This window comes from Triturus cristatus, chromosome 4_2, assembly GCF_964204655.1.
Source record: "Triturus cristatus chromosome 4_2, aTriCri1.1, whole genome shotgun sequence".
In the NCBI taxonomy this organism is placed as follows: domain Eukaryota; kingdom Metazoa; phylum Chordata; class Amphibia; order Caudata; family Salamandridae; genus Triturus; species Triturus cristatus.
Genome location: NC_140586.1, coordinates 572,139,526 through 572,283,704, shown reverse-complemented (window position 1 = coordinate 572,283,704; position 144,179 = coordinate 572,139,526).

Below are 144,179 nucleotides of genomic sequence, written 5' to 3'. Positions count from 1 at the left end.
ATTCACAACACAGCTGGACCATGCGATAGTCACCAGATAACGCGTCAAATGGCAGCATTAAATTCAATGCCATGCTGCAGAAATGCAAAACACGGAATCAAAAAAAGCTGCGATGAGGCCAAGCGCGAAACCAAAAGCTGCGAAAATCAGCCACAGGCCTGCAAATCACACGCGTCTGGTGGGAAAATGCACTATAAAAGCAGAACAATAAAAACACACTAGAAACAATCCAAAGTTGCAGCACCATGGATGCACCCTGAACGAGCGCAGAGGCCAACGCAAACCCCACAAGCCCCACATACCACCAGCAAGGTACAACGGGGTCAGCGAAGGGCAGGGAGAAGAGGGAGAGGAAGACGGGGTGGAGTCCGCAGCAAAACCAGATCAGCGTCACGGAGGTGACAGAACACTACCAGCATCTGTCCCACAATCAAACTACCTGGAATGCAGCCGGAGTGTCGAGGAGGACAATGGATGAGGCCAAGAGGTGCTGGCATGATGTGACAACCTAAATCAGTCACAAACCCGCTGCAAACAGGAAGCTGCAACGGCGGCAGGAGGTGGCAGCCTTGCGCCACAGGAGGAGCTGGAGGAAAGCTAGCTCACAATCATCAGTGTGGAGATGGTGCAAGGAGTAGGGAGTACGGACACAGCCCAAGAGGACCGGACACAACATCAACAGGGTGAGTAACTACCAGGGACAGGGGCGATGGGGAGAGATGAGCACAATGGCACACATGCCCAAAGAGGTGTAGCACACTGCACACCCACAATTACCCTGGATATTGTCCCTGATCCCCTTGGCACACTGCAGCACACACATATAGCAAGAACAGCACACACACATTGACCACACTGTGGTACAATGCGCAAAGCTGACACAACTGGCTCCGCGCACACACAGAAACATGCCTACTACATCTGACAGGGTGGAAACTGTGAAATGGAAAAGTACGCGTACGACCGCACATCTGTCATGTAGTCCAAATGTACACTGTCCTGCAGCAGTACTCAGCACCTCCCAAACAGTCACAATGTACATTGTCATACAGTCTGCATGTAAACCAGAACAATGCGCCAACATACATGTCAACACAATGTCAACAGGCATCTCACCTTCACATTGCAGAGGGGCACACTACACCTCCAGCAGAGCACAGAAGACAACACATCAGTGATGCCGGAGAGGACCACCACACCTCCGACACTGACGCCCTACAACAGCCCATGGACATCCCACGCAACCCACCGACAGGACCCGGGCAGCCAAGCTACTCAGAGGAGAACACAGAGCCTGCAACAGACCACACAGCAGGAAGCACCCGCAAGCACAGCTGGCTCACAACACTCCAACCGCACCCCAATGCCACGTATCAGCACACCAAAAGGAGATTGTCGAACAGGTCTGGGTGGGCTCTAAACCCATGGAAGGTGAACTAGATCACATACGTTGGTGTCTATTACCCTTCAGGGACTACCCACACCCCAAAAAGTAGACCCACACTGCCATAGACACTTGCAGATGCACATTCCCAGTAGAGAACCATGCCCAGGGGCACGCAAATAGCAGTCGCACACCCATGTTGGATCTGCATCTGACGGCTCAGGCCACTCCCCTTACAAATTGAGTGGGTGACGATAAAGCTACATGTCCAAGCTGTAACCCGCTGCCTGTGGTGACATGTTTGCATCCGCTGTACACAGCACAATGCAATGTCGTAGGGCCCAGGGCCCACATGCATACAACAAGACCACAGGGACACACGCAGATATCATGTTGAACTGGCTACGGGCATGTGCGCCCGGCCCCTTTATTGGCAGGGCCACATGTACAGTGACGCCTGTGCTGGATGTGTGTGGGATGAGTGTAAGCCAGCCCGCACATGCTTGGCGCTGGCAACCACTTGAACATTGGACACCAGTGCAACGGAAACTGAAAACAACTGCATAACAGAGTCAACAGCTGAGCAACATGCAAACAGAAGTGTCCGTGAGTTGCAGTGCACTGGGGTTGGGGCACTAGAGATGAGCATGCTCTTGTGAAGAAAAATTCTCGGAATGTGTCCCTTCGAGATATTCCTGATGCAGATAAAGTGGGGTGTGTTAGACCTGCATCATCTTCCTCAGCAACGTCCCAGGTCTCCCACACTGCTTGAGGTGACATTGCTGCGCAATCTCTCCACAGCACAAAACTAAATTTCTCTAAATTAATATGATCAATTTCAAGTATTCTTTCTGTGGCGTCTGCTTGGGTAACCTTCCATATTTCATTATAAGAAGAAATAATATTGTAATAGCATTGTCTTCTAACTATGACATATATTCATATGTATATATATAAATAACATAGGTTAAAAAGTGGATACTCGTTTGATACTTCTAAATCGGTCTACCCCAGTGTACCTAACCTAAGTGTAGTGCAAGGTAAGAAGTAGGTGCTGTATTCTATAGTATGGTATGCTATAGTTTTGCATATGCCAAGTTTGTATGCCAAGAGTCCCTCTAGGTTCTAGTCAACTCCATACCTTAGAATAAGAAAGGTGGGAATCTCTTTCCGGGTCTCAAACTCTAATACCCCGCGAAGGGAGTCAGAACACTGGAAGCTGGATTCTCTGCAAGCAGGGATTACAGTGTCTGGTCAATGCGTCAGGCGGGGACTCGAAGTCTTCCGAACTTGCCGTGGCGTGCCGTATCGAGCTGTGTAGCCGAGCCGTGGTTTGCCAGGGTAAGGGAAGGTATATTTATACCTGGAAGGTGCTTAGGAATGTTAGCATTGACGTGAAGTCAGGCAGAGGAAGACGTCATGAATGAACCCCTAAGGAATAGTAGTTCATGCAGAATTGATGAGTTCTTGGAGAAATCAATAATCCTAGCTAGGGAAAGTCCCAATGGCTTAAGGGTCTGGTTTCTAAGAACTCGTTGTGACGTGGGGATGGACGGATGTACGTGACCATGCCTGTATTTGGATAGCATGGCTAATGCATAAATAAGGACTAGGATTCTATGCCTAAATAAGGGCAATGCGAATTGTGACTATATAAGGGCATGATTTAGGAAAATCTATATACGGGCATCTAAATCAAAACACAACACCCACTCCACTTTCAAATGATCGATAGTACTAAATGCTAAACATTTAAAATGCTAAACATATAAAATTGAGTACCACATGTTGCTAAAAGCATACTAAATTAAGTCTTTGCTAAACTTTTCTAGACATGAAATGGAAAGGTGCTGTACATATTCAAAGCAATGTTCCATTCTAAGCATATGTGTACAGGAAATGCTAAATGAATGATCATAAATATGTCCAGTAATGAAATGGCTTACGAATACAGAAGAAAAAGTCAAAGCCATTGCATGTCATGGTACATACATGAAATTGTGGTGACTAAAGGTGACAATGTGTCCCTGGAAGTGTTCAAAGAAGTCTGTTCTCTATGAATAATTCTACTGTAAGCAGATTACTTTGCCATAAAAAGAAAAATTCAAATTTAGAAAAAAAAAATAATAATCATAGGAAAAAGTTCCAAGGTTTTGGTTTTGTTTTGAACAATGAAAGCCAAATTCATAGCTTTCCTGGTACACTGTGAGCCGAATCAAAAGTCAGTGTAAGGAGCAGGTGAAAACATGAAGGCCTCTATACCTGTAGACAAAAGATCGTCTACCGATGTCGGTGATAGTTGGAATACCTCATTTAGAAGATTAACTGCACATAGATGTGAAGCATAGCTAGTAGCAATGTTCGTTTCCGATGTTACCTGTGTGCCTGTTGATCCATCTCGTACCTCAGCAGTAGCATTTTGCATCTGTGAGATCTCAACAAATGCCATCATCAGGATTGGTAGCCTCTGGGGACAACACAGAGCATGGGCTGTTATCGGGTCCAGCAGAGTATCGATATCCGTTGGCATGACTGATGGGAGTGTCAGAAAGATGTCAGCACGCATTCTTCACCGCACAGCAGGCAGGGTAGAACAGGTACGATGCAATCTTGCCAGATTGGTCTGAATGACAGAAACCATGTGGTATTTAATTCTCGTAGACGAGGTAAGCCCAAAAGTTGTACTATGCGCTCATGTCACTTTCCAGGAGAGCTTTCTCCAAGGTGCTGGGAGTGATGCTGGTGGATTGGCTTGCCGTAGCATAGTAGTAGGAATAAAAACAGGATTTCTGCAATATGTGCTAGAATTAGCAGCAGACCACCAAACAACGAGTGCATGAAGTTTGGAATGATTCCGAGGACCTACTAGGTGGACAGGCGGGGCAGGACTCTTGATAAAGGTTTGACTATAGAGCTACCCCCATTAGCCTTGCGGTCCCCTGAGAAACGGGAACTCTCCAAAGTTCGGATGGAGCACGACGCATGACAGATGAATTAATCAGTCTCTTACGCAAGGAGCAGCTACTCTGCCCTTGCCTCACAAACAGGATAGGGAATCCCCTCTTCTGCTTTCCAGGGTGGCCTCCTTTGCCCTGAAGAAAGTCCTGGACCTTTACGGCCGTACACGGACTGAAACATGTTGGCACTAGGGTCTTAGGACCATAACACTCCCAAGAAGACCCATATATTTTTAAATTAGAAATTTTATTGGCCCAGACAGACTCAAAAATAAAGGGAAACTGGGGATCTGCCTGAGGTTTTTTAATCTTTCAGCCCCCCTGGTCTCTAATATCTTCAAAGAGCTCCCAACACTGTGGTTGAGCCCACCCCGACTTGTAGGCGTCGGGGTGACCCGATGATGAAGCATGACACCACTAGGGTGTGTGAGGGTAGCTAAACCAAAAGGAAGTGCTTCCTTGCTCACCCAGTGGTGAAGTTTAATTTTCCCTTACCATATCCTTCACATCTTTCCATCTAAGTGCACCTACAGCGACCACTGGATGGTCAGTTAGAGTAATTTTTGTGTGATTGATTTTTTTTTTTTCTGCTTGAAAAGGTGTCAACAGTCCTGAACATATGGTCTTAAATACATGCACAATACCGCTCGTATCAGACATGTTTAAGATACGTCCCAACATTTCTGTGAAATGTATAGGGCAGTTTGTAGGTAACAGAGCCTGTATCTCAGCCGAAGTCCTTGCAATTTGTAGATCATATGTTTCTTTGGCCGAGGTCAAAGGCATGGTTTGTTGTAAAAGAATGGCTTTCATTCTGCTTAAAGTATCAATTCGTATAGAAGAGATGTTCAGTGAAGGCCATATAGGCGACTCCCTGACTGTGTCTATTTGGGGGAACAAAACTTGCATACAGCAAGGGACCCTGGAGCCAACCGTTACTAGATATGGGATACCTGCCAACATGCCACAACAGCTCTGATCATTCAACATGAGGTAACTCCCATTTGAAAGTTGGCCAAATATTGGATTAATTCTGCTACTGTAAATGGAAATTTTTCCAGTTTTTCAATGCTCATCACTGTATACTTTGCTCTCCTTTGTGCCAGTTCGATCTGTTTATCAGTGAGATTGTATTCTGAAAACAGAGAGGACGTGTTGATGAAACGCCAAAGCACATAGCCTGCACGCACGTTTTGTAGCGTCCAGCCTAATAACAGAATAGAACGTAATTGAGACTGGCCTTGTCGCAGCAGGACCAAATCTTGTTTTACAATGTCTATAGCAAAGGATACAATGTTGCCCAGTGAACATACCCTGGATGACGGAGTCGTTAACCCATTGTCGAGAGATTTCTCTAAATTAATACGATCAATTTATCGTATTCTTTCTGCGGCGTCTGCTTGGGTAACCTTCCATATTTCATTATAAGCAGCATAGATGCCGGCACATATGAAACATTTTTGACGCAGTTTTCTCGGACCTGGCAAGAAATCCCTAAGGTCTGAGCCTTCTTTAAGTAAAGATAAGTGTTGTTTCACATACTCTAGTGTGGATGTCTGTAGCCAATCAAGGCATCATTTTCCTACACTGTATGTTGTTACTACCCCTGGATGCTGTCTTTGAACATAACGTGGGTCTGGCCTGTTAATTGTAAACCTCTGTATTCTGTTCAGGAATCTTTTTTGACAGATGTTTGTGTCTGTGGGCCAGAGCAACCATTTTTACCATTCAGGATCTGATCTGTTGTTTTGTAAAATTGGATGTATGTCGACCTCCCCCTGTGTAGTGCTATTACTTGCAGGTGTAGGTATGGACTGTGTGTTCATGTCTTTGATCTTCGCTAACCCAAGGCAAGACGTTTGTTGGACAGTGTCATTCAAAAACATTATTTGCTGTGGGATGATGCAGGCTCTAAACTAAGCTTCTATCCTCTGCACTTGCCAAACTTTTGTACCCCAGACAGATTTTGTGTCAATAGTGTCTTTCAAAAAGTCGAAACCCTGTCTAGACAGTTGGGCAATAATGGCTGCAGAATAAATCTGTTTTGTATTAGTTAACATATTTTTCATTCCTGTTTTGTTCACATTTTAAAGCAAAACATTTCCGGATTGGATGTATTGTATCCTGAAAAATATGGAAACTTCATTGCAAACGTTTTTGAGCTACCCCTTGATGGTGTAGGACAATGTTCCCATTGGTTATACATAAATACATTTCTAGGGGTTGCAGATCCATGCACTAAATGATGACCATAGTGGTTGTAACAATAAAGCTGTTCATAGTCTGTTGAACCCTCTAAGTATTCATGGTTAGAGAATGCAGCAGACCTTTCTAGATCAGACATTGTGTTATTAACAGTCTCAAAGTCCCAATCATCTGAATAGGTACAGGAGGTAATAAAGTCACTTAATGAAATCTTAAATAAGTGTGGAATCTTCATAGGTTCAGACGGGCCGAATATATCATGATCCGTTTTGTCCCAAACTATACCACCTTGTATAGGAACGGCTATGATGTTCACTGCTGACAAGTCTCTTGCTTCACGATGGGATATGTGTGGCTTCAAAAGTAAGTTCACATTTTTATTTTCTGTGTCCAAGTGAATATATATTCCATTTATCAGCATGCTCAGAGTCATTACTAAAGCTAGCCAAAGCAGAAAGAAAAGTATTCCAGAAATAATCCATAGTTCAATCCATGGTGAAACCAGATAAGTCTTTTTCAGGAGATGAAAAAAGTCTTATGCTTGTTCTTTGAAAGTTCTTTTGGCTGTCGTCGTTTCAGGCTCGCTTGGATCTTCAGAAAACGTATCAAAGTTAATGAAATAGCCAGATGCAGTTCTGTTAATGGTTGAAATTGCATCAGGATGCGTTGAAATCGCTAGCACCAGTTGATCACATGTTACGTTGGTGTAGACAGGTGTATCAGGACGAACTGTTATGTGGGTTTCAAGAGGAATGAGTTCCATAGCATTGTTGCTTAGTCCTACATTTCTTACTACTGATTCCTCAATGTTGATGAGTCTTTCAGTTTGAACCTCTTGAATGGTAGCTAGAGGAGTGCGTCTGCTACTTGGTCGGAGTCCACAAGGCCTACTGCTTAGTATTGGCTACAAAGTATGGTTTGATGAGGTCGATTGACACAAATCTTTTCTTCTTTTTTTCCAGCAAGGGGCGGCAGAAGTACTGTTCTTGTTCCGTGGATGGCTAGGATAGGTACTGGTTGTCTGTAAGAAGGCACAAATTCCTTCTTGTCCGCGATCTTCTCTCTGACTATATCCCCAAGCTTTGGGATCCAGACAGGCATTGCTGGGACGGCGGGATTTTCCCCAGTGGTGGTTGGCTTCAGGAACACGTTGCTTTGTTTCGATCTTAGTTCATTTAAGTCCTAAAAAACAGCCAAATGATCTTTGATATCAAATGGTTTATTTTCCACCACTGTGCCTTTACATTCGAGATCTGGAACCCACATTCTTGTCCCAAATAGGACCTCATATGGAGTGACTCTCCCAGAGAAATTCTTGGCAAATTGTTTAATGAGTGTTGGACCCCACAAAGATGTTTGACCCACCCATCACCCGAACCTAATACCCTAGCAGTTATAGACTGCTTTATGTCCCGGTTTTTCCTTTCCACAACGGAATTTCCCTCAGGCTGGAATGGAGAGGAGTACCGCAATGCAATGCCCAAACTGGCCATGTCTTCTTTGTAAGCTCGAGAGCTAAACACACGGCCCTGTTCAGAATGTAGTGTGCCAATTGCGTATGTGTCGATAAAGACTCACAAATCTTTTATAACAGTTTGAGCGTCAGCCGAGCGCTGAGGCCACATCCATAGGAACCTTGAACACGAATCCACTGCGACCATGATATATTTACAGTTACCATCCCTTTGCAAGGGACCGCAGTGATCCAGGTAAACACAAGCTAATGGTTTATCTGTAATTAACAGGGGTGTCTGCGCAGGACGTTTCACTGTAGAGACTTTCATCTGTTGGCATATTTCACATTCCAAAACATAGTTCTTGGTCTGTTTCCTAATGCCGGTCCACCAATATCTCTGTTTTAATAACAATACTTTGGCAGAAACACCTGCATTGGCAGAGGCTATCCCTTCATGTGCTGCTAGGATTAATCCTAATCTACGTTCCATGTTTGGAATTACCCTATCCCCCACTCCAGGAATTCAAGCAAACGGAACGGTATTCGCATCAATTATATACAAGTATTTGAGTGGAAATGTTTTAGGTAACGCTGCACCGCTGCCTTTGCTTGAAGCATTGACAGCCAATAATATCTCACTGTCTATTCTCGTTTTTGAACAAGTGATCGCAGCTCCGAAGCCTTTTGCACAGCCCCCTTCGCGGCTTCCTCAGCCAATGAATTCCCTGCAATGCGAATGCCATCACGTTGATGACTCAGCGTGTGTATCACATGAGTTTTTTGTAGTCCGTTTTGCAACTGAACTACTTGTTCCCAAAGCGTTTTATGCTTGATTGTGCCACCTTCTGCATCTTTGAAACCATTTTGAAGCCAATTCTGTAAATATTCATTGTATGATTGAACACAGTAAAAAGAATCGCACACTATAAGTGTGGGGAATTTGCGATCCGTATTTTCAAGTACCAATTTGAATGCTTGTAGTTCAGCTTGCTGAGCTGTACAATCTCATAGAGATTGCGTTTTATTGACCATTGGTTGGAATTTACCATCGCGCATGTGACCTTTAACGATTGCGCATGCTGCACTGTAAGTTTGCTTACTTCCTGTAGCGGGTTGTGCTGATCCATCAGTATAAATTATTAATTTGTGCTGATCAAAAGGGAGAATCTCAATAGGCAGAGTACATTCATGTTCATATTGCAGGAATGCTTGTGTTTTTAAATAAGGATCAAAAACATGTTCAACATCTGTTGCAGCAAGAGAATTAACCCATTGTATCCATCTTGGATGTAAAGCTTTTGCATTTGGAATGCTCGCTTTTGTAACTCCCTCTAAGGCTGGTACCGAAGTCATGACAATAATGCGTTTCCCCTGAGCTAGAGCTCTTTCTTTTGCTACAGCGGTTTGAACTGCAGTCAGAATTGTTTCTGTTGAAGTGAAGCGCATTTCCGCTTGTGTATACAAATGTCATTTGTATGCAATTGGTACTTTTTCACCTTCATTAAAAGTTAAGTAGGTGAATTATAAAATTATTCGGATCACTAAATTGCATGTATTTACACGTGTTTGTAAATGATTTGTTGCTAACATGTCAGTTTGAAGTGAATGCAGGACATCAGTGTGTTCCTGTGTCCAATTTTTGATTTTGAAATCAGGTTTGATTAATTTGTAGAGAGGTTTAACCCTTTCTGCGTAATTTAAAATGTAAGTTCTTCCAAAATTCAGGAAACCTAGAATCGACTATACGTTTTTCAGCCTTTTTGGAAGTTGGAGCAGTGCACACTTTTCTAAAAGGTTAGCTGCCAGGCTTTTGCCTTCACTTGAAAGCTCATATCCTAGGAAAAGGACATTGAGATGGACAATTCTGGATTTTTTAAAGTTGAATTTATAGCCCAGTATAATGGTATTCACCTTGTTCAAGTGCCTATCCAGGTCATCGTCTGTCTGATATCATCGACATATGACAATGCCTTGTCATCATAAATTTGTAGTAACTCTGTTACTCTTGCTGAGAATAACCCTGGGCTGTTCTTAATCCCTTGAGGGAGTCGACGAAAGTGACCCTGGGTGCTTGACTATTGAGAAACCTGTCAAGTACCTACTTTCAGGTGCTATGTTTTGACAAAAAAAACATTTGAAATGTCTAATGTGGTTTTATATTTTTTACACACAATGTTATTCATTAATGCTGTACTGTGTGCATTTTGCACAGCAAATGTCTTAGAACAAGCGTTGAGGTGTCTGTAGTCCAAAACTAGATGATATGTATTGTCTGGTTTGGAGACAGGAAACAAAAGATTGTTCATTGATGAGGTGCATGTTTCAATCACCCCTTGGTATTCAAGTTGATCTAAGATCTCCCTGACCTGTTTTTTAGCTTCTTGCTTAATTGGGTACTGCCTTTGTGATTTTTTTAACAGTATCTTGCGGTGAGGTGAGTCCTCATCCCATCCTACATGATTTTTGTATAATGCTGGGGCCTGGGCAACTGCCCATTTCCTGGCATATGTATATTTTAGGTATATTGGAACATGGTTGGAGAAGGCTGTTATAATTATATCTTTGCCATGTGGGCACTCCCTGACAAATTCTGGTGGCCAGTCCTGTTCTGCTAGAAGTATATCATAACCCCTTGAAAGTTTTTCCCAAAAGAGTGCTCTCACTTTTCTTGGTATGTCTTCCTCCATCCGGAGTGTTATTTCATGTAACCTTTGTGGAGTACTAAGCCTGGTGTCTACAGTCTCAACTGTGATGTACTCATTCAAGTCCACTATCTCCAAAAGTTTCTTCAGGTTCAGGCGAGGTATTGTTACTTCTACTGCACTGTCCAGCATTGTCTGAACCCATTCTCCATGCTTGAGTTGTGTTCTCAGAATTCTCGGCATGTCCGATCTAAAGACCTGCTACCTTCTTCTTAGTGAACTGAGGTTTTGGTTTGTTTTTCTGAACGTGTTGATCGTCTTTGGGCTTTACGCTTTCTTCTTTGCGATCTGACCATCCTCTTCTTTCGGATGTCTGTGATGACATTTGAAAGGTACGAGAGGAACGTGTATCAGTATTTTGATACCTGTCAGGTTTTCTCAAATTATCCCTATTCCTGAGGTTATACCTCCTTTCAGAGGGCTCCTTTTGAGGAGACTTATCTCGGGATTGAGAACGTTTCTCTGTTGAATGTTGTTTGTTATTTTCCCACTTCTTTTTAGAAGATGTAGGATTGTGTTTAATAGAGTCTTTCTCAGGACCTTCAGATAGTTGTGGTTTAGCTGGTTTTCCACCCAAACTATCTCTGCCTAATTCTTCATAGGATTTTTCTATTATTCTGGGTAGTTCTTGTTGATGTTCTGTTACATCAAATTCCCTTAAGCGTTGGCGAATCGCCACTAATGCTGCCCTCCCCTTTATTTTTAAGATAATATTATTGTTGAGACCTGGTTGAAGTTTTTTAGTAATTTCATACCTAAATTCAGAGCAGGCTCTGCCCCGTATTCATTTTGAATTTGTTTCAGGACATCAGGTATCACCGCAAGAGACGGAACGCCATGTGTTGTAGTATAGATGGCAGCAAAGACTGTGCCCCAAGTGGTGCAGTCTTCCAGATGTGGTGTGATCCCCATTGGTAAACAGATTGTTAGAATTCTGTGTTTCTCATAAGGGTTAGTATTAGGAAATACTGCTTCGATTTGAGTAATATTTTGAGCTATCCAGAATGGAATTTGTTCACATTTTGTGGGCATTTTACTCATGACTGCGTGTAAAGTCTGTGAAGTAATCTTTAGTGTGTTCCCCTGGTGAGGGGTTTGATTTGGAAGGGTTAATGGTGGTTGGACTGCATTACATATTGGACTAACTGTCTGTACATTTTTATTAACTCTTTAAGTTGAGTGAGTAATTCATCGTCTGACATCTCTTCAATGTCAGGATGAGGTGTGTAGCCGGCTAAAATCGGCCATGTTGCTCCTGGTCTACCTAGTGGACCGAGCCTGGTAATGTGATTGTAATGTTTTAGGGCGCCTTTAAACCAGAGATTATGCTCCTGGTATGTGAGTGGAATTTCAACATCCTCGAAAGGAATATATTCCTCAGTTGGTTCATCTTCTTAATAGAAGTGAAACACTATTGTTACTGGATTTGATTCTGGGAATACTATCCATGAATAGAATACCTCTGTCTGAAAAGATTCATGTGCCTCTTCGGTTTCATTTAAACCTGTAAGATTAAAAGCTGTTACCACTTGGTTAGTCGCAGCTTCACCGGTCACGGTATTATTATCCCCGTTTTGGGACATTGTTTTTTGAAAATGGTGGGCAAGTTTCAAGGAAACACAATATTGTGGAACACTGTATCCTTCAATGTTGAACAAATCAAACAGCTAATCCATAGAATTTTCGTCCTACTCAGCTATGGCGGATATTAACCCTACCCACTCCAGACGTCTTATGGAATCTTATGAGTAGGGGTTCTCTGAGAAAAGCACGACTGAGTTACTTCAGTATCTAGCGTTAAATTAGTGCCTTACCAAACCCATTGGGCGCCATGTAATGTAGTTCCTATTTCCCTTATAGGTTCTGCGCATTGGAATAATATATACTATAGTTGTGGCAATGGCCTGAGGTCAGTATGCCTCTATCCAGTACATTAAACTTAATTACTTTGTGTGCCAGCTAACTCAGAGGCCACTAGAAACTCCTTGAATAAACAAGAAGGGAGTAGCTTCTGGCAGCCGCATAAACATGAAAACTTTGTTTCCCTTAGAATCGAAACATGTCTCAGAATCGTGGAAACAACAGCTAACAGTTTCACTCAGTCAATCATGCATGCTTAGTTTATTCAGAGTTACACAGAAATAGATAGCGGGCGTTTCATTAAAAGGAATTATTGAACAGTCTTGTTTCTCGTGTAAGAGATATGAGCAGTTACAATTGCAAGACAGTAGGCAAAATATAATACGCACAGCGTAAGCAGTAAGAAGAAATAATACTGTAATAGCATTTTCTTCTAGCTATGACATATATTCATATATATATATATACATAAATAACATAGGTTAAAAAGTGGATACTTGTTTGATACTTCTAAATCGTTCTACCCCAGTGTACCTAACCTAAGTGTAGTGCAAGGTAAGAAGTAGGTGCTGCGTTCTATGGTATGGTATGCTATAGTTTTTCATATGCCAAGTTTGTATGCCAAGAGTCCCTCTAGGTTCTAGTCAACTCCAAACCTTAGAATGAGAGAGGTGGGAATCTCTTTCCGGGTCTCAAACTCTAACACCCCGCGAAGTGAGTCAGAACACTGGAAGCTGGATTCTCTGCAAGCAGGGATGACAGCATCTGGTCAGTGCGTCAGGCGGGGACTCGAATTCTTATGAACTTGCTGTGGCGAGCCGTATCGAGCTGTGTAGCCAAGCCGTGGTTTGCCATGGTAAGGGAAGGTATATTTATACCTGGAGGGTGCTTAGGAATGTTAGCATTGACGTAAAGTAGGGCAGAGTAAGACGTCATGAATGAACCCCTAAGGAATAGTAGTTCATGCATAATGGATGAGTTCTTGGAGAAATCAATAAACCTAGATAGGGAAAGTCCCAATGGCTTAAGGGTCTGGTTTCTAAGAACTCGTTGTGACGTGGGGATGGACGAATGTAGGTGACCATGCCTGTATTTGGATAGCATGGCTAATGCCTAAATAAGGTCTAGGATTCTATGCCTAAATAAGGGCAATGCGAATTGTGCCTAAATAAGGGCATGCTTTAGGAAAACCTATATACGGGCATCTAAATCGAAACCCAACAAGCTAGTGGCACCTGGAGTGCTGAGCAGGGGATCAGCCAGAAGATGGCATCCACGACAGGTGTGAGCAATTCCGTCAGGACCACCGTTTCAACTTTGGCAAATGGCGGTTATAGGTGGTCCTTGCGGTGGTGGCGTGTGCATCCTGCGGTGATGTGACGTCCGGGCCCATCAGGACTCGGTTTGATGTGTGAGCTCTGGTGGGCCGCAGTTGAGTGCAGAGGCAGTGGACAGCAGACTGCGCAGGGCCACAGACACATGGCATTGATGCCCCCAAGGCCATCGCCTCAGAGGCCATCCAATATCCCAGGAGAAGGGGTCACGGACCTGTCCAGCACAGAGTTAGTGGCCTCGGATGCACAGCGGCCGGCACAGGCACCCAGCCACGGGACGGTGACTTGTGGTGCAGTCAGATGAGCCATGCGACCTGAGTGGGTCTTCATCAATGTCCGAGGTGTATGTTGTGAAGGGTTGCGGGGGACAGTGGAAGCTGTCCTCCAGGTCATAATGCAGAGGGTGGAAGCTCTCCGGAAGCAGCAAATGGAGGCGTGGAATGCCATTCGCATCTTTTTCGCCACAAAGTCAGTATCACCAATATGATGGTGACGACAACCCCAAGTCCATGGACTCAGTCGCCACCAAAGTCCAACCAGAAAGTGTCCATGGGTCTCGGGGAACAGACTTAGTGACACCGGGGCTGAAAGAGGATGCAGTCTGCGATGAGGTCTGTACAATGACATCAAGTCAGCCATAAATAAATCAAGGCTGAATTCAAAATTGTGTGTGACCTACTCTACCACAGTGTAGGCCGGAGGCAGCGGTCAGCAAGGGCCAGACGCGTTTCAGCAAGCCCCTCCTGGAACCCTAACACATGACGTTGAGATGACATTTGGGTGTGACTTGTGGTTAACGGAGGCAAAAGCACCAGAGCCGAGCGGGTGTTCAGTCAGCGACGATGACGTGTCCTGCCTGGTGCGGACTGGATTGTATTGGTGTGAGGCCCGCTGGACCGCAGTGTAGGCCGGAGGCAGCGGTCAGCAGAGGCCCACAGCTACATGTCGTTGGGATGCTATGCACATGGTTGCTGTCACCTGATCGTAGGGAGTACAGTGAAGTAGAATCTTCATTATTGTGCGTACAAGGACAATGTGTGATCAAGACTCAGTTCCAAATGTGTGACCTACTTGACCGTAGTGTAGGCCGGAGGCAGCAGTAGAGCGCGTCAACGAGAAAGGACTGTAGAGTGCCTGTGTCGTGGAGGTCGTGATGGTCTGAGGAGGTTGCCAAGGTCGCAGGCCTCAGGCTTGGAGCTTGCGCTGGCATGTGGTGGGCCCTCCTTGAAACACGCCAGTGTCGGCAGATGATCAGTGTGGCCTGGCTGCGCAGGGGAGGGCCTGACGGGTTCGGGGTCCAGCGGGCCGGGGTACAGCAGGCGCACAGGTTCGCAAGCAAATCCGCTCATGAGGATGGTGTCGGCCTCGTGGCGGGGTGAGATGCGTCGCCCTGGCACAGATGTTGGGCATTCCAGAAGAGGACCACGCCCAGGGCTATGTGCTTTTTATTCACACCCCTACGCTGGCCTGGCATATGCCGGGCCAGCCTACTCCGCTCACGCTTATGGGGGGATGTAACAGGTAACATTTCCACGAACTCCCCCACTGGCTGGGGTGACATGGTTGCATCCTCTGTCCACTACACTCCATACACCAGCGGTGTATGTCGCCATGGATATGGGTGTGTTCTGCATTCTGCAGTCGGTCCAGCACATCTCTGCCACTCTTGGCATTGTCTGCTTTCCCTATCATGGTTCTCCTGCCTCCTTCACACATGCCTGTTTCCCGCCTCTCCCCTCATTTCGCTATTGTGTGGCTGAGGTGCCATCTCGTTGATGGCTCATTTTCACGGCTTGTCCAGGTTATCATAGTAAGTTATTCTGTCATGTCTGGTGGGTGGGCATGTTGTTTTGCATGTTGTATGTGATTTTCTGACGTGTGCATTGCCAGAGTTATGAGTTGCATGGTGGTGGAGTTGAGATGTGTGGGGTGTACATTTGGGTATTGCAAAGGGGCAGTGCATTTCCCTTTGTGCCATCCTGGAAGCGCGGGTTGAAGTTGGACTGTCGGAGGATGATGGAATCATGCACACTGGCTGGGTATTTGGCGACGACATTGGTGGAGATTCCACGGTGTTCGTATGTTGCCTGCACATTGATGTGAGACGTGTGCTTTCTGTTGCGGTGATTGTGTGCTGTGTCACCAGGGAACACAGGTATGACATGTGTGCTGTGGATTGCCCCCAACACGTGCATGCATCCAACTATGGTGTATGGTCCTTGCTTGGTCACCAGCGGATCCTGCGCATTGTGTTGAACGTATAGGGACTCGGGTACCAGGCTGATGGTGATGTCCAGGACAGGTGTGAGGGACTTGGATGTGGCTGGCTGTGAGAATCCTCCGACTGGTGAGTGTTGGTTGGGGGGTACCAGAGGCCAACAGGTGCAGCACAGCCAGCAGCTTTGTGCGAGGTGGGATGTTGGTTGTCCGCTGTGTTGGTGCCGTCAGCCTGTTGGGCGATTATGGTCAGGATGCGTAGGATTGTTGTCCTTTTGGGCCTGTAGTGGGCAATGACATTGTCAGCTGTTGGGTCTGTGAGGCTTGTGCGTTTCCTGGGGGTGCACTGTCTTTTGTCTGCGCTGCCTCTGTGGTGGTCCGGGGGGGTGTTCCAGGTGGGGGTTGGGGTCCTGGGGTGGTGGCGGTGGGTGTTGTGGCCCTCTTGGGTGTCTGGCATGCATGTTCAGTGGCTCCATGTCATCTGTTGTTCTTCAGGTGTGGCTCTGGGCTGGGCTCGCTTTTGTGGTGCAGGCTGTGGTCCAACTTTGCACCAGTTCTGAGCAGGTGTTAGTTTCCTGGTACTAACGCGCCTTATCGCATGTTTTGTGTTCTTATTGCTGATGTGGCTGGTCGTTGTGAATGTTGTGGGGTGGTGTTGTCGCTGCTTTTTGCTCGGGAACGCCTTCTCTGCATCTCATTAGCGATAGTTGCTGGGGTCATATGTGGCGATGTTTTTTGAGGATGCTATCGCAGGTAAACTGGTGTTGTCGGCTGTTTGCACCAGCTTGTGAATGGGGTGGTAAGTTTATCGCAAATTTGGCTGTGTTAAGGTGCTGATAACTCTGCGATAGCACCTTGAGAATATGGCCCAAAGGGTCATGAACTGTACACACCATCATGCTAAAAGGGACCATGTGGGTGCAGGTCACACCAAGATCGATCAATTCTAGATAGCCTACATCTATCTATAAGAGGCCCGAAAAAAACTTAACACTGCACACAGCCTGTGAGAAGGTGGCCTGGTATATGCTGTCCACTAATTAAAGTGGGCACCCTGCACCAGTACACACAACCCTTATGATTTATGAGGTCAAAGATAACCTTTAGAAAGCTATCCTAGTGGTAGCTGTGGAGAGCAGCCTTCAGGCTTAATCTTGAAGGAATGTAAAGCAGCTTGTTTAATCAGGATGTCACCTCCTAAATGACTAAATGAAAGGAGAACCACACAGTAGTTGTATAAAAATATGTATTCATTAATATAACACTCTCTACTAGTCTCTATACGAGATTAGGGCACAAAGCACACAATACTGAATCAATAGAGCATTCGTAAGTAGCAAATTACACAGCGGGCTCCAGGGGGAGACCGAACCATATACTAAATAAATTGTATAACAATAATGACTTGACAAGACACAGTGCCTAGAGTATGTAGAATCACTGGTAGCCCAAGGAAACAACCCAGAGGAGTGATACAGGGAGCCCACGGAGGATGGGTGCAGTGAGGAAACACGACCTTGTGCTCCGCACAACTCTATGGGAAAGTCGCGGTTCTAAAGTTACAGTTTAAGGTTACTTCTACGAGTACTTTGAGCAAACCCTTTTGAACATAGGAGGTTCTAAGACCAACCCATGAGTGAGTACCAAGGTACCCGTGCTACCTATCCCAGAGGAGCCGGGTGCATAGGGGTCAAGTGGTGTCGGAAACCTTTGTCGTTTTCAATGAAGAGTTGCAAAGCAGTAATGCTGCCAGGAATGCGAAGAGTGTATGGTGGAATCCAAGCCTGGATTTGAGGTGAGAAGAACCTGAAAGCAGAGGGGACAGAATCTGGGTCACTTCATGTGGCCAGGGGCTCGGTAGTCGAATGACCACCGATGTCGGATGCTTCAGGTGCGAAGAAGGGTTGCTTGACTCTACAGCCACGGGACCAGGAGATGTCGAGGACAACCAGGATCCGGAGGTCAGCTGTCGCATGAAGGATGTCGAGTGCTGAGGGGTCGATGTCCGGCTTAAGTACCAACAAGCCTTGGCAAATGTAACCCATGCAGTTAGAGTAAAGAGGTTACTGTGTGGACCAGCAAAGTCCAGGGGACTCTCCAAGCAATGGAGAGTTAGGGCACATCTGGAGAAACCAGGTAAGCCCAAGAACAAACAAGGTGACCCTCGCCAGGACCCACAGGCCAACAAACCAGGGATCTCGAGGAGACCTCAAGCTAGTTTGCACAGTCCCAGCCCACAGGACAGGTAATTGCACGGATATCTCCAGTGCAATTACTGCTCGGGGTCAGGACTATACGGAGTCCAATGTACAAGCTTGGGAATTGTCAACAAGCATATGCACTTGCAAATGTACACGGTGCACAGGGGTTCGGGTTGCAGCCACCCACAAGGGATACTGGTCTCAGAATCGCTGACAGGTCAGATCTACCTCAGCGATCTTCGGGAACCCACCTCCTGTGTTGCTGAAATCTTTGGAGTCCTCAGGAGCTCGGGAGAAGCAAACCGTTCAGATGCACTTAGGTGCCTGCTTCTGCAGGGGAGTAACTCCTTTACTCCAAGGGAGATTCTTCAGTCGTCCAGCATCTTGCAGACCCTCGAAGTACTTGGTTTCTTCTTAGCAGAATCTTGTCCAGGTAAAATCTAAACTCCTGTAGCCAGGTATCCCACTTTATACCCATGGGAAGGGGTTGGAAAGATTCTATGGACATTCCTAGAGGAGGTCAGGACAGAGGGGTGGCTACACCCATGTCCTTTGTCCAGTTTTGTGCCAGAGCAGGAGCCAATGACTCCCAGAACTGGTTTGAGCTGGACTATGAGAAAATTGTTACAAGAACAATCTCCCACCCAACCTCTATTTCTTTAACTAATGGCTTACTACAGCTCTAAACTTGGGGCATACTCAAATATTATTCTCCACACACCAACTTTGATATGTTATTCCTTCATTTTTTATTTAGTTTATATCTTTTTGTTATTTTCAATTTTTCAAAAACACATTGATCAAAATTTGAAAATTAATTTCATCAGCATTTCATTTTGTGCAACAATCACAATATCATTTCAATTATTATGTACAAACTATACAAATAGTAACTATACAGATTAAATACAAATAGAAAAGCATCAATAATCCCCTGCACTCATACCTCATTCAAATATTACAAAGCCATATCACTAGCATACTAACACTATCATAATACTCCCCAGACCAACACTGCATGCACAGATGGATAAAGAGCGAGGTGGTAACATCCACCCTCGTTTGCTGGAGTCTGGGGTGTCACACTCTCTGGCCAGTTTGTATAGTTTGTACATAATAATTGAAATTATATTGTGATTGTTTTTAAGTGTAGTGATTTAGATAGATATAGTGAACCTATATCTTAGTAAGTGGTGCAAGCACCATCTTACACAGTCTGCTGTAGCAAGCCTGTTGTGTCATTTTGAATGGCCTCTCATGGGTGGCATAATGCATGCTGCAGCCCATGGGAGTCCTCTGGGGTACCTATGCCCTGGGTACATGGTGTACCATATACCCCAGTATCCAATCTGGAGTTTACCTAAAGTACAGACATAGCAATTTAAGGGAGAAAGCAGATAGACTGGGGTCCTGGATAGCAGGATCCCAGTCAGACTAGCACAAAAATAGTGTGACATCAGCAAAAAGTGGGGGTAACCATAAGAAGCAGATACTACTTTCCTACACAGGGTATAATGGTTTGGCAACAACTGTAAGTGCAAAAGTGCCACTTTAGCCTGCCTAAACGTCAAGGGGCAGATTTAGAAGCCCCTTGCGCTGCCAGTACGTCCCTTTTTGTGACACACTGACAGCGCATTGCTCTGCCCCATATTTACAAGGACAGGAAAAGCCATGCAGGGTGGCTTTTCCTGTCTTTGTAAATATGGCCCCATTACATGCAGCACTTTGCGTGAAAGGGGCGATCCATGGGTGTTGATGGAACCAGACACATTTCCAGATTTACGAGAAATCGTAAATCTGGAAATGCGTCAGTTTGCTACGCCACCCTAGAGGTGGCATAGCCAGGCGCAACGAGGAGAAATGGTTTCATTTCTCCTTGTTTTTTCCTATTCCAATGTGTGCTGCATTCTACAGCACACATTGAAAGAGGAAAATGCCTGCAGTGAGTGCTTTAGTGCAGGAAGGTGCTCCTTCCTGCACAAAAGCAATCTCCCCATGGTGCTGGCATCCTTGCACCATGGTGCAAGGCTGCCTGTGCTGGTGCATGGCAGCTGTTTGTGCTCCAGCGCAAGGGGAGAGCACAGGAATGCGACATATCATTGTAAATATGTCGCATTCCTGTGCTCTGAAAGTGCAGCAGTGTGGCGCAGCCAAGGGGCTTTTGGTGCCGTGCTGCGGCACTTTCTTGTAGATCTGTCCCCAAGTTCTTTAAAAGGGATTGGAGAAATCATTTTTTTGGCAATTAATAAAATTTGCACAATAATACAAATTGGTGGGTGTCCTGTGGAGATCTAAGATTGCAGCCACAGGGTCCTCTTTGGCTTAAAGAGAAATCTCCAGCCGGGGATGCTAAAGATAATGAAGGTAATTCAATCTAAAACGTGTGATTAGAAATCTATCATGAGTGCTAGTTAAAGCAGAGGGATAGGGTCCATACCCAGGACAAACTTTAACATAACATAAGCACTCACTGAGGGTTTACTGAGCTCAATATTTTCACGAAGCACAGACGAAAATTTGCGGTATAAGTCTTTTGTGATAATGACCTCCCCAGGGCTTAAAATGTTGGGTGCATAAAAAATGTCTAGCCTAACTATAGCATGAAAGACTCATTTACATATCATATCAATGGGATTTTATTACTATGATCCAAGGCCAAACAGTCCGATAGGATCAGGTAATTTAAACCCTTATTCTCACATGTCCATATCTTTAACTAGCACAATAAAGGTTTAATTTCCACTTGATCCACCAAATAGTCAAGCCCTAACTCTTCATGCACAGACCAAGCTGGCGTACCTGAGACTCGCAGGATCCAGGACAGAAACTTATATTCAGCCACCCGTAACCTGTGAGAGGGGACATTACCCCAAATTTTAGAATGACCTCCGGTGCCCATGAACCTAATCTACTAGGAAAGCTGGTAATAGCCCCCATGGAATTGTTCAGCTCACTCAGCTTACCCTAAAAGAGGGCTCTCCAATGTAATTGATCATCAAGCCGGGACCTTGGCTAGAATTTGGGGACCAGCTTTAAAACTTTTGGTCCGGAGCCCCCGGGGTCCCGCAACTAACACATAGGACTTAGTGAAGTTATCGGACAGGCCGACCTGTCCATAAAAGCAACAAATCCATCTATTAAAACCTGCAGGCCAGTGCCATATGGGTCATGAGCACCGCATCATCGGCATAGAGTAAAACTGGCAGAAATCTCCTGCCCACTCTCGGGGGGTCCGACTGAAGTGTCAAAATGGCCACTTCAAGACCATTAATATAAACTGAGAATAAAAAGGAGCTAAATTACAGCCTTGATGCAGCCTCGTGTACAATTAAAATGATTGGTAAGGGCCCCCTCGTGAGAAAATCTCACTGCCGCTGTCGTATGAGCATGGAGGGAAATAAGTAGACGGACAATGCAAGGATCTACTCCCAGAGAAATCAGTATGTCCCACAACTTAGTCCAGTTCACTCGGTCGAAAGAGGATGTAAGGTCCATGAAGGTTATTACAAGGCACTTGGTTGTGTCAACGTATATTCAGTTATCAGAAGGTAAAGTTTGAAACATTGGTCTGTGATTGATAGCCTTCCCAGAAACCAAATTGAATGCCTGATAAAATCTGGTTATCTATGGCCCACGAGGACAATCTAGATAAAATAACACGACCCAGAACCTTGACTATAGCATCAATAAGGGAAATCAGGAGATAAGATTGTGGGTTGTCCTTGTCCCACTTTTTGGAAATTGGTACTATATTGCAGTAGACCAAGATGGCAGAATACCCTCCGAGGGTGCCGCGTTTAAGACTTGGGTTAATATAGGGGCCTAGACCTCAATGTTATCACGGAAAAGGTCCGGAGGTATTCCGTCAGGGCCTGGGGCCCTATTTAATGACAACAACTCGATGCTTGAGTATACCTCGTCCAAAGGGAAGCTAATGGGAGTAACAGCCAGGCTGGTAGATGTAGCTACCCGTAGCTAAACTGGACAACCTATGTTATATTCCTTTTCAAAATGGGAGACCCACTGATCTGGCGTAATATGATGGCACAAGGTCAGTCTGAGGCTATTTATAATCTTCCAAAATAGGGTTGAATCCCTCAATTCACCCGCTTTGATTAAATCCTTCAATGCCTGCTTTTGTAATTGAAGCCTGCACTCTTTCAGCGTCTCTTTATAAAGGCGCTGGCACAGGGACACTCTGTCTTTATCCTGGGGCACCTATTTCAAGGCTACCTTTGACCTCCTTAAAGCCTGGGAGCACTTACGGTCAAACTATGGAGGCGGAGTCAAGCCACGCCCCACCGCCTGGGTGGTTAAAAGGCCAGAGACTACCTGGGCAATGGAGGAAAATAAACTTAAGATTTCCTCTCTCGATGTATGAAGATCCAAGCATTAACCTATTTCTTGTTGACAGGGGAAAAGAGACTATGGTTAAAGGCCTTTACATCTATACTTTCCCAACATAGGCACCTACCCTGACCCCTGGGGTTTAAGAGTGCTAGGGGCTTTCGAGGACCGGTTAAATGGTTACCCAACCCTATCAACAAGAGTGTCAGTCGATTGTGATCACTAAATGGATTATGTTCTATCTTACAGGAGCCTAGGAACCCCGCCCAAGGCGGCTGTCCAGAAATTGAATCTATGCTAGTCGCAGAACCCCTTCCTTTGTAGGACGAGGGCAAATGTGAGATTGGCCTGGTGTGCCAATGGTCTAGTGTGAACACCAGGTTATGAGATAGGAAGAGATGGTTTAACTCATCCCCTTCCGTGGAGTGCTCCATATGGGGATCATCTGACAGCGGGCAGGGCTGTGCAATAGACTGATTTTTTTACCAAAGATGGGCACAAGTGACAATTGAAATCCCCCAATAAAATGAGGTTCATGTGCCCAAAGCTCTCCTCATTTAGGGAGTTAAGGGCACAATTTAAGGCATTAAGATTGGAAGGCCCATCCTTCCTCCTCTTTGCAATATAAAAATTAGTTTTAACAAGTGGGAATGCTCTCCCCATGTGCAGTTTTATACCCTGAAACACCTGAGAATCCCACTTTAAAATCTGAAAATCTTTACATAATTCTAAGTCAACAAATGTATTAAGGCCATCTCTAGCTCGTCCCATAATTGAGTCTGCCGCTGGGCAGAAAATAGTCTTGTACCCTTCCAGGAAAAAGTTGTTTTTTGTCTCCCAGGTTTTCTGTAAACATATCATTTTGTGTGACCTAATATACAATAACCACCTATCATCAGAAAACTTGGAGGACAGACCAGCCACATTCTAGGAGATAAGGCTGATTTCTCTACCAGGATTGTGGTTAATACTGCCAGAAGAAGGTGAAAGAAATGTTGTTGCAGGGGATCTCTCCTGGGGAACAAAGTTGTCCGTGGAATGCACCTGAGGGCAGGAATCTGATAAGGTCTTATTTGGGCTTGATACTAATGGGGCGCTAGCTACCTCTGCACCCTGACATAAATGGCCTAGATGATGGGGTGTCCGGGTGTGTGTCACCTCCACCTCCTGAAGTCAGTCCAACTCATGCAGGTCCGCTAGGGGAGCTTAGGAGTTTGAGAGTAGTGGCAGCCGGCCCTTGCCTCCTTCATTAAGCCTACCCCTCATTGAGGGTTCCGCCCCCAAGTTTATGCTCCTGTTCATCATTCATTATCGTACTGAGATGATGATGCAATCTCCCTCAAATGTTTTCCTTGAGGGGCCTATCCAACCCACCCTCCGCGCCATCAGAATGTCATGATGATCCCTGATAGAATACCCAGAGTGCAAGACTAATCAGTGTGATGCTTTATTAATGAATTGGGCGGTGGATTCCTCTTTATGGGCAGATAAAACAGGAACCTCCGACAAAACCACAGTATAAGGTGCACATGCTGGGGAGGTCAATTACTGGAGGCTGTGGGTCCTTTGGTGGCTGCACCCCTGAATAGGTGGCATCTATCCGCCCTAAGGCAACATGGGGCGTGCCATCTCCCTTGATACAAGAACTGCTAGATCTATATGACCCTTGCAGGGTATGCTGGGGCAGTGCTACCTTGGGTTTTGGAGGAACGTTAGTGTGCAAAGTGCCACTGCTATTCAGGGGATTAACAAAAGGCCGAGTATCAACTTGTAGAGGGCACTCTGGCACTTAGTGATATAAGGGCTTAGCCAAGGAAGTTATAAGAATGTCCATTTTGCTTGCCAAATCCCTGGAAGCTAACTCCAGCTTGTCCAATCTAATCGTAAGTGGGGATAAAAGTTCAATTAGAGTCACCGTGATTTTGTGTAGAGCTGGCGCCAGGTGGTTCAGCAATTCCACCGTGTTGGTCCTGGTTACAGCACTCGCCTGTCCCTGAAGTGTAACCACAGGAGCTTCAATCGCCCTCTTAACCTTCCGCTTATGTTTGGGAGCCGGAGGACTCGCCGGGTCAGCAACTGGGGTAGACAGGGCAAAGGAGGGCACAGGCCTAGAGGAGAAAAGCTCAGGAGAAGATGACCCAACTAGTGCCGGGTTTAAAGATAGTAGAGATGGATCTGGGGGTGAAGCGGCCAAATCCTGGGCCTTAGGGATCGAAGGTATGGTAGGTGAAAGACACAACCCCAAGCTTCCTATATCAACTGAGAGCCGCCTCTCAACCTGGTCTATCTCCTTGTTAATGGCTCCCACAGCCTTTGCCAAGAATGTGTCACTGGTGAGGCACGGCTGCCCGGTAGGAGTCACTGGCTGTGCCTTCCTTTTACCCATTGTACAGGATAAATCCGGGCCCAGTGACAATAGGCCCAATTGCGAGGCAACACAAAGGAGGCTACAGTAATTCACCAAAAATCAGCGTGGGTACCCAAAATAACTTAACTGGCAATAAAGGGTACTCGCTGGTGATCCTGCGTCCTGTGTCAACCCCTCAGACGGGCAGGCGATGGTGAAGGCCTTTCATGAACCCAGTTTATGTCTCGCAGGAACCAACCAAGAGGGTAGGCCCAGCCTTGTCCAGTCGCAGATGGGTGCACACGGGCCCGCCCTTTGCCCGGACTTCTTCCGGGCACTCCCAAGCATGTCCCGCTACTGCAGGAGACCAGCATTGGATTTTAAGTGGTGATGTCCCTCCTATCTCGGGTGAAGGTCAGGAGCAGGCTGGGGGACCGAGTCCCACCCCAGTAAAGGATCAGTAACAGTTTGTTGCTGGCTTTGCACAGCCCATTTTCAGGTACTGCTCTGCGGGAGGCATGTGTTGGATTTCAAGAGGTGAGGCCCATCCCTCTCTCAGGTGCAGGTCAGGAACAGGCTGGGGGACCGAGTCCCACCCCAGTAGAGGATCAGTAACAGTTTGTTGCGGACTTTGTACAGCCCGTTTTCTCGTCCTTCTTCGATATACCACATACACACCCACCCACTCACCCATAGAGGCACTCCCACAGCCACTTCCCTTAGTATATATGTTTTATATGTTTAACACTCAGTAACTTTTAAAATAACTGTCACAATCACTGGATGATATCATCAGTGATGTCATCGGTGATGTCACTGACCATCTCATGAGTGATGTAATATGTCATAAGCAGTGCATTGCTGAGATGTAAGTTATAGTTAGCTCAGGTAACTTCACCTGCTGAATTTCTCTGTTTTTGTACGAGTGAAATGTTAGCCTAACTATAACGCACGTACGTATGTACATATATATATATGTGTGTGTGTGTGTGTGTGTTTATATCAAAACACAGCCCTTTTAGACATAGGGTGAAACATAAATTATGCAAAAAAAGAAGCAGAGAACTCTGGGTAGTTCTCAAGTTTAGGTGGAAAGCAGCTCCAATATAGATCATACTCAACACCAGCGACACTCAATTTGCTCACCTCAAGTGTCTGCTTTTCTATCAAAGTCTTTAAGCGTAGGATTAGCACAGTGCCCTGCACACTGAGATTGAAAGGCACAAAGTCTTTTACCATTTCCACAGCAAAGTCTTTAAGGATTGCTTGAAGACTTTGCTGTAAAAATGGTAAAGACTTTGTCCCTTTTTATCTTCGCGTGGAGGGCACTGTGCTAATATAATCACATAATATAATATATACATACGGTGTAATAAATTGTTTTCATTTTGATAATTGTTTAATTTTTGCATGATTTTCTAGTCACAGTAAAGTACCCGTATTCCACAAGTGGTTGTAGTCAGTTGAGGTGGTGATAAAATATTCCATATCCTACAACCTCCGAAAATCATTATTAAGGGCCCTATCACAAAAGTAATCTAAGACAAAATCCTAACATTGCGACTTTCGGTATTCATAAAAGGCATTTAGGAGTAGTAAAGTTAGGATTTTGTCTTAAGTTTGTCTTAAGTTTTTGTTTTAAGGCAAAATTCTAACTTAAGTTTAACTTAAGTTAGGATTTTGTTTTAAGACCAAAACTAAGTGCTGTACACAGTATAAAATTATTCAAATCACAAGTTCAGATGATTTGAATGTTAGGATAATTTTCCATACGATGTTCGTAACTACTGGTTTTGACAATCTTTGTAATTGATAAAGGATTCCATAGGTTAAAAGTTTGTGTTCTGAAATGCCAATGATGACAAGTAGCCCCTTAAAAGTACGGGTCTAAGTAAACTGCTGAGTGCTGAACAACAATATAACAATTAAAAAAGGCTAATATTAAGTCCATTATCAGAGGGTTATTAAAGTGCATAAACTGACTTAATGTCCATAGCACTGATTGCTAACTGTCTGAAATCATGAAGAATCGATGGTCAGAATAAGTAAGTAAGTCAGTATAGAATACATTTTGTGGTTCACTGTGCTCTACCAATGTGTCCAGCGATATATTTCAATAATGTATTATTGCCATATACTGATCTATCTGCCACAGTTTTTAAAAAACCATCATAGAATAAAAGGTGAAAATGGCGCACTTTAAAACTATCTTAACACCATGGATGGGGCACGTGTAGAGTCTCCTTGGTGACCCATCGACACATCATAGTCGTGTTTATATTTCGAGTATCTATGTCTTCAGCTAGATTTAGCTGTGGACTGTATGTGGGGATCAAGAGACACTGGGAGACTCCAGAAAAACCTTGAATAATTAGCTGTTGATGTACAGTTCAGCATCCGTCATTAAACCATTGGGGGTCTCTGTACAATAGAATCTCTTTGGACTCTTCACAATGTAGTTCTAACTCCGTGTTGCCTCCTCGTGTTTTTTTCTCTACATGTTTAATACCATACCATAATATTTCATGTTGTAATATCCGGAGATTACGTCTGTTGATGGTACTGCCCACATATTTGGTGCCCCATTGACATTCTAGGACATGAACCACTGATTCTGTTTGTTGTACCATAGATGGTTTTGTACTCACTTTTGTTTATGCCATATCTGCAGGCCTTACACTTGGTTCATCTAAAGAAGCCATTTGTTGGAGCTGGGTGCCATGTCACTATGTTGGTATGAGGGTCAGTCGGTTTCATGTAAGAGGTAGTCAGAAGAACTCCCAGTGATGGTGCTTTACTGTAGGTGACGTTCGGTTTTTCTGGCAGTATCTTTTTAAGATCTCCGTCCATTAGCAGGATCTTCCAATTGTTTCTACGTATGTTTCTTACTTTGCCACTAAATGAGTTGTAGTTTGTTATGAACCTCACATCCTGTTTGTTCCATTCTTTGGCTTGGTTTAGCTCTATATTTGGTATGAGTAGTGCTTTTGGTTTTTTGAACTGGCCCTATTTAGAGCGTCTTTTAAGACTGTTTCCGAGTAGCCTCTTATCAAGAATCTTACGAACATTTCTTTGGCCTGGTGTTTGAAGTCGTCTTCCTCTGAGCAGCAATGCTTGACTCTCAGAAACTCTCCATATGGAACACTCCATTTCAGAGGTAGAGGATGTCCACTGTTAGTGTGGATTATACTATTTGTACTGATTGATTTCCTGTACATTTTACTGCAGATCTTGTTGTTTTTTATGGAAACTGTGCTATCCAGAAAAATGATTTCTTGGTTTTGGATATCAATTGTAAATTGGAGATTTAGTGTATTCCGGTTCAATGATCTCAAGAAAATTCCAGATCCGACTTATCCCCTTCCCATATTAGGAAGAGGTCGTCAATGAAATGGACCCACAGCACCATTTGCTCCATCTTGCTCTTGTTTTGTTATATATATATATATATAAATGCATATAATGATTGCATCATGGCCTTAGCGATGCAGAGCCTGTATATGCCTTACTATCTCCTTTAGCCTCCTAATCAGTTTGAAGGATTGACAGCAGAAGTGGCACCCTAGCAGTATAGTCTCACATGTATTACTGGAAGCTCCTCAGTATTTGTGCCTCTAAAGTTAGTTGTATGACACAATATCAACAACAATATCAAAATACACATTTATCACCCAAAAATATTGATTACAAAAATATCATCATCCTATACTTAAACAAGAAAAACACGAATATTGACTACAAAAATATTGCTGTAAAAAATATCTAAAAGACCCTAATATCATCAACACAAATAAAGAAATAAAGAATATTGGCATCATGTTAAATATATACATAATACCTAAATATCAAAAACAACAATTTCGACAACAAAAATATTGTTAATCATAAATAAATAAAAATAGCTCTATTAACATTATAACATAGTACTAATTTAAACACCATTAACTATTAGAAATATGTTGAAATTATAAAATTCCTTTCTTTAAACTAAATGTTCATAACATACATCACTGTAACTCTAAAGTAATCAAATGTATATTATTAAAATAACATTTAATGTACTAAATGACAATAAACCACACAATTAAATAAAATCAAGCAATAAACTGAATGAAAAATTCAAACATATAAAAGGCAATGAAATTAAACTTAAAATAATTAACACACGAACTCCACATGGCCATCCTCACAGCCATTCTTAAATAACCCCCAGGAGACAGAAATGCCACATCTTCCCTGTAAAAAAAACATTGAGATAATTGGTAAAGATCTATAAGAGTACTATGACATACAAGTATGCGTAATGACCACTGGGGAAAGATAAATGACAAATGATTTTCCTCTATTATATTGAATATGAATAGGTTACTCAAATGGATTGGTCTGTCAGCCATAGCTCTAACATTTGTTGGCATAAAAATAATGTAAAAGAACATTGAGTTTTAATACATTATTTGAAATTATGGATGACCTACACAATGACATATTTTGCATTATATTTAGGGGATATTTCTACTTTTATGATATTGACAAAAAACCCTAACATTTGTTCCTTCACAGTTTGCCGAATTAAGGTGGCATAACAAAAGATGCCTTATGTAATTGTAAAGCAATATGTGCCTTCTGTAACTCTTGTTATATTGGTCTTGAAAAATGTCTTTGTGAGCGAAATGTGTAGATGAGCCATGTATACATTTTAATGCAAGTTAATAAAAACTAAGGGGCTTATTTACAAGCCCCTTGTGCCTCTTTTGCGTCATTTTTAACATGTGAAAAATGAAGTATGGGTGGCGCAAGGTGCTTGTAAATAAGCCCCTAAGAATGTTGAGACTACAACTACAGACTTTCCAGTTCTTTCCAGCTCTATATTAAATGGAAGAAGTTATTTACAATTTTGTGTGTGATATGCGTGTCCCTCAAGCGAGTACGAATCCTCTAAGTAAACAAAGTGTGTGTGTGTGTTTTGTTTGGAATACTGCAAACGTATACTGTTTGTTCACAACATCTTTCTCGGGTATGAGGACATTTCAAAAGTTAAGGCTGCACTCTTTATAACACCCCATACATATCATGTAACGTTGGACTGTATGTGTTGTGTGTAAGAGGAGCCAATGCAGACCCTTTGCTGCCTTCTACAACACTGCAGCACAAGCGGCCATCTGCAGAAAGCCCAGGTGATCCATCCTTGCTATCTCAATGCAACACAAAAGGCTCAAGTGGAGTACAAGGCCAATTCTGGGCTGCGTTGTTCTGGACCATTAAATTGAGCCTGTTGTTTTTGCAAGTAGGAAATCCTAAAGCAGGAACACTAGGGTCCGTATTATAGAACTGCCCCTGGGGTACAACGGTCATGTGCAAGCCGCTCCATATTTCACTTGAATGTGTTGCCCCCAGGGCAGCATGACTTTGCAGTTGCCCTGGGTACAGCGCATTCAATGTAATAGGGTGTACTTTTCCTGTTTGCGCCTGGCGCACCTATTTTAAGATGTGCCATGGCACAAACAGGGAAAGTCAGCCCTATCTATAATAGGGCCCCAGGTCACTTGTAGTCGGGAGCAGTGGCATCCCATAATGGAATGCTGCTCCACTTGACTTTTAAGATGTGCTGTAGCACAAACAGGGAAAGTGAGCCTTAGCTATAATAGGGCCCCAGGCCACTTATAGTTGGGACCAGCGGCCTCCCATAACTGAATACCGCTCCACTTGTCTTCAAATTGAGCCCTACTTTTTACAGCACCTTGAAAATCTGTGATACAGCTTCACCACACACGCACATACTGCCCACAGTCATACACACCACTATTGCCTAAGATACCACCATTGCAATACACATAAAACAACACAGTTACAAATACAACACAGAGCCCCCAAGCACAGCAATTACAACAAAGAAGAAGACACACAATTGATGAACGGAATGCAGAACAAATAAAAACATTCACCCACAGTCAAGAGATCTGTGTTAAATCCATCATTCTTTTGCTCACCATGCCTCCCCAGTTCAAACCTGGCCATATGCGAATCAGTCTTGACCCTGTGTCTCATGGGAACAGTCCAGCTCGAACTGCAAAAGCCAGGTTCTCCCTGGACATGAAACAAGCATCCTAGGGCCGGGTTCAGGGTTTCACCCCTCATCAGCCAGGATAGCTTGACTCCAGTTGCACAGTGATCCTGGGACCCACATCTGGGCATACCTGGCGCACTTAGGGTGAGAAAGCAAAAGGCACACAATTGATGAATGGAATGCAGAACAAATCAAAACATGCACCCCCAGTCAAGCAATCTGGGTTAAATCCATCATTCTTTTGCTCACCATGCCGCCCCAGTTTAGACCTGGATATATTCAAATCAGTCTTGACCCTGTGCCTTATGGGAACAGTCCAGCCCGAACTGCAAAGCCAGGTCCTCCCTAGACCGACAATAATGGGCAGAAAGAGCAGAGAGAGAGCACTTACCCACTCCACTGGCTCATCTCCACCAGTCCTCTGCTTCAGTCCCTCAGCGCTGGAAGCTTGAAGTAGTTGAATTCTCCCCACCAATTTGGATGCTGCTCTCATGCTGCTGATAATGTTCAGCAGCATGAGAGCAGCGCCAGGATTGGCTGGAGAGGGCTGCCTTGATGCTCCTACGGGCACTGTGTCACTGTTACTACTCTCCACCCAGCTGTCTGAGATAGCTGAGTGGAGAGGATTCCGCTGTGCATGTCAGGCTGGCCATCGCCAATGGGACATGCGCAGAGTAAACTGTTGGAGTGAGACCCCTCTCCTGCTGCCAGTCAGCAGCAGTGGCCCCACCCCAAACACTGTCTAGTGCTGAGGAAAAGGAAAAATAAAATGGTAGTAAATTCAATTTATTAACATTTTACTTTTCCCCTTTGCAGCATGGCAGCAGGGAGGCAACGCTCCACTGCCCTAAAGGAGGGGCCGCTGCTGGTGGCCAGGTGGGATAGGTAGATTGGTGGTGGTTATGATTGACTTGCAAAATAATGTTAAAGTAACGCCAGAGACTTACAGTTTGAAAACAATTAAGTCAAATTTCCTTAATATCTGAGAAGACACATGCCAAATTGCAGAGTCACCAGAACCATGTGCCTCAACTCATTTAGTTTAAGAAGAAATAACCAAACTGCGCCTGCCCTCGGGAAAATACATTGCATCTTGGTTAAAGAAATAATTGAATGCAAGACCATTCCCATCATCCACAATTCACTCCAGTCACTCCCAAGGTATCTAATCAAACACTTTTGGTCTTCCAAACCTCCAACGCAAGATCTGTGTCCCTGAACCTATTGGCTACCTTCTCGTATAGGCTCAGTGTTTGGCAGGTCACTCCATGTGCATTGGTGTACTCTATAGAATACCTCCTCAATTTTCAGATGCCCTCCACCCAACAGTCCCATCCCCTGTACACTCCCTTCTTCCCCTAATCTCCCGCAGAAGGCCAATTCTAACTGTGCTCCTAAAAAACAGCATTTCCCCAGGCGTCACTGTCACTCCCGAAGTTTGGGATTTTTTGTTGGGAGGAGGCACACATTATACTGTGCTTGCCCGGGCTGGCCCATTGTCATTCTGCATATAACAAGGAGCAGACTGGCTAACTGAGCACAGTCAGATTGACTATGGGCACACCAACCCTAAGGCTGTAGCATTCTTTTGGGTTGTGCACAAGCGTCCAAGAAAGCTCAAGCAAGGAGCCCAGTTTATCCACTGTAATAAAAAGATCACCTCACCGAGTGGCCCAGCCAAAGGCCCATCAGGTGAATGCAAATCCTCCGTCTTTCCTTCTTGAATACTGCCCTTTCTTGGGGCCTCACACCACTTAAGTCTTGCAGGATGCACAACAGTCCATTATCACTTAGCAGGTTACTTTGCACACCCAGAGATATTTAAGAAGTTTGTTGGGTGTTGGGGGACTAGTTGTCATTTTTTTTGTTGTTTCCTTCTATTACAACCTGATCTAAATCAGTCTCCCTTAAAATGCACTGCTAGGCTGGCTGAATAAGTTGCTTATTGGGTGTGATTAAAGTGGCATACTGTATTTGACGTTCAATTCCTTTATCACCTCTGGGAGTAAGCTTTGACTGCTCTTTATTGCCACAATTGGAGAGACACATTTCTAAAAGAAATAACTCCTAAACAAATGAAATGAAATAGTCAGTTCTGAAACAGCAATCGTAAACAACAGTATCCTCCATCAATGCTGCCAATTGAGCACCTATTGCCCCTGACCCAAAGAAAAGGTCTCACAATATATTTCAGCTTTTTTCTTGTATAGAAACATATTGTGGCAGAGATCTCAGAAGATGCAGATATGGAGACGTTTTGATCCTGCTGAAGGTTTTTTGAGCAGAGAAACAACCAAAGCTTGTTTATTTTGTACTTAGGTAGCAGCGTATGAGGAGACAAGCAAGAGAATGGAAAGGGAGTACAGAACATGAACTATGATTTCTAGATCTCTAGATCTCCTGTCAAGACATGGACAGGAAAGGGTCCCACTGGGAGTCAGATTTAATGGAAAGGTCAAGAGGGGTAATAGAGTACACATGGAGCAGGCAGAATTATGGCAGACAGTTTGAGGATCATTAAAGATCATAACCCTTTGTGAAGGGTGACACATTCATCTCAAAATGAACACTTTTTAAACATTTTTTAACAGGAAAATAAAGAGATAGTGTCCTGCTAACTTTGGCAGAATGCACTAGTTCAACAACATTTTTCGCTTCTCCAGCCTCTTACCTGTTTTGCTGATTCTGACCAAATACATCCACCTCACCCTTCCATGCTCTACTTTGTACCTTCTCCCTTGCCCAGCCTATAGCCTACTCTTGCAGCTTCAGCCCTCTCTATCTTCTTTATCCCTGCATTATTTCCTGTTCACTTGCCTATCTCCAAGCATCTTACCTTCCCCCTTTGATTCTGCCACTCTTACATCCATCTGTCCCCGCAATGCTCTACTCCTTTCCTTTCACCAACCCACCCAGCCTCTCACCTTCTATTGCCTCAACTCGTTCTGCTGGTTCTTCCCCCTTTGAATCAATATCTCCCTGTTCCCCAGCCTTTTCTTTTCTGGCCCTGCCCCTCTTAAATACACATCTTCCCACCATATGATGCTCTTAACCACTCTTCTACCCCTAGCCTCTTACCTTGTTTCAGCAGTTCTCCTTTTTTACATGCATCTCTCCCCTTCTACCCTCCCACTTTATGAACTTTTTTTACATTTTTGCATGGATTCTGCCCCTCTTAGTATCACTCTCTTTTGTATGCTGATATATGTGGGCAAGCCACTGAAAACTTGAGCTAGATGCCTGGCTCTGCTCAAGATCCTCTTCAAACCTCAAGCCCAAAATAAGCTGAGCTTTCACAGGAGGCAACATGGCCTAGTGGCTACAGCTTCCCGCCAGGCATCAACGGGGAACAGGCTTCAACCGGGTCTTGGCTCATCATCCTGTGAATCCAGATAAATCTCTGTGCTGGAAAACATGACTGTAGTCTGTGTCTATTTTGAAGCGTTCTTATGTTCATGGTCAATGTTCGTGCTGTGTAAAACTGCCAAAACTACAATGTGTACCGTGCCTGTCACCCAGACTCTACTCTCAAGCTCCAAGAATTAAAGGTGAAGCATTAAGCTTTAATGCCACAAAGAGATACTCATGTAGTGGTCAAATAGCACAGTGAGAAACTGGAAAAACAAGGCTCAATCCCGGCTTGCCTGCTTGCCCAAATTGTGTGATCCTAGGCAAATGCTTTACTTCAACAAACGTAATTTTTTTCATTATTGCACATCGGAGCAGATTCAAATATGTACAACACCTCTCGTGTTTGCTGTAGTAGACTATAATGTTGCTGCATGTTTATTAAGACTGTAGCCCACATATAGGGTACACATGAATCATGGCTTGCCTCTTACCCAGGGCCACTGGAATTATTTGATTTTGCAGTTGCTGTGTTTTCCACATAATTATGGATTGGCTGCAAAACCCATCTGCTGCATAATCTGCAACTTTAATGAAAAAAGTATGTCGCTTCTAGCTCCAATGGATCAAACGTCACTAAAGACGCAGCAACACTTGTTGCCGCACAGTGGAAGGCCCTGAACAAAGGTTAACTGGTCATCTTTCTGTTGCTTATTGCTCCGACCCCCAGGATATTGAGGCATTGATTTGAAAATCTTGCTGCATAAAAAAGGGAGTTTTGAAGCATACACATGCATTTATTTCCGGCAAATGTAGTGATTAGAATTATTCCTTTTTTCTGGTAAATCATTGAAGTGTCTGACAGTGGCGTATTCTGTGTGCCCTGTGTTTCATAAGACACAAAGAGCCTGACTACAAGTGGGCTGTTAAATTGCAGTCCCTGCGTAAACATTTGTTTGCGCAGCCATTACAATTAGAAGTGATTTGATGTGTATCGCACACCATAATTAAAAGGTGCGATAAAATTACACTCTATTAAATTTTGGCAGGATCAACCTGGATGTATTTAACTCTGCACATAGCACCTAAGAATACCCTGTTGCAGACACCACCAGATAGAACAGACACCACCACTGTCTGTGTGTAGTGCACACCCCTCAGCAATTCCCTGCTGATCACACCGTAAAGAAATGCATTGCGGCACACAGCAAGCATATAGAATGGATTCCAGCCGCCGCTGACGTCATACAGATAGACACTAGCTGATGCTCACACTGTGCAGGGGCTTGTTCACTGCGTGCATCACATAAGGACTCGTTGTTGCATACATCACACAGGAATACTCTGCTGTACACACCACCCTGATAGATACCCGATGCTACAAACCTTGCGGCTTCAGGTTTTACATACTGCAAAGAGACCCCAACAGCACACCCTGCATGGGAGCCACAGCTGCACACAACACAAGGGTTTCACTGCTTAGCACATAATTACCCACAGAATCCCCACTGCCCACAACAAAGAAAACTCCCTACTTACACAACACACTTGGACGTGCTTCTGCACACATGTAGGAACTCCAGCTGCAAATACCACATTTAATGATCTTCTGCATACACAATGCAGGGACATACACAGGCATGTTCTGCCAAACATATACTGCAAAGACCTCTGTGAGAACCACACACCATTGAGGGATCTGTTGCTACACACACCATGGACAGACCTCGCCTCCACACACACACCACCCAAGGTCCTGCTGATTTGCACTCATTACCCAGAGAACCCCTTCCGCGCACACCGCCTATAATGCCCTGCTGAAAACATTGCCTGCCAATCCCTGCTTCACACATCATGCAGGAGCTCGCTGCAGCACATGTCCCTCAGAGGTCCAAGCTGTGATCATGCATGGACTCCCTGCTGCATGCATTAGAGGGATCCAGTGCTGCACATATCAGATAGAGACCCCTGACTGTAAACCACACACCCCTATTGTTACCGTCACACTAGTGATACGTGCTGTACATGCCACCCAGCCACCATCCCTCTATTACTGATGCCACATTGGGACCTCTCTGCAGCACAACACAAACAGACTACTGTTGACTTGCACACACCACACAAGCACTCACTGTTGCACACATCAAGAAGTGCACCCGTTCCCCGCATACCCGAAAAGAGTTCCACTGTGCATCTCCTCCCCATGATCTGGTTGCTGCACACACCTCTGCAAAAGACCCAGCCCCTCAATGCCACTCAAAACACCCTAAGGCTTGCTGAGCACACCCATGGAAATACTACTGAGCATTTCACACATGGACACACTGCTAAGCACGCCTCCCAGGGACACCTTGATGAGCATACCACCCAGAGTCTTCTAGATGCGCAGGCTATCCAGTTACACCCAGCTGCACACACCACCAAGGGATATCCTACTGCACACACCACCAATGGACATCCAGCTGTGCACACCACCTATACAAACTGATGCCGAGGACATCACCATCCAGGGACAGCCTGTGGAGCACTCCGCCAAGGTACTCCTGCTGCATACCACCAAGTGACACTTGGCTGAGCATGCCACATAGGTGCACCTTGCTGCACACACCGTGGGAGGACACCATTGCAAACCACTCACTAAATTCCATGCTGAGGACACAACAACCCAGGAACTCACTCCTAAATGCACCACTCAGGCACAGCCTGCTGCACACCCCATCAAGGGCCACCCTGCTGCACATACTGCTGAGAACTCTGCTCGGCACACCAACCTGGGGCATCCTGCTGAGCACATGACATATGGACTGCCAGGTGCACTCTCCACCCATAAACACTGAGTATTGCATGCTGCTTTATAAGAGCACTCATCACCCTCATGCCCCTTGCTGTCACACAGGATACACGTCACCCTATAGCCCAAGCTCTTTAGGACCCATACCTCCCTCAATCCCTTGCTGCCTCAGTGTTGGCTCCGCCCTGCCCTCCCGTCAGCCAGCAATGAAAATAAAAAAAGCTTTATAACACACCCAGCGTTGGCTGTGTCCTTGCAATTTTTTTTAAACATTTAGCCAGTCTACACACGTAGAACATGGCTAAAAAAACATTGATAAAGCCAACACCATGCCTAGTCAAGCCCCATTGACTTTATCAATGCTTTTTTTTCAAGAACCAAATGTTCTGACAGATTTATAACACACTTCCTTGACCTTTGCCACTCTGTAAACAGGTGGAAAAGTTGATTTACTTTTAGTGCAGCCTGTGTCTTGAAAATCCCTAAGATTCGGCTTCACATCTAATTTAGCGGTAATTTTGCAAAACGCAAATCACGAAAAACAGGAGGGTCTGATTGATGTATTTGGGTGAATGACAAAATCATGAGGTAATACAATTACAAAATGTGCTACATTATGCCACATAATTCTCCTTTTCCTGCCACATGAATTAGTAAACTCTGCCATGTAATTTGGTCCTTCCTTGCCACATAGTTTCAGTGGCTCTGCGCCTAGTTTACTAATACCATGATCATCAAGGCAGGGGCAACAAGGTTTCTCAATTGATGTTTAATAACTCTCACTTTTACTAAATATATCTAAATCCAGCTATATAATCCCATGTACTAAGGTAAAAGGCTTCAGTGTGTTAAAGAAATGTGCTTTTTTTGGATTTTGAGGAGGCCTGTTTCACTTTCCTCCATCCTAGGTGATGGGGCAGGATTCTTTCTTTTGTTATGAACCCTGCAGGACACCCTGCTTATCACTCATCCAGAGTCAAGGCTCACTTCACACCTAACGGCACTTCTAGTCCCCATCTGATCGCGGTCGTCATGCAGATGCAGTGATTAGATCTCTGAAACTCTTTCAGTCCAAGGGCGCAACGGGTATTTGTGCCCGCTTTGTGCACCCACAGGCCACTTTGGAATTACAAAAGGGGCCTTAGATGCTTGTGAGTCCCCTTCTGTAATACCGATTGTGCTATCCTTGCGGCATTCCCTCATTTGCATGGGGGCATGGCTCCATGCAAATCAGGGAATCCCGTTCCATCTGAGCGCAATCAGTATTATAGATGCAGATGCAGAGGCAAAAAAGCAGTAGAGGCTCACTGTCAGTGCGCCCCCTGATGGCAGCCCTCGGGAGGAGATGAAGGCGTCCCATGTACCCCCCTGACACCCACTTGCAGGCAGGTTCAGTCACTCACTGCACCCGCATGCAAGGGGATGTCTAATCCCCCTTAAAAGTGCAGGCAGGTTGCCGCCTGCACTATGAAACATGGAGTGGCATCAAAGCAGCTGCTGTTTTTCACTTAAATACATTGCCCCAGGGCAGTACAAGTTTGCGGCTGCCCTGGGGGCAGCACATACCATGTAATGGGACGCACTTTCCCTGTTTGCACCCAGCCCACCTGCTTGAAGGTGCGCCGGGCACAAACAGGTGAAATGCACCCTTGACATAATAGGGCCCCCAGGGGGTCTTGGAGCCCTATTATGTAAAGGGTGCACTTTCCCTGTTTGTGCCCGGCACACCTTACAACAGGTGCGCTGGACGCAAACAGTGAAAGTGCACCCTATTACGCTTTAGCCAAGAACTTGCACTGCCCCTAGGGCAGCGCATTTAAGTGAAATACGGAGCGGCTTTGAAGCAGCCACTCCGTGTGTCACTGTGCAGGCTGCAACCCCCATTCACTTTTAAAGGGGATTAGAGATTCCATTGCAGGTGGAGGCAGTGAGTGACTGCAGACACCTGCAAGGGGATGTCTGGGGGTACAGAGGACCCCCTTTTCCCATCCAGAGGGCTGCTATCAGGGGGCACACTTGAGGAGCGCCACCTTTTAGGTGACGCACTATTGCGGCACATGACAGCTTCTTTACCTCTGCACCTCGATAATACAGCGTAGAGGCAAAGGGATTCCCTCATTTGCATGCAGCCACACCCCATGCAAATAAGAGAACACCCTCTTGCCAAAGCACTGGCGCTGTATGTGCGCCAGCGCTTTCAGTATTACAGAAGGGGCCGCACAAGCGTCTGCAGTCCCATCTGCAATACCAAAGTGCCCAGTGCGTGCAAAGCAGGCACAAACGCCAATGGGGCACTTTGTGTAGTACAGCACCAGGGCAGCACAGCTTTCCGGCAACGCATTCAACGTAATAGGGTGGAGGTTCCCTGTTTGCGCCGACTTGTTTTAAGGTGCGCCGTAGCGCAAATGGGGAAAGTGTGCCTTATCTATAATAGGGCTCCTGATGGCTTTGCCACTGCTTGTTTTATTTGTAAGCTCCTAGTGGTGTCTTTGTTTTGTAAATGGGCAAGCGTCCTCCCCCATTATTCTTTTTATCTTTGCGTGTTCCCGAAGAAGTAGATATCAAAGAAAACGTTTTTGAAAAGTCGGGATGGTTGCCCTCCTTTCGTCAATGTACGGTGTCTTCCAGTAAGCAATGCTGAAGAAAAGAAACCACTTTCCCTGATGATTACCAATCCATTTATGCGGGTTTCCCCTCCATTTCGAAGGCACGCGTCGAAGGTGTAAGCACGCACGTTTACAGTAAAGATGGTACCCCTTGCTTCTTCTGTCACTCCAAACAGGTGCCCGGAACAGTGAAAAGCTGCTCTCGCTTGCCACAAAATGATATATGTCACGTGAAGGCCTCCTGAACTCTACCGTCCTTGGGGGCATATTATCAAGACAGGCGATAAAATTAGCGCCGCTTTAGCGGCGATAATGGGCTTGATAATATGCTCTATGGAATTCCAATTGAATCCCATGTTAGATGTGAAGGACATCTAACCTTAGCTTCAATTGGAATTCCATAGAGCATATTATCAAGCCCATTATCGCCGCTAAAAGATAATTGTATCGCCTGTCTTGATAATATGCCCCCAAATGCGCTGCATCACAAAGAAAAATAGTCACAATGGGGCATATTTTCAAGCCAGGCGATAAAATTATCGCCGCTTTAGCGGCAGAAAACTGCTGCTAAAACGGCGATAATGGGCTTGATAATATGCTCTATGGAATTCCATTTGAAGCCCATGTTAGACGTCCTTCACATCTAACATGGGCTTCAATTGGAATTCCATAGAGCATATTATCAAGCCCATTATCGCCGTTTTAGCGGCAGTTTTCTGCCGCTAAAGCAGCGATAAATTTATCGCCTGGCTTGATAATATACCCCCAAATTTCACAAACATGGCGCAATTTATTTTACACTTCGGCGTGACTCGATGGAACGCAGAGCACGTTCGAGAGGTTCGGCGTCACAGCGCGAGGGCCTCATCCACTTGATGTAAAGTATAGAAGACAATGTGTACATATTTCAGAGAGAAGCGGTCTCGCTTGCGGTCAGATCAGCCGCTAGTGTGTACGGCGACTTGACTCTCTGTTCCAGCTCTGCACGCGAGCAGCAGACATTCAGCTCAGTAAATGTCATTAAACACATGTCAGCTGTTCTGACATGCTATGAGAGAGCAGAACCGGCTTTTTTTCCTCCAGTGTGGTTTGTTAAGCTTTTCGAGGAAGCAACAAATGAACTCTATGCAAATTCTGACAATTTGACAGTAATATATGTGCCTTGCCCGTTCCACACAACAGGAATGTGAACCGCAGTGTTATTATCCGGCACCCCAAAGCTATCATGCAGTCTGTCTATTTGACAGAAGCTGTGAGTTTAATTTCCATTCACTAGCTGAAACAAAGCCTCAGTCTGTGCTCTGTGGAGTGTACTGTGAAATATAAACTAAAGTCACACCGGAAAGCAAAAGGAGGTACAGCGTTAGCAGAGTGGCATTGTTGCAAATAATCTTGGGAACATGCAGTAAAATGACTGGGACATCTGATTACCTGTGAATAGGTAATGTTGCCCTCTACTGACATGGAGGCCAAACGTTTTTCAGGAAAGTAGAGGTCGCCACTGAAGGCCCATTAGATTATAGGCTGACGCCTGACGGTGTCACACTCTGTTTAATCTCGTTTTACCATCTGCAACTATTACTATCACTGACACAACAGCGGGCCAAATAGTTCGCTAAAAGGATACAGCAAAGTCATTGGGGCATATTCTCAAGGACACATCGCTGATTTAGCGGCACTTTTCCGCCAATAAAGTGGCGATAGATTTATCGCCCTATTCACAAGCCTGCGCTAACAGCCGACATTGTCAGTTTATCTGCGATAGCTGCTGCTAAAAGCATCGCCAAGGCTGACAGCGACAACTAACGCTAATCATATGCAGAGTAGGCGTTCCGGTCCAAAAACTCACGATAGCACTACTTCGCGATATTCTCAACGACCAGCCAGATCGGCGATGCGGGTCAAAAACAGGCGATTAAGCACGTTAGCAGCAGGGACTTAAGACCTGCTTTTTTCTGGTCTTAAGTAGGATGAAAACTTGCAGTAGAAAGGGAGCCCAGCCCAGAGCCACATCTGAAGACCAACAGATACCATGGAGCTACTAATCATGCAGTTCGGAGACCCAAGAGGGCCACAACACCCATCGCCACCACCCCCAGGACCACCCTCACCCCCAGGACCACCCCCCCAGACTACCACCGAGGCAGCGCAGAACAAGACAGCGGACCTTCTATGTGTGTCTCTGTGTCCGCCATATCCTGACCATAGGCCTACACACACGTGGCCGACCACGTGCAATGGCCAAATTTCCACCAGCGACGAGGTTGCTACGTCACACGCCACCCATCGCACATCTCGTCATCGTGTGCAGGGGCGTGTCTGCCAAGGAGGCACCCTTCACCCTGCTTCGAGGCCGCCGCCGTGACCGGTGGTGCCTGCACGATCCTGTGTGCCTGCTGCACACCAGCCCGCTGGTCCCCAGACCCGTCCGGTGCCCAGTGATGATTGACGTTCCCTGCACACCCAGGCCTCACTGCTCACCTGCCTCCACCTGTGTGTCTAGAAGAGGACCCACCGCGTGCCGGGGCAATCTTCAAGCCCGAGGCCCACGAGCCTGGCAGTGTCCTCAGCCGATCGCTGGCTTCCGTGCAACAGGCACCGTGGAGTTCTGTGTGCTGACTTCTCCCTTTGGCCCACACTGCGGTCCAGCAGGTCTTGCACAAATCAAATCCAGTCCCGACCTCCAGGCCTACTGCATCATCGCAGGCTGTACACTCGCTCAGCTCTTTCGGTGGGCCTACCTCAGTGCACCGCAAGTCACAGTCCAGCCTCCAGGCCACTGCATCATCGCAGGCTGCACACCTGCTCAGATCCTCACGCGGGACTAACTCAGTGCACCACAAGTCACCGTCCATCCTCCAGGCCCCTGCATCATTGCAGGCTGCACACCCGCTGAGCTTCTCAAGTGGGACTAGCTCAGTGCACGGCAAGTCATCGCCACTTGGTGGTAGGCCCGTGCCGGACGCAGTGCCTCAGGTGTCACTACCTCTGTGCACCACAAGTCATCGTCCCATGGGGCTACCCCACAAGTCCGCCTCCAGCAGCCAACAGCATGTCCTCGGTAATGCCACTGGAGCCCTTCACAGTCATGGGGCCACCCCCGTCCCATGCAGGCTGCTGGAAAGCCTGGGTAGAATGTCTGGAGACGTACTCCGAAGCGCATGAGATCTTAGCGCCGCGTAGGCATGTGAGGATTGTGAAGGAATGGCCCGAGGCTCTGGGCGTGGTTCAGTTCTGGGCTCTGGGCGTGATTCAGCTCTGGGCTGGCCACAAAGGTAACTATGGCGTGTGTCTCTGTTGTAGTGTCAGCACCACCCCGACCTTAATCAACAATGTTGCAATGTAGCATGCACTCTGAGGGCGGGATAAATAAAGGAGCACAAGACCTCTCGGGGTCTTGGCCCATACATGCCAACTGTTGTGTATCTTCATTGCTGCAGCATAAGCCAAAGGCCTAGCCTCAAACGCATACTTGCTTGATCATAGACATGACATATCCGTGTGAATTAGAATGTTTTAATCACATTCGGTGCAGTGTTGAAGCTGGACCAGTACATGGCCATGCAAACCCCACTTTACATTGTTGCCCCGTGGAGGGCCAGCCGGAGTCCTTTAGGGATTTACAAGTTCATCGGAAGAGGAAGAGTTCAGTCTGCAGTCTGATTGCTGTGTCATTGGTAACCAAACCAAATATGGCAGTCCATGTCGAGGGCCAAGGTGGGTGTCGCAGAGGTTATCGGGGAACAGTGGAAGGTGTTATTCCAGGGCATGATGCAGAGGGCAGAGCCAAGCTGAAACAGGCCATATGGCGGAGATGAATGCTACCTCTTTCTTCTTACCAGAATGGCAGAATCATCCACATTATTGTCCTCTGATGTGTGACGTGCCTCACATATTGGTGGTGGTGTTTCGTCTGCAGCACTGAGTGGCATGACACATCAGGGGGCGGAGGTGGAATGTCTGCCGCACTGTCGCAGCAGCATTCATCTGCGCCAGGGCTTGTGGCAGCAATGCCATCATGAGGATCTGCAGGGCATGGAAGATCCCAGCTTCATCTCGCCGGTGTGCAGTCATGGCAGCCATTCTTTCCGCCTGCATCCGCTCCATGTTCTCCATGATCCTCCGCATGTGTCCCAACTCCCGCGTGACATTGCTGGAGCCACTCTGACTATACAGTTGTTCTTGTCTCAGAGTCATGACTCCAGCGATGTCAGCCATGGATTGTTGGAGAGCATGGAGTTGACTGTATGTGGTTCCTGATGGGACTTAGACACCCACATATGGCATCTAGTTTGGCTGCCATGAGGTTGAACCCAACCTGCACCTGATCAGCCATCTCCTTTTGGCCATCTAACACACAGTGTTGGAATGCTATGTGTTGGTCGTGGTGGTCCTGGGAGACAGCCATGGTGGTGGGTGCTTCCTGCTGTGTGGTCTGCGCAGGGGGTGGGGTCTCCTCGATGCAACTGGGCTGCATTGCTCATGGGGGTGGGGTGCTGAGGGTGTCCATGAGCTGTTGGAGGGCATCAGTGTCAATGGTATGGAGGTCCTCTTCATCATCAGTGAGAGATGTACGGTCTGCTCAGCAGGAGGTGTTGATTCTCCCTCTGTATGTAAAGGGGAGATAGAGTTTAACAGTGTGTTCCATGTATGTTCAAGCATTGGACAAGTTTACAGACAGACTGCATGACAATTTACACTGTGACTGTTTGGGAGGAGATGCCCATCTGATGCGGGACAGTGGACATTTCTACACCATCAGGGATGTGAGGTTGTACTTGTACATTATCATCTCACAGTTTCCTGCTATGCCAAATGTGATTGGCCAGTTTCTACACACAAGCGGCAGCAGTTGAGCCCTCTGTTCTGTTGTGAGAGTGTTGCAGTATGTACCACATTGTTGTCAATGTTGATGTGCTCTGATTCTTATGTGTGTGTGCTGCATTGTGGGAGAGTCGCCCCTGCAGCCCTGATTTTGCTGGCCCTTATCCCTTTCCGGCGGTGTCCCTTTCACTTCTGTGCTCATACAGTGCTGAGATATTGCAGACTTGGGTAAATTGGGCTCTTGGGGGGAGTTGAGACTCTTGGGCATGGTTTGTCCGCAGATGTCTTGTTGACGTCAGGGGTTGTTTGTGCACGTGGAGGTGTCAGAGTGTGACCTGCTCCTTTATGGATGTTGTCCACATTCAGCTACCTCAGTGTCGTGGCGTGCACAATGTCATGATAATTATACTGCAGACATGCTAATCGTCATGCAGTGTCACTTGCATTGTCAGTGTTGCTCACGGACCCACATTTTTGCTGGTTTCAGCATATGTGCATGGATTTGTTGTTAGATTAGTGATGTGTTGTGATGTGTGGGGAGGGTCCCCTCTTGGCACATTGTCGACGGGGGCCTACTTGCTGTTTCTATGTGTGCTGCAGTATGCCAAGGAGATCAGGGACATGATCCAGAGGAATATATGATGCCACTTAGCATGCTATTACTATGCATGCTTTTAGTGCGATGTTTTTACATCGCAACTACCATTACTCCGCATATTTTTAATGCGCAAACCATTACGACGCAAAAGCATTTAAAATATAAGAATCTGCTTTTAATGCGCTGTTAATTACTTTGCGTACCACTACTACGCAAAGATGAACCTTTTTTAATATTTTTTTTTTAAAACGCTACCTAAACCCTGAGAAGGGATTGCAGTGAAATAGGGGTTTTGGGTGGGGGAGAAATTTAAAATATCTTTTTAAAATTAATACTCGGGTATATAGTTTAATACACCGCATAGTTTTACCTTGCTTTTTTTCTTTTAATTAACACCCAAACACTTAGAAAGATATTTAATTTTTTTAATACATTTAATAAAAAAATAACCTCCCCAACACTACGCAAAATACTAAATGCAAATACACTACCCTACACACCACAAACTTCTCAACACTATTCTTGTCCCTTCAACATTACATTTAGCACAACACTACCCTTTGCCACAGTCTTGCCCCTACACTCAAACACTTCTCTACACGTCCCCCTCACACTACCCTAAACCCAAAAACACTAACCCCATCACGACCCTACCCCTACTCCCAGTCCGTCCCCTGCACTTAAACACTACCCTACATGACCCCCTGACACTACCCTAAACCCTAAAATACTACCCTACACTACACAAACACTACAACACTACCCTAAACCCTAAAACACTACCCGCATTCCGACCCAACCCGCTACCCCCAGTCCATCCCCTACACTGAAACACTACCCTACAAGACCCCCTGACACTACCCTAAGCCCTAAAACACTACCCTACACTACACAAACACTACAACACCACCCTAAACCCTAAAACCCTACCCCTACTACCAGTGCGTCCCCTACACTGAAACACTACCCTGCACATCCCTCCGACACTACACTAAACCCTAAAACACTACTCTACACTACACAAACACTACAACACTATCCTAAACTCTAAATCACTACCCCAGCACTTTCCTACCCCTACTACGAGTCCGTCCACTACACTGTAACACTACCCTTCACAAACCACCGACAGTACCCTAAACCCTAAAACACTACCCCGAGCACTTCCCTACCCCTACTCCCACTCCGTCCCCTATACTTTAACACTACCCTACACGAACCCCTGTCACTACCCTAAACCCTAAAACACTACCCTACACTACACAAACACTACACCACTACCCTAAACCCTAAAAAACTACCCCCTGCACGACCCTACACGGACCCCCAGTCCGTCCACTACACTTAAACACTACCCTACACAACTCCTGACACTACCCTAAACCCTAAAACACTACCCCCTGCACTGCCCTAAAACTAAAAAAACGACTACTCAAACACCAAACCTTAAAAAATACACACTCCCTCTTACCTCTCTCTCCTCTTTGCACATCCCGTCTCATCGTAACCCCCACAGCTCGTAGTATAGTAAAGCGTATTAAAAGCATTTGTGAAGTAAAAGCATGCTATGTAGCAGCATGCGTAGTAAGGGTAAACATGCACTTAAAAATGCGGAGAAAAAGCACATCGTAGTAATGCCCGCATAGTAACGGTGCATTTTTGATCCAGAGTAATTGTGGGTGTGCACTGTGCTATACTTAATTGTGCATGTGTGCCATTGTGCACATCTCTACCCGTACCCCTAGTCCCTGGTAGTTACTCACTGTGTTGCTGTTGGGTCAGGGCATGTTGAGCAGTGTCCGGTCCCCCAACTCCTGCCACCGTCTCCCCACTGATGACTGTGGACACCATTTCCTCCATCTCATCCAGCTTCTGCTGTGGCGTTGGACTCCCACCTCCAGTCTGCATTGTGGCTTTCCGGTTGTTAGCGAGTTTCAGCTTGGTTTTGCGCTTCACATCATTCCAGTGCTTCTTGCAGTCGTCCACTTCCCTTCTCTTCACTCCGACTGCATTCACCTTGGCCAAGATGTCCTGCCATATTGCATTTTTAGTTGCCAATGGCACAGTGAAGGTGATGAACAGTTGCCGGTGGTTTAAAAAGGATCTTGTTTTCCTGCGGACTGAATCGCTGGTTCCTCTTCTTCTTCTCCTTGCCCTTCTCTTTCCCTGAGGTCCCTGGCTGGTCTTCCATGGAGTTTGTGGGGTTCTGGTTGACCTCTGTTGTTGCTCCAACTTCCTCCATGGGTCTTCTCAGTTGTTTGATTTTTTGTTGTTGTTTTTTTGCAGCTTTTATGGTGAATTTTCCCACTTGACGTGGGAATAGCAAGGCTGGCGCTGCTTATCGCAGATATTTTTAATGCTGTTGGGCCCATCGCAACTTTTTTCACTTCCGGGTTTCCTTTTTTATCGGTGTCCCGGTAATTTTAATGCGGACATTTGACACAATAGCGGGGAACTATCGCCTGTTGCCGGCGTGTTGAGAATGCGCCGTTAACACGGCGTTAGTTTCCCGCGATAGATGGTGTTATGTATAATTGCGTTAGCCTAGGTTGCCGATGATTATCGCACGTTCTTGAGAACCAAGTAGAGGAACAAGGTGGTATGTAGATTTTTTAAAGGTTTTGGAATTTCGAGGTGACTTCCAATGTTCTTTTGATGTATTCACAATCTTCCAATTAGGGCTACAATTAGTGTATCATCCAAGGGCAGGTGATTGCACAAAGCCCTTCCTGCACGCAGCAGAGTGCGGCAACAAATCCAACACCGCTCATCAAGGGCCACGACACAGTGCAGGGATTGCCAGGCAGTCGGTTTGTATTCATAACACAACAGGGAAACAAAGAGACAGCCCGGAGCAGCAACATTGGCTTGCGAGTAATGAGAACACCAATAGGGGGAAGGGGAGAAGGAACACCCAGTCAGAGCAACAGGCATGCATCACAGATATGCCACTGCAGGCCCGAGAACAGGGACAACACATGCAGCTGGTTGAGCCCCAGCAAGTCCAACTACAGGTCTACTCTGGAACATGCAAGTTACAACATTGGAGCCGCCAGCCACTAAACGCTTGCTAATACCCACCTACACATTGGGCATTTGACACTTTAAAACAGAGTGGCCATTATAAAGTTGACAAAGGAAATAAGGGAGTTCGGCCATATTACTTCCTCAGATCTCCTAACAATAGAATTTAAAATGTACCCCTATTCAAGTAGCAGAGAGGCAGCCGCCACAGCATGGCCATCTCCTGATATAGTTCTTCAATTACTGGGACAACAGGAAATCTTCCATACATGGAGGATAGAGCTACAAAAGATCGAACCGCCATGATACACACGTCCACTACATCCTGTGCATCCAAGAAACACATTACATAAGTCATTCTTCACCAAAGGAAGGAGCTAGCTCCTAAGGGGAGCGATGAGGGTAGTCTGGGACCCTACAAACTTTGAAAATGTAACAATAGTTCAATACATAGCAAGACATTATGGCAGATAAAAAAACAAGATTGGCGACTGCTCCCAAATTTCAAGGTAACTAACTGGTCCTGACAGCAATAGCCCTGTGACAGATCTAATCGGCACTAACATCTGCTCTTGGAATAACCATGACAGCAATACCTTTGTGTTGGATCCAGACTGTATTAACAACTGGTCTTGGAACACCCATGGCTTAGAGATCCTTCTACAAGATGGAGACGCAATGTCATTTCTCCCAACATTTGACATAATTTTAACCCAGGAAACCTGGAGCCTATTACTAACGCCAATTGTTGGCTGCGTGGAACATCATATTCTGGCTGAAAAGTCCTCGAATTTTGTGAATCCTAGGGGCGCCTGTCCACATACTCCTCCACAAAGTTTAATTGGGCTCCAAAAACTATCGATTATGTAGTACACTGGATACAAGAAACCAAGCTAGTACACAAAAAAGACAGACCCACTAAAAAGTCCCTTTTCACCATATAAGTTTACGTTCATCAATTCAAAGAGAGGAAAGTGGAAAAAATTACAATCCTGTTTAAATTAGCAAAAACACTACAGAATTTACATCAGCACGCAATCAATTATCTTCATTGGGGACTTTCATACAAACTTAAGTCACAGCAGCAAAAATGGGGGCAACCAACTTAGTGGCATGAGACTACGAAAGCGGTTAGGTAAATTACATCTAAAGATCTTGAATGGCAACTCTAAGGAGGACAATCATCTGCCTTTGTGGTAGAACAAGTGAACAATAGATTTCACGCTGATAAGTGAGGCAGCCTTGCCTCTGATGCTCCAATTTGAAATCATTCCAAGCACAAAAAGTGATCATTTCCCACAAACTCTCAGAATAGGTTTTAAGTTCTACCAACTGCATTTAACAAATTATCTATTCACTGCCCCAGTCACTTAGAACCTAAAAAGACTAAAATGGCATGGACCTGGGATAGAGACGGTAATGGCTGAAGTCTACTGTTGTACAGGACAATTAGGAGGATAATAAGAATTATAAAAAGCCTTGAAGAAGTAAAACTAATAGCAGGTGAACGTGAAAAAGTATGGGTAACCCTAATTTTGACTTTCCTCACAAAACTCCCAGCCAGATCACAACCATCAAAGATTTTTGACAGTACGAATAAAAAAGGAGGTCCAGGAAGGCAAAGCTGGTACAGCAGCCGGCTACAAAAGCTAAAAATTCAAAGTATAACTAAAGTGAGAAAAATACCAATAGTAGTAAATAAAAGGTGGCAGCATGATAAAACCGCATTACAAACCTTGAGGTCACAATATTAAAAGAAATGCTGGACAGCAAAAAGAAGATACCAAGAGGATATCTGGAATCAGCTCTTATGGTCCAGTAAACAGACAATTAGCAAAGAATTCTGGCAATTGGTAAATGGATTGCTAGATGGAAAGGCCAGACATCAAAATGCAGAGATTGTGGCGGAATACTTCAGGCCCATATTCGAGCAATACACGCACTGCCAGCCATTGACGAGGAGGACGAAGGCTATCAGGTCATAGCCAAAACCTGGGATTCCCAAGAGGCAAAGTTAGTACCCGCAACTCAGGCTGGCCAGGCATACCCCATAGAAACTGAGACTTACAAGAAACCACCAGAACAATGTGGTTTTAACTGCAGACATTGAACAGCTAGTAAACATATTGAAGAAGCTGTAGTCTGAAGGGGCCGCTGGCCCAAACAGGTTCCCCAACGCCCTCTTTAAACGATATAACCTACTGGGCTCATTATTTTGCACCTCTCTTCGATCAAATTATCATGTTTTGTTACTAGGAGAGCAATGTTGTATATGTCATCTTGTGATGCAAAGTTCCAGGAGTTGAAGGTTCTGGAGGGTTTGTACAGGACGAGGGCAGCTCGCAGTTGATTGTGGTCTTGTAAGGCTGGTGGTATGGACTGCTCCCTGAAATAAATCAACTATATTCGTTCAAGTGATGACTACCTGATTATCAAACTTAACATTGGCAATGAGCTGAAGAAGGATCAATCACCAGTCCCTAACTAATAGAAAACCAATGAGTGGAGTTGATGTTAACATTAACATTAGAAAGTACCTTGTATATGTAGCAGCACTCATTTGGATGAAGTTGTGGTGTGTCTGGCTATTGGACCTGAGACATGGAGCACAGGGTGCATTGGAAAGGAGGAGATCACGTTTGAGACCACAGGTGACTTTTCTTCAGTTACAGCTGTGTTCGTGGCCAGAGATGTGGGGTAGGTGATGACATTGGCGGATGCTGAGGGAATAATGTGGAAGAGCTCAATGGTCTGATTGAGAGAACAAGCAGCGCGTAATTTGTCTCAACATGAGAATGAAGAGCGTGTCATGTCAGTGTCTCAGCATGAGAAGGAGGACAGCGTCCGTCTGAAGAACAACTAGTCTGCAAACCGCGGGGGCCATCTTGGAAGTATACGTGGATGGTACGGGTCGTTGGAAAGCTGTTTCCTCATGTACAGAGGTATTTATGGGCAGGTATGTGCATACGGTGAAGCGCACACCATTCAAGTTTGTCGGCAAACTGGTTCCTCATGTTCTGAGATATTTATTGGCATGTACGTGCATACAGTGATGCGCACACCATTTGAGTATAGAAAAGTTAGTGAAGTAAGTACACTGAAGTGACACTACCGATCTAATGGTATTCTGAATGCTGTGCATTAGCAGCAAATGAGGTTGTGCATGGATTTAATGTAACAACAAAGTGAATTGTTGCTCAAATATAAATTTACCTTCAGAAAACAAGAGACAAGAGGCATTTGACCAAACAGGAACAGTTGATTTAATTAAATACGTTGTCTGGAAGCACAATTACAGGTGTGAGTCTAAGGTCTGTCTTAAAGTACAATCAATCTGAGTGAATTTTTATACAGTTTTTAGCCATCATTAAAATATTTCAAGCAAACCTTGTTTGGTAAAAGCATGCAGTCCTTGTCTGTGGAGTCATAAATAAGGCCCCTGATAACAAATGCAGGTGGGCCTCAGCCTTGTGTGGACACAATGTGGTCCAATGAATAATGTGTCCAGGTGTCCAGCGTTTACTGTGTGTGCGGTATCCTGATTGACTATGTGTTCCTAACTTCGTATGGAGTCGGACTTTATGATGTTTTGGGAATGTGCGCACCCCTCTGGCCTTGTGTGCTTTATTGCGACTACTTTCCCTGGACCATTGTGGTGTTGCTGCGCTTATCTGCGGGGTAGACCTCAGTTTTCTGTTTGAGCGTTTGTCTGCTGGCTATGTGCTTCCACACCTGTGATGTGTCAATCAGTAGCCTCAGGCCTGTGTCACAGAGCCTGTCTGACTATGTATTTCTGAGTCATGGTTGACGGAGAGTTCTCAACAGGTGAGTTTGTTAATAGTGATGCGATTTCACTCATATATGCAACTGTATCATTATAGACATTGGCATCAATGTTGTCAATATTAACATTCCCCCTCTAGTTGAATTTTCAACTACATTATCTAAGCCATGCTTCATAACAGTCACATTATTGGGGACATGCTATTCTTCAGTTTTGACTATTACTACTTTACTTGTTACTTGCATTATAAGTAGTTTGAGCACTGTGTTTTTACAACAGGAAACCCCCAATTACAGAAAACCATACAAGAAAAATAAAAATAAGAAAATAAGCAACTGTGGAGGGGTGTGGGGGGGGGGCAGGAAAACCAGTTCAAATTCTATGTCTGCTCAGGGGCACCTCCCTCCTCACACTTGTCTCTTTGTAAACAATCTAGTGCTTGGATGACAAGAGTTAAAGTCCTGTTGTTTAGATCATTGCCTGGGATAAACATGCAGCAGTATGCTCCAATCTTGGCACACTCCCCTCCCTCCATTGCAGTCATTAAGTCCAACACATATCGATGTTGCATCACCGTAAGATGGATGGCTCTTAGTTCTTTCTTGATGGCTTCAAGCCCAAGCTCAGTGCTGTTTATCATCATCTTGAGCGATTTGCATCTGGTCATTTGTAACCAGTGTCTGTTCACGTTCATCTGCACTGTGAAGAAGGGTATGGACCCTCCTGTGTATATTTGTGTGTCTAAAACTAGTCTGAATTCTTCTGGTATGTCCTTGCACTGAGCCCAGCCAAAAAATACTCAGCTGTTCTCTTTTCTCAAGATGACTCAACAGAGTCATCTCCTTCTTTATTGGATGTTAGTGCAATTCTCCGGGAATTACCAGGGTTGGGGTGTGTGTGGTGATGAGGGAGCAGATGCCATGACATCCGGGGACGAGCTGAAAGTAGGCAAACTTGCCACAGTGCCAGTAGGTATCCATCAGCATAGAGGCATCCCATTGCATGCCCAGAATGTGCAATACTGTGGCACAGTTTGGATTTGTTCCCAATGGAATGGTTCCTTTACCTCTGAAACACAAGGCATATAGTGTAAATTTCCTTACAATTAGGGGTTGCCCCTTACCTTCTAACCACCTATACCTTTTCACCTCAGTATCCCAGATTTACTGACATGGGGTATCTATGCTGGGGTTTAACCACCACCACGAGACTTGTTTCAGTTTGTATCATCAAGGTGGATGGACCTTCACTGAAACTCCATTTGTGGGTTCTATTTGTTATTAAAGGAGACAGTCCCTGAAATACTAAGGGCCATCCTGGGATCACAGATGGACATGTTTGTGCATTGGTGTGGTGGTTTTGCTACCTCCAAGACTATGGTTTCTGGAAAGTCTTGGGCCAAACAGTATCCTCCCCTATGGTGCCCCTCTTGTGCATTCTATCTAGCTCAGCTTGAATGTCGCTAGCCTCGGTGAAAAGATACAATGCTGTAGGATTGGTCTAATATCAGGTCATTTTCACTACAATCTATGGTGTTTTCCTCTGTTGGGTTGAATCTTGGCCCTAATCCTACATAGGTATAAGTGGAGAGGCATTTTGCTTTTCCAGGGGCTACCTTTTGGGACAAATAAAGACTGTCTGTCATTACTGCATGTGGTATCAGCGAACAGACATAACATGAACAGGCTGATGTCTTGAAGCCCACGGTGGTCATGTTCTGATACCACTTGTTGTGTAAGAGGGAGCAGAGTATTGTGTGTGGAATGCTAGTATTAGGTCTGGTGTAATAAGTTATGTGGGAGAGGTCCCTAAGCAAGCATGGTGATAGCTTTGGCGTAGACTCCAACAGACTGAGCAGTTCTTTAGTGATGAATGGATGTGGAAACACCCATAGTAAACAGAGGGTGCATAGAAGTGCAACAATATATAACTTATTGAACATTGCAGGTCTTGAGATTAGATCCAGGGTAGACGTCTGTAATTCTCTGGTAATTGGGAGTGTCTTTAGTCAACACATTTCAAGGCAAAAAGTTCACTGTACAATTTGTACTTCTTAACTCGCACACTGTGGATCCTATCGGGGTGCTGATGTGCCTGCTAAAAAGGTGGTGCACTTAGACATTTGATTGCCAAACTGTTGAATAAGAGCTATGTTTGTTTGGTATAGTTAAAAAACACAGTGTATTGTTGCATATGCCGTCATTTTCATTCAGGGTTCCAGTGCTTTTGTTTTTAAGGGTGTGCTCGCCACACTCTATTCACGCAATTTTAGGGAGGCACTGGAAGGTGGCCCCAGTTGGGGTATCTAGTTTTGAAAGTGCGCTATTATTCATGGGATGCACACATTTTATGGGTTGTTGGCTTTTAATTTTTATGGGAGGTTGGGCCTCCCCCCTCTCCCTACCTAGATTGGTGCAACATTTTACAGGGTACTCTTGTGAACATAGGATGGTAGTACTTTTGGCTACTGTTCCATGGGCTTTGCCAGTCCCTCTCTCCAAGGTCTACATGGGGGGTGTTATTGGTGCAGGTGGTGTCTTTTGACCTACTCATGTGCTGGGTGGTGTATAAAGAGGGGGCAGGTTGCAAATGAATGTTGTTGGTGATAGTAACATGCCCTGAGGGCACGTGTATACCCCTCTAGTTCTGGCATGTGGCGTGCAACGCGACCCTTCCCAGTGGTGCCAGGTGACTTGACTAAACCCTTTATCTAGAACTGCTTTTTTTGGGATAGTTTTGGGCTTCTTTTTCTCAGTCTTTTGGGTGCTTTCCTTAGATCTCAAGTGATCTACTTTATTATTTTATCTGGAAAGAACAGAGGTGGTTGGAAAGCTGTCCTGCGGCCTCCCCGTGCTTCTGATATTTCGGTGTCTGAGATTGGGCTCACTAATTCCTTCAACTGGTCTGTGTAAGGCCTGGCTCACTTTTGAGCATGGATCTCTCACAGAACTGAGATAGACTTATGGACTCCCTTTTCTTCCACACCTCCCTCTCCTTCGGACCCTGTCTTTTAACTGCTGCCACAATTTTGTAGTTATTCTTGAGGGGCATGACCTAGAGAACACGCTTCTGATACTTGGAGAATGTTGAGGGAGAAGGGAGAGTAACATTGCTGAAGAACTCATCGGAAATTGTCTAATGAAGGTGCTGGACTGAGACAGTTGGTTATCCGGGCGGGCCTCCCTTTCTGATTGACTCAGCACCGTTCAGCACTTTGAAACCTGCCGGATCTTGTGCTGTGAAGGTTGTGGGGTCTTTCATTATTCCCAGTGTATGGGAAACCTGGCTCTTGGAGGACAGCTTTGATTTGTAACTTAAAGGGGGCCTTCATTTGCTGGAGGCTGCTTGCTTGTTCGGGAGCTGTGGGAACCTTACGCCATGAAGGAATGTTGGTCCCGGGGTGGGGGTCAGAGAATGGGGTCCTTTCGATTTGGTAATTGGAGCCCGTCCTAATTGACTTGTGGGTATGGAGACCTGGGTGCTAGCTATTAATGACTGGATGGGGAGCTGCCCTTCCCTCTTGTCAGACTGCGCTCCACCCAGGGTGTGGTCAACCATCCCTGCCCTGGTCGATTAGTAGCAGAGTGGGGCCTAGGCTTCCGCAGGCATCCTGAATGGCGGACTCTAGTGAGGATAACTAATTGACAAAACACATGCAGCAGCCCTGAATTCTTGACCGCAAATAAATCTTGGATTCTTAATGTTGTCTCATTGGTCCTTCCATTGAGTTTTGGTACAGTGAGTTTTGTGGTGTGCATAAAATGGATGCTTCACAGTGAGGGGTTTGACGTACTGCACATTTGGGTTCTGTGTTGGCACGAAAGTGTTGCCTCCCCAGACAGTTACACCTCCCTGCCACAGTTGTTGCCCCGGTCCCTGTTGGGCTGGGGTTCCTGTCTGTTGTTGCCATGTGTGTGTCCAACTACCTGATCCCTGTTGCGGAGGCAAGGCAGCTGACTGCCTTGCCTGAGGCTGTGTGTAGGGTGTGTTTGGATTCCCCATTGCTTGCTTGCCTCCTTCAAGAGTGGTGCAGTTTGCAGGCTTGCGGCCAACGCGGCCTCCTTGAGGGTGGCCTTTTTCAACTGATGTTGGACCTATTAACAGTGTCTCCATGGGTTTTTTCCTGTTTCTCCCTGTCATTTTCTTGTATCTTTTTGTAATAGTGTAATATGTGAGGTTGTATCTTCCCCAATACACTGTCCAAATCCGTGTGTATGTCGGTGCGCAGTCCATTTATGAGAATATTATAGAAGAATGCGACTTGCAGGCCCATGTGAGTCCATGGCTGTCCAGTCTCTTGTCCCCATCGTTCCCTCATTCTATCCGGAAACTCAGTTATTGTCTCCTCATGTTTTATAGATCTGCCATTAACCCTCTACATTTCCCTCAGGGCTGTCAATATTTGGTGTCTGTACTAATTGAATGTGGCCCCATCATGCTCAGTATTTGTCAGCGTGACTGCTGGGATGCGAGCTCAGGTGAACACCCTTTTAGTCTGCTCTCCGATGAGGCTACTTAGTAGACTTTCAACATTGCCTATCTCTAGATTTACTCCTACAGTGTTCTTCTCAAAACATGAGATCCATTTTCCCGCTCCATCCAGCAAGTGCGGCAATTTGATCCTCAGCCCTTCTTTATCTATCAGAGCCAAGGTCACATAGATGGTCCCTGACGTGCCCTTCTGTAGTAGCAGTTACATTTTGGCATGGGTGGGCTCCACTGGTCTTTCCCTAACAAAGCATTCCCATTGTTTTAGACATTCCTGCATGTAGGGGAAGGTCCAATTGAGCTCTCCCCCTCTGTGCCGGATGCAGGCTTCTGTAGCAGCCACATCCTCTGATTTAAAGGATCCCTCTTCTGGACAGGATCAGCCATACTGGTCCTTTCCTTCGATCCAGCAGGCTAGCAGGTTGTACAATGGCCATGAGTAGATCTTGCCTTCCTCTTGGGCCACTATCTCCCTTGAGGTCAGTCTATCTGTCCTACGCATTCATGAGGAGCAGTGGATGTCTTCATCGGTGTTCCTCTATTGTGCCGACAAAGGTGTCATCTTACCTGTCTTACGTCTTAGTTCAGTCTGCACCAGGCTACCTCAGTCTTTAATTTCCTGGTCAGCCCCTCTCCTGTGTTGATGATCTGGTGCGGTTCAGGTCACACCTGAAAGCCTCTCCTCTAGTTTTGCCTCACACTCTTCCCCAAATAGTGCTCTGTAGCTACCCCCGCTCTCCTCAGGTGGTGACCACACAGTTCTGCATCCTTGCTGTGGTTCCAGGGTGCTCGTTCTTGTTCTAAATCCCATCTAGTTTTCCTCCTTCTCTCTGAGCTATGCTGTGTTCTTTTTGGTCAAAACCTTCCTTCAAACTCACTTCCTGTCATTTCTTCGGCTTCCCGAGCAAACCCTCTGCCTTCCACCTCATTGTCAGATCCCGGAGGACTGGGATCCCTTTCCTCACCCCCGCTAATTGTATCATTGTCCAGAACCACTATGATCTCCCTGTCACTCTGGTGAGTTTACCTGACCCAGTGTGAGTGCACATCCTCTCCGTTGCCTGGGTTCGATGAGCTGAACACGATTGGACAGGGTGTCAAACTTTGGGAAGATCTAGCACCTGATTAGGGTAGTGCCTGGATGGCCCAGGCCTGCTGGCCTTTTTGTTTTCATGGCTGTTTCTAATGGTTTGTTGTTCGATAGGGGACCCTTCGGATCCCTCAACTGGTGGGTCGTGTATCCTAATGCGGGGATAGCCAGCATTGGGAAGAATACCTCCAGATGGCAGGAGAGGTGCGGACACTTTGATTACTATCTGTGTGATAGGATCGTCGGTCTGGGCCTCCCTGAAAATGGCCCTCAGCTCTAAGAGTGCCTCTTTCCTGCCCTTTTTCTGTCCTGCTTATTTAGTCTGCATGTGTGTCCTCATGTGTTCGATTATGTTGGTGTCAAAGGTTCCCTCCTCTAGCCAGAGAAACACACGTACCTTAGTGTGTGTGCCATTCAAGGCAATATTTGTTAAGTGTTTTAGCCTGTGTGGGGACACTGGTTTGCATGTGTTTCAGTGGCAACTCAATGACAAGCTGTACACTTTTTAAGAGACAAATGTTCCCTAGTTTTTCTGTTTTTTTAGGCAATTTTTAAGTTCTACTCTGGTCATAGGGTAATACTATACATTGGGATTGCTGGGTCTAAATACTTACTATGATCTCAACGGTATTTACAGAAGCATCAATAGAAACATTTTACAAACACAAATAGCAGTGCATATGAAGGGTCACAACCTAGAAGAAAGTGCAATTGTTAAAAAATCATGAAATTTGGCAGTAAATAGCTGATTTTGCTTTGAAATAAAATAATGATTGTGAGAAATAGCAACGCCTTCATATAGCACATTGAGACATCGACGAGCGCATAGTACTCAAGGCAAAATCCAGTTGCATTAATTTACTAGCACCACAGCATCAAATAACCACAACATCAAATATACTTTGTGTCAATTTCAATACTACAATAAGAAAAAAAAGCTTGACAGGGGAAAAATGACAACTTTTTCAAAAATACCTTAACCAGCTCCTAGCGCATGCTATTCTGTGACCAGGGGAAGACCTGCGCTGTACACAGGACTAAGTGAGCCAAATAGTCTGTCAATCTCAGCTCCGGGACAAAGAAAATGAAAAAAATTTCATGAAGAAAAGTAATAACTCAAAGAACCACATGCTTCTCTTAGCCAAACACAAGCTATACAAAACAAATAGAGAAGGTGGGGCTAGGAGCCAATAAAGGTCCAGTACCCAGTCTCCAAAGGCACTTGTAATGTCAACCACTAAGGTACTGTTCCAATGAAAAAGGGTAGGTCTAAGAAGAAGAAAGATGACTCTCAAGAATGTAAGAGCATCAGGGGGAATCCTATGGATTATTTTTTGTTGCCCTCACATACCCCTAAGGATGTCATGCTTTATCATGGGTCATTGTTTCATGTCGGGCCAGTGCTGCAATGCCCTACAGGCCCACAAATGGTCACTTTGGCAGAAATCCTTCTTGTTTTTGCTGTATGATGGAAGATATGTGTGCGAGGAAGTGATGGACGTGTGGGGTGGTAATAAGTAATGGAGTAAGGAATAAAACTGTCTAGGAGATACAACATGAATATTTTAATATGTAGGTACTCCTGGCAGGCTTAAAAAGACCAAAAAACGGGTTAAAGCTACTGGCTGGGTGTAATGTGCCCAGGTAGCTGTGAGTAAGAAATGGTGTAATCAGGTCAGCATGTTTCATGCCTGATAGTCCCAAGCGAATACGCAGCGCTTCATCAGGACCAGTAGCAGGTGGGTGGTGAGCCCACCCCACAGATATGTTGTGCTGTATTATGTAGGTATTCCACAACGGTAAAAAACTTGGGGGCAGATTTATGTGGGACTTGCGCCCCTTTTACGCCGCCGTTGCGTCACTTTTGTGATGCAGCGGCGGCGTAAACCCTGCACCACGTTGCGCCCGATTTACATCGTGACACATCTATGGAGATGCGTCACGGTGTAAAGCCCTGCGCCATGTGAAACCTGCATCAGGTTTCATGTGGGCGTTGCGACACAGGGGGAGGGCGTTCCGTCACAGGAACGCCCCTGAAAAGTGACTCAGTGAAATCTATAAGATTTCACTGAGTCACTTTCCCAATGCTGATGCGTCAAAACCCTGCGCCTGCTTGAAGCAGGCGTAAGGCTTGACGCACCATGTTAGGGATAGGGTAGGTTGGAAGAGTGCTGGAGTTGCGTCGCGCTTGCGACACAACTTCAGCACTGCGCCAACCTTACGCCGGCAGATACGTCATGCATCTACATCACGCATCTGCTTGTCCTTGCGCCACGATGCACCGCATTGTAAATGTGGCGCATCTGCGGGGACGCAAGGGCAAACTTGCGTGACGCATCTTCCCTGCCGCATCCATGCTGATTTGCAGGGATGTGCCAGGGAACATAAATCTGCCCCTTGGTGTTGATAAAATATGATTGTCTACCCAATATAACAAACATCATTGTCACCACTAGTCAACGCAGAGCTCAGCGCACTGCTAAAGAGGAACTCCGGTGCGTGGAGGACCCGGGACCTACCGCTACCAAATGAATCTGAATTTTGCCAACATTTCTCAGCCTTTGAGGGTTTTGCTAAAAAAGCGTTCTCAGTTCAGCTGGACTGAAGAGTGTGAACAGGCTTTTAAAAGCATTAAGGCCAGTATTGTAAAATTACCGACATCTGGACACTTTGATGTTAATAAAACAACAATTGTGTCTACTGATGCCAGTATAAAATGTTTATGTGCAGTTTTAGCTCAAGTGGCTAACGGTTAGTTAAGTGTGGTGGTTTTTCCCTACTGTTTTTGAAGGGTGCAGAAGAACTGTATTCCGTAATTGAGCAAGAGGCGTTAGCTGTATATTGGGCCATACTTCACTTCAAATTTTTCTTTTGGGACTACCTTTTATGATAAAGTCAGACCATAAGCCACTGAAAAGGATTTTCGTGTCCATAGAATTGGTGGATTTTTCTCCAAGGTTAACAAGGTGGTCAGAGGGTTCAACTAGTTACAATATAATGGTGGATTGTTAATCACATTTGCCAATTGATGATTGGAGAAAATTGTGAAAGTTCATTAGTGAATTGGGTATGTTAGCCAGCTTTGAAGAATGAAGCGAGGCAGGAGGCCAACTAGAGTGATTTGGATTTAGTGATGTTGAAGGAGTTTTTTGTGAAAGGTTTGCCAAATAAAAAAGAAATACCGCTCACTATGGAAGCATTTTTTGTGTGTAAAATACGAGTTGAGCATTGTTAAAGGGAAGATATACAGGGGAGAAAGTGTAGTGTACAGCTTTGAGGGGAAAAGTAGATCAATTTAGCCCATGAGGGACATTTGGGAAGGAATAAGATGAATGCAAGATTGTGTGAGTGGTATTGGTGGCTAGGAATGGATAATGTCATGAGGTGGAAGAAGCTGTGAAGGACTGTTGGCAAATCACAAATAATGACGAGTCAAAGAAAACCAAAGCTATTCCTTTGTTTCTGGTTGAAATTCCAGCAGAACCTTGAATCAAACTGAGTTTGGACATAACTGGTCCAATTTGACCTAATGGCTCATGATGAAAAATATGTCATGCTACTAGTGGATTACACATCTGAGTGGGTAGTTAGTAGATGTGTGTCTACTCTAAATACTAGAACAGTTATGGAGTTCTTGAAGGAGGAGTTCTCAAGAGAAGGTATTCCAAGGAGGTTTGTTACAGATAATGTTGTAGAGTTTGTTCCCCAAGAAAATGAAAGTTTCTTGAAGGAACTGTCTGAGGTTCATTTTAAGACAGCTCCCTATTCACCTCAAGCTAATGGCCTAGTTGAAAGTATGAGTAAAATAATGAAGAGTTGAGCACAGCGTGCGCTTCTTAATAAGAAAGCATTGAAAGATGGATTGAGAGAAACTTGGTGGGTGCATCGAGTCACTTCTAATGGGGTAACATCAACATCACCCTTTGCGGTGCTAAGGGTTAAGATGCCTCACTGTAAATTGAACTCGGCATAGTTAATGTTGATCAGTGCAGTGGTTGCACAATACTCTAGTAATGACCTGGCTTTGCAAAGGTTAGAAAATCAAAACAAATACACAGTGCATTATGATGTAAAGAATTGTGTTCATGGATACAGATGAAAAGTGGGTGATAGAGTGTTGGTAAAGAGAGCAGGGATGATAAAGAAGGGTATGTAGAAATTCATAGGACCTTTTGTGATTACAGTTTGAAGACAAATGGTGCTATTTTGGACCCAGGAGATGTATGGAGCATGTCTAAGTTAGTGGAAATAAGACGTTTCACTTATCAAGATGTACAGACCAAGATTCACAACAATGTGGTGCCAAAGTGTTCTGAGGAGTTGGATGCAAAAAAGTCAAAATGTAATCCTAAGTGGCAAGACTATGTGATGTATGGATGCTAAATTGAGAAGTAGAGATCATTCAGTATGTAAATTGGTGATATATTCCGATATGTACGCAAGAAATCATAATAACTTGAGTCAATATGAATGGTTCGGTCATGTATTTATTGCATTGTTGACATAGAAGGCATATCTCATTTCAACTTGCTTTCTTTCTTGTTAAATGCAAGGGTGGGTATTTTCTGTCAGTCAAATGTTTGTACCAAAAAGTGAATATAGTTATTTCTTATGCATTGTTAACTGACTTTGTATTTTAGCCAAATAATAGTATGATGATATGAATTGTTTTTTCGTTGTTTTAATTTATTCCACCATGAATATTAAAGGGGGAAGACTAGTAATGTCTTGCTACGAGGAGAGGAAAGTTGTATGTGTCATCTGGTAATGCACTGTTCCAGGAGTTGAAGTTTCTGGAGTCTTTGAACAGAACAGGGGCAGCTGGAAGTTAATCGTGGTCTTGAAGGGCTGATGATATGTACTGCTCCTTGACATAAATCAACTATATTTATTAAAGTGATGAGTACCTCATTATTGAACTTAACAAAAATCTTTCACACAAATATTATCCAAGTTTCATGGAAGGGTAACATCTTTTAACCCATATACAAGAATGAAAGTCAAGCCTCACCAAACAACTACTGGTTAATCACTCTCATTGAAGTAGAAGCAAAACTATACACGTCATGTCTACCCTAACACCTGCATGCATGGGTCAATGCAAAACATTTGATACCACAAATGTAAACCATGTTCAGACCAGGCATGGGGACCCTCATTAACTCAACAACACTAAGCATCTTAGAAGAGAAAGCCAAACGGAGAAAAACGTGGCAGTTTGTGTGTTTCGTGGACCTCAAGTCTGCCTTTGACCGTGTCCCTTGTGGCCGTCTCTGGGCGAAATTGGAAGAATGAGGTATCCTGAGAGACTTGTTGAGTGCAATTACAGCACTGTACTCAGAAATTAGGCACAAATCAAAATAGGAGACAGCAGCAGAGTCCCAAACAAAATCACCACAATGAACAGCCACAAACAGCGGTGCGTACTTGCCTCAATCCTGTTTAACTTATATTTAGCAGACCTTGCATGATCCCTGTGAGAAACCAGGACCTGTTTGAAGTGTCCCCCCATTTTTTGCCCCCATTTTGACTACTAGCTGCTGGTGTTCTGAGTCTTATTGCGCTCCAGGCTCTGCTAACCAGACCCATGGCCTGTGCTCTGATTAAAAGTACATGGGTATAATTACATTATGCACTTACAACCTACCTGTATAAAGAAGAACATGTAGGTTTAGAGGCCTAGTAGACTTAATGCATTTAAGTGTGCACCACTGTTGTGCCTTGCAGGCTGCTTTTAGAGTGGAATTATATGCAAATTTGACTTTGGAATAAAAGGTACTTCCGAAGAAGTAAATTACCTTATTTTTACATATAAGTCACCCCTAAGGTCTCCCGTAGGTGCCCCAGAGGTAGGGTGACTTGTAACTATAAGCATGGACAATATAAAAGATGTCCCTGCGTATAGTGAGGAAAAACTGCCGATTTTGCTTCTCACCATTGTAATGCACAGGCTCCATTGCCTAACTTGGAAATACTTTAATAAAGGATAACTATTGATAGAAAGGAGCTCAAAATATATTTCAAGAACTTAAAAGAATAGGTATGATAAATCCAACACTTTGCCACTATTAGATTTGTTACAACTATTACAAAAAATAAGTTATAGAACTTTCTTTTCTGTGACCCAAAAACCAGCATTCTAGCAGCCCTTCTCTGATTGGCCAGCCTCTGCCAGGCTTAACTAGATGTGAAGTGGCCTGCTAGAGAGCAAATGATGTCCTGTGGGATGATAACTGAGACTGAAGAAGCAGAAAGCAGGGAGGGGGGGGAGGGGCCACACTGGTCTTCAAAGAGGGAATGACCATTTGGACAGGACGTAGCCTTACGCCCACATCTTGCACCCCAAGCCAGACAGGAGCCCAGTAATTAGATTAGTAAGAGGGATGGAAGGGGAGTGTTAGAGAATCTTAGTGACACCAGTGGGTTGCCTTAGCCACATCTAACTCTTCATGAGAGACTTTACCATTTAGGATTTTGGAAGACTAGTGCTTTCTGGAACAAGAATATGCTACACTTTGGAGAAAGTTGTCATACTTCTGGGTGTTCAGCAAAACACACAAGATGATGGACGGAATGTTGCACATTGGCAAAACATTCACCCCCAGTCACAGATCTGGGTTTAATCCATCGTTATTTTGCTCACCACGCCACCCCAGTTCAGACATGGCCATATGCAAATCAGTCTTGACCCTGTGCCTCATGGGAACAGTCCAGCCCGAACTGCCAAGCCATGTGTTCCCTGGACCAGAATCAAGCATCCTAGGACCGGTTTCGGGGTTTCACCCCTCTTCAGCAGGATAGCTTTACTCCAATGGCGTAGTGAGCACGGGACCCACGTCTGGGCATACCCTTCCCACATAGTGCGATCAGCAAAACACACAAGATGATGAACAGAATGTTGCACACTTCTGGGTGTTCTCCTGTATCACATTGGTCATGGGTGCCCCTCTGTTTGTCACCCAGGATATAAAGTCCCAACATCACAGGGACCATCTCAGAGCTTCTATATTCTTAGATTGGTGTTTTGGACACTTTGAAATAATAAAGGGAACTTTGGGAAGAAGTTCCAGAAGTTTGGAGCAACTTTTGTAAAAAGCTCCATAAGTTGACCAGGTGCATTGTGGGAGTTGTAATACCAGACCTCAAGAGGTAAACCAGGACATCGGAACCCTTAGCTTGTGCTGTGAACACTTTCTTGCATCAAGAAAAACTTCTGGAAGTAAGTGTAAAAGTGTTCCATTGTGGGTGGCCTGAATTCTGGACTTTGTCCTGGTCCAGTGCGACCTTTTTTAACCCTTTGAGTGTTATTTGCTTCTGAGCACTAGTTTTACTTTTAATATGTAAAAATTCATATCTCTTATTCCCTACATTGGATTTTTGTCATTTAGGTGTCATTTAAATCATAAACAGATTTCCTATTTTTGTAAATTGGTGTTGGATTTGTATTGTGTTGTGTGTCTTACTTATTTAATTTAGTGGTGTTTTTAAATGCTTTACATGCCTGTGTCCTAAGTTAAGCCTATCTGCTTGTTGCCAGCTACCAAAGGTTGAGCAAGGAAGTAATTTATTGAGACCTTGACTGGAACTCATTTTGTGTTTGTGGCTTTATTACTAGTGGTAGTTCCCTACTTATAACTACTAATAAACCACTTTCCATCAGTCTCACCCACAAGGCAACAGCCATCCCCCAACATTGGCATAAGGGAAATTAGGATGCCTACAGTATGCAGATGAAATTGTTCTCTTGAATAAGACACCAATAGCCCTCTAACGCAGCATAAATGCCCTATAAAACTATATGGACCACCAAGGGTTAGACTTTAACTTAAGCAAAACCAAAGTGGTCTGCCTAGTCAACACCAAATACAAGTCATTCACTTGGTTCATAGAGGAGAAAAAGGTTGAGTTTGCCACTACATATAAATATCTAGGCATCAATGGGGAACATCAAATGACTTTTTAACATAATTATGCCACTCTGCAGGCCAAAGTGAATTCCCTAATTTTTTAGTTCAAATTACTGAAAAAGAAACTTAACTATCCGTCATTTAGCCATCCACTTACCGTAATGTCAGCACAGCTAATGCCAACAGTGTCTTATGGCATGGGAATTATGCACAGAAGAGAAACATCAAAATTCAATAAACTCGAAACAAAAGTATATAACACTGTGCTTTCTATACCAAAAACAGCGTCACCTACATCTTGAGTTTGGCTTAAAAAATAAGTCACTACAAAGAATGAACGCTTTTGTCAAACTGTGTTGGAGATTGCGTGCCTCTGAGGTTGGCTCCATTAACAAGCTATGTTGGATTGAAATTGAGAAACAACAGACCAGGAATCAAAAAGGCTCATTGGGAGAATACTTAAATTGGACAATTGAGGAATTAGGTATTGAAGAGATTTGGGCCACTAGCATGGAAAAAGCCACCTTTTGCCAGGTAACCAACTCCTCAACTTGTCTCCTGTTACACTTGATTGAAACAAATTCCCTTGCAACGAGACCGCATGACTGGACAGTAATCATAGAAGACCCTGATACCCCAGGAGTATCTGTTAGCTATTTTTTCTACCGCCTCAAAGCAGCAGTTCATGTTATATCGATTTGGGATTTTGGACGCCAAAGATTTTATTCCAACCTGGAAGAGCCTGTCACAAAAACGTAAGTTGTCACCTATTGGGATATAAGCAAGAGACGTTATCACATATCATCTGTCTGTGCCCTGGGCCCATGGGTCAGAGGAGACAGTTGTTGAAGCCAATCTTTTTAAAACTTCAAATTCGCTCCTGCAGGCAAGCATTACCCAACTAGCTAATTGGCACCTCAATCCCTTTAGCCTGCCAGGGATTAAAAACCACTTCTAAAGGAGTTGAGGGGCACTGGGCCAGTGAAGAAGCAAGACCAGGCAACATTTTAGGAATTCTGGGGTATACGTACAAGAACTCTAGTTAACAGCAGTTTTCTTAACGTGGCTTATCACCAAAACCTATCTCCCTGTTAGCGATGCATTTACAATGCATTGCTACATGGCGATAGTTTCAGGTAGCTACGGTAAAAACTGCAGCTAACACTAGCCTGAAGGCAATACAAATTTTGACGTTAGCGGGTGAAAACTGACAAAAGTCTAGTAGCGGCAAAAAAACTCACGTTTGTCAGCCCAACGTGACTTTTTTGCCTCTAGATGCAAAAATAGCCTATAAGTCCACCTCCACTGAAAAATAGGAAACAAAACCAATGGAATGCAGAAGGAAGCAGCCATGGTCAAGTGCAACACAGATCAACAACCACCCCAAGCCCCCCAACAGCCAGGATGACCAGCCAGAGTCCCAGGGGCAGAGGAAATTCAGGGCTACAATCATGAAGAAAAAAGTGATGCATCACTTATCATTGCGCACTCCTTGCAACACCAATGCATCCAAAACCTTGAAAGCGAGGACAGTCCCCAGGGCTTGGAGGGCTCGCTGGGCCTGTGTCTGGGACCTGGAGTGGGATGCAGAGGTGCTGTGGAGTTTCTGGGCCATGGCGTTAGACATTGAGGCGCCGGCGATCGCCCTTACTTGATGGTGAAGTCGCAGGGAGACACGTTGTTGACCTGTGTGAGAAGACCGCCTGGTGCCCTTTGAGCTGTGAATGGTAGCGGTGCTCCTGCGCAAACATGTAGGTTGGTCTGTATCGCATACCACACGCCACCACTACACCATGGTGCATGGAGGAAACTACCAATGGTATGCCATGCCTCTCTTCATCACAGGCCGGAAGATGTTGCGCTGGCCGTACACTGCGGAGGGTGAGGCCTCTGAGCTGCACCAAACTTGTGTAGCGGGAGCGCTGCAACTTCACGCCCAAGGGGGCCTTGTTGGAACACATGCACTGGTAGGTCCCCCAGCGGATTTGGTACCAACTGCTGTACGCTGAGGCTCCTGCTGGCTGAGTAACAGATTTGAAGAGAATGCAGCGGATTGCACCACAGTTTCAATGTCCAGGTCAAGAGAAGGTGGTACGAGTAGCGAAGAAGGCCTGGGGGGTCGAGTCGGGCCCAGGCCTAGCACCTGTGGGTGACACACCTCCAGTGGTGGCTCAGTGCAAGAAGAGGAAACATAACATGATGATACCTTTCTGATGTACTCATGCTATGTTTCCTTTGTGGGTGGGAGGGTGGTTGGGGCTGCTCTATTCACAGAGCAGGGCAGGGGCGGGTGGTATGCCCACTCAAGTGCGTAATGACTGTTTGGTCGGCCCTCTCAAGCCACCCAAAGCAGTCATGTGCACATACCTGTTCACAATGCAGGCTGCATTACAGCCTGCATGGAGAACATGCCGACCTCTCCATTCCATGGCTGAAAGCTTTGTCAAGGCGCTCAATAACAAATGCCGGATTGCAGCGTTGTGATTGGCTTAAGGGAAGGAGCCGGGCTGCCTACTTCCTGTTCCTGGAAGCAAACTCAGGAGAGCAGGGGCACAGAAGATGCGGGAACTGGCCTTGAGGTAAGAATTTGTTAAAAATCTCTTTACAACCCCACTCCCCCATGTCCCCACCCCCTCCAGTGTCCTTTCCCGCATTTCCTGCCTCCCAGCTGTCCAGTCCCCCCCCGCAGCACTGTATAATGGCGGCCTCTGTGGGGCCATGCGCAGCGGGCGTACCACTGGTGCGCCAAAGGCAAGCCCATCTGAGTCTGTCTGCCTCTAGACCACGCCCAGCACCAAGGACCCTTCCTCTCGGACACTCCACCGCTACGATGCCAGCACCGTTCTCGCCATCAAACATGGACGCCACACCGCCTGCCATCCAGCAACACTGTAGAATCCTCTTGCACCCTGCGCCTGTCGAAACTGAAAACGCACCTCCTTCCACATCAGCACACCAGCGCCTCCTACTGCCCAGCTGACCAACAGAGCAGCGGACCGGCTCATCTGAATCCATCTTAACGTGCAGTGCCTTCACAGACATGCAATAGAAATCTGGGACCTCCTCAACGCCACCTCTTCAGACATCACCTTCTTCATGAAAATTGACCAACCTTTACTCCGAACCGGACATCGCCATCCCCATCCACGACGGCTACAAATTCACCCGCACAGTCCACTCCGAGCGGCTAGGAGGAGGCATTGCCATTGTCTGAAAAAGCACACTCAGACTGTAACCATGGAACACCTCCACTTCCAGATCCGGACCACCCCCAACACCACCCTCCGTGGCACCCTTATCTACAGGGCCCCCAGGCCACGAACGCCATTCACTGATAGTATTGTAAACCTCATCTCACCCCAGTCGCTCTTATTCACCAACTACATCCTACTCGGAGACCTCAAGTTCCACCTGGAGAACCCAAGTGACCAGAACACCACCCGCCTCCTAGGAAACATCACCAACATCGGACTCAAGAAGCTAGTCACTGCACCAACCCACATAGCCGGACACATACTCAAGCCCGTCTTCTCCACCAGTGGGAACTTCAACTACAGCCACAGCACAAGACTCTCCTGTACAGACCATCATGGTTTACATCACACCTTCACCACGCACACCGTACACCATCACCAGCATTGCCCCCTCCCCGTCGCAGCTCGATCAAGGCCACCGTAAAACCTCCTGTCAACTCCCTCAGGACCACGACTCCAACAAAGCTTACAGACGCCAACACCGCAGCGCACAACCTCCACCAATAAATCTTCAACTGCTCTGACATGCTGGCTCCTCTCAAGAAAAGACCAGGCAAACAACACTCCAAGAAGGCCAACTGGTTCACTCCTGCCCTCTACTAGTCCAACCCCACCTGCAGATGTCTCGAGAAGAGATGTAGCCACAACATCAATCAACTCCTCAACGCAGTTACCCTTGCACCATGGCATTGGCACATGGCAGACATTGCGCACCAACATAGGGGAAAAAGACAGGGGGGCTTATTCATGAGCCCCTTTCTGACAGTTTCACCCCGCCGATGTGTGATTTTCTTAACATACTTGCAGAATGATTCTTGCACCATGTTTTTCCATATTTGCAAAGTGACGCCTCTAGGCATATGCGTGACCTTGTGAAGCTCTGTGCCACATAATACCTGCATCAGGAATGATGTATGCAGGGTGGGCATTCACAAGCAACAAAGCCTCATAGGAGTGGCGCAGTGAAATCCATCAGATTTCACTGCAACAATTGTAGGACGCCACTGCGTCAGTACCTTACGCCTGCCTCATGACAGGCGTAAGGGTGACGCAGTCCCACAGGGATAGGCTGGCCCCTTGCATTGCTGGAGTTGCGTCATGCTTGCGACACAACTGCAGCAATGCCTGACTTTAGCGCTCACAGATATATCAGGATTCCAGACGTATTTGACATTAATTGTGACATGGAGTGCCGTACAGTGAATACAGCCCATCCATGGTGTCGCAAGAAGGGCGTAGTGAAAAGTGTTGCAACGCTGTTGTGTCACAGCGATGCAGCACTTTTCTTGAATGAGGCCCAGGAATGCGCCCTATCTTATTGATGTATTACAGCAAACAAATGATGGACGGAATGCTGAGAATGTAAACTTTCTTCCCCAGTCAAAAGATCTGGGTTAAATCCATTGTTCTTTTGCCCACTACGCCACCCTAGTTTGGACCCAGCCATATGCAAATCAGTCTTGACCCTGTGCCCAATGGGAACAGTCAGACCGAACTGCCAGGTCAGGTCTTCCCTAGACCAGAAACAAGCATCCTGGGACCGGTTTCAGGGTATATCACCCTTCTTCAGCCAGGCTAGCTTGAATCAAGTGGCACAGTGAGCAAGGGACCCATGTCTGGCAATACCCATCCTACTTAGAGCGAGAAGTGTTACAGCAAACAAATGTTGGACGGAATGCTGACAATGCAAACATTCTCCCCCAGTCAAAAGATCTGGGTTAAATCCATCTTTCTTCTGCCCACTAAGCCACCCCAGTTTGGACCCAGCCATATGCAAATCAGTCTTGACCCTGTGCCCAATAGGAACAGTCCAGACCGAACTGCCAGGCCAGGTCCTCCCTGGACCGGAAACAAGCATCCTGGGACCGGTTTCAGGGTATGTCACCCTTCTTCAGCCAGGCTAGCTTGAATCCAGTGGCACAGTGAGCAAGGGACCCATGTCTGGGCATACCCATCCCACTTAGGGCGAAAAGTGTTACAGCAAACAAATGATGGACGGAATGCTGACAATGCAAACATTCTCCACCAGTCAAAAGATCTGGGTTAAATCCATTGTTCTTTTGCCCCCTACACCACCCCACTTTGGACCCAGCCACATGCAACTCAGGCTTGACCCTGTGCCCCATGGGAACAGTCCAGACCGAACTGCCAGGCCAGGTCCTCCCTGGACTGGAAACAAATATCCTAGGACCGGATTCAGGGTATGTCACCCTTCTTCAGCCAAGCTAGCTTGAATCCAGTGGCACAGTGAGCAAGAGACCCACGTCTGGGCATACACATCCCACTTAGGGTGAAAAGTGTTACAGCAAAGAAATGATGGACGGAATGCTGACAATGAAAACATTCTCCCCCACTCAAAAGATCTGGGTTAAATCCATCGTCCTTTTGCCCACTACGCCACCCCAGTCTGGACTCAGACATATGCAAATCAGTCTTGACCCTGTGCCCCATTGGAATAGTCCAGACCGAACTGCCAGGCCAGGTCCTCCCTGGACCGGAAACAAGCATCCTGGGACCGGTTTCATTATTGATGGCACTCATTTTTGCCCTGCCTCATTATGTTGCATGGCAGCGCAACAACATTCCTTGCAGTGCTGTCCAGCACCAAAACCTTCTGAAACGAGGCCCCAAGTGTCTGCACCATTTTTAAGAAAAACTATTGATGGACAGAATGCAGAACAATGTCATACATTCACCCCAGTACAGAGATCTGGGCCTAAATCCATCGTTTTTTTGCTCATCATGCCATTCCAGATCGAACCCAGCCATATGCAAATCAGTCTTGACCCTGTGCCTCATGGGAACAGTCCAGCCCGAACTGCCAAGCCAGGTCCTCCCTGGACTGGAAACAAGCATCCTAGGACCGGTGTCGGGGTTTCACCCCTCTTCAGCCAGGATAGCTTGATTCCAGTGGCATGGAGAGCACAGGACTCACGTCTGAGCATACCCGTCTCAGTCGGGGTGAAAAATGCAAAAATATCTATTGATGGACAGAATGCAGAACAATGTCATACATTTACCCCAGTACAGAGATCTGGGCCTAAATCCATCGTTTTTTTGCTCACCATGCCATTCCAGTTTGAACCCAGCCATATGCAAATCAGTCTTGACCCTGTGCCTCATGGGAACAGTCCAGCCCGAACTGCCAAGCCAGGTCCTCCCTGGACTGGAAACAAGCATCCTAGGACCGGTTTCGGGGTTTCACCCCTCTTCAGCCAGGATACCTTGATTCCAGTGGCATGGAGAGCACAGGACTCACGTCTGAGCATACCCGTCTCACTCGGGGTGACAAATGCAAAAATAACTATTGATGGACAGAATGCAGAACAATGTCATACATTCACCCCAGTACAGAGATCTGGTCCTAAATCCATCATTTTTTTGCTCACCATGCCATTCCAGTTTGAACCCAGCCATATGCAAATCAGTCTTGACCCTGTGCCTCATGGGAACAGTCCAGCCCGAACTGCCACGCCAGGTCCTCCCTGGACTGGAAACAAGCATCCTAGGACCGGTTTCGGGGTTTCACCCCTCTTCAGCCAGGATACCTTGATTCCAGTGGCATGGAGAGCACAGGACTCACGTCTGAGCATACCCGTCTCACTCGGGGTGACAAATGCAAAAATAACTATTGATGGACAGAATGCAGAACAATGTCATACATTCACCCCAGTACAGAGATCAGGGCCTAAATCCATCGTTTTTTGCTCACCATGCCATTCCAGTTTGAACCCAGCCATATGCACATCAATCTTGACCCTGTGCCTCATGGGAACAGTCCAGCCCGAACTGCCAAGCCAGGTCCTCCCTGGACTGGAAACAAGCATCCTAGGACCGGTTTCGGAGTTTCACTCCTCTTCAGCCAGGATAGCTTGATTCCAGTGGCATGGAGAGCACGGGACTCACGTCTGAGCATACCCGTCTCACTCGGGGTGACAAATGCAAAAATAACTATTGATGAACAGAATGCAGAACAATGTCATACATTCACCCCAGTACAGACATCTGGGCCTGAATCCATCGTTTTTTTGCTCACCATGCCATTCCAGTTTGATCCCAGCCATATGCAAATCAGTCTTGACCCTGTGCCTCATGGGAACAGTCCAGCCCGAACTGCCAAGCCAGGTCCTCCCTGCACTGGAAACAAGCATCCTAGGACCGGTTTCGGGGTTTCACCCCTCTTCAGCCAGGATAGCTTGATTCCAGTGGCATGGAGAGCACGGGACTCACGTCTGAGCATACCCGTTTCACTCGGGGTGACAAATGCAAAAATAACAATTGATGGACAGAATGCAGAACAATGTCATACATTCACCCCAGTACAGAGATCTGGGCCTAAATCCATCGTTTTTTTGCTCACCATGCCATTCCAGTTTGAACCCAGTCATATGCAAATCAGACTTGACCCTGTGCCTCATGGGAACAGTCCAGCCCGAACTGCCAAGCCAGGTCCTCTCTGGACTGGAAACAAGCATCCTAGGAGCGGTTTCGGGGATTCACCCCTCTTCAGCCAGGATAGCTTGATTCCAGTGGCATAGAGAGCACGGGACTCACGTCTGAGCATACCCGTCTCACCGTCATACATTCACCCCAGTACAGACATCTGGGCCTGAATCCATCGTTTTTTTGCTCACCATGCCATTCCAGTTTGATCCCAGCCATATGCAAATCAGTCTTGACCCTGTGCCTCATGGGAACAGTCCAGCCCGAACTGCCAAGCCAGGTCCTCCCTGGACTGGAAACAAGCATCCTAGGACCGGTTTCGGGGTTTCACCCCTCTTCAGCCAGGATAGCTTGATTCCAGTGGCATGCAGAGCACGGGACTCACGTCTGAGCATACCCGTCTCACTCGGGGTGACAAATGCCAAAATAACTATTGATGGACAGAATGCAGAACAATGTCATACATTCACACCAGTACAGAGATCTGGGCCTAAATCCATCATTTTTTTGCTCACCATGCCATTCCAGTTTGAACCAAGCCATATGCAAATCAGTCTTGACCCTGTGCCTCATGGGAACAGTCCAGCCCGAACTGCCAAGCCAAGTCCTCCCTGGACTGGAAACAAGCATCCCAGGACCAGTTTCGGGGTTTCACCCCTCTTCAGCCAGGATAGTTTGATTCCAGTGGCATGGAGAGCACAGGATTCACGTCTGAGCATACCCGTCTCACTCGGGGTGACAAATGCAAAAATATCTATTGGTGGACAGAATGCGGAACAATGTCATACATTCACCCCAGTACAGAGATCTGGGCCTAAATCCATCGTTTTGTTGCTCACCATGCTATTCCAGTTTGAACCCAGCCATATGCAAATCAGTCTTGACCCTGTGCCTCATGGGAACAGTCCAGCCCGAGCTGCCAAGCCAGGTCCTCCCTGGACTGGAAACAAGCATCATAGGACCAGTTTCGGGGTTTCACCCCTCTTCAGCCAGGATAGCTTGATTCCAGTGGCATGGAGAGCACGGGACTCACGTCTGACCATACCCGTCTCACTCGGGGTGACAAATGCAAAAATAACTATTGATGGACAGAATGCAGAACAATGTCATACATTCACCCCAGTATAGAGATGCCAGTGTGCAACATTCCGTCCATCATCTTGTGTGTTTTGCTGCACCATTTTTAAGACCAGCTTTTTTCTGGTTTTTAAAAACTGTCTCTAAAGTGATTTAGAGGCAGTTTTGGGGGTTTTGCTCCATTCAAGGAATTCCTTGTAAATATCGCAAAGTTCGGTTAGCAGCAGTTTTTGCACGGGAACGCCCACCTTGCATCTCATTTTCATTAAGTCCCGATAACAGAAGTGGAGATCCTAAAAATTCAAGTTTACGCCAGAAAACTGCTGCTAACTGCGGTTAGCAACAACTTGTACATACAGTGATAAAAAAAAAGCCACCGTAGCGTCAAAATATGTACGCTACGGCGGCGTTAACTCCTTTTACATATGCCACTCTTTTTGCACAAGTCAGTTGTACTTACCCACCTGTTTCAAGGGGATCATACTTGAACTAGTTAAACTCTCTTTACAATTGAGTCAAATAAGAATTGAGGATATTAACCCCTTCCATGCTCATGACGGAACGGTTCCGTCATGAGCATCGGTTGAGCTGTGCTCATGACGGAACCGTTCCGTCATGGCCCCGCCCGCGCTCGAACCCTTCAGCACCGCGGGGGAATCCGCGCAGCGCTGAAGGGGTTAAGGTTTCTACACATAAAAAGTACAAACTGCTTACATGTTTTTAATACAACTATGTTTTTATGTTTCTTTTATCGTACGCGAGTGCATTAGACATTGTAAGAAATTCCTTTATTTAGAGCTGCATGTAACGGTTTTAACTCTCTATATAAATAAATAAACTTTGACTTTTTGACTATGATATTTGATATTTACCGGGTGTGTCATTAGTTCCCTAAATAACAGGACATTTAAAAGAATATTCGTAGAAAAAGTACTGTGAGGTTTTTTTTAAAATGCTAATAAACACCCTGTGTTTTTTGTCAAGACAATGTCTGAAGCAAGAGTATGGTCTGCTCGATTCAGAATGAAATACGCCATATTCAGAGTGATGGGCTGTATCAAGAATGGTTGTTCTGGCTCAGAGCGAGTCCATGTGTTTATGTGTTTGCACTGTCGAAAGTGCGGGCATTTAACTCAGAGTTTCTCAGTGACAGTGTATGATTTTCAGACAGCACAGTTCGGAAACAGGTGGAATGCCCACCGCAACATCCACTGCCCCCCCTTTCATGCTAATATAGCATGAAAGGGTGCCTTATTTACAAGGCAGCGTTAAGTGGCATATCGATGCCTTGTAAATAAAGTGCAGCCCCTATCGCCAACACAACTTCAACAATAGTGGCTTTGTGGTGGCGATAGGGGCTTGTACATATGCCCCTTAGTGTATGTACCTGCCGTGAGTTCAACGCTGGCAGTGCTTGCCTTACCAACAACATTGCTGTGCTCCTTAGAAATGCCAGCCCCCATTGCTGGCATTGAAGTCGGGTAGGCGCTCTGCAGCCACCGTCTCCCGATACTTTCTCCTCAGAATATATGGCACTGTCTGTCCCATTGAGGCTATAAAGCCGGCGGTGGCTTTAAAGTATTAGTACTTGTTTCATCCAATGTGCCAATAACATAAAAACACAACACTCAAACATAAGCACCACAGAAATTAACGTTTCCGGCACCCATGTAACCAGACACTCAAAACACTTTTCACCCTGAGATTAGATAAACCACAGACTAATTACCCCGACTGGCAAACCTCAAACTGTCCCTGCCAGGTGTGTGCAGCCCTTTCCCACAATTTCATTATTTACAGTCTCATTATTGTACCCTTTCCTGAAAACGGTGGTGTAAACAATACATCGAAGCCACTGCATTTACGGTTAGGCTAGCTCAGGCGTTGATACCTGATAGTACATTTGGGCTTAGTCTTTTTTGTGCATTTTGAAGATCATATTTTCACTTTTCCTATTATATACGTTCATGGCAAAAAATGTTAGAGCAGGATGACATACTCCCATCTGAAAGAAGACAATGTGAAAGTCTGACTTGCCATAAATTTATCAGCAGTAACTGCAAAGATGTAACTCAACTGTAGAAACACCAGCAGGGCTTTAAGTGGGCTAGGTCCTGCCAGTGCTCAGCACCAGCAGTTCCTAAAAGCATGTACTGAGATGGGTCCCTATCGGGCTTGCCAGCAGCACCACTGCTCATAGCCTTTGATGTAACTTCGAAGAGACTCCATCATTTCACAACTGAAGCCTTTTCAACATTATATACAATAAAGCCATAGTTGTTGCTTATTTATCATATGCAACTAACAACCATTGACAAAAGCCAATAATCCTGACTTCTTGTAGGTGTAATTTTATGTGTTGTATTATATAGCTTGATGTAATGACAGGAGCAGCATAATACCAGTGGGTCAGCACACTATGCTAAGCATAGATTTTTAGCTTATATGATTTTAAGCCACGTCCTTAATTGCATCAACCACGCCCCTGTGAGAGACCCCCCAAGTTTTTTCATCCCACTTAAAGCCCTGAACACAATAGTACTAAGTTGAGAGACTCATGAAATGAGGTTTAATTCAACAAACACCTCAGATACTCTCCTTAAACGGTGTCTCTTCTTTTAAAAGATGCTTTCAGACTCCTTCTGTGTGCATCATTCTACATTCTATGTGGAATATGTTGTTGTACATGTATAGTATTTATATTGTCTTCCAGTCTCAGACAAATTGAAAAGCTGACTGTTTGCTTTAAAACATTAAAGGCCAGATGTGTGAAGCATTTTTAGGTCGAGACTAGCAGAGTGTATGCGCTGCGAGGTATAGTGTATTCAGTACATAGACTTCAAGCCAGCCCTTGGCATGTCATTCATTGGTTGTTCAGTGTGCCTTTCTAAATTCCTTACTTTTGAATGGTAAATCGTGCCCATTTGTCCCTCCTTTTGGTCTGTTGACCCCTCCCATAGCGACTGGCCGTGTTACTGGGCTCATTTCGCTTCTGTCCATTTCAGTCTGTTTCATGCACTATTTTTACCGATTGCCTGCCTGGTGTGCTGGAAATGTTGCAAACGTGAGCAGTTTACTAGTGTTACTGCTTTCCCCTAACACCCACTTTTTCTCTGTGTGTTCTCCCTTCTGCACCATAGCTTTTACTTATAATCTACAGAGTCGGGGTTACTGAAGATCAAATTGAACAGTCACAAAGTTAGAATTTAAGAAATGTGACTTTACTCACTAGCTCCCTTTCATATAAGCTTTAGTTTTTAGCATTAATTATCTTTCACTCTATCCTAGCTCTGTTGCTCCGTCTCTGCAAACAGAGCTGTAATTCTTGTTCTTGTTCTATTCACAAATGTGGCAGCTGTGTCTCTGATCTCAGTGGTAATTCCCCATTCTTAGTCCTCTAGGCAGTGTTGCAGCTGCATTTATGCTCCTAGTGGTAATTCCTCTTTCTTTGTTCCATAGACAGTGCTGCAGCTCCTTCTCTAGTCCCAGTGGTAATTCCTAATTCTAAGTCTGTTAGACAGTGCTGCTAGCTGCTTCTCTGGTCCCAGGGGTAATTCCTCATTCTAAGTGCTGTAGGCAGTGCTGCCAGCTGTTACTCTGGTCACGGTGGTAACTCCTCATTCTAAGTCCTCTACAGAGTGCTGCAGCTGCTTCTCGGGTCCCAGTGGTAATTCCTCATTCTCAGTCCCCTAGGCAGTACTGCTAGCTGCTTCTCTGGTCCTGTCGATAATTACTCATTATAAGTCTTCTAGGCAGTGCTGCAGCTGTGCTTCTGGTCACAGTGGTAATCCCTCATTCTAAGTCTTCCAGACAGTGCTGCTAGCTGCTACTCTGGTCCCGTCAGTAAGTTCTCCTTCTAAGTCTTCCAGACAATGCTGCTAGCTGCTACTCTGGTCCCGTCGGATATTCCCACATTCTAAATTCTCTAGGCAGTGCTGCAGCTGTGTCTCTGTTGCCAGTGGTAATTCCTCATTCTTAGTCCTCTAGGCTGTGCTGTTAGCTGGTTCTCTAGTACCATTGGTAATTCCTGATTCTTAGTCCTCTAGACTGTTCTGCTAGCTGTTTCTCTGGTCCGTCAGTAACTCCCCCCATTCTAAATCCTCTAGGCAGTGCTGCAGCTGTGTCTCTGGTCACAGTAGTAATTTCTCATTCTCAGTGCTAAATTTGAGCCAGTGGTTTCCGGTGCTTGGCAGCGGCGCTTAATTGTCAGCACCGGTACCTATGACAGTCTGCCACATAGTGGCGCTGTTTTTCTAACTCAGGAGGAGCAGAACAACTGTTGTTTTTTAATTCAATATACATTAAGAATGTCTATTACCTGCTGCCAAAGCCATTCTTTTAACTTTAGAGTCCTGAAACTGTCAGAATTGTACACACTTGCATACACTTGTAGGAGGAGTGTGATTTATTAGTTATGATGTTACTGTAATTGACAGCAGCAATGGCAGTGCAAGTGGCCCGCTGAATAGAGCCCTGTCACTTATTTTTGCGCAAATTAAGCACTGCTCATTCTTAATCCTCTAGGCTGTGCTGCTAGCAGCTTCTCTGGTCCTGTCAGTAATTCCTCAATCTAAGTCCTCTAGGCAGTGCTGCAGCTGCATCTTTGGTCCAGTCAGTAATTCCTCATTCTATGTCCTCTAGACAGTGCTGCTAGCTGCTTCTCTGGTCCCGTCGGTAATTCCTCATTATAAGTCCTCTATACAGTGCTGCTTCCTGCTTCTCTGGTCTCATCAGTAATTCCTCCTTCTAAGTCATCTACACAGTGCTACTCCCTGCTTCTCTGGTCTCATCGGTAATGCCTCTTTCTAAGCCCTCAAGACAGGACTGCACTGTGTCTCTGTTCATACATTCACTATACTCCAAACACAAAAACATGGGTAAAAGACATTGTGAATAGAACGCCAATATCTCTAACTCTCAAAAATGCGAGACCTATTGCATTGCAAATACTTGTTTTTTTGTTGTTGCTGTATTTAGAATGATTTTGTAAACATCCCTCCAAAAAGGATGCTTAAAGATAACTTGACAGCCTTAACTAATTTCCACCTAAATCACAATACCAATGCCGTATTACTAGATGAGACAAGCCTTGGCCAAATATGACGCAGATTTGGACAACAGGTGAAAAGTTATTAGTTGCAGAAAAACTGCATTTTTATGGACTCACTTTCTCAACCAAAGCTATATTTGGGATGGATGGATGGACTGGCAGCCGGACAGCTGGACATGTGTTAGCTTCAGGGCAAGCTCTGGGTGATCAGACTTGTTAGTTAGTATCCTTGGGCTCACATCTTTCCTCCATTAGGTACATAGTTTCCACTCCAGGAAGCAGAAATATTTTCCTTTACTCTTAACATAAAGGAAATTGAGTATTTTGAGATAAAACATGAAAGTTGAATATCAGCTGCTTAATTAAAACCAGGACTGGTTCGTATAAATTGCAGTGGTTTACGTGTAATCTTTCACCGATCTGTTTGTATAAAAAATAATTGAACGGAGAGAAGTACACTTTGACATCAATATTTGTACTAACTAACCAGTACTAAAAAAAAAATGTCTGTCCAAATGTCGGTGTAAAACTTCACTATCACAAGTGCAATGTTTGAAATCTGGAAATGTAGCACAAAACAATAGTGAACTCTTGCAATGTATGGAACCTGACTTCTCGTGGGAAATGGGAGTATTCGAAATATACATTTCTCTTTGATTTAGTATAATATACGTTCAATGTTCCTCTTAAAATATGCATTTGTTTAGGTAATAAAAAGGGTAAAATGCAACAATTTTTCAAGGGCTGCAGAATAAAATGAGAGGAAATATAGTTACTCTGTAAGACAAAATGTGCTCAATTTCCTGTCGAAATATAATTGAACAGGGAATCCTCAATTTTGATCTCTGACAAGCATAATTGAAGCACTGGAGAATGCTGTTGTCAAATTAAACAGTAAAGTGATCTATTTATGCTGTTTGCCTTGCCTGACTCATACAATACGAAGGAGCAGTTTTAATTAATTAAACACTCCTTCTGTTCTGGCTAACGTGGGTTTTGCAAATGACGAACATGAAAATCTTTGAAAGTATAGAGGGCCTTATTGCAGTAAGAGTTGTGAAGGTGCAAGGTATATGGAAATCACTGTACTTTAGTGCAAAAAGCACTTTATGTATGGCAAGTTTAGAAACAATACCTAGATTTGTAACTCAGTCAACTGAACTACAATACGGACCTGTAGGACAATCAGAGCTGAGGAAAGCTTTAATATGGACACATGACACATTACCAAACCTTGTTGACTTAACACATTTGTGTAACCCACAGAGTTCTGCTTACCAAGATCACAGGAGGCTGCTGCTCTCCTACAATGTCTAGATGTAGGGGAGGCCCAAAAAAGGTTCTTTGTCTTTCCTTCTGTTAGTTATTTTTTATTGATTTTATGATTTCTTTTTTAATAATTCGGCAACTAATTAGTGAAATACTAGTTATAAAATAGTTCCCCTCGTTTGGTTTGATTGGTTTGTCGTTTATTTTCTTTACGAAGCAATATTTCATTTTTCTGGTTTGGACTTTTGACAAAGTGATAGCGACTCACATCATAAACACATACATACTTGTAGCATATAACAACCAAAGCAATCGCATTTTGCATAATTCATCGTGTGTGTGTATATGCAGCCTTAACATGTTCTAACATCTGGAAGCAGGAAGTGAAAGCTGTCTGAGAAGGTGGGCCCGTGTCTGGATTATGTGTCACCAGGCTGGCTGTAGAATGAGTTGTGGGGTGTGCTAGTTTGTTGTGGGTGCCATGTCTGTTTTTTCCGTCTGATACATATTGCCTGCCAGCCTGTTTTGCCTTTCTGTGTGTATAGCCTGAGCTATGGTGCACACGTGTGTTTGCTTTGTGTCCATAAGCGCACGTGCGCGTGCGTCAATGCTTCCACTAGTGTCAGTTTGCTGTCGGTGTCCGCTTGTTTGCAGTGCTGCATCCACGTTGTACATTTACGAGCGTTTCTCACTATGAACGTGCAAATTAACAATGACTGTTTTCAGATCATTTGTGGAAATAGGGAAGAGAGTGCTTTACTGTGCACTGGGAAGACTGAGCACACGTATTACTGGGATACTGAAACTTGGGCAAGTAGGTGGCTAACTGCAGAACTGTAGAATGTGGAAATTAATATTTATATTAATTTGTGATTGTGCATTTTAGCATAATTGTATAGTACCGCAGCATCGTGGAGTCCTGGCTAGTATATACATTATTTTATCACTTTGAAGGATTGTTAAAATATGCATTCAGGCATCTTTGTATAAAGAGACTGGACATGCTACTTTGTATGATGTGGTCTAGCTGTACTGATGTACATACTAAACAATGTGAATATTAGGCTGGCTGTCCAGCATATTTATATACTGGGACAGTGTGAAAACTGTCATGTCTGTTCTGTACCAGTAGAGCCCACGAGGATCCTGGTGTTTTACAGGCATGGTAATGTGTGAATGACTTCGCAATGGTATTTAGAATCTTTTCGGATTGTTGTGACATTTCACTTACTGACACGAGAAATATCGGGAATTACACCCGGGGGAATATTATCAAGAACGGCGTTAAAATTATCGCTGCTTTAGCGGCAGGAAACTGCCGCTAAAGCGGCGATAATGGGTTTGATAATATGCCCTTGAGAATTCCAATAGAAGACCAGGTTGACACCAGAACATGGGTTTCTATTGGGATTCTCAAGGGCATATTATCAAGCCCTTTATCACTTTCCTGCCGCTAAAGCGGCGATAATTTTAACGCTGTTCTTGATAATATGCCCCCTATAGTTTGAATGGTTGAAGTACAATGAATGTATTGTTAAATTTTATAAAGCACACAGTTACCTGCATAGGTCCTTTCGCTAATAAACCTGTGGTTAGTCTTGCAACAATTCTTTGAATTAATGCTTGAAAAGTTTGGTTGATTAACAATGTTTTCATGACATTTTGCAATATTCCAAATACCTTTCGTGAAATAATGCTTTTACAAATGCATAAATTATACGTAATTGCATTATGCAATTTTTTTTATAAAACTGTTGCAAATTGTATGTACAGAAAAATTTGGAAATTACACTCACTTTTAACTGGGGTTACATACATTTGGCCTAGGCCTTGTTTCAAGTGCATTTCCGAAGTATTTATGTTCTCTCCCTAAACATGGTAACATTATGCTACACCTGGTTGGTAGCTTTAATTTACTAGTAAGTCCATAGTAAATGGTACTACATGTACCTAAGGCCTGTAAATTAAATGCTACTAGTGGGCCCACGGCACTCATTGTGACACCCACTAAAGTAGCCTCTTAAAACATGTCTCAGGACTGCCCCTCTGCCTGTAGTGCAGTTATAAACTGCCATTTCAACCTGGCAAAATAAACCATTTGCCAATCCTAAACCATCCTTTTTAATACTTACAAGTTAGCACTAAGGTAGGTTCTAAAGGCTCATATAGCAGTGAGCACTGTATATAAAGAGTAGAGCATGTGTACTTCAGTTTTACATATCTCGCAGTGAAACATTCCTAAAAGTGATTCTTCACTTCTGTAAGGCCTATCTCTCCCATTGACTAATAGTAGTTTACCTTTTTACATTTAATAAGTGGTAACTATGTATTGGGGGCAGAAAACGTTATAGTGTTTACACTCAAATTAATTGATTTTTTTTAAAAACTCTTTTTTAAATATCTTTTATTTAATTTTAATATTTGTATTATACAAATACTTCTTTCTTTGATTGTTTACATTACATGTAGTAGTGCATCCATGCAGGGCTTTCATGACATATCATATCTGACATTGATGATCCTGGGTACTTTATTTTCAATGTACCCGACCTATGTTAATAACATCTTTTTTGACTAAGTATTACAATTCAATATTTAGACCAGATGTTTGGCGATTGTAACTTGGAAACAATAAAAAAATAGTGAACTAGTCCATCCCAGCAGTGTTCCCCCATCTCGTTAGTCCAAACTCCATCCCTCCTGTATTATGCAATTTGCACCCACCCCATTTGGTATTCCTCATTCAGAGATTTACTTCTTACTGTGAGCTGTATTCGTGGTCTGTGTGGTGTTCAATGCGGGGAATATGATTTGGGTCTCTCTCCCTCCCTTTTAGTAAGATTAGTAATGAGGGTCGCCCAGACATCTGCAATAGGTTTACATCTTAGGCCCCGTTGGTCCTCCCTTTGCAGGGCACACTCATCAGTTGTGGCCCCCTTTATACATTTCTTCTTCCAACTGGTGTGTGGTGGGCTGTTTGGTGCCCGCCAATACATAGCAATTGCTCATCTGGTCAGTACCAGACCCAGGTCAGTAAATTTAGAGCCCACCCTATTGGCCAGAGTTCTGGGATAAAGTCCCAGTAAACTGCTCTCCAATGTTTCGACGATTGGGTGGTGTGTGACCTCTGTCAATTCTTGTGTCACTTGGCACCAGTAGGTAGAGATCGTTGGGCAGTCCTGTACCATTTGTATAAATCCCATGCCGGTCATAGAGCATTGGTGGCATGCTTTATCTGTGGTACCTATTATGATATGCGGCATAAGGTGTGTTCTGTGGAGTTAGTTAACCGGGGAATATATTTAAATCTGATATTGAGACTTGCCGTGTGAGCTGTAGGGCCAATTTCTATTCCCTTTCCGTCAGTTCTTATCCCAAAGTACGCGCCTGGTATGCTTTGTAAATATTTATACATATCAATGCCATTTAAAGAATAGTCTTTTAGAGCCGGTGGATTCGTTTCTGGAGGGTGTTGTGTGATTGGGATTCTGTCTGTCCCTCATTCCAAATGGCCAGTATCGTGCCCATGAGAGTCCCATATGCCAGGACCTGAGCTTCCAGTAGGCCCTCCTCGCTCTTTGCAGTGCATTGTTTGTGTAGCAATTCCCTATAGTGAGTATCCCGGCCTCCATCCACTTTGCCAGCTGATGGGTAGTGAGGAACCCCCCTAATCATGGAGAGTCTTACCTGTGGGAGTGCTGGGGCGTATAGGGGTATTCTAGTAGTCATCTATACAGTCCTCCTCCAACACTTTAGTGCAATCGTGGGCATCTTTGTGTGATCTGATATATTAGTGTTCCTACCCACCATTAGGGCCACTAGGGCCTCCTAGTTCTGGCAGTCTCCCAGGGAGCCCAGCTCCTCCTTCCTCTCACCTCCCAGCCATCAGGCCAGCCATTGCAATTATGCTGTGGAGTAGTACCTTTTTAAGGTAGATACAGCCAGACCCCTTCCACAGAAGACCACTGTCATCCCCTGTCCCATATCAATTCACTCAGGAGGATGTCTATAGTTCTGAATCAAGTTTACGGGATTCCAGTCGGCAGTGCTGTGAACAGGGACGCTGGGTAGTATCGCCATTTTCGTCGACGCTACCCTAGCCATGAAGTCTAAGTGCAGTGTGCTCCAAAATGTCACTGCGGTGTGCAGTGATCACGTGATAGCCCAAGGCTGCCATCTCCAGTATGTTTATCTGTATGTTAAATCTTAAACATGAGATATTTAAATGTTATCAGTTCCCATTTCATTTTCAGTTTGGAAATCATCTGTGGGCCACTAAGAGGATGGGAGACACTGGGAACGCACATGTTTTATCCCCGTCACCTTGCAAGCCAAGGCTCTCCAGCTCATAGGAGCCCCAGGTAACATCTGCCTCAGCATCTGTAATAAATAGTAGCATGTTGTCTGCGTACAGTGAAAATTGAGTGTTTCCCATCTCTCAGACGCATGGCCCGCCTCTGCCCCTCCATTCGTATCAGCACTGTAAAGGGCTCATCACTACATTGAATAGCGGGGGGATCCGATATTCGCTGGCCAGTGCATACCCGTGCCACTGTCCCTGCATATAGGAGTGTTGCTAACCTTCCCATCTCTCGTGCAGCCCCATCGGCTGTCTTAAGATAAGGGCAGTGTACTGAGTCAAATGCCTTTTGCAGACTAATGGAAATGACCACTGATTTCAGGTAGATCTCCAAGGGGGTTTCCCCAGCACCCAAAACAATTGACAAATATCAAAAAAGGTATTACCGTTTGGAATAAAACCTTTTTGATCTTCATGGATTAGGATGTCAAAAAGCATACATAGTCTATCTGCTAAGGTTTTTCTGAGAATCTTACAATCAAGTTTCAGCATTTTGGTGAGGCTTAGAGCTTTCTGTTCTCCTGTCTGTCAGCTGATTAACGCTGGAACGCTTCCTATGAAGCAGCCATGCACCGTACAAATGCAATTTGGTTTGATTGATTGATTGATTGATTGATTGATTGATTGATTGATTGACTGATTGATTGAGAGGGGTCTGTACGAGACTACATCAGTGGGATCTTTATAGGATTTAGGGATCGAGCCCAAAAGTGCCTCTTGGGCCGTACCCTATCATAGGCCTATGCATATATCACCACCAGGTGGGGAACTAAGAGCATATAGAGTATTCCTAGTAAAACTCCATAGTCAGGTAGTTGGTGCCCAGCGTTTTCCTCCTGGCCAAACTCTTTCATAGCCCCAATTATTTCTGCCTCTGTAATGGGATCTCCCAGGGTGTTACTATTATCTCCTGGCAAATGCTGTATCTGTGTCCAGTCCAGGAAGGCTTTGATCTCCTGTACTGTGGTCGTCAACCAAGGTGGGTAGAGTTTGCAGTAGTGCTGAGTGAAGACCTCTTGTATTTCCATTTGTGTGTGCGCTAACTCACCATCAATGGTCCTAAACTGGGTTATGGGGCTACTCTGGATCCCCGATCAGATCAGCCAGGCCACAAGTCTGCCTGCCCTGCCCCCTTCAGTGTGCATAGTTTTTAGGTAGACTCCACCCATATGCATCCCCAATTTATCTTGGAGTTCAGGGTATTTGTCGCGCCTGTGTTTGAGCTCTGTTTTCACCCTCGAATGAACGGACAGTTTCGTCCAGGTGTCGCAGCTCTCCCTCTAATGCAAGGAGTTCTCACTTCACTGAGCACTGTACCCCAACATAATTTGCATACACCACACTCTCATGATGACTTTAAAGGCCTCCCATAGTGTGTATAGATGGGCAGTGGACTGTTGGTTGTGGTGGAAATAAGCTTGTGTGGTGTCTGCTAGTATGTCTCACGTCAGGGAGTCATGTAGGATGTAGGGGGGAGCCTCCAAGTTGGTATAGGTGTCTGGCAGCAGTCCCACTGAAACTGCAGGATTAGCTGATTATGGTCTGAGATAGTATGGGCCAAGTATTCGATGGCAACAATAGGTTTCCCTACTATCAAAAAGCAGAGCAATCTATCCAGTCTGACGTGAAGGTCATACACAGGGGAGTAGAACGAATATTCCCTTTAGTCTGGTTACCTGACCCTCCAGAAGTCATGCAGTTCCCAATGTGATGTCCGGTGGGCAAAAAATTGTGATACTTCAGTAGTGGGTGAATTGTGTAGTGGGGGTGTGAACTTATCAACATCTGTGCCTAATATACAGTAGTAATTCCCTCTCAGTGACTTGGAAGCTTGCACTTCCAGTGCACAATATCAGGTGGCCTCAGGATCAGTGCAGGGGCCCACCTAGTGTCTTACTCTCAGTCAGGGCTGTGGGGTAGCTCCACTATTTCTCACCTTCTTGGCTAGGGATCCTGGCAGCTGCATCAGGAGCTTTGCAGTCCTGCTGGTTCCAGTTCACATTCAGGATTGCTCTCGCTGCTGGAAGGCCCACCTGGAGCTCAAAACTGAGCCTCATCTTCCTTCATGGTTGGCCACCTCCAGCCGGAATTTTAAATCCCCTTCAATGCCAAAGTCAGATTATAAGTCACTTTTAACACAAGGAGAAGATGGACGGATTGCTGAAACTTTTCAGACACTCATCCCTAGTCACAGATCTAGGTTGAATCCATCATCGTTCTTTAGCTCACTTCACCACCTCAGTTCAGACCCAATTATATGCAAATCAGTCTTGACCCTTTGCCTCATGGAAACAGTCCAGCCCAAGCTGCCAAGCCAGGTCTTCCCTGAACCAGAAACAAGCATCCTGGGACCGGTTTCAGTGTAACACCCCTCATCAGCCAGGCTAGCTTGAATCCAATGGCAAACTGAGCAAGGGACCCACGTCTGGGCATACCCTGCCAACTTAGGGCGAACAAAGCGAAAACAAGGAGATGATGGACGGAGTGCTGACACTTTTCAGACGCACACCCCCAGTCACAGGTCTGTGTTGAATCCATCATAGTTCTTTAGCTCACTTTGCCACCTCAGTTCAGACCGAGCTATAAGCAAACCAGTCTTGACCCTGTGCCTCATGGGAACAGTCCAGCCCGAACTGCCAAGCCAGGTCTTTCCTGAACCGGAAACAAGCATCCTGGGACCGGTTTCAGTGTAACACCCCTCATCAGCCAGCCTAGCTTGAATCCATTGGCAAAGTGAGCAAGGGACCCACATCTGGGCATACCCTGCCAACCTAGGGCAAACACAAGGAGATGATGGATGGAGTGCTGAAACTTTTCAGACACTCACCCCCAGGCACAGATCTTGGTTGAATCTATCATTGTTCTTTGGCTTACTTAGCCACCTCAGTTCAGACCCAGCTGTATGCAAATCAGTCTTGACCCTGTGCCTAATGGTAACAGTCCAGCAAAAAACTGCCAAAACAGGTCTTCTCTGAACCACAAACAAGCATCCTGGGACCAGTTTCGGGGTAACACCCCTCATCAGCCAGGCTAGCTAGAATCCAGTGGCAAAATGAGCAAGGGACCCATGTCTGGGCATACCCTGCCAACTTCTGCATTCTGTCCATCAATTGTTCTTTTTGCATTTGTTACCCTGAGTGGGACAGGTATGCCCAGACGTGGGTCCTGTGCTCTGCATTCCACTGGAGTTCAGCTATCCTAGCGTATGAGGGGTGAAATCCCAAAACTGGTCCTAGGATGCTTCTTTCCAGTCCAGGGAGGACCTGGCTGGGCAGTTTGGGCAGGACTGTTCCCATTGGGCACAGGGTCAAGACTGATTTGCATATGGCTGGGTTCAAATTGGAATGGCATGGTGAGCAATACAACAATGGATTTAGGCCCAGATCTCTGTACTGGGGTGAATGTATGACATTGTTCTGCATTCTGTCTATCAATTGTTCTTTTTGCATTTGTCACCTCGAGTGGGACGGGTATGCCCAGACGTGGGTCCCGTGCTCTCCATGCCAGTGGAGTCAAGCTATCCTGGCTGATGAGGGGTGAAACCCCGAAACCGGTCCTAGGATGCTTGTTTCCAGTCCAGGGAGGACCTGGCCTGGCAGTTCAGACTGGAATATCCCATTGGGCGCAGGGTCAGGACGAATTTACATATGGCTGGGATCAAACTAGAATGGCATGGTGAGCACAAAAACGATGTATTTAAGCACAGATCTCTGTACTGGGTTGAATGTATGACATTGTTCTGCATTCTGTCCATCAATTGTTCTTTTTGCACTTTTAGAAAGTTATTTTCTTGTCCCAAGCATTTGTTCCTTCTGCTGTGTCCTGGGCCACATGAATGTGAATGGCTCTGTTGATTGTAGATTGCTTCCAGGCAGTAACACAAATAGGGCTCAAGTGTGGACAGGATGGACCATCCTGGCAGGTTGACTGGGAGGGGCTGTACCCAGTCCCCTTACATTTCAGGGGGCTTTGCCTCCTGCACACACAAAGGAATATGACACTAGGCCAGTCCTGTCTTTTGCCACCCTCGTCAGTTTGGAGCCTTGATAGGGGAAGGAGAATACCTTTCTAGAACCAGATGTAGGGGTAGGACAGGTAGTCCCCCCCACACAAAGACTGGCATAGGTATAAACTTTGGACCATCAGAACACTCTTGGGCTTCAAAAAGCTACAGAAGGATTTCTCTGCTGCCAGAGAACTGCCCTGCTGCTACGGGTTGCCTGACCTGCGTACCTTCATCCCAGGCTAACCGAGAGTGACTCCAAGGGTCGTTTAGCTGGCCTCCTCTGTGAGCTATGAGGATACAACAAGCTTCAGGAGCCTCCATGAAACTGCCCAGCTGACCCACTGCACTGGCCTGCTTGGACCTTCAACTGGACCTGCTGAGCCCTGTGGCTAGGTTCTGTCCAAGGGGTGCCCACCCCCCTCAGGTCCTGGGCCCTTGGCTGGCATCAGATTGTACTGCCTAACTGGGTTTTCCATCAAATTCAATGCTGCACAATATAACTCGATGCAGGACTCCGTGTCGCAGCACCTGGTGGCTCCTGATCAGTGACCTTATCAGAACCGACCCAACAGGACACAACTCAACACAATACTTCACATCGCAGCCCTCCCAGCGACCGATCGGAGACAACGCAGCACGATGCAACTCGATGCAGGGCTTCACATTGCAGCACTGCACAGCTCCTGAACAGAACCGATGGCAAGCAAAGCGAAGCCTTACATCAAGAACATGAGGCACAACTATCAGCGGGGCTAATCTAGTCCCTATATCAGGCCTGTGCTCCATCCAGGTCAGCCTGAAATTGTGACTTTGTTCCAGTCCAGCATTAAAAAATAGCCACAATTGGCCCTTTTAGGTGCTATTTTACTTAAAAATGTAACATTGAATAACCCTTGATTGAATTTTTGATGTTCTGGCATCATTTCTTTTATGAAAATTTACCCTATTTTTCTAAATTTGTTTGGGATTTTTCTCATTTTGTGGTTTCACTTTATTACTGTTTCTGTGCGGCATAAATACATTACTCATTGCCTCTAAGTTAAGCATGGAGGCTGTCACAGAGTAGAGAAATTACATATTAGAGCCATCAAGGGTGGATTTGGGTACATAGTGTTTGAGTCAAATTTCTAATCAGAGCCCTCTGATTGGCAGTCCACCTTAAACAATCAAAAATCACACAGAAGGACACACAACCTCCCCCTCGTGCCACAAACTAGGGGAACCGCCGACCCCACATTCCCTTGCTGATACATGTAGGACTGAAATGGACCCCAAATGTCCCTGTGGTGTGGTCAAACCAGCATCAAGTCCCAGTATGTCTCTAGCTGATCCTGACAATATGCTGCATCCCTACGATAGTCCTCTGGCCGGTGGAGTCGGCGGCTGCCGCAGCCCATCACTACTTGCTGCTTACCTAGTAATACTAGAAGGAAGGTCAGCTTTTGTGACTCCGAGGGACGTCTTTAACATAGCCCAGGAGCGCAACAAGAGGTGCATGCTCTAAATGCAGGCCCATCATCTCGTCAATGGCATTGATGACTGACTCCCAGTAATGATCTATACCGGGGCACGCCCTGGCCAAATGGAGAAAGCACACGCAGGATTAAGAGCAGCGAGCGCAGCGTGCTTCGTCTATTAGTCCTAGCTTAAACAACCATTCTGGCGTCCGATACAGCCTATGAAGAAATTTAAAATGCAGCAAGCACAGCTTATAATTGGGTGACAGTGCCTTCACCTGAGCGCAGCAGAAACTCCATTGTTCTTCAGATATGGCTACACCCAAGTGGTCATCCCACTCTCGTCGCAGCGCAGGGACTTGCACCGGGGCAGTGCATTGCAACTCAGAGTACTATCTAGTTATCAGCTTTTGTGGGGAAGAGTTCCCAATGAAGATCTCAAGAGCCTGTAACGAGGGAGGTACCACAGGGTATGAGGCATATCTAGTGTGCAGCGCTGCCCGCACGCAGTTGATAATACGTAAACTTTTCATGTATAGTTATCTCGCCTTCCTCTATAGCTTGTTGTAGCATAATGGATGAGCCCTCTGAGAACGCATCCCCCATTGTGGTGAGCCAAAGTTGCCTTAGTTACTCTCATGCCCCCTCATCTTGAGAAAAAAATCAGGGCAGGGTGTCTGAGCAATGGTACAGAGGGGGCAGGCAGCTCATCTAATCGCGCCCAGATTGTGCAGCTAATCGTGTCCAGCGAGGCATGTGGTCTATGTTGCAGTCTTTATAACACCATATGCAGTGGGTAAGTGTGCCACATGATCTTGCTCGGGCTCAGTGTGTGCAATGAATTGAGTGGGGTATAACCAATAGAACTGCGCCTGAGCACAGTGTGCCTAAATCGCCCTGTTTGAAGGGAGGTGTGAGAATCTCCCAGGCAATTCTGGTCTGCTTTCCAGCCCAATCCAATGACACCTGGCACGACCGAAGTTTGTGTCAGAACTGGCGGATGAGCGGGAGGGGTAAGTTGATATATAAGTAAAGAAATTTGGGCAGTGGGACCACTTTTGCAATGCCGAGCAGTCCTGCCATGGAGAGTGGGAGGCGCATCCATCTATCCAACTAGCTCTCCTTCCAGTCCATCAGACATCCATATTTCGACCGCCAGAGAACATCCATCTCTCGGCTCAGCCATATGCCCATATATTTAATTGGCTTGGGAGCCCATTTTAGAGGGTACTCTGAATGGAATTCCGCAGTGGCTTCTGTGAGTGGAAAAATCAGAAATTAAGTACCAACATATCTATCACTTACAGAAAATGAAGGTCCCTTCGGAACATACTAGTAAGTAGTGATTTGAAGCCCAGGGAAAAAGAAAATTGGATGGATTCCATCAATGGGATCATGAAATGTGGGAGGTGTAAGCCTAGCAATAGAGTAAAAAGTATACTATTAGGTGAAGAACGCACCAAAAGCCTGACATGTACGTCTGATTACTAAGTGTATGTCCTGGTCTGCCCATGTTCATTACGATATGTTAGAAGTACAACATTCCCAGTCAAGAAGAGGGTGTTGGAACGTCTCAGGGCTGTACTATATTGTGACCCTAGTTATCCTGTGGCACAACACTTTAGACACCAACATCAATCTAATGCAGACCTGTTATCAATTTTTGATGCAGACAGGGTCCCCTTGGAAAGGAGAGAAGGCAACAGAGTTAAGAAACTGCGGACCCTGGAGTGCAGTTACATTATTGAACTGGGAAGTTAGCACCCAGGTGTCCTGAACATGGAGGAGAAACTAGGTATGTTCATTGGATAAGTGCTTGGAATTCTGTTCTTGTCGTCCTTTTGGGCCAGATGTATCAAGATTACATTTTGTGAGTCTATAATAGCAAATTTTACCGATTCGCTATTATAGACTCGCAAAATGCACTGTATGTAGGTTTCTGCAAATATTTTGCGATTCCTACATATTCCTTAATAGCGAGTCGTAAATTGCGATTCGCTATTAAGGAATGCCTACACATTCATTCCTATGGGCCTAGAGGCCCATAGGAATAAATGGGAATTGCATGCGCAATTTGCGAGTACCTAATAGGTACTTGCAAATTGCACGTGGAATTTCAAGGGTGCAAGGGTGCCAAAAGGACACCCTGTTGCACCCCTAAAATATGCATGTGTGCACAGGTGGCACACATACATGCCTTGAGGGCATGTATGTGCGCTACATGGTACTTAGTAAAAACCAAAATTGTGCATTTCTCTAAGGATTTGCAATGTACCACCAACTTGGAGTTGGTGGTAAATTGCGATTCCTTAAAGCAAGGTCTAAATTTAAAAAGCGCTTCCTTTATTGCATTTAGAGAACTGCAAATTGCGATTCTCTAAATGCATTCCAAAATAGTTAATCACAAAAATTGCGATCCCTATTTGGCAATTGTCTTTTGGGATGATACATCCCAAAAGGCCTTTTCCCATCCGCAAACGGGCTAATTCTGCGATTCAGCCCGTTTGCGAACTCGTGATACATTGTCTTGATCACGTGGATCCTACCAAAAATCTAAAGGGTCAGCAATCCAGATCACATGAAAAAATATGGTCTTTTTGTCTGAACTGGTCACATCCTATTAAATTATTGTTCAAAAGTGACGCTTATGCTAATGACGTTGTAGCATCAGTGTCTGCAATGCTGCAGATGACTTGATCATGACCATACTGAGTGTCTTATAATAGCCATCTTAAATCATAAACATAGAACTAAGGGAAATCTGACATAGAAGAACAATCATTTCAAATGCTCGACAAATGGCTTCTTAAGTAATATTATAGAAAAGGATTTGAATCAGCATAGAACATATCCACATATGAGTGAGCAATACATATAGTTTGATAAACTCCACATCCATTTCTACATGTAAAATCGTGCTTCTATTTCCAATAACTTGCTTAACAGAAAATATACAATTACTTCACAGACAATTTTTGATATCAGTACTGGGCTGGATGACCATTAGACATTAATCCCCAGTGGTTGTTTAGGTGATTTGTGCTGTTATACTTATTTTGTACTTACCTTGTTTTAATGCACCTACTCTATCCAGTATTATTGCAGTGCTGAGATTGCTTTCTGAAGGCTTGCATGGCACATGAAGATGTGCTGTTCACTCAAGTATTTGCCATCTTTGCACAGTTTGGTATTAAAAATGACTGCAAATGCTGCTATATAGTGAATGTCTATGTTAGTTGAGATGTTACATCTGAGAATTATTTTTGTGTCATTTGCACGTTGCCCTTCATATGAAACATTTTAAGTTGTGCTGTATATTAAAGTTCATGCCACTAGTGTATTGTTTGGTGCCAATAAGGATTTTTTTTTTCTGCCAGGTCTTTAAATCTGTGAACGTCCTGGCCTTTTAATTTGTCCATTTGTATTATTTTTGTCTTTGATTTTATGTGCTGTTTCTCTGCAAATGGTATTAATAGGTAAGTTGTTAAGAACAAGGCAGTCTATGTCCGATTAGATTTTGTTGTAATGCTTCTTACAGTTTGTGGTGGTCCTGAGTATGGCTATTGTATGTTGTACCCTTTACGATTTATGATAAGCGGTACTGACTACTCTTGATATGTTAACTGTGAATAGCTTCTAGCTAATTATGAGTTTGTGGATAGGCCCTTTTTTACCAGACAACTGTTCGTTCTATATATCTGCCATATATTAACGATTTTATGTATTGTAATTTATTGCATGCTTACATAAGCTAGGATATTTTCATTGTTATGAATCTTGTGGCTTCGCTTGTTTTATCCATTGTCCTTCCTATGTTTGATCTCTGATGATGTTTTTAAGGATGAGTTTAATCTGATAAGGTGTTTTAATGTAATCCAGTGCTTTTCTATGCCACAGAGAAAAATACCTTTGGATATTTTTCACTGTCAGGACATGTAATACGTAAGGGCAAGCAAGTGGTAGGTACACTGGCAGGCAGCACAACTGACTGTGAAGGGCAGGAGGGAGGGCGAAGCGGCACTCGTTTGGACAACGGAGGACAGGGGCAGCAAGATAACAATGGAAGGCAAGGCAACTCGGACAGTGGCAGCATAACGGACAACAGCGGCCAAGAGGGTGGAGGCAGGGATACACACATACAAACACGCAAAGTGGGGCCGGCAAGGGGGGAAAGGGCTCCAAGTTGACTAGGGATGACAAGTTGACAGGGGCAGCAAGCTGACCATGAAGTTCATGGGGGATGAGACAGGGGCACACAGATGGAGGACAGAGGGCAGGTGGAAGGGGAGCAGGGGCAGCAAGATGACTATTCACACGAGAATCTAGGGTAGGTGGGAAGAACGCATGGTAGGGGCAACAAGCTGATCACTGTTGTCAGGCTGGTATGGGCATGGACAGCAAACTGATCATGAAGGTCAGTTGGGAGGAGGCAGGGAGACAAGGAAATAAACTGATCGGAGATGGAAGGCCAGCATGGGCAGGGACAGACAGCATGTGGGAGGGGGTAGGGGCATGCAGATGGAGAATGGAGAGCAGGGAGAGAGAGTGAAGGCAGGCGCAGCAAGCTGAACATGGAGGGCAGGCCAGCATGGGTAGAAGGCACACAATGGACAATGGAGGGCAGAAAGAAGGGAGCAGGGCACCCACATATACATACAAAAAGTAGGGAAGGTGGGAGCGGGCAAGGGTGGCAAGCAGACTAGGAAAGGCTAGTTAGCATGGGCAGAGTCAGCAAGCTGACCACAAAGACAGGGGCACGTAAATGGAAAACAGTGGGAAAGCGGGGGGGGCAGGGGCATCAAGCTGACTATTCAGGGCAGGCCAGCAATGGCAACAAGCGGACCACAAAGGCAAGAGGGTGGCAGCAGGGGCACGCAGACAGAGAATGACGTGAAGGCAGGAGAGGGCAGGGACTGCAAGCTAACCAATGAGGGCAAGTTGCTGTGAGATGGCCAGCCTTGGAGGGTGGGCCTGGGTCAAGCCCCCTCTGCACATGGCGGCCAAATGCTGAAAATAAAAAAAATAGGAATTCGCTGAAAGAAAATCCAAAGTTAAAGCGATGTTACAGTTAGGTATTGTAATATGATCTTTCCATTTCATAAAAAAAAAAAAATTCACAGAAAAAAAGCAAAGGTTAAAGTGAACTTGTAGTTAGGTGTTGAAATGGGTTAAAAACTCACATTAATAAAAAAAACTGACTGACTGCGGCTACATACATCTGGACACATTGTAATACACCATCTCCCCATCACATTGCAGGGGCACCGTCAACACCTCCTGCAGAGCAATCCCAGCCACTCTTCACTGATGACGAGGAGGACACCCCTAGCATCGACACCCAAGCCCTCCAAGACATCAATGACATCATCTGCAACTCACCTCCAGGATCAGGGCAGTCCAGCTGCATTGAGGAGACCCCACCCACCACCCAAACCAACCAGCAGGAGGCACCCACAGCCCCGGCAGTCTCCCAAGACCGGCAGGAACAACAAATGGCCTTCCAACACCGTGTGCTGGAGGGCCAGAGTGAGACGGCTGAGCAGGTGCGGGTGGGGTTCGCCAACATGGCTACCAAACTGAACGTCATCCATGGGTGTCTAGGTCCCATCAGGGACCAGCTCCAGTCCCTAACGGACACCCACGGCCCGCTTCATGGGCTCCAATGAGCCCTGACTGACATCACTAGAGTCATGACGCGGAGAGAAGAACACCTGTCCGCTCAGAGTAGCTACAGCAATCCCAGCCATGAGCTGGTACACATACTGAGGCTCATGGAGGACATGGTGCAGATGGAGGCGGAAAGGATGTCAGCCACTGCTGCACATCAGCGAGATGTAGCTGGGATCTACAATGTCCTGCAGATCCTCATCATGGCATTGCTGCCACAAGGCGTGGCGCTGATGAATGCTGCTGCCCCCACACCATGCACATCTCCACCCCCTGGTGTGTCCGTGCCTCACAGTGCAGCAGGTGTATCCACTCCGGCACCTAATGTGTCAGTGGTACACAGTGCCGCAGCCGGTCGGCAAACACCCACAGGTGGGGCAGAGCACACATCCGAGGACGAGGATGTGGATGGTTTTGAGTTCAGAAGGAGGCACTAGCATTCATTTCCGCCGACCTGGCCAGTTTCTGCTTGGTGCCGCACATGGCCCCATGACTTCCACTGACCCCCGATACACTCCACTGCACTCACCTTGGACTGCGACTATGGACTGTACCCTTCCTCTTCCGCAGTACTTGACATCCCCGGATGGACTCTGGCTGGCACTCCATGGGCCCATATTGTGAAGTGTGCTTGGCATGTCCCTGTACCGCTCCAGCTGCAAAACTCCACTGGATGTGCAATAAACATCCAGTAACGCACTGCTGTGTCATGTCTTTCATCATTCATGTATGAATGTGTGGATGAATGTAGGGACAGTGATTCCCCTTACATCAATGATGCTCATCTAGTGGGATGCCAGTCACAGTGTGCTACATTGCCTATTGAGTTCCGGGTGCCGTGGACACTACAACAGGGACACACGCATTAGTCACTTCCTTGTCCGGACATGGACTGAACCACGCCCAGAGCCCCTGAGTCATTGTAGCAAGCCCTGCGCTGGTCTGGAATACGCCAGGCCAGACTACCCTGCTTACACTCCGAGGGGGGGCCCACATAGCTACCTGTCGCAGGCGTACTCCCTGGTGGTGTGCAGGTCACTGGTCTAGTTGTCAGCATGTCACGGCCACTCCCTGAGGGCAGGTTTGCACACACACCACACCCATCCGGCACAGGCATCATAGGCCATGTGACCCCGCAAATATAAGGGCCGACAAAGTCACATTCCCCTCTGCCGGTGGTGGCTGGATGTCAGGTGCTCCACGGTTCTCAATCATAAAGGGCCCATGACTTGTTGCCCACAGGGTCAGTGGCACCCGCAGCCTTGCGGCCGTCACGGGCCTACCACCACATGGCGCTGACTGGCGTTGCACAGGGTTAGTGGCACCCGAAGCCTTGCAGCCGTCACGGGCCTACCACCACATGGCGCTGACTGGTGTTGCACATGGTTAGTGGCACCAAAATAGCTGAGTGGGTGTGCAGCCTGCGATGATGACGTGTGCACTGATGTGGTCTCCGCCATTGATGACTCAGGACTCAGCATCATGTGTGGGACCTGCTGGGCCACGGGGCGGGTCCGCATGATGTGGACCATGCCATGATGGTGGGACCGGGGCCTGGAGCTTGCATGGGCACGTGGTGTGCCCACTGGCAGACACACCAATGGCAGCAGGAGAACAGTGGGGCCTGGATGCGCAGGGGAGGCGGTGTCTCTCTCTCTCTCCCTTCCTTTCCTTCCCTCTCTCACTCTCTCTCCCTTCTCTTTCTCTCTTTCTCTCTCCCTCCCTTCCTTTCCTTCCCTCTCTTTCTCTCTCTGGCTTTCTTTCCTTCTCTGTTTCTCTGTGTCTCGCTCCTTTGATGTGCGCATGACACACGTCCCGATTTTGTGCTTTATTTTCCAGGCTGTGACGTCGAGATTGTCCCTGACAGACCTAACAGGAGTCTTCCGCATTAGTGTTTTGTGTTGTATTTTGATAAAGTTTTTGGTTGTTACTTCAGTGCTGTGTGACTGTTTCTCGTTCTTCTGGCCATACATGTGTGTTTTTTTTGGGGCAATGCGCTTTTTGTGGCTCTTGTGTCGTGCACGGTATGTGTATGTCCGGGGGGTGAGGGGGTGCTAGGGTGGAGTTGGTGGGTGTTGTGGCTCTCATGGGTATCGGAGTTGCATGATCATTGTCTCCATGGCATCTGTGGGTCTTCAGGTGTGGCTCTTGGCTGGGCTCCCTTTCATGCTGTGGGTAGTCGTCCTGCTTAGCACCAGCAAAAGGCAGCTGTTAAATCCCCGGTGCTACAGTGGCTTATCGCCTGTTCACTTTGCAGATCTGGCAGTTCGTTGTGAAAGTGGTGTTGTGATTTTTTGGTGTGTTTTTGCACGGGAACGCCTGCTCTGCATCTCATTAGGGTTAGTTGGTGGTGTCCACGATGGAGATACATTTTGGGGCAGTTATCGCGGTAATACTGGCGTTGTCTGCAGTTTGCACCAGCTTGTGAATGGGGTGTTAAATCTATCTCCACCTTTGATGCATTACGGTGGAGATAAATCAGAGATAAGTCCTTGTGAATATCCCCCCTAGTGCGGTCAAAATTTCACTACGGATCTTCTATGGGAGAACTGATTGTTAAGGCCCTAAACATCACTTCTAGTGTGCTTTGTAGGGAATCTATCCTAAATAGCAATAACATGAAAAGAAAACATTGTCACACATATGTATATTTGCATTATCTGTTGCTCCACATGGAAAACATTGTACCCACGAGAAACAGCTTCCCCCAATCCCCATACACTTTAGGAGTATTTCCTCTCCCATTGTAAATTAATTGAGTATGCTTTGGACCCCATCTTTCTGTAGGGTTGGAAACCTACCTGTAGTGCTCTGGTGACTACTCACAAATGTGTGCATTTGTCGATGTTTGCTCTATTTTCTTGAACGTCCACAAACTCAACCCTGGTGGTAGGTTTACTGCTGTGAGCAAAGCATACTAAAGGGTCAAGTCCCAAACAATCCAAACCTGTGAATCTGGAATGACATTTCCACTTCTAAATGCTGTTATATGCACATATAATTTGCAGTAAGATACCCAAATATATTTTTTAATAAGGCCTTTTGTAAACAGCTGGTAAAATGTCAGGGTGCCTCAATGACATCTTACTTATTATTCTAAACAAACTCTTCATTTAAAAGCTTCACAAAAACAACATTTATAGCAATACAGGAGACCAAGTGCATTACAATATGTTCAAGTACATAGTTCAATGGGTTCTATTTAGAAATCTAATTTCACATTCAGATTGCATTTACTTTGTATTAAGGTAGTTGTTTGTCAGTAAACCTCAAACTCGTTTCTGAATATGCAGCTGATGTACAATTTCAGTTCACTATTTCTTGCAACTATTTCACACTTTACAATGTTGAAAAATATAAACCCCAGAAGGGGCATGCCTGATAGGCAATGGAGAAATGCACTGAGAAAAACAAAAAAATACTGCTGAGGATGAGGCAGCGAACGTGCAAATGCAAACTCTTCAGACTGAAAAACATAAGCCTAATCCCACAAGAACCGTGCTATTTATAAAATTAAAACGTGAATAAATAAGCGCCTTGATCACGTTTGCAAGAGGAACGGGAAAACATTGAAGTGATATGACATTTGACAAACTTCAAAGACCCTTCACACATAATTTGTTATTTGTGAAAATTAATTCAATGACAAACCAGCTTCCTAGTGGGAAGTTGTTAAATGTACCATTTTACATGATAATAGAGTTCTAGCTCTTTGATGATGAACTGTGTAGGTGGAATAAATATTGCTTTTGACAATGCTAACAGCCAACCATAACTCACAATCATTGCCACTCTCTCCCCTGCACCTCGCCCCTCCGTTTTGCACACATTGTTTCCTTCATTTTGGATCTCTGCTCCTGTGGTGCTCCGAGAATGCTTTGCTGTGTCTCCTCAGGTGACTGCAACTTCTCCGAGGTATTCTGAGTTATGTGCCAGTGCATCCCTTTAACCTCGCCTTACATGGATGGAGGCTTGAACCCTTGGCAGACATACCTTCCCCTTTCAATAGCAAATGTGTTATTTTAGCCCAAACAAAGATTGTCCCTGGTCACTTTTGGGTCGTCGAGGGTTAGCTTCACTATATGGAGGGTATGTTTTGTTGAATGTTAACTCTCAAAACTGCGAGTGGACAGTCACTGCTACTGTCTATTCTTCAGCCTTTCCTCCCCCGCCTGTAATGTTGCTGTGCCGCGATCCTTCTATTTTCCGTTCTGTAGAGTGTTTTCCCGTCTCCATATATGTGGCTATTTATCTGCCGGGATTATCTATGACATCTGATACCTGATTCTTGGCGTCATTGTGCATTTAAAATGGGTCACAGTGGGAGAAGGACGCTGGCACAATTTCTTCCATACATAAATTAGCAAAACATACCATGTAAGATCTTTTGTTAGACACCAGACTTCTCCATATAGCAAGGCAACCATTTGCACATCCTCACACCCCAGCTGAGCATTATCAACTAATCACTAGCTGATAAAATGTTACCAACCATACTCACCCCATCATTATCCCAATGCTGAGCTAACTACCATACCATCTCTAGATTTATGATAATGTCCAAAGAATATGAGATACAGGTGCTCAACTACCTGGTCTACTACATTTTTTAGCCATTTTCAACCATACAGACCATCCTCTACACAGTGATATCAATTACATATTGCATATTGCATATCTGCAACATAATCAACCAGAGATCCAGGTGGCTCAACTACCTGGTCTACTACATTTTTTAGCCATCTTCAACCATACAGACCATCCTCTACACAGTGATATCGATTGCATATTGCATATCTGCAACATAATCAACCAGAGATACAGGTGGCTCAACTACCTGGTCTACTACATTTTTTAGCCATCTTCAACCATACAGACCATCCTCTACACAGTGATATCGATTGCATATTGCATATCTGCAACATAATCAACCAGAGATCCAGGTGGCTCAACTACCTGGTCTACTACATTTTTTAGCCATCTTCAACCATACAGACCATCCTCTACACAGTGATATCTATTGCATATTGCATATCTGCAACATAATCAACCAGAGATACAGGTGGCTCAACTACCTGGTCTACTACATTTTTTAGCCATTTTCAACCATACAGACCATCCTCTACACAGTGATATCAATTGCATATTGCATATCTGCAACATAATCAACCAGAGATACAGGTGGCTCAACTACCTGGTCTACTACATTTTTTAGCCATCTTCAACCGTACAGACCATCCTCTACATAGTGATATCGATTGCATATCTGCAACATAATAAACCAGCAACTGATAATGAATATCAGCCATTACCACCCAATACTTATACAATGGCAACAGTTCAACCCGAACTGCAAAGCCAGGTACTCCTTGAAATAGAAAACAAGCAACTCAGGACCAGTTTTGCTCCAGTTAGGGCTCATGAGACAGGTATAACCTGGTTCCAATGACACAGGACCCACTTAGGGCAACAGACTAAAGTATACAAAAAAGTGATGGATGGAATGCTTGAATTGATCTCAAACAATGGGTGAGTAGTAGAGAGTGAGTAGCAGAGAGAGAGTAGTAGAGAGTAGTAGAGAGGGGGTTCATTTTGCCATAGAAATTATGATTAGTGCTGCAGAAAGAAAAATTAGGGCACATTTTGACTTCTCAAATCCTCTTCTATTTCATTAAAAAGTTCTGACATGCAGACTGAAACATGCACTTTGAATACTAGCAGCAGACTTCCCTGGTGAGCAGTAGCTTTACTACAGTGATCTAATGAGCAACTAGAGTGCTAACATTCTGAATTTATGGCAAATGTGTGGCACATCTGAATGCCTTCTTGATGGAACCAAAGTAGACAAGCATTGAAATTGCAGTAGGTCTCACCCTCGTTTAAGTTAAAGGAATTCTGTTTGTAATTAGGTGGCTTTTTAGCTTTGCTTGTATTAGTGTTGTTCAACCTTTCATGTACATAACATGCATATGTATGCATATATGTATATGTATACGTATGCATGCATTTATATTTGTATTTATATAGATATGCAGATTATATATATGTTTATATATGTATGTATATATATACACATACATATATATAAATTCATATGCATATATATGCATATATATGTGTGCATATGTGTGCGTGTAGAGAGAGGTAGAGAGGTAGAGGTGTAGAGGTAGAGGTGTAGAGGTAGAGAGGTAGAGGTAGAGAGGTAGAGGTGTAGAGAGGTAGAGGTGTAGAGAGGTAGAGAGTAGTAGAGAGAGAGGTAGAGAGAGGTAGAGAGGTAGAGAGTGAGTAGTAGAGAGTAGTAGAGAGTAGTAGAGAGAGTAGCAGAGAGTGAGTAGTAGAGAGTAGTAGTGAGTGAGTAGTAGAGAGAGTAGTAGAAAGAGAGTAGTAGAGAGTGAGTAGTAGAGAGTGAATAGTAGAGAGTAGTAGAGAGTGAGTAGTAGAGAGTAGTAGAGAGTGAGTAGTAGAGTGAGTAGCAGAGTGTAGTAGAGAGTGGGTAGTAGAGAGTAGTAGAGTGTGAGTAGTAGAGAGTGAGTAGTAGAGAGTGAGTAGCAGAGAGAGAGTAGTAGAGAGTAGTAGAGAGTGAGTAGTAGAGTGAGTAGTAGAGAGTAGTAGAGAGTGAGTAGTAGAGAGTGAGTAGTAGAGTGAGTAGTAGAGAGTGAGTAGTAGAGAGTAGTAGAGAGAGAGTAGTAGAGAGTGAGTTGTAGAGAGTAGTAGAGAGTGAGTAGTAGAGAGTGAGTTGTAGAGAGTGAGTAGTAGAGAGAGAGTAGTAGAGAGTGAGTAGTAGAGAGAGAGTAGTAGAGAGTGAGTAGTAGAGAGTGAGTAGTAGAGAGTGAATAGTAGAGAGTAGTAGAGAGTGAGTAGTAGAGAGTAGTAGAGAGTGAGTAGTAGAGTGAGTAGCAGAGTGTAGTAGAGAGTGGGTAGTAGAGAGTAGTAGAGTGTGAGTAGTAGAGAGTGAGTAGTAGAGAGTGAGTAGTAGAGAGTAGTAGAGAGTGAGTAGTAGAGTGAGTAGTAGAGAGTTGTAGAGAGTGAGTTGTAGAGAGTGAGTAGTAGAGAGAGAGTAGTAGAGAGTGAGTAGTAGAGAGAGAGTAGTAGAGAGTGAGTAGTAGAGAGTGGGTAGTAGAGAGAGAGTAGTAGAGAGTAGTAGAGTAGCAGAGAGTGAGTAGTCGGGAGTGAGTAGTAGAGAGTAGTGGAGCAGTAGAGAATGAGTAGTAGAGAGTTGTAGAGAGTGAGTTGTAGAGAGTGAGTAGTAGAGAGAGAGTAGTAGAGAGTGAGTAGTAGAGAGAGAGTAGTAGAGAGTGAGTAGTAGAGAGTGAGTAGTAGAGAGAGAGTAGTAGAGAGTAGTAGAGTAGCAGAGAGTGAGTAGTCGGGAGTGAGTAGTAGAGAGTAGTGGAGCAGTAGAGAATGAGTAGTAGAGAGTAGTAGAGAGTGAGTAGTAGAGTGAGTGGTAGAGAGTTGTAGAGAGCGAGTAGTAGAGAGCAAGTAGTAGAGAGTGTGTAATAGAGAGTAGTAGAGAGTGAGTAGTAGAGAGAGTAGTAGAGAGTGAGAAGTAGGGAGAGTAGTAGAGTAGTAGTAGAGAGTAGTTGAGAGCGAGTAGTAGAGAGTGAGTAGTGGAGAGTGAGTAGTAGAGAATAGTAGAGAGTGAGTAGTAGAGAGTGAGTAGTAGAGAGAGAGAGTAGTAGAGTGAGTAGTAGAGAGTGAGTAGTAGAGAGAGAGTAGTAGAGAGTGAGTAGTAGAGTAGTAGAGAGTGAGTGGTAGAGTGAAGTAGAGAGTAGTAGAGTGAGTAGTAGAGAGTAGTAGAGAGTGAGTAGTAGAGAGAGTAGTAGAGTAGTAGTAGAGTAGTAGTAGAGAGTAGTAGGTGGAGTAGTAGAGAGTAGTAGAGAGTGAGTAGTAGAGAGTAGTAGAGAGTGAGTAGTAGAGAGTGAGTAATAGAGAGTAGTAGAGTAGTAGAGAGTAGTAGAGTAGTAGAGAGTAGTAGAGAGTGAGTAGTAGAGTAGTAGAGAGTAGTCAGTGAGTGTCAGTCGGTGTCAGTCAGTGTCAGTCAGTCAGTCAGTGTCAGTCAGTCAGTGAGTGTCAGTCAGTGTCAGTCAGTCAGTGTCAGTGTCAGTCAGTCAGTGTCAGTCATTCAGTCAGTGTCAGTCAATCAGTGTCAGTCAGTCAGTGTCAGTCAGTCAGTCAGTGTCAGTGTCAGTCAATCAGTGTCAGTCAGTGTCAATCAATCAGTCAGTCAGTGTCAGCTAGAGCAGCTCTGCTGACCTTGTTCTCTGGCTCTAAAGCAGCTCTGCTGACCTGGTTCTCTCCCTCTAAAGCAGCTCTGCTGACCTGGTTTCTTTGCCTCTACAGCAGCTCTGCTGACCTGGTTCTCTGGCTCTAGAGCAGCTCTGCTGACCTGGTTCTATGGCTCTAAAGCAGCTCTACTGACTTGGTTCTCTGGCTCTAGAGCAGCTCTGCTGACCTGGTTCTCTGGCTCTACAACAGCTCTGCTGACCTGGTTCTCTGGCTCTAAAGCAGCTCTGCTGACCCGGTTCTATGGCTCTTAAGCAGTTCTGCTGACCTGGTTTTCTGGCTCTAGAGTAGCTCTGCTGACCTGGTCCCTTAGCTCTAAAGCAGCTCTGCTGACCTGGTTCTCTCCCTCCAAAGCAGCTCTGCTGACCTGGTTCTCTCGCTCTAAAGCAGCTCTACTGCCCTGGTTTCTCTGGCTCTACAGCAGCTCTCCTGACCTGGTTCTCTGGCTCTAGAGCAGCTCTGCTGACCTGGTTCTTAGGTTCTAGAGCAGCTCTGCTGGCCTGGTTCTCTGGCTCTAAAGCAGCTCAACTTACCTGGTACTCTGGCTCTAGAGCAGCTCTGCTGACCTGGTTCTCTGGGTCTAAAGCAGCTCTGTTGACCTGGTTTTCTCCCTCTAAAGCAGCTCTGCTGAGCTGGTTTCTCTGGCTCTAGAGCAGCTCTCCTGACCTGGTTCTCTGGCTCTAAAGCAGCTCGGCTGACTTGGTTCTCTCCCTCTAAAGCAGCTCTGCTGACCTGGTTCTCTGGCTCTAAAGCAGCTCTGCTGACCTGGTTCTATAGCTCTAAAGCAGCTCTGCTGACCTGGTTCTCTGGCTCTAGAGCAGCTCTGCTGACCTGGTTCTCTGGCTCTAAAGCAGCTCTGCTCACCTGGTTCTCTCCCTCTAAAGAGCTCTGCTGACCTGGTTCTCTGGCTCTAAAGCAATTCTGCTGATTGGTTTTCTGCCTCTAGAGCAGCTCTTCTGATCTGGTTCTATGGCTCTAAAGCAGCTCTGCTGACCTGGTTCTCTGGCTCTAGAGCAGCTCTGCTGACCTGGTTCTCTGGTTCTAAAGCAGTTCTGCTGACCTGGTTCTCTCCCTCTAAAGCAGCTCTGCTGACCTGGTTTCTCTGGCTCTACAGCAGCTCTGCTGACCTGGTTCTCGGCCTCTAGAGGGGCTCTGCTGACCTGGGTCTCTGGCTCTACAATGGCTCTGCTGACCTGGTTTCTCTGTCTCTACAGCAGCTCTGCTGACCTGGTTCTCTGCGCTCACGATGCATGCACCCGACTTCGCGAAAATATATTTAAAAATAATATAAGTTTATTATAAGTACAAACATATTATTTTTATGAATATCTTAGATAATCTCTTGCCCTAATATGTATATTAAAGACACATACATATCATTTTGGAACATCATTTTTTTTTTGTGGGAGTCGCGCACCCAGCGCTCCCCAGCATGTATATAACTTCATGCTGGACCCGCCACGGCGCAAGCATCTCCTACCGTAATGCGCATGTGTCGCGAATGCACGGGAGCAGGAGTCGCGGACTGGTCGCTTACCAATCGCACACATCACGTAATATTAAATGTATATGATGTAACTGAAAAACACGCAGCCGTCGCACACCGTACACGGATCCTTCACAACTTTTCTAAAATGGCGGCTAGAATCTGCGCACCCACCGTGATGTGTACGCTTTGAGTGTGCAACTCCGAAAAAAAATTGGAATAAAAAAAAAAATGAAAATAATATAAATATATTAAAATAAAAAATGAAAACAAAAAAATGTATCAATGTTTCAGCATGAATGTTTTAAAAAAAATTTTTTGCAAGTTTCAGAAAAATATATAATGTTATTTATTGAATAAAATATTTATAAATAAACAGTTAAAAAACTGTAGAAAATCAGTACAAAAAATAGGTATAACTACTATTACACTTAAAAATTAGCATTTAAAAAACCTTTGAAATTCACTGAAAAAAACCATAGTTTCAGAGACGTTATAGTTAGAAATTAGCATTTAAAAAAGCTTTGAAATTTACTTAAAAAAACAGAGGTTTCAGAGACGTTATAGTTAGAAATTAGCATTTAAAAATCCTTAGAAATTCACATAAAAACCATAGGTTTCAGGGGTGTTATAGTTAGCTGGCCATTTCACTCGTACAAAACCATAGAAATTCCTCCGTTATAGTTAGTTCTGCTAACTATTACTCGCGCGCCCGCAATGCACTGCTGATGATGTCACATATTGCATCATTCATGACATGGTCAGTGACAACACTGATGACATCACTGATGACATCTCAAATGACATCACTGATGACATCACAGATGACATGATCCACGTGACAATCTGATACACCTCATCTTACACTAGTATAACCTTTCATCACTCACTGTAAAATACAGAATACCATATTTGAAACCATTGACACACCAATACCAGTTACTACATACCCACTCACTGATCCCTAAGTCTACACACACAACTCCCCACTCAACAACAGAATCATTTATCACCAAGTTGGTCGCACACTGCTCCACCCACTAGCGTGTTACCCCGAAGAATTGTGGTCCCTGTAGTCAGCGTCGGCGGGTACGCCTATGCTCAGTGGTGCGTGCAAGTCAGAGTAGCGTTAGCCATCCCTGGACACGTGTTTCGCGGTAGTTGCCGCTCGTCAGCAGGGAGTAGGAAGAGTGCAGGGTTGCTTGTGTAGGCTGCTAAAATCATATCAGGTCTGTACCTCTCGTAGCGAACGCAGGTGCGTAACCATGAGCCCGTCGACTCCGGGGCTCAGAGAGCCACTAAATATGTATCACCAAGTTGGTCGCACACTGCTCCACCCACTAGCGTGTTACCCCGAAGAATTGTGGTCCCTGTAGTCAGCGTCGGCGGGTACGCCTATGCTCAGTGGTGCGTGCAAGTCAGAGTAGCGTTAGCCATCCCTGGACACGTGTTTCGCGGTAGTTGCCGCTCGTCAGCAGGGAGTAGGAAGAGTGCAGGGTTGCTTGTGTAGGCTTCTAAAATCATATCAGGTCTGTACCTCTCGTAGCGAACGCAGGTGCGTAACCATGAGCCCGTCGACTCCGGGGCTCAGAGAGCCACTAAATATGCAGAGTGCGACCAACTTCTTATTCATATTTATTACGGCTCCCTTGAGCCAACGGGCTGACGAGCCTTGGACCTGCACCTGCGCGCCATGAGAGGTACTCTACCTGTTTTAATTACATTTTGGCAGTCCACGCGGCACCCCTTTACACTGACCTGCTCCCTGCTGACGAGAGGCAACTACCTCGAAACACGTGTCCAGGGATGGCTAATGCGACACATACTTTTCTACATACACCGTGGCATAGGCGTACTCGCCGTCGCCACTACATTGACCACAGTTCCTTGGGGCAACTTGCTGGTGTGACGAGCAGAGTGCGACCAACTTCTTATTCATATTTATTACGGCTCCCTTGAGCCAACGGGCTGACGAGCCTTGGACCTGCACCTGCGCGCCATGAGAGGTACTCTACCTGTTTTAATTACATTTTGGCAGTCCACGCGGCACCCCTTTACACTGACCTGCTCCCTGCTGACGAGAGGCAACTACCTCGAAACACGTGTCCAGGGATGGCTAATGCGACACATACTTTTCTACATACACCGTGGCATAGGCGTACTCGCCGTCGCCACTACATTGACCACAGTTCCTTGGGGCAACTTGCTGGTGTGACGAGCAGAGTGCGACCAACTTCTTATTCATATTTATTACGGCTCCCTTGAGCCAACGGGCTGACGAGCCTTGGACCTGCACCTGCGCGCCATGAGAGGTACTCTACCTGTTTTAATTACATTTTGGCAGTCCACGCGGCACCCCTTTACACTGACCTGCTCCCTGCTGACGAGAGGCAACTACCTCGAAACACGTGTCCAGGGATGGCTAATGCGACACATACTTTTCTACATACACCGTGGCATAGGCGTACTCGCCGTCGCCACTACATTGACCACAGTTCCTTGGGGCAACTTGCTGGTGTGACGAGCAGAGTGCGACCAACTTCTTATTCATATTTATTACGGCTCCCTTGAGCCAACGGGCTGACGAGCCTTGGACCTGCACCTGCGCGCCATGAGAGGTACTCTACCTGTTTTAATTACATTTTGGCAGTCCACGCGGCACCCCTTTACACTGACCTGCTCCCTGCTGACGAGAGGCAACTACCTCGAAACACGTGTCCAGGGATGGCTAATGCGACACATACTTTTCTACATACACCGTGGCATAGGCGTACTCGCCGTCGCCACTACATTGACCACAGTTCCTTGGGGCAACTTGCTGGTGTGACGAGCAGAGTGCGACCAACTTCTTATTCATATTTATTACGGCTCCCTTGAGCCAACGGGCTGACGAGCCTTGGACCTGCACCTGCGCGCCATGAGAGGTACTCTACCTGTTTTAATTACATTTTGGCAGTCCACGCGGCACCCCTTTACACTGACCTGCTCCCTGCTGACGAGAGGCAACTACCTCGAAACACGTGTCCAGGGATGGCTAATGCGACACATACTTTTCTACATACACCGTGGCATAGGCGTACTCGCCGTCGCCACTACATTGACCACAGTTCCTTGGGGCAACTTGCTGGTGTGACGAGCAGAGTGCGACCAACTTCTTATTCATATTTATTACGGCTCCCTTGAGCCAACGGGCTGACGAGCCTTGGACCTGCACCTGCGCGCCATGAGAGGTACTCTACCTGTTTTAATTACATTTTGGCAGTCCACGCGGCACCCCTTTACACTGACCTGCTCCCTGCTGACGAGAGGCAACTACCTCGAAACATGTGTCCAGGGATGGCTAATGCGACACATACTTTTCTACATACACCGTGGCATAGGCGTACTCGCCGTCGCCACTACATTGACCACAGTTCCTTGGGGCAACTTGCTGGTGTGACGAGCAGAGTGCGACCAACTTCTTATTCATATTTATTACGGCTCCCTTGAGCCAACGGGCTGACGAGCCTTGGACCTGCACCTGCGCGCCATGAGAGGTACTCTACCTGTTTTAATTACATTTTGGCAGTCCACGCGGCACCCCTTTACACTGACCTGCTCCCTGCTGACGAGAGGCAACTACCTCGAAACACGTGTCCAGGGATGGCTAATGCGACACATACTTTTCTACATACACCGTGGCATAGGCGTACTCGCCGTCGCCACTACATTGACCACAGTTCCTTGGGGCAACTTGCTGGTGTGACGAGCAGAGTGCGACCAACTTCTTATTCATATTTATTACGGCTCCCTTGAGCCAACGGGCTGACGAGCCTTGGACCTGCACCTGCGCGCCATGAGAGGTACTCTACCTGTTTTAATTACATTTTGGCAGTCCACGCGGCACCCCTTTACACTGACCTGCTCCCTGCTGACGAGAGGCAACTACCTCGAAACACGTGTCCAGGGATGGCTAATGCGACACATACTTTTCTACATACACCGTGGCATAGGCGTACTCGCCGTCGCCACTACATTGACCACAGTTCCTTGGGGCAACTTGCTGGTGTGACGAGCAGAGTGCGACCAACTTCTTATTCATATTTATTACGGCTCCCTTGAGCCAACGGGCTGACGAGCCTTGGACCTGCACCTGCGCGCCATGAGAGGTACTCTACCTGTTTTAATTACATTTTGGCAGTCCACGCGGCACCCCTTTACACTGACCTGCTCCCTGCTGACGAGAGGCAACTACCTCGAAACACGTGTCCAGGGATGGCTAATGCGACACATACTTTTCTACATACACCGTGGCATAGGCGTACTCGCCGTCGCCACTACATTGACCACAGTTCCTTGGGGCAACTTGCTGGTGTGACGAGCAGAGTGCGACCAACTTCTTATTCATATTTATTACGGCTCCCTTGAGCCAACGGGCTGACGAGCCTTGGACCTGCACCTGCGCGCCATGAGAGGTACTCTACCTGTTTTAATTACATTTTGGCAGTCCACGCGGCACCCCTTTACACTGACCTGCTCCCTGCTGACGAGAGGCAACTACCTCGAAACACGTGTCCAGGGATGGCTAATGCGACACATACTTTTCTACATACACCGTGGCATAGGCGTACTCGCCGTCGCCACTACATTGACCACAGTTCCTTGGGGCAACTTGCTGGTGTGACGAGCAGAGTGCGACCAACTTCTTATTCATATTTATTACGGCTCCCTTGAGCCAACGGGCTGACGAGCCTTGGACCTGCACCTGCGCGCCATGAGAGGTACTCTACCTGTTTTAATTACATTTTGGCAGTCCACGCGGCACCCCTTTACACTGACCTGCTCCCTGCTGACGAGAGGCAACTACCTCGAAACACGTGTCCAGGGATGGCTAATGCGACACATACTTTTCTACATACACCGTGGCATAGGCGTACTCGCCGTCGCCACTACATTGACCACAGTTCCTTGGGGCAACTTGCTGGTGTGACGAGCAGAGTGCGACCAACTTCTTATTCATATTTATTACGGCTCCCTTGAGCCAACGGGCTGACGAGCCTTGGACCTGCACCTGCACGCCATGAGAGGTACTCTACCTGTTTTAATTACATTTTGGCAGTCCACGCGGCACCCCTTTACACTGACCTGCTCCCTGCTGACGAGAGGCAACTACCTCGAAACACGTGTCCAGGGATGGCTAATGCGACACATACTTTTCTACATACACCGTGGCATAGGCGTACTCGCCGTCGCCACTACATTGACCACAGTTCCTTGGGGCAACTTGCTGGTGTGACGAGCAGAGTGCGACCAACTTCTTATTCATATTTATTACGGCTCCCTTGAGCCAACGGGCTGACGAGCCTTGGACCTGCACCTGCGCGCCATGAGAGGTACTCTACCTGTTTTAATTACATTTTGGCAGTCCACGCGGCACCCCTTTACACTGACCTGCTCCCTGCTGACGAGAGGCAACTACCTCGAAACACGTGTCCAGGGATGGCTAATGCGACACATACTTTTCTACATACACCGTGGCATAGGCGTACTCGCCGTCGCCACTACATTGACCACAGTTCCTTGGGGCAACTTGCTGGTGTGACGAGCAGAGTGCGACCAACTTCTTATTCATATTTATTACGGCTCCCTTGAGCCAACGGGCTGACGAGCCTTGGACCTGCAACTGCGCGCCATGAGAGGTACTCTACCTGTTTTAATTACATTTTGGCAGTCCACGCGGCACCCCTTTACACTGACCTGCTCCCTGCTGACGAGAGGCAACTACCTCGAAACACGTGTCCAGGGATGGCTAATGCGACACATACTTTTCTACATACACCGTGGCATAGGCGTACTCGCCGTCGCCACTACATTGACCACAGTTCCTTGGGGCAACTTGCTGGTGTGACGAGCAGAGTGCGACCAACTTCTTATTCAACAGAATCATTTATACATGCAGTCACTAATTAATAGAACACTATCAAATGCACTTATACACATATATAGACATTGACACATCAGCAGTCATCTTAGTCGGTTATGCAGTCATCCTACTCACTCATGAAAAAAATTATTCACACTTACATTTACTCACTTACACAATTATCCAACAACACCTAATTTATTCAAACACATAGTAACTCATTGTTAATATGTTAAAATATCACCATTACAATTATACACTCATTCATATAGTTACTCTCACAATCACTGACTCTTACACATACTTATTTATATACACCAACTCTCATATACAATACCTTTTATTTTTTTACTTTGTTGAAGATGTACAACCAAACATATATTCGCTCACCAACACACAAATAAAAACACTCAGTCACACAAACAACTGTTTCCACATGCACTCTTAAACCTATACACCTAGTCAATCAACCATTCCCACACCTATGCATAGAGTTACACACACCCCATCCAACCACACACAAACTCAGTGTCCCAGACAAATACTCACCCAACTAATCAATAACTAATATACACACTCATGTAGTTAGTGACCTACTGATGCAGCATGTTGTACAACAACAGAGACAGTGATGCACACATTCACATAGTTTAGTTACTAATCCATGTATTAAGTGAGACACTTTTAATTACTCACTTAAACAGACAGTCAGACAGCTACTAAATCCTCCATCCAGACGGTTATACATTCACTCAATCTTCAATACAGATTGGTATATATATAATAGATATTTAAATTTCAAACTAAAGCACATTCACTGGATGATGTCATCAGTGATGTCATTTGAGATGTCATCAGTGATGTCATCAGTGATGTCACTGACCATATCATGAATGATGCAATATGTGACATCATCAGCAGTGCATTGCGGGTGCGCGAGATATAGTTAGCAGAACTAACTAGAACGGAGGAATTTCTATGGTTTTGTATGAGTGAAATGGCCAGCTAACTATAACACCCCTGAAACCTATGTTTTTTTCTGTGAATTTCTAAGGTTTTTTAAATGCTAATTTCTAACTATAATGTCTCTGAAACCTATGGTTTTTTCAGTGAATATATGTTTTATTATATAGACAGACACCCCGTAAATCCCCCTTTTTAACAATGTTTTCTTGTTCTGTCTCTGAACCCTAAAAACCTCTTACTTTTTTCAGCACTCACCATCCCTGAACCTTCAAAACCTTTCACCAACCTTTAACACAACCCTCCTCTTAAGCCTAACAACCCTTACTGCCCTTACCATTACCCTCCCCTGAACCCAAAAAAACCCTTACCATCCTTTTTCACTACCCATGCCTTAACAAAACCCTCACGACCCTTACCACTACCTGACCCTGAACCCTAAAAACCGCTTTAAAACCTTTACTAATCCCATACCTGTGCTTACCTCTGAACTCTAAAAACCACTTTAAGACTTTTACTGCCCTGTATCTTTACCCACCAAACTCTAAAAACCACTATCAAACATTTACTAGATGGAACCCTTACCGATCCCCCCTTTTTTTTAAATGACATAATAATTATATCATTTGAAAAATACCAACATGGTAAAGTACTGCAAAGTAAAGTACCATAAATAGGCCTGTGTGTAACTTACTTGCATTGTGAAGGCATGTGTGGTAAGTCCTGTGGGGTAAATTACATGGTAAAGGCTGTATACCCCTGATAATCCATTGTCAAATGCCTTTTATCCCATCCTCTACATTGATGACCACGTTTAACATCCTATATCGTAAATTTGATGCTTGCTCATTTCGAGATATTCGCAAAAGCAGTCACTGTCTTTACCTGTTAAATTACAAATGTCCTGGCGACAGTAATGTGAGGACTAGGTTACTTTATTGATCTACAAACTCTGAGTTGCAAACAAATCCATGAAGAAAACACCAGCCTCCAACAACTTTGGGGCATATTTACTAGTAAAGTAGTGAAGCATGTAATTAAGCCAACAAGGCTAACAACACGCTCCGTCACTTTAGATACTCAGGGCTGCACCATATTTACAAGAAAATGGTGCAGCCCTGCGCTTCTCCCTGTGCTGGCTCAAAATGTAGCTGCCTAGCGCCAATGCAGGCACCCTTCGCTTCATAGTGCAAGTGTGTCTGCGTTGCAGAGGAAGATTGTTTATGTGCAGGAAGGTGTCGCTCCTGCACAAACAAAATCTTTAAATGGCATTTTGTAACTTCTAAGTATGCTGCTCAATGCAGCACACCTAGAAGTTGCAAAACATCATTTAAAAAAAATATATATATTGATTTATTTTGCTGTTTCGATGTGTGCCGAACAATGCAGCACACATGTAAACAGCAAAAATAAGAGGAAATTAAACATGTCTCCTAGTTTTGCCAGGGTAAGAACAGGTTTTCCCAGGTCTTAATTTTGGTGCTGCCCCATATTTACGCCACACTTGTAAATATGGGGCAGCGCCAAAATCAATAGGTGTTGCGGTGGAGCGCCCACAGCAACACCCATTGCCTTCCCCGTTCATGCTAAGTATAGAATGAAAGAGTGCCTTATTTATAAGGCAGCATTACGTTGCTTTTTAAAAGGCGACTCCCCTATCACAACCACAACGTCCTGAAAAGTGACTTGTGGTGGTGATGGGGGGTTGTAACTATGCCCCTTTATATGCTGGCCTTTGGACATCACAAACACATAATTCCTGGGTACAAACCTCAATACAGGCTATCAGTAAGACAGATTGGGGCAGATTTTCAAAGAAGTCAAACAACAAAGAGCAGCAGCCAAGAATGCGGTGCTGCGTTGCGTAACAGGGAGGTAGCAGCAGAGCATCATATCTACAGAGCTATGGTTCTCTCCTCCCCTCTTCTTAGTGCCGGCAGATTGCAGCTGCCCTGCGCAAGGCATACATCTTAGCACCATAGCGCTAGGTGCATGCCTGAGTCTAGCATAGGTTTTCTACAGGAAGGTTAACCTTCCTGTACGAAATACTATGCCTAGACAAGTTCAAATATTTTTCCTTTGTATATGTGCTGCAAATTGCAGCACGCATGCAAAGCAGGAAATGAAAGAAGAAATTAACAAATTGTTCTTCTTAAAGCCTTTTTTCAGAAGGCATTAACTTTTCACCATAAACTCTGTCTACAATTCTTTGAAGTTAGGATTTTGCATCTAAAGGCATGGGTGGTTGCATGGGACCGCCCATGCAACACCCTTTGGGTTACTTGTAGGGTATTTTCCAACACAACACAAGTTTTGCATTGGAAAGTAAATTGGTAAAAAACAATCGGTGCTGGTTAACGTTACCTGTGTGAAGCTAACCCAGCGCAAAATGTTTGAAAATCTACCCCGTCGTCTAACTCAAAGTTCTCTGGCGAGTACAGAAAAAAACACTGCTTACTTATCAACTTACAAGAAGCTTTAAGTGTCATAGCACGTGTCCATCTCCGTGAACGACATGCTGTCAGCCACACGATAATTCAGGTCTGCCTGACTCTCTGAAATCCCCATAGCTATACAGCACCCCAAAACCCGCCCCAAGAGCTTCCATAGATACCACTGTGCAGCTGAATGTGATGTGCAACGTGAATGCTATCTTGAAGCACTAAGCTCATTTTCGGTGTATTATTAGCACACAGGGCTCTCAAATCAAAAAAAGTAATCTGTTGTTATATATACACTGACATTAATATAATATAGTATCAGTAAAAACGAATGCCATTCAGAAATCTGATAGACAAGGAGGGACATCCATTGGACGACAAATTACCAGTGAATGCAAATGAAAAGCAGTGTTTTGATGAGCCGCGCTGATAATTACGCGGTTTTCTTTGTGGCATTCCTTAAAGGTCCTTGATATTAAAGTGCAATTGTGTGAAAATGCAAAGCCACAGAGAGAATCTAGGGGCATATTATCAAGAAACGGCGTTACAATTATCGCCGCTTTAGCGGCAGAAAACTGCCGCTAAAGCGACGATAATGGGCTTGATAATATTCCCTTGAGAATTCGCATAGAAGCCCATGTTCTGGTGTGAACATGGGCTTCTATTGGAATTCTCTGCGGCATATTATCAAGCCCATTATCGCCACTTTAGCTGCAGTTTTCTGCCGCTAAAGCAGTGATAATTGATAATATGCCCCCAAATGCTTTAAGGTAATCATTGGTGCACTCAAATACATTGTTTTAGGTACCCAACAAATAATTGTGCTGATAGGTAACATCCACTAATCAAAAATCTTTGGTTTGGGAAACATATCTGTTCCATAGTGGTGACATCAGATTTACGGTAAGTGCAAAATAAGTACTTTGATAGCCTGAATAGGAATGAATAACACTGTTTGTGCTGCTTATTTCACTGACCTGAGTTTTCTTTAAATACAATACAGACTAGACCAAATATATGTTTGTTTAACCTTTATAATGGGGTCAGGAATAGAGGCCTCGATTTGATTGGCAATATCTAATGCCTTTAGAGCCTAACAGGGTGCTAGTCGCTTTTAAAGTACATAATTAAAAGAATACTAGAAATATGTTTCTCTCCTGCTGGTAGATGTTCACTTCCCGTTCCTGGTGGTGGTCCCTCCTCCTGTGGTCCCCTAGCACCGATGTCCCTCCCCTCTTCGCCCCTGGTCATGCTCATCCTCACTTTGGCATTGGCTGACTGTTAAAAATAAAAGATTAAGAGGGAAAAAAACTCAGAGTTTACATTTTCACAACTACATGAAAATAAAAGAAATACTTTCGAAATTAGAGTATTAAATGTGACAAAGCATGGCAATGTCAGTTATTCCAGTCCCCTTTGCTTATAATTCGCACATGGCACTTTTAACAGAGTGAAACTCTGGTTAAAATAAGGTGCAGATTATCACCTATTAATTCACAAAACAAAACTATAATTTCTTTATGATAAAGAAACAGAAATGTCAACTTAGCATATAAAATGCCGTGACGTATTTAGGTAGTGTCACAATTAAGTTCCCATATTATGGAAAAGAAGGAAATATGGATGATTTGCAGGTCAAGAACCGACGACTAATTAGTTCAACTTGCATCAGTGTTATCTCTTCTGGACATGTGACGGCTAATTCTTGGAAGAATACATTATATGTACATTACATGACCATGATTATTTCATTTGTGAATTTTTATCAAATGTTAAAAAAAGTGTGTTTCATACAGTTCATGATGTGAATCTGACATGGTAGAAATAGCCTACGTCCTACTGTTACCTACATTAGACAGGAACTAGTTGTAATAAATGACGCCATATGACAATGATGGCCTAACGGCTAGGGCGGTCGATCTCGAATCTGGGGAACTAGGTTCAGGTCTCGGCAACGACGCTGAACATCCTATGATTCTGGGCAAATCACTTATTCTCCCCGTGCCTAACAAAAATGAATGTGTCCTCATGCAATGCAACTGGTGCTATGTAAAGCGCTCTGATGCCGAGATACCTTCGGGTCATGTTTGTGCTATATAAACCTCCCCCAAAAAAATGAAAAACCAAGCTTATGTGTGCAAAAGTAATATACAAGTAAATATTTTAAATACTATCATTTAAAATATTTATATTAATTACATTCTTTCATCTGCATATTTTATAGGACAGCATACAGGGACAACATGGACATAAACACACAAAGCAAACAAGAAACATGACACTATGAAACTTTCAATCCACATGTAGGTTTACATCTCTTCATATATGTATATATTGGTAGGTATGTAGAAGGAACTTTGGGGCATATTATCAAGCACGGCGGTAAAATTATCGCGGCTTTAGCGGCAGGAAACTGCCGCTAAAGCAGCGATAATGGGCTTGATAATATGCCCTTGAGAATTCCAATAGAAGCCCATGTTCTGGTGTGAACCTGGGCTTCTATTGGAATTCTCAAGGGCATAAAAAGCTACTACACAATATTTACCATTAAAACACAGATCACACAGTAAGTTCGGTCTAAAAAATATGGTATTACTGCAGTGCTCTGCAAACTTTTTCTAACATATAATAAGTAATAAAACAACTGATACTTACCTTTACACATTATATAAACTGACTCATCACTTCCTATACACTTATAAAACAGTAAAACACCATATTTTCACTTAAAAGCCCAAACACAGGCAAACTGTGGTCTAAACAATATGGCCGCCTTTTATGTGGTAGTCATTAGTCTTTCATGCAATGTTTTGACATTGCCATGTACAGTAGTTTACCACAAAACTACTGCAGTATACGGCGATCCAGTATATCTCTACGTTTTTTGCTTTATGGGCCTGATTCCCAAAGGTAAATTTGCATATTTATTTAATTTTACATTAGTTTGTTATTAACAAAGGAATTTTTCTAATACTATCTTTCTGACTGTGTAGTCTTCACACATAAAAAGATAGGACTGTCCTATTTTTTTATGTGCCAAGACAATTTAGATCTACTCCCAAAAAGGACCCTTAACACCCTATAATCTATCTCTGACACATTTCATCTAAACTCGTTCAGCCATTTTCACGCTACATCTGTTTATACAATACTCTAGAATGTAACACGCCACTTCACTGTACGACACACTACTCCACTCTCTGATACGTCACTCCACTGTACAACACCCCATTATATTCTACAACAGTTCATTGTATGACCCTATATGCCACTTCACTCTATATAATTCAACTATTTGCCCCTTGACTGTCTGCCACTCTATGCCACTCCACTCTACGATATTCCACTTTATGCCACTCCACTCTTCGCCAATCCACTCTAAGACACTCCACTTTATGCCATTCCTCTCTACACCACTCCACTGTATGTCACTGCTCTCTTTGCTGCTCCAGCATAGTCCACTCCACTCTAAACCACACCACTGTACATAATCCCACTTTTCGCCACTCCACTTTACTGTATACCACTCCAATCTTTGCTATTTCACTCTGCGCCACTCAACTCTCTACCGCTTAACTGCATGTTATTCCACTCTATGCTATTCAACTCTACACCACTCCACTATACATCACTGTACTGTATGACACTCTACGCACTCCATTCAACACCACCCCACATTATTCCACTCTACACCACCATTTGACTCTATGTCATTCTACTCTAGAATTGTTCTACTGTAAAGTACTCCACTTTACACCACTCAGTGCCACTCCACTCTATTCCACCCTATGACACTCCACTCCACAGCACTCCATTGTATGTAATTTCACTCCCTACCACTCCACTCTACACCACTCTACTGTATACACTCCACTCCATGCTATTCCACTCTACACCTCTCCACTCCACGCTATTCCACTCTACACTATTCCACTTTACGCCACTACGCTCTACAACACTGTACTGTACACCACTCTACTCTACTCTACTCCACTCTACACTGCTCAACTCTACACTATTCCACTTTACACAACTCGACTCTAAGTCACTCAGCTCTATGCCACTCTACTCTATAATATTTCTCCTCTATGCCACTCCACTCTATCCTATTCCACTGTATGACACTCAACTCTCTGCCACTCTACTGTACGCTACTCCACTGTACGCCACTCAACTGTAACTCTACATTAATCACCCCTATGGCACTTCACTTTTCACAACTCTACTCTATGCTATTCTACTCTATGATACTTCACTCTATGCCACTCCACTCCATTCTATGCCACTCCACTCCACTCCAATTCACTCCACGGTATTGAATCTATCCCCTCCACTCTACACCTGTGTACTGTACACCACTCCACTCTAGCCACTCCAGGATATGCTATTCCACTCTATGCCACTCCACTATAAGCCACTCCACTATATGAAATATAACTTTAGGCCACTTGACTTTACATCACTCCACTCTACTCCACTTAACTATAACCCAATCCACTTAGTGCCACTCCACTTAGTGCCACTCCACTCTATGCTATTCCACTGTACGCCACTTCCACTGTACGCCACTCAATGCCACTCCATTCTATGCTATTCAATTGTATGACAATCCCCTTTATATCACTCCAGGCTATGCTATTCCACTCTGTGCCACTCCACTCTACAGCACTCTACAACACTCCACTCTATTGCACTCCATTCTAAGCCACTCCACTGTATGTAATTCCACTCTGTGCCACTCCACTCTATTGTATACCACTCCACTCTATGCCACTCCATGCTATTCCACTCTGTGCCATTCTACTGTATGCTATTCCACTCTATGCCACTCCACTCCATGCCATTCCACTCTACACCACTGTACTGTACGCCACTCCACCATAGGCAACTCCATTCTACACATCTCCACTCTACACTATTCCACTCTACACCACTCCACTCTATGCCACGTTACTCTATGCTTTTCCACTGTTCGCCACTCTACTCAATGCCACTCTACGCCACTCCACTCAATGATATACCACTCCATGCCACTCCACTCTAAACCACTGCACGCTAATCTACCCTACTCTACTCCACTCTACGCCACTGTACAGTACACCACACCACTCTATACCATTCCAGCCCATGCTATTCCACTATACACCACTCCCTTTTATGGTATTCCACTCAATGCCACTCCACTGTACGCTATTCCACTTTAGGCCACTCGACTCTACATCACTCCGCACTACACCACTCCACTATAAGCCACTTCACTTTATGCCACTCCACTCTACGCTATTCGATTCTATGGCACTCTACTCTATGCTATTCCACTACGTCAATGCTCTTGTAGTTAGTCCCTACTGGTTCTACCTCAAATAGAAGATCTGCCTGCAGTGTTGCTGCTTTGGAGGAAAACTTTGCTGGTATTCCTTGATCCTCTAGATCACATCTTGATTTGACTGCATACGTTGAGTATTGTCTTTCTCTGGGCTTTTGTTGCCATGTCGACAGACTAGCTGAGTCTTGGTTGAAAAGAAAGTTGCATTATTACTGTAAGATTGACTTTTGTCCTTTTTTGAAGAGTTTTTGAGTCTTTTTTGTTCTTTCTTGATAAATATTCAGAACAATTTTGGAATGTGACCCCCTCGGACAGGGAGGGATTATTCCCTTGAATTACTGTCCTCTTGGGACTTGGCTCATTCAGGCTGAGACCTTCCTCTGAGCCACTCAATGCCGTGGCCACTGGGTTAATGCATGTTGGTTGAGGAAGCAAAAATGCTGGAGGACTGCCTTCATACACTTTTAGAGTTGTACTGATAGCCTCACTTGTTGGTTTACTAGGTTGTGGAGCTTCATATTCATCTAAAAGATTGTCAGCAGCAGATTAAGATAAGTGGTCAATATTGCAAAATTCCTTGTTTGTTGAAATCTTGTCTCTTGCTTGTAACTTAATGTCCTTCTCGATCCACATCCAGCTGGATGTCATGGTTTGCAGATTGCTAAGTAGTGTCCCTAGTTGCTCTATTATGTCTCTAGAGAAGCAATGGACTCTGGTAGGAAAGATTGCCATATAAAGTGACACTTTTTTATCAAGGGCTTGCAACTGAACAGCTATTCTTGAAAGTATATCAATTTGAATCTCCATCTTAAGAAACTGCAGATTCAGGGGCTTATTTATGAGCCCTTGCGTCACTATTGCGCCGCTGGTGCATCACTTGTTGTGATGCACCAGCAGCATAAAAAAATGCACCATGTTGCGTCATATTTGCAAATTGACGCATCTAGGTAGATGCGTCATTTTGTAAACCCCTGCGACACATTATACCTGCGTCAGGTATAATGTATGCAGGGTGGGCTTCTGACGCAAGTAAGCCTTGTAGAAGAGATTTCACTGCGTCAGTTCTAGGATGCAAATGTGTCAATATCATATGTCTGCCTCACAACAGGCGTAAGACTGACGCAGGCACATTTGGAATGGGAGTTGCCCATGTGAAATGATCCATTGCTGGAGTTGCATCACTTTTGTGACACACTCCAGCAATGCATCATTTTTGCGCCCACAGATATGTCAGAAATACTGATGTATCTGTAACTCCTTGCGACATGATGCGTCATACTGTAAATATGACGCATCCAGCATGTCGCAAGGAGTGCGCAATGAAAAGTGATGCATCGCTGTTGTCATGCAGCAATGTGTCACTTTTCACAAATAAGGCCCTCAATGTTTCCACTATTGTGGTTAGAAGCATGGTTATTGATTCCAATGTTTTTGCAGGACAGTCTTGCATTAACATCCCACACTGCCTCGATGTCTTGCTGTTAGGCTCATAGTTGCTTTGCCTGGAAGTTTCATTTGATTGAATTGTTCACTTTGATTCCATGGTATAATTGGAACATTCTATAGCTTCCTCCTTTTGAGTGGTTGCCCTGTTTTCCTAGTTAAGTTTGCCCAGCAATTTAGTTATGGACATGTCATGAGTGGATGATTCTCCATGGTCGGCCATTATCTCCGGGGCAGTCCAGTGTGGAGACTTGCCATTGCCTTAATTCCTATAATTAATTTGTCACCTGTGTGCTTGATCAGTTCCTGGTGTGTGAGGTATGAGCTCATTGAGGTCACTCTCGGGGTGCTCCCTTCCTCTGGTTGATTTATAGCTAGTTAGATTTTTTTTGTGAGTGGTAAAGTTCCTTGTTGGCCTGAAAACAACTTGGCATCATCCTCAACAGACAACTGACCATGAAATGACGAGTCAATGGAGTCGCCTCCCCCTGCTTCCATGCACTTCGCATGCTCCACAGAATCTCCAGATGGATCCCAATCAGCACCAAAAAACTGTCACCCAGGCCCTCATCACCAGCAGCCTTGACTACAGCATGCCCTCTATGGCAGCATCTTCACCTAGCTCCTCAGAAGACTCCAGACCCTACAGAACACAGCAGCCAGACTTATCCTGGACCTCCCCAAAACAAACCCACATCGCCCCCCACCTGAGACCTCCACTGGCTCCCCACCCAGCAGAGATGCCTGGTCAAGATCCTCATGCCCGCCTACAAAGCCCACTGCAACCAAGGAATTTCTTAAATCAACCATTGCCTAAACTTCCACCAACTCTCTAGACACCTGCACTCCTCTTCGCATGGTCTTGCACCCCCTGCATCCATCCCAGCAGCAACAGTGGCTGCTTCTTCTCCTACATCGCTGACAAGACCTGGAACGACCTTCCCCTTCATCTCCGTACAGCTTGGCAGACTTCAGAAAGAGACTCAAGACCTGGCTCTTCGACGGAGACACAACGGCCATATACCCCTGGGGGTGACAATGTTGCACTTTGCAAATCCTGTTTGATTGACTGATTGATGAGTTTAGAGGTTGCGTGGACTGTCTTAGTGGTAGAATTATTAGGCTGAGGTTTGTATTAGATTTTGCACTTTCCCTATGTATTTCAGCCTGTATCATACTTTGGCTCCCGATGACAGGTGAAAGGAGCCGTGTCCTAGTGTGCTCCTGGTGCATATGGTCACACCCCAGGATTGACACTGGCTTGTTCTTTTTCAAGTCAAGTCTGTGGGACAAGTTTAGTATGAGCGAGTCCTCTAAGTGTGACTGCTGATTTGTGAGATGGATCTGATTATTGTTCTATCTCAGCTTTTCCATCACACCCGGCTGCATAACAGAAGTTCTACTGCTGGACTTGCCCACTACCCCCACAGAGTTTATATTGGGCCTCTTATAGGTTAGGCCTTGAAATGTTGATTCACCTGTAAAGTCATCTGAAAGCCCATTTTTTGGACAGTCGGGTGTTGTTTTGACCAGCCAGGGTGGAGATTAAGGGGGGTCATTCCCTCTGTAGAAATCATGATAAATGTTTTAGCTATGTTAGCAGATTCAGTGGGCAATGCAACAATTGGGCTAGGAATGCAGACTTTGATGACATCATCACTATCGCTATAGCACGTCTTTCTTGATTTCATGTGAGCCTACACATCCCTGATCGTGCTGGTATATATTGTGGTAGCACTTTACCAGTAGTTTTTCAGGGAGGTTTTTAAGGTGCTGGGCCTTGTGGATGATTTTCAGCACATTAAAAGATTAGCCCCTGCTCTTGTCCATATCACCTTGATCTTTGGCAATATTGAAAGTGTTTCCAGTTGTATAAAAAGTAGAGTTACAGGTCAAACAATTTTAAAACATGTGAAATCGAGGAGGGCCTCTGCTATACAGCAACGTAGAGTTCTTATTGAACTCTTATTGTGCTCCTGCACTCTTGTGGCTCTCTAGTTGTGGCAAAGTTAATGATGAAGATGAGGAGGCTTATGCAACCCTTAGAAGAGAAGTTCTACAGGCATGTATGCAGGTCTGTAATGCAAAACCTTCTGTAGAGTCATTTAAGGGTCTTATGGCCGTTTGATGCACCTGCGTTTGTAATAAAAGGGAGGTGTGGGGAGGCAAATCATATTAACCACTCTTGGAGGGGGCAGTGCGCGGGGGCAACTAGCCCATTGACGCAGCTACACCACGCCTAATCTAGCCACTTCCACAAACATTTAAGTAGGGCCCACTTTACCTAAGCCTAATGCTTATGTTGCAGCTTCAACCTGCAACCCCCTTTCCTAGCAAGGCCCACCTTTCCTCGGGTTCACCTCGTCACTTGACTGCTTCTGGATTCCCAGCGTCTCCCCACCTACAGGGTGTCAGCATTCATCGACTCCTGTGGCCCAGCTAAACCTGCTACCTGAGCAGGAGCTAGGAGCTGGAAATCCCCACAAACTGAGCCAGGCTGGAGGGCAAATTGGGAGTAAAGCAAGGGTGGATGGTGAAGACTGGCAGGATATGAGCAAGTTATGAGCTTCAGTACTCTGGCGGCAGTGTCTTCATTGGCATAAGTCCCTCAGCTGCTCAGTCTTATGGGAGTGTCACTCACTCCGGCTGCAGCTGCCGCTCAGCTGTCCATGACTTTGTCATCCTCCTCGCATCACCTCTTCTTTACGTCTCCTTGGTGTCTCCCCTAATCACTGGATTACTTTACTTTACTCTTGACTATCACTGGATCTCCTTAATGCTGCCACTTTTCTAAGGCAAGTCGTGATGCAAGAACCTTGCTACCAAATGTGAGCCAGATATTCTTCACAAAAAACAAATTACATTTTTATAAGGCACATTGGGCTTTACCTGAGCTCAGTCACAGCTCAAGATTGTGGCCTCTCTCTCCAATAGCTTAAGTAGCATATCTTCTAAAGTGACCTGTTTTTATGATACTTTTACGTCCCAGGGCCTGTTGAATGATCGTGACTCTCTCACCTGCTTATCAATTATTAATTGTTATTGAATTTGACAAAAAAATCTAAAGGCTATTTTTATTTACACACCACAAAAAATAGAATGACAAGCACTGTATCGAAAGTAGTTAACATTCTCCTTAATGAGAGACACTCCTTTACTGCTGGAGCTTAGTTAAGATGGGATGAGATTTGCAGTGCTTCTTCTCAGGTATAAGGTGAAACTGGTATACATGCTAGAGCAGTGTTGATAGACTGCAGGTTTAAACATTTACATTTCATGTTCCTTTACCTAATGTAATATATGCCTTGAAACGTCTTGATGTCCACAGTAACAGATGCCAAATACTCAGTTTCTTCACTTGACTTTGGAACATCATAAATTCTGGAAGGAGGAACACATTTTTAATTAAGTGTTGGTGGGCATTTACCAATAAAAACAAGCTTTGGTTTATTGGGCATTTTAATCACTGATCAAAGCCCAAGAGATCTTTTTGTATCATGCATCAATACCAAGAAGATTGATATGTTATGATTGCAAATGATGCCTCACAGAATAAACAATAGCTATCAAATCTAATTACTGATTCGGAGCAACACACTGTAACGTGATTTTACAATCAAAAGGCTCAAGGACATTGGAATTAACTTCTAGTTAATCATAGGGATGGTAGTATAGGTTTGCCAGTGAATTCAAAATCAGTAGTGTGACTTGAAATTATTTGAAGCATAATGTCATTTTATATTCTCATGTTTTTCTTTTAAGCAAAGCCTGATTATGCTGTATGGGGTTGTCTGTGGTTGTCTGTTAATTTTAAATTAAAAGCTTTAGAAAAAAGGAATAAAAGTTATCCTGTTTTGGAACAATGCCCATTATTGGACCTGCCAGCATTAGGGTGCTCTTCCACAAACCTTTTGCCATACGCCATATTTTTTTGTGCTGATCTAATTTTTGTCGGCCTTAGACTCTGTGCACTTCACCACTGCTAACTAATGCTAAAGTGCTTGTCCTCTCCTTTAAACATGGTAACGTTGGCTTACACCCAAATGTCACAATACATTTACTTATAAATCCCTACTAAAGTGGTAAACTTGTACCCAGACTCTACCAATTAAATGCTAGAAGTGGGCCGGCAGCATTAATGGTGCCACCTACTTAGCCTGTCAAAAATGTCTTAGGCATGCCATTGCAACATGTGAATGGCGTTTTAAACTGCTATTTCCAACTGGCAAAATAAACTTTTTTCAATGCCTCAAACTCCCTTTTTAACCCCTTTGCAGCTCATGACGGAACGGTTTCGTTTGGGGCACCAGTGCACATTGTGTTCATGACTGAACCATCCCGTCATGTGCACAGGCGCGCAAAATGTCTCTGCTGCAGACAGCAGAGGGATTTCCTTTTTTGAAATTTTTGCCTCAGGAGGTGGGGAGAACTTTTCCAACCTCCCAAGGCTGTTTCAATGTAATATTGATCGCGTGCATGGTGTGTTGACGTCATTACACAGAAAAGTAAACTGAAACTCAGTTTCCTTATTTTGGTGCTCGTGGGGCTTTCTTTCGCCTACGACTACCGAATTACATGGGAGAGATATCTTTGGAAAGAGGATAATCTCCCCTTTCCAATGGTAACCTTACCTAGTGGATCCCTGCTTGGGGATTGCCCCAGGAGGGCGAGCTCCAAGCAAGGATCCACCAACTAGGCACAAGGGAGGGGGGGAAGCCCCTTGGGGAAGGGCCTTTGCTACCCAAGAAATAGTGACATGAGCCATCATTCTGCCCCCACCCCCCGGGGGAAGAAAGTGCCCTAGTCGCCAGGGATTTTTTTTTTTAGGTCAGGGGTGGGGGTTGCCCAGAATGGCCTTGCCAATGCCCGCACCCCCCCAAATAAAATGACACTGACTTTCTGCACCCCCCAGGAGGCATATGGGGGCAATAGCCCCTAATAGCTCCTAATTTGCCCTCGGCAGAGAGACCACTAGGTGCCAGGGATTCCGCTGTTTTATTTATAAGTATGGGTGGGACTGCCAAGAATGGTCATACCAATGCCCCTACCCCCCTTAAAAAATTGCCACAGTCTTTCTGCCCCCTTGAAGGCATATCGGGGTAATAGCCCCGATCTGCTCCCCCTCAGGGTGGCAGAAAGCCTACTAGGCACTGAACTTTCCTAGCTGTGGATTTTGGGCCCTAGTGCAGCCAGCACCTGGTGAAACCTATCAAACCTGTAAATTTTCTAAAACTAGACACCAAGGGTAATCCAGTATCGGGTGAATTGTGTGCCTCTCACCAGGTTCTGTTACACAGAATCCCTTGCAAACCTCAAACTTAGTTTTAAAAAAACACCTTTTCCACACATTTCTGTGATAGATAGTTCTGTAATCTAAGGGGAGCAACAAGCTTCCACCAACCCAGCATTGCCCCCGAGCCTTTAAAAAAAATGGCACCTTACTTGTGTGGGTAGGCCTACAGGAAACGGCCTAAAACGCAACGTGGACACATCACATTTTTCCAGGGAAAACCGACCATTGTTTGGCAATGTGCCTAGCTGTGGATTTTGGACCCTAGCTCAGCCAGCACCTAAAGGAACCTAGCAAACCTATACATTTTTTAAAACTAGACACTCAGGGGAATCTAGGATGTGGTGACTTGTGTGGCTCTCATCAGGTTCTGTTACCCAGAATCTCTTGCAAACCTCAAACATTGTAAAACAAAACATATTTTCCTCACACTTCTGTGATGGAAAGTTCTGGAATCTGCATGGATCCACAAACTTCCACCCACGCAACATTCCCCAAAGTCTCCTGATAAAAATTGTACCTCACTTGTGTGGGTAGGCCTAGTACCTGCAACAGAAAATGGCCCAAAACACAATGTGAACACATCACATTTTAAATGTGAAAACTGACCCTTTTTTCCTAATGTGCCTAACTGTGGATTTTGGACCCTAGCTCTGCCGGCATCTAAGGAAATCTAGTAAACCTATACATTTGTGTAGCTCTCACCAGGTTCTGTTACCCAGAATCCCTTGCAAACCTTAAACTTTGTAAAGAAAAAAAAACACATTTTCCTCACATTTCTGTGATGGATAGTTCTGGAATCTGCGACGATCCTCATACTTCCACCCACCAAGAATTTCCCTAAGTCTCTCGATAAAAATGGTCCCTCACATGTGTGGGTAGGCTCCATGCCCATGACAGGAAATGTCCCAAAAAACAATGGGGCAGATTTACAAGAAAGTGACCCATCTGCAAAGATGTGTCACTTTCCCTGCGCCACCCTGAGAAAACCTTGCGCCACTATTGATGGCCTGTATTTACAAAACAGCACACCATGGTGCAAGGATTGACAGATGCGTCAGAAATTCTGATGCATCTGTTGACGCAAAAGTCCCGCATTACTGGAGTCATGTCACAAGCACGACGCAATGCCAGCAATGCAGGGAGAAGCCTATCCTTGATGCGCTGCGTCACTACTTACGCCTGCTTGAATTTGATGCAGTGGCGTCCTAGAAGTGGCACAGTGAAATCTTGTAGATTTTACTGCGTCACTTCTACAAGGCTTTTTTTCGTTGGAACGCCCACCCTGCATACATTATACCTGACGTAGGTGAAATGTGACACAGGGCTTTACAACGTGACACATCTCCCTAGATGCGTCACGTTGTAAATGGGCTGCATTTTTATGCTTGTAAATCTGCCCCAATGTGGGCACATCATATTTTTCCTCAGAAAACTGACCCTTTTTTTTTACAGTGTTCCTAGATGTGGAAATCCAGTATGGGATGACTTGTGTAGCTCTCACCAGGTTCTATTACCCTGAATCCCTTGTTAACCTCAAACTTTGGGGATAAAACCACATTTTCCCACATCTCTGTGATGGAAAGTTTTGGAATCTAAGGGGAGCAACAAACTTCCACCAACCCAGCATTCCCTAAAGTCTCCCAATAAAAATGGTACCTCACTTGTGTGGGTAGGCCTTGTGACAGGAAACAACCAAAAATATGCTATAGAAACTTCAAAATTAACAATTACAAAAACACCGTGTTTTGCGAGGGAGTCACCAGCGTTTTTGATCTCGGGCTCGGCGGCCGACTAGGGAAAGCTAGTAATCTCAGACATTTCTTAAAGCTAGACACCCAGGGGAGTCCAGGTAGGTGTGACTTGCATGGATCCCCCAACCCTTTTCTACCCCGATTCCCCTGCAAACCTCAAATTTAGCTGAAAAAAATCTAATTTTTCTCACATTTCTACATGGAAAAGGTGTGGGATCACCAGGCTGACACAAATGTCGTATCACTCCGTGTTTCCCCACGTCTCCTGATAAAAATGGTACCTCACTTGTGTGGGTGGGCCAAGTACCTGTGAGAGGCAAGGGCCTAAAACTTATTGTGGAGACATCAAAATTATCTATCACAAAAAGCGACCTCCTTTTTGCAAGGGGGTCAGATGCATTTTTGGTCCCAGGCTCGGCGGCCATTTAGAGAAACCTACCAAACCCAGACATTTCTGGAAACTAGACACGCAGGGGAGTTCAGGGATTTGTGGCTTGCGCGGTTCCCCCAACATTTTTCTACCCAGAATTCCCTGCAAATCTCAAATTTAGCTAAAAAAAACACATTTTCCTTACATATCTGTGTGGGATCACCACGCCGATAAAAATGTCCCACCACACAGCGTTCCCATTGGTCTCCCGATATAAATGATAGGTTGAAAGCAAAAAAATTGCAAAAATAGGCTATGTCCCAGTAAAATGTCAAAACTGTGTAAAAATGTTTGGTTTTCTGACAAAAGTCTTGTTGTGTAGTTCCTATAAATCTATATAGGATCTGCAAGTTTATACAACATAAACTGTGAGAGTGGTGTCCAGCCTGATTCCAGACACCCCCGTCGGATATGTTCGTCTGTATACCAGCTAGATCACAGAGCCACTATGAACCCCTCTTACCAAGGAGCCAATAATTTCTGGCAACTATGGAACATGACAACCCATCTCTCAGGGATCGTGGAAACAGTACAGTACTTTTCGCTCAGTCACTCATTCTAACTTTGTCTCAGAGAGGGGGCGGCGTGATCGGCTGCGCAGCGGAATGGCCGCTTACTGAGCGCGCTCCGCCAGCCAGGAGTAAATCCTTCACTTATCCTACACCCCTGGTGGGTACCTATCTGCCAGAACCTACCGTATGCTGAGCTGGTCGTGTGGGGGCTCCGTCGGTGGTAATCAGAAGCTCTATCTTTGAGCCAGAGCCGGGACGGACGACAAGTGTCTCGGGTGCTGAAAACTCACCGTGCCGTGGGGGAGCTGTAAGTGGGAGGAGCGGAAATCGAGCCCGCTGCTGCTGCGTGGGCCCAGCGCCGGAGTGCTGGGCTCCTGCTGTCTCCAGGTGGCGGTGCCGATTGCTGCCATGCGGTGACTTGGATGCGGAGGGTGCAGGTCTGCCGTGAGCCCACCCGTCTGTGAAGCAGCCGGGGAGATCGGCTGGTGACGGGCCTTCGGAGCTCTGGGACACGCGGATCCAGGTGACGGCATCGGCGACGCCCATGGCTGACGGCGGACCTTGCATTGCTGGCGGCTGCTGCAGCCTTGGAGGTGACGTCGCTGCTGCGGATCGGTCACATTCGGCTGGGGCAGCGGGGGGGGGCTGCGGATGACTGGGCGCTGCTCACATACCCCACACCAAAATAGAAATGCCTGGACATTCACCACGACCCTGTGAGTAACCACTCTGCCGCCATATTGGATTCTGTGTAACCGGCACTGCTGGAGTCTGCTTGGGCGAGGGCCTTGCTGCTCATAGCGACTGGGCTGTCATATCTAAGGAGAGTGAGTTGGGAGCGGTTGCCTGCTTGATCTGTGGTGGCCCTGCAGGGGTGCATTGCCTGAGGACTACCAAGTGCTGTGCAGGGGCATAAAGATTCCTTACGGCGGCAGTGATTTCTGCGCTGGGACTCTGAAACACAGGGGCGAGCTCACAAAGGATTGGGGAAAGTGCCTGTTGAGGCGGTGGAGTGCCCCTTGTAGTTGCTGGACCTACTTTGGCTGAGATTGATGGGCCCGAGTGCCTAGTGGGCACCGAGAAGCTCTGAGAGCGAAGCTGCCCTGCTGTGCCTGGGAGGTATTGCCGTGGTTGATTGGTTACGTGACTGAGTAGGACTGCGCTGCTCGTTCCAATATGGAAGGCGGGGATCTGTCCCAGGCGACCTCGGCGAACTAGTGGCGCACATAGCAGGACACAGAGATAACGGGCACTGTCGGAAGGCCATCGGAGTACTATTGCGTTTTGGCGGCATAAGGGACGGGCTGTTGCCTATTGCACTGGCGGGCTGATTCTGTTCTGGGCCTTTCATCTAAACTAACAGTGCCATTGCAATCACGGGCAAACAAGACGCCAAACAACCGAAACTGAATTTTGATAGTATACGCTCCACCCGCCATGCAGACTTGGAACATGATTCACAGGCTGAGGGCCCACATGACTCACATGCGGAGGATCAAGGGGAGGACCTGAGATCACTTATGTTAGAGATGCGGTCCAGCCTTCGTACCATAGACACCAAATTGGACAATTTAATTGCGCAGCTGGATTCAGTCAGGTCGCAGGTGTCGACACATGATACGCGCCCGGATGCCCTGGAAAATCATCACACAGAGTATCATGAGTGCCAAGTTGAGACAAAGGAGCAGCTGCTCCACATGGATAAACTGCTGGTGATCATCAGAGCTAAAAACAAGGATTTAGAAGCGAGATCGCGTCGCAGCAATCTTCGCATCGCGGGGATTCCGGAAACAACAGCCATTTCTAAAATGGAGACCTACGTAACGGAGCTGCTGCATTATTTGTTTGATCCTGACCTTTCCCCAGTCTTTGTGGTAGAAAGAGCCCACAGATCGCTGGGACAGAGGCCTTCTGTTGGTGCACCGCCCAGACCCATCATAGCAAAGCTCCTAAATTATCAGGACAGGGACCTTGTTCTCCGGATGGCAAGGGAGAAAGGCAAGATTACACACAAAGGAAACACCATCTCCTTTTATCCTGATTTCACCCCGGCGGTACAGGCGGCACAACGTCAATTTCTCCAGGCAAAGTGGATTCTATTACAGGCACAAATCCCGTACTCACTGTTGTACCCAGCTAAGCTAAAGGTTTCTGTAGACGAACAGCCCACTTTTTCACAGATGTAAAATCTGCACTTAAATTTGCTAAACATGTCGGTGTGAAGAAGAAGAAGAAGGGGCATCGTGAGGATGATGGGACAGCAGGAGCTCACTTAAGTGACAATGACTAATATGGGTATCGTATGGTCCATGTTCTAGCGGATTGCACCGTCCAGATGTGAGACCTGTGCTTTGCCGAGTGAGATCCTGCCAATTGTCCTGACGCTCTTCTTAACGTTGTTTGTATTCATTTAGTGCATTTGTGGTTTTGTGTGGATAACCTCATCTGCAGTATTCCCAGCCACCTTGTTCAAAGCAAGGTAGTATGCCAGTGTTGCTGCGCCCTCATGGGAAGGATCCCGATTTTCATGATTTGTTTTTGTTCTTCTAGGGTGGGTATGCTACAACCTGTTTGGGGGGTTGGAGTGGGTGGAGGGAAGGGGGTAGGGTTTATGTTATTGTTTATTGCCAGTATAGGATGTGATTTGGGGGAGAAACTGTGTCATAATTGGTTGAAGTATCAAGTCGTGGATGCATACACAACAACTGTGTATACCTTGTGGATGACTGTTAACTTGCTAAATTGCCTTACTTGGAATGTTTGTGGGCTAAATGATGGTAGAAAATCGAGACTGGTTCATGCCTATTTATCCCGCCACAATGTAGACATAGGCATACTGCAGGAAACACACCTGAATTTAACACCCTCGCAGAGACTTTGCCATAGCCGTTGGGGACATACATATTCTTCTGTATACTCTAATTATGCACGGGGTGGCTGTGCTGATTAAGAAGGGGTTAGACTGGAGGGAGAGGTATGCAAAAGGAGACCCTGAGGGCAGGTGTGTCTTGGTGCAGGGACTTTTATGTGGCGTTCTTATGACTATTGTGGCCGTCTATGGCCCCAATGTCGACTCTCTAGAATTTTTAATAATATTTGGTCTACAATCAGGGCAGCAGGCTGTTCTACTGTGCTATGGGGAGGAGACTTTAATGCCATCCTAGATGACAATTTGGATAGGAGAGGGTCTGCCCGAACCTTGCACCTATCGGCTAGTGCCGCCCTGGGGGCCATAGTGGCTGATGGAGATCTGATTGACATATGGCGCGACAGGCATCCCTTGCTCAGGGAGCGCCCTTGCATTTCTGATCATCACAGTGCATGGTCCTGTTTGGATTACTGGCTGGTATCCCGAGATGTTGCCACTTGGTCTACAAATGTTGCACACATGCCTAGATCGCTGTCGGACCACTCTCCATATATGTTGAGGCTGGCGATCCCAAACTTGCCAAAGAGCCATTTTGCCTGGCGCCTCCCACCTCAGGCTCTCCTAGATGAAGCTTTTAAAGAAGAAATTAGGTCCGATATAACCGAATACTTTGATCTGAATACAGGCTCGGTGGATACTGAAGCCTCACTTTGGGAGGCTTTTAACCCCTTCGCTGCTAGGCCTTTTCCCCTCCTGTGCTAAGCCTTTTTTGGGCTATTTGGGGTAGTGCGCGCTTAGGCCCCTGTAACTTTTTGACCACATTAGGTATCCATGCCAAATTTGCGTCCTTTTCTTCCAACATCTTGGGGATTCTAAAGGTACCCAGGGTTTGTGGATTCTCCTACAGGGTTCCCAGAAATTAGGCAAAATACAGCAAAATTTTGTTTTTTTTGTGAAAAATTGGAAAAACGGACTGCAAAAGAAAGCTTCTGGGTTTTTCTCTGCAAATGGTATCAAAAAAGGGTTTGTGGGGCTGAAATCACCATTTCTCCAGCTTTTAGGGAATGACAGAATTTTGTTAGAAAACCAACATTTTGTACACAGTTTTGGCATTTTTCTGGGACATACCCTATTTTTGCTATTTTTTGTGCTTTCAACCTCCTTCCAGTTAACGGTAGAAATGGGTACAAAAACAATAATGGATCCTGGAAAGCTATACATTTTTGAAAAGTAGACAAAATTCTGAATTCAGCAAGGGGTCATTTGTGTAGATCCATCAAGGTTTCTTTATAGAAACTTACAGGTAAATATAGGAAAAATTAAAAATTTGTTGAAAAAAGCAGCATTTTGAGTCAACGTTTTCACCTGTAACTTCTTCAAATTATGACATCTCTTTGAAAGCAATGTACCGTTACATCCGGTGGACCTTCCTGGTTGTGGGGACATATAGGACTTGTAGGTTCACCAAGAGCCCAACGAACCCAGAGTAGAAAACTGCGCAGCATTTTGTAATGTTATTTTTTTTGTTCCGGGTATATAGCAATTATTGTGGGAAAATGTATACATGGAAAAATCGGTATGAAAGACACCTATGTATTTCTGAAATGGGAACAAATTACAGAGTTTAGAAACAGTGCATATTTGTACATTTTCGAAATTGGGAATACTCATATTTGCATGACAATTATTGGTCATTTTTCAAAATGATTTTTTTTTTACACAATGTCTTTCATTTGGAAGGGAGAAATGCATCACAAATCAATAGGTAATAACAGTTGCTTTACAAATCTGAACTACCCTAAGTCTCCCGATAAAAATGGTACCTCACTTGTGTGTGTAGGCATAGTGCCCACGACAGGAAGTGGCTCAAAACCTAGGGTGAACGCACCACATTTTCACACTGAAAATTTACACTTTATTTGCGAAGAGTCTAGCTGTAGTTTTTGAACCTTAGCCCTGCCGGCACCTAGGGAAACCTAGCAAACCTATACATTTTTGAAAACTAGACACCCAGGGGAATCCAGGATGGGGTGACTTGACTGCCTCCCACCATGGTCTGTTACCCAGAATCCCTTGCAAACGGAAAAAATTGACAAAAAAAACACATTTTCCCCACATTTCTGTGATGTAAAGTTCTGGAATCTGCGTGGATCCACAAATTTCCACCCACCCCGCGTTCCCCAAAGTCCTACGAGAAAAATGGTACCTCACTTGTGCGGGTCGGCCTAGTGCCCGCGACAGGAAACGGCGCAAAACGCAACGTGGTTTTGCAGTGAAAAATGACCCTTTTTTTGGCAAAGTGACTAGCTGTAGATTTTGAACCCTAGCCCTGCCGGCACCTAGGGAAACCTAGCAAACCTATACATTTTTGAAAACTAGACACCCAGGGGAATCCAGGATGGGGTGACTTGACTGCCTCCCACCATGGTCTGTTACCCAGAATCCATTGCAAACAGAAAAAATTGACAAAAAAAACACATTTTCCCCACATTTCTGTGATGGAAAGTTCTGGAATCTGCGTGGATCCACAAATTTCCACCCACCCCGCGTTCCCCAAAGTCCTACGAGAAAAATGGTACCTCACTTGTGCGGGTCGGCATAGTGCCCGCGACAGGAAACGGCGCAAAACGCAACGTGGTTTTGCAGTGAAAAATGACCCTTTTTTTGGCAAAGTGACTAGCTGTAGATTTTGATCCCTAGCCCTGCCGGCACCTAGGGAAACCTAGCAAACCTATACATTTTTGAAAACTAGACACCCAGGGGAATCCAGGATGGGGTGACTTGACTGCCTCCCACCATGGTCTGTTACCCAGAATCCCTTGCAAACGTAAAACATTGACAAAACAAACACATTTTCCCCACATTTCTGTGATGGAAAGTTCTGGAATCTGCGTGGATCCACAAATTTCCACCCACCCCGCGTTCCCCAAAGTCCTACGAGAAAAATGGTACCTCACTTGTGCGGGTCGGCCTAGTGCCCGCGACAGGAAACGGCGCAAAACGCAACGTGGTTTTGCAGTGAAAAATGACCTTTTTTTTGGCAAAGTGACTAGCTGTAGATTTTGAACCCTAGCCCTGCCGGCACCTAGGGAAACCTAGCAAACCTATACATTTTTGAAAACTAGACACCCAGGGGAATCCAGGATGGGGTGACTTGACTGCCTCCCACCATGGTCTGTTACCCAGAATCCCTTGCAAACTTAAAAAATTAACAAAAAAAACACATTTTCCCCACATTTCTGTGATGGAAAGTACTGGAATCTGCGTGGATCCACAAATTTCCACCCACCCCGCGTCCCCCAAAGTCCTACGAGAAAAATGGTACCTCACTTGTGCGGGTCGGCCTAGTGCCCGCGACAGGAAACGGCGCAAAACGTAACGTGGTTTTGCAGTGAAAAATGACCCTTTTTTTGGCAAAGAGACTAGCTGTAGATTTTGAACCCTAGCCCTGCCGGCACCTAGGGAAACCTAGCAAACCTATACATTTTTGAAAACTAGACACCCAGGGGAATCCAGGATGGGGTGACTTGACTGCCTCCCACCATGGTCTGTTACCCAGAATCCCTTGCAAACGTAAAAAATTGACAAAAAAAACACATTTTCCCCACATTTCTGTGATGGAAAGTTCTGGAATCTGCGTGGATCCACAAATTTCCACCCACCCCGCGTTCCCCAAAGTCCTACGAGAAAAATGGTACCTCACTTGTGCGGGTCGGCCTAGTGCCCGCGACAGGAAACGGCGCAAAACGCAACGTGGTTTTGCAGTGAAAAATGACCCTTTTTTTGGCAAAGTGACTAGCTGTAGATTTTGAACCCTAGCCCTGCTGGCACCTAGGGAAACCTAGCAAACCTATACATGTTTGAAAACTAGACACCCAGGGGAATCCAGGATGGGGTGACTTGACTGCCTCCCACCATGGTCTGTTACCCAGAATCCCTTGCAAACATAAAAAATTGACAAAAAAAACACATTTTCCCCACATTTCTGTGATGGAAAGTTCTGGAATCTGCGTGGATCCACAAATTTCCACCCACCCCGCATTCCCCAAAGTCCTACAAGAAAAATGGTACCTCACTTGTGCGGGTCGGCCTAGTGCCCGCGACAGGAAACGGCGCAAAACGCAACGTGGTTTTGCAGTGAAAAATGACCTTTTTTTTGGCAAAGTGACTAGCTGTAGATTTTGAACCCTAGCCCTGCCGGCACCTAGGGAAACCTAGCAAACCTATACATTTTTGAAAACTAGACACCCAGGGGAATCCAGGATGGGGTGACTTGACTGCCTCCCACCATGGTCTGTTACCCAGAATCCCTTGCAAACGTAAAAAAGTGACAAAAAAAACACATTTCCCCCACATTTCTATGATGGAAAGTTCTGGAATCTGCGTGGATCCACAAATTTCCACCCACCCCGCGTTCCCCAAAGTCCTACGAGAAAAATGGTACCTCACTTGTGCGGGTCGGCATAGTGCCCGCGACAGGAAACGGCGCAAAACGCAACGTGGTTTTGCAGTGAAAAATGACCCTTTTTTTGGCAAAGTAACTAGCTGTAGATTTTGAACCCTAGCCCTGCCGGCACCTAGGGAAACCTAGCAAACCTATACATTTTTGAAAACTAGACACCCAGGGGAATCCAGGATGGGGTGACTTGACTGCCTCCCACCATGGTCTGTTACCCAGAATCCCTTGCAAACGTAAAAAATTGACAAAAAAACACATTTTCCCCACATTTCTGTGATGGAAAGTACTGGAATCTGCGTGGATCCACAAATTTCCACCCACCCCGCGTTCCCCAAAGTCCTACGAGAAAAATGGTACCTCACTTGTGCGGGTCGGCCTAGTGCCCGCGACAGGAAACGGCGCAAAACGTAACGTGGTTTTGCAGTGAAAAATGACCCTTTTTTTGGCAAAGAGACTAGCTGTAGATTTTGAACCCTAGCCCTGCCGGCACCTAGGGAAACCTAGCAAACCTATACATTTTTGAAAACTAGACACCCAGGGGAATCCAGGATGGGGTGACTTGACTGCCTCCCACCATGGTCTGTTACCCAGAATCCCTTGCAAACGTAAAAAATTGACAAAAAAAACACATTTTCCCCACATTTCTGTGATGGAAAGTTCTGGAATCTGCGTGGATCCACAAATTTCCACCCACCCCGCGTTCCCCAAAGTCCTACGAGAAAAATGGTACCTCACTTGTGCGGGTCGGCCTAGTGCCCGCGACAGGAAACGGCGCAAAACACAACGTGGTTTTGCAGTGAAAAATGACCCTTTTTTTGGCAAAGTGACTAGCTGTAGATTTTGAACCCTAGCCCTGCTGGCACCTAGGGAAACCTAGCAAACCTATACATTTTTGAAAACTAGACACCCAGGGGAATCCAGGATGGGGTGACTTGACTGCCTCCCACCATGGTCTGTTACCCAGAATCCCTTGCAAACGTAAAAAATTGACAAAAAAAACACATTTTCCCCACATTTCTGTGATGGAAAGTTCTGGAATCTGCGTGGATCCACAAATTTCCACCCACCCCGCATTCCCCAAAGTCCTACGAGAAAAATGGTACCTCACTTGTGCGGGTCGGCATAGTGCCCGCGACAGGAAACGGTGCAAAACGCAACGTGGTTTTGCAGTGAAAAATGACCCTTTTTTTGGCAAAGTGACTAGCTGTAGATTTTGAACCCTAGCTCTGCCGGCACCTAGGGAAACCTAGCAAACCTATACATTTTTGAAAACTAGACACCCAGGGGAATCCAGGATGGGGTGACTTGACTGCCTCCCACCATGGTCTGTTACCCAGAATCCCTTGCAAACGTAAAAAATTGACAAAAAAAAACATTTTCCCCACATTTCTGTGATGGAAAGTTCTGGAATCTGCGTGGATCCACAAATTTCCACCCACCCCACGTTCCCCAAAGTCCTACTAGAAAAATGGTACCTCACTTGTGCGGGTCGGCCTAGTGCCCGTGACAGGAAACGGCGCAAAACGCAACGTGGTTTTGCAGTGAAAAATGACCCTTTTTTTGGCAAAGTGACTAGCTGTAGATTTTGAACCCTAGCCCTGCCGGCACCTAGGGAAACCTAGCAAACCTATACATTTTTGAAAACTAGACACCCAGGGGAATCCAGGATGGGGTGACTTGACTGCCTCCCACCGTGGTCTGTTACCCAGAATCCCTTGCAAACATAACAAATTGACAAAAAAAAACACATTTTCCCCACATTTCTGTGATGGAAAGTTCTGGAATCTGTGTGGATCCACAAATTTCCACGCACCCCGCGTTCCCCAAAGTCCTACGAGAAAAATGGTACCTCACATGTGCGGGTCGGCATAGTGCCCGCGACAGGAAACGGCGCAAAACGCAACGTGGTTTTGCAGTGAAAAATGACCCTTTTTTTGGCAAAGTGACTAGCTGTAGATTTTGAACCCTAGCCCTGCCGGCACCTAGGGAAACCTAGCAAACCTATACATTTTTGAAAACTAGACACCCAGGGGAATCCAGGATGGGGTGACTTGACTGCCTCCCACCATGGTCTGTTACCCAGAATCCCTTGCAAACGTAAACAATTGACAAAAAAAACACATTTTCCCCACATTTCTGTGATGGAAAGTTCTGGAATCTGCGTGGATCCACAAATTTCCACCCACCCCGCATTCCCCAAAGTCCTACGAGAAAAATGATACCTCACTTGTGCGGGTCAGCCTAGTGCCCGCGACAGGAAACAGCGCAAAACGCAACGTGGTTTTGCAGTGAAAAATGACCCTTTTTTTGGCAAAGTGACTAGCTGTAGATTTTGAACCCTAGCCCTGCTGGCACCTAGGGAAACCTAGCAAACCTATACATTTTTGAAAACTAGACACCCAGGGGAATCCAGGATGGGGTGACTTGACTGCCTCCCACCATGGTCTGTTACCCAGAATCCCTTGCAAACGTAAACAATTGACAAAAAAAACACATTTTCCCCACATTTCTGTGATGGAAAGTTCTGGAATCTGCGTGGATCCACAAATTTCCACCCACCCCGCATTCCCCAAAGTCCTACGAGAAAAATGATACCTCACTTGTGCGGGTCAGCCTAGTGCCCGCGACAGGAAACGGCGCAAAACGCAACGTGGTTTTGCAGTGAAAAATGACCCTTTTTTTGGCAAAGTGACTAGCTGTAGATTTTGAACCCTAGCCCTGCCGGCACCTAGGGAAACCTAGCAAACCTATACATTTTTGAAAACTAGACACCCAGGGGAATCCAGGATGGGGTGACTTGACTGCCTCCCACCATGGTCTGTTACCCAGAATCCCTTGCAAACGTAAAAAATTGACAAAAAAAAAACGGCAACAAAAATAAAACCGATCTGCCCCCAGAGGGGGCAGAAAAGTCTTCAAAAAATTTAGGGGCCCAAGGAAGCGACCCTTGCCCAAGGGGTCGCTTCCTACAATAATATTTATATCCCTGGTGTCTAGTGGGCTTTTCTGCCCCCCCCCTAGGAGCAGAAACGGACAGAAAGACGACCAATCTGCCCCCAGGGGGGGCAGAAAAGTCTTCTAAATAATTAGGCCGCAAAGGAAGCGACCCTTGCCCAAGGGGTCACTTCCTACATAACATAAAAGACATCCCTGGTGTCTAGTGGGCTTTTCTGCCCCCCCTGGGGGCATAAACGGGCAGAAAGAAGACCGATATGCCCCCAGGGGGGGCAGAAAAGTCTTCGAATTATTTTGCCCCCCAAGGAAGCGACCCTTGCCCAAGGGGTCGCTTCCTACATAACGAAATAGACATCCCTGGTGTCTAGTGGGCTTTTCTGCCCCCCCTGGGGGCAGAAACGGGCAGAAAGAAGACCGATCTGCCCCCAGGGGGGGGCAGAAAAGTCTTCGAATTATTTGGCCCCCCAAGGAAGCGACCCTTGCCTAAGGGGTCGCTTCCTACATAACATAAACGACATCCCTGGTGTCTAGTGGGCTTTTCTGCCCCCCCTGGGGGCAGAAACGCGCAGAAAGCGGACCGATCTGCCCCCAGGGGGGGCAGAAAAGACTTCGAAAAATTTGGCACCCCAAGGAAGCGACCCTTGCCTAAGGGGTCGCTTCCCAAATTCAAAGAAACAAATCCCTGGTGTCTAGTGGGGCATCCCTACTCCACGATCGCGACGCTGTGCGCGATCGTGGAGCAGGAATGCCCTGTATTGAGACATCGGGGGAGAGGAAATACTCTTTCCTCTCCCCCGATGCCTCAATACAAAAGAAATCACCCCCGCGGCCCCCACCGGACAAGGGAACCTACCTGTTGCTGCCTTGGACGCGCTGGAAGAAATGGATTCCAGCGCGTCCAACGCTTCCTGATGACGCCGGCGCGCGCTGTGCGCGCTGACGTCATCAGAAAGCGTGGGGGGGCTCGGGGGTGGCAGCGGAAGCTCTTCCGCTGCCACCCCCGTAAAGGGGGGCAAGATCGATGCACAAGGGGGGGAGCGCCAGCGCTTCCCCCAGGGGCTGTCCTCATGACGGAACGGTTCCGTCATGAGCACAGCCCAACCGATGCTCATGACGGAACCATTCCGTCATGAGCATCGAAGGGGTTAAAGTGGTAATTAGAGGTAAATGCATCACCAGGCAGGCGGGAGTGTTAAAGGCAATAAGAGGAACACTTGCCTCTATAAAGGCCAGTATGAAGGAACTGGAGGAGGAATTCTACGCAACTGGGGACCTGGAAATCACTGGCTAAACTGTTAGATTACTCTGAAGAAGCGCAGCGGGAGGTCACATTTTTGGGAAAATACGCAGAGGCGAGGAGGTATGGGGAGGGAGATGGGCCTGATCGTATGCTGGCCGGTATGATAAAGGCACCCAGATCCACAACGTTCATTCATGAAATACACACTGAAACAGGCATTACGATTAGAGGACAGGAGGACAGTTTAACCGCCTTTTCTGACTTCTATTCCCATCTCTACATGGCCCCACAGGAGGACTGCCCCGAGGGAATGCAGTCCTTTATGGACTCGATTGAACTAGCCTGGTTTAATGACAACCACAGAAAATATATGGATCTCCCGTACACTGCTGAAGATGTCGCTCAGGTTATTAAGAGCTTGCCCCTTGACAAGGCCCCTGGCCCTGATGGTCTGACCACGTCTTTTTATAAAACTTACGTAGAAGAATTGGCGCCAAGATTACTGGAGGTGTACGGGGAAGCCCTGGAAACAGAAATATTGCCCAACACTATAAAGGAGGCTATAGTAATTACTTTGCTAAAACCCGGAAAAACAGAAACTGAGTTGGACTCTTATAGGCCACTCTCCCTGATAAACGTTGATGTCAAAATATACGCGAAACTGATTGCCAATCGACTGCAGCCTTTGCTACCCATGATTGCACTTCCTGATCACTCAGGGTTCATTCCAGGGTGATCAACGTCACATAACCTACGAACCATTTTTTCAGTTTTACACTATCTGCATCCAGACGTCCACGCCGCGGTAGTGTTTTTAGATGCTACGAAAGCTTTCAATACCCTAGAGTGGCCTTATCTGTTCACCATTTTGGGTCGTATGGGGTTCAGCCCACTTTTCATTAACAGTATACGTCTACTCTACACTTCCCCCAGCGCTTGGATCAGGGTGAGCGGGCTACTTTATGATCCATTCCCTATATCACGGGGCACGAGGCAGGGATGCCCCCTTTCACCATTATTGTTCGCAATAGTGATGGAACCACTGGCTGCACGTGTCCGTCAGCATCACACGGCGAGAGGTATAGGTTTCAGCTCCAGATGTCTTCTGATATCGTTATATGCTGATGACGTAACCCTTTACCTTATGAACCTGGAAGACAATCTGGACCCCGGTTTGTGGGAATTCATACGGTTTGGGGGAATGGCTGGGATATCTGTCAACTGGTCAAGGGAGAGCACGCCGAGTGCCGCTTCCGAGTACCCTCTGAAGTGGAAAGTAGAAGCAGTTAAATACCTGAGAATATGGATTAGCCGGGATGTGCAGGAAATTTGGAATTTAAACTATGGGAGAGCCATGGTGTGGTTGGAGGGGAAGGCCAAAATATGGGCAAAGCTTCCCCTGTCCCTTACTGGTAGGTTAGCCTTAGCCAAAATGGTCATCCTACCCAAGTTTCTGTACTTGATCACGAAGGTTCCGATTCCATTAACGTCGCATTTTTTTAACACTCTCAAGTCACACCTCGTCGCGCTGGCGTTGGCGGGTGGTCAAGCGAGGGTATCTTGGGACATGCTAACACTCCCACTATGTCAAGGAGGCATGGGGGCTCCGGATATGTGGCTGTATGCGCTTAGCGCTCAGGCCCAATACTTGCATTTCTGGGTACACCCGACACCCTTCCAACCTCACGTGGTGGTAGAGCAAGATGCAGTTGCGCCCACCCCGCTTAAAGTGGCTATTTGTAAACCAGCTTGCCGCCCCAAGGAAGACATATACCGCAGGCACGCTGAGATGGGTGTGGGAGGAGCTGTGTAAAAGGGCAGGAGTCCCAGTGTTAAATGCCCCTTCGTTATCACTGACGCAAAACCCACTGCTACCCTGTATCGTGGACGGGATTGGCAAATCCCTTATACAAAAGTTACATCTTCATACCTTTGCTAACCTGTTTCCTGAAAATACATTTAGACCCCCCCCCTCGGCAGACGACGACCAGGATGTGTCCTTCTCCAAGATTTTCTTGTATCATAAACTTTGCGCGACATGTAATGCTCTTAGCAGTAACTTCCCGTTGGCTCCCCCAGTGCTGCCCGCTCTGGAAAACTTAGTAGGGTTCCCATCCCCTTGCAAACTGGTAATACGGCTCCATAAGCATATGCAGGACTCGGCCCCAATAGTCTACCCCAAATCCCTGCAACACTGGAATGACGAACTACCCACCCCACTGACCGAGGAACAGTGGAAGTTCTACTGTGGGCAGCTCACAGAGCTGTCACCTAACTATAGGTTAAGACTAATCCATTTCAAATTTCTGCACAGATTCTACAGAACACCCATTGGTCTCCATATGATGGTGCTTCGTGCAGATGAAAGTTGCTGGCGTTGTGGATTTTTCCCTGCTACGTTTTTGCATGTGGCGTGGGATTGTCCGACACTCACAGATTATTGGGCTAAGATCTTTACCTCAGTGAACCAAATTGTCGGTAGATTCAATTTTCAATCTCCCATAATGGGCTTAAACTACATGCTCTGCTTTTATTATTTGCCAAAAGACAAGTGGCGGTGTGTTGGGGTGGGAGGAGAACGCCATCGATTGGGGGCTGGCTAGCCACAGTAACATTTGGGCACACACAGCAAACTACTTTTTCGGAGCTCATGCCACCCACCTCCAGGCCTCGCGACATCTAGGAGCCCTTCCTGCAATGGGCACAAAA